General features: G+C 49.4%; 9 protein-coding genes across 11 annotated transcripts; 5 read left to right on the top strand and 4 right to left on the bottom strand.

Moving 5' to 3' along the window:
- Positions 1-17,374: 17,374 nt before the first annotated feature.
- Positions 17,375-27,144, bottom strand: NFATC4 (nuclear factor of activated T cells 4). The gene is made up of 10 exons (XM_084861137.1): positions 26,878-27,144; positions 24,664-25,759; positions 22,452-22,614; positions 21,690-21,889; positions 21,254-21,426; positions 20,595-20,735; positions 19,669-19,724; positions 19,257-19,383; positions 18,472-19,056; positions 17,375-17,777 (listed from the first exon to the last, which is right to left on the bottom strand). Exons 1-10 carry the CDS (start codon positions 26,975-26,977, stop codon positions 17,710-17,712), a joined length of 2,709 nt encoding a protein of 902 aa, XP_084717263.1. The 5' UTR covers positions 26,978-27,144; the 3' UTR covers positions 17,375-17,709.
- An 18,744-nt stretch (positions 27,145-45,888) lies between these two features.
- Positions 45,889-46,928, top strand: LOC311616550 (small ribosomal subunit protein uS2-like). Its single transcript, XM_084872031.1, has one exon. It carries the CDS (start codon positions 45,957-45,959, stop codon positions 46,842-46,844), a length of 888 nt encoding a protein of 295 aa, XP_084728157.1. The 5' UTR covers positions 45,889-45,956; the 3' UTR covers positions 46,845-46,928.
- A 10,758-nt stretch (positions 46,929-57,686) lies between these two features.
- Positions 57,687-61,730, top strand: RIPK3 (receptor interacting serine/threonine kinase 3). Its single transcript, XM_084896445.1, has 10 exons — positions 57,687-57,869; positions 58,079-58,219; positions 58,392-58,701; positions 59,180-59,316; positions 59,441-59,487; positions 59,703-59,870; positions 59,981-60,060; positions 60,291-60,638; positions 60,766-60,814; positions 61,414-61,730. Exons 1-10 carry the CDS (start codon positions 57,850-57,852, stop codon positions 61,599-61,601), a joined length of 1,488 nt encoding a protein of 495 aa, XP_084752571.1. The 5' UTR covers positions 57,687-57,849; the 3' UTR covers positions 61,602-61,730.
- A 2,845-nt stretch (positions 61,731-64,575) lies between these two features.
- On the top strand, positions 64,576-81,111 carry ADCY4 (adenylate cyclase 4; the record flags this gene model as incomplete). Its single annotated transcript, XM_084888799.1, has 25 exons — positions 64,576-64,734; positions 65,928-66,125; positions 66,247-66,408; positions 67,040-67,189; positions 67,684-67,832; positions 67,911-68,022; positions 68,694-68,821; positions 68,975-69,133; positions 69,390-69,522; positions 69,775-69,948; positions 73,108-73,151; positions 73,503-73,589; positions 73,783-73,852; positions 74,177-74,274; positions 74,944-75,028; positions 75,122-75,259; positions 75,845-75,955; positions 76,207-76,391; positions 76,597-76,681; positions 77,356-77,514; positions 79,238-79,384; positions 79,675-79,782; positions 79,900-80,014; positions 80,320-80,444; positions 80,528-81,111. 25 exons carry the CDS (start codon positions 64,576-64,578, stop codon positions 80,678-80,680), a joined length of 3,234 nt encoding a protein of 1,077 aa, XP_084744925.1. The 3' UTR covers positions 80,681-81,111.
- Positions 81,112-81,405: 294 nt separating this feature from the next.
- LTB4R (leukotriene B4 receptor) lies at positions 81,406-84,150 on the bottom strand. Of its 2 annotated transcripts, none has more exons than XM_084888892.1 (2): positions 83,971-84,150; positions 81,406-83,352 (listed from the first exon to the last, which is right to left on the bottom strand). In XM_084888892.1, exon 2 carries the CDS (start codon positions 83,341-83,343, stop codon positions 82,291-82,293), a length of 1,053 nt encoding a protein of 350 aa, XP_084745018.1. In that variant the 5' UTR covers positions 83,344-83,352; positions 83,971-84,150; the 3' UTR covers positions 81,406-82,290. The 2 variants fall into 2 exon arrangements, with proteins under 2 accessions (XP_084745018.1, XP_084745017.1); XM_084888891.1 differs by having other exon boundaries at positions 81,412-83,423; positions 83,971-84,108.
- Positions 84,151-86,446: 2,296 nt separating this feature from the next.
- Positions 86,447-88,224, bottom strand: LTB4R2 (leukotriene B4 receptor 2). Its single transcript, XM_084888886.1, has 2 exons — positions 88,107-88,224; positions 86,447-87,765 (listed from the first exon to the last, which is right to left on the bottom strand). Exon 2 carries the CDS (start codon positions 87,743-87,745, stop codon positions 86,669-86,671), a length of 1,077 nt encoding a protein of 358 aa, XP_084745012.1. The 5' UTR covers positions 87,746-87,765; positions 88,107-88,224; the 3' UTR covers positions 86,447-86,668.
- Positions 88,225-89,934: 1,710 nt separating this feature from the next.
- Positions 89,935-93,546, top strand: CIDEB (cell death inducing DFFA like effector b). Its single transcript, XM_084888893.1, has 5 exons — positions 89,935-90,357; positions 90,635-90,779; positions 92,258-92,407; positions 92,645-92,835; positions 92,999-93,546. The coding sequence occupies exons 1-5, from the start codon at positions 90,317-90,319 to the stop codon at positions 93,129-93,131; spliced, it is 660 nt and encodes a 219-aa protein (XP_084745019.1). The 5' UTR covers positions 89,935-90,316; the 3' UTR covers positions 93,132-93,546.
- On the bottom strand, positions 93,519-100,158 carry NOP9 (NOP9 nucleolar protein). Of its 2 annotated transcripts, none has more exons than XM_084888832.1 (10): positions 99,782-100,158; positions 99,124-99,576; positions 98,078-98,185; positions 96,880-97,021; positions 96,579-96,771; positions 95,820-95,960; positions 94,831-94,956; positions 94,431-94,667; positions 94,146-94,251; positions 93,519-93,803 (listed from the first exon to the last, which is right to left on the bottom strand). In XM_084888832.1, exons 1-10 carry the CDS (start codon positions 100,023-100,025, stop codon positions 93,646-93,648), a joined length of 1,908 nt encoding a protein of 635 aa, XP_084744958.1. In that variant the 5' UTR covers positions 100,026-100,158; the 3' UTR covers positions 93,519-93,645. The 2 variants fall into 2 exon arrangements, with proteins under 2 accessions (XP_084744958.1, XP_084744957.1); XM_084888831.1 differs by having other exon boundaries at positions 98,078-98,188; positions 99,782-100,157.
- A 103-nt stretch (positions 100,159-100,261) lies between these two features.
- On the top strand, positions 100,262-114,785 carry DHRS1 (dehydrogenase/reductase 1). The gene is made up of 9 exons (XM_084869973.1): positions 100,262-100,419; positions 100,794-100,971; positions 102,939-103,082; positions 103,234-103,313; positions 112,406-112,538; positions 112,850-112,996; positions 113,746-113,815; positions 114,163-114,243; positions 114,408-114,785. The coding sequence occupies exons 2-9, from the start codon at positions 100,822-100,824 to the stop codon at positions 114,542-114,544; spliced, it is 942 nt and encodes a 313-aa protein (XP_084726099.1). The 5' UTR covers positions 100,262-100,419; positions 100,794-100,821; the 3' UTR covers positions 114,545-114,785.
- The last annotated feature ends 6,292 nt before the right edge of the window (positions 114,786-121,077 follow it).

The raw sequence follows: 121,077 nt of genomic DNA, 5'->3' as shown, positions 1-121,077 counted from the left end.
TTATCAAAAGAAGCCCCTGCCTTATTATTATGCTTCTCCTCTGAAGCAAGGTGACAAGCAAGTACCCCTGCTCCCTACTAATAAATACTTGACTTTTGCTGCTCCCTTCCAATTAGGACCTCAAGCATCTTAAAGGAAAATGCCCAGCTTTAATCTTGTGTTCAAAGAAGCATGTGGAGGGTGGAACGAGATCAAGCTCAGAGTCAGATACTTGATAAATGGGAAAAAGAGGATAATTTATTTAAACTCTTGTGCCTCCATTTCCTTAGTTCCGTGGTCGGCAAACTTTGGCTCACGAGCCACATGCAGTTCTTTGGCCCCTTGAGTGTGGCTCTTCCACAAAATACCACGGCCTGGGCGAGTCTATTTTGAAGAAGTGGCGTTAGAAGAAGTTTAAGTTTAAAAAATTTGGCTCTCAAAAGAAATTTCAATCCTTGTACTGTTGATATTTGGCTCTGTTGACTAATGAGTTTGCCAACCACTGCCTTAGCTCATAAAAATGGGGACAATAATACCGACAGCACAGGTTGAAAATCATACCACACAGATACAGATACTACACCTGGCACGTTGCCTGGCAAGGAGTAAACATCCAATACACTTCAATTTTTTCTTCTTAGATCTTATGTCTCTTCACCACCACCTCAGAGATGCCCCTCCTTCCTACCCTTTTGAACCTCAGTGTCTGGGAGATACCACTGATCTGGCTCCTAGATGAGGTTCCCCTCCTGCCTCTCCACCTGCATGTGGTGGACTTCATTAGATATCCTGTGTCTAGTCCCAGCGTTGCCAGTGATGAGTTGTGTACTCTAAAGCAGATAGCTAAATCCCTTGACCTCTCCAGGCTTTCTCATCTAAATTCATTCATTGGACCAAATTCATTCGCTCATTCAACAAATTCAACTCATATTTATTGAGTGCCTACCATGAGCCTGGCCCTGGGAATATAGCATTGACTAAGACAGATATCTCCTACCTTCATGGAGAAGGTGAAAAAAAAGAAGAAAACAGCTGTGATATCAGAAAAAGATACATATTCTGCTGGAAATAAAATGAGGAATGGTGATGGAGAATGCCCTGAAGGAGCCTCTCTGGTTGAAGTGGTACTTCGCTAGAGGGAGAGCAAGAACATGGGCTCTGAGATGGAATACCCTAAGCTCTTAACAATTGTTGACCCAGGTTTCTCACCAGCTTGAATACATTTAGCCATTCCTTGACTAGAATATTAGGTTAAAACTTGTTTGATTATGTTGGAGGCCTTCCTCTCCCTGACCCAAATCTACCTTCCCAACCTTGTATGGAAAGATCCCAGATCAAGTCCAAATAGAATTAGATATGTCTAGGCATGTCTGTCAACAGGGCAGCACACCTTGCCAGGAGCCTGCTTGCATAAGGAATGAGAAGCTTCTGGGAGAAAGCTCGTTGTGATTAAAGGAGGGGCCTGCTCTGTGATCCTGACAGTAATAGATCTTACCCCTCCCAGGCTTCAGAGAGACAGGCAGTTCTGTCACTAGACCTCCTCACCTAGCCCAGACCGTGCCTAGCCAGTTCCTGGGGAAGGGGGTGGGGAGCCCTGGAACCCAGCAGCCAGTTTGGAATCTTTGTGTGGTGTAACCTAGAGGGAAGACAGGCTTCTCCCTGACTTTGCCAGAGTTCCTGAGAAGCTTGCTTTCCTAGAGAGCTCTCATCAGAGCAGAGGTGGTTTCCCAGAGGCACATAGAATGGTCAAGACTTAATGTGGTTCCAAATGAGCAGGTGGAGGCAACAGCCAAGGAAACTAGAGTTACTCTGAGAGTAGGGGAGGAGGAGAGATAGTGACACCCCCTGTTGTCAGGATCTGGGTAGGATACACATGATCCTCTCAAAGGCTGAAGGTATTTTAAAGAATAGATTGCTTTTAATCCTCACCCAAAGATATTTTTCCATTGCTTTTTACTTATTTTTTTAAAATATATTTTATTGATTTTTTACAGAGAGGGAGAGGGATAGAGAGCTAGAAACATCGAGGAGAGAGAAACATCGACCAGCTGCCTCCTGCACACCCTCTACCAGGGATATGCCCACAACCAATGTACATGCCCTTGACCGGAATCATCCACAGATTGATGCTCTATCCACTGAGCCAAACCGGTTTTGGCTCCATTGCTTTTTAGAAGGAGTGGAAGGGAGGGAGGAGGAGGAGGAGAAAGAGAGAAACATCAATGTGAGAGACATAGATTGGTTGCCTCCTGCACACATCCCAATCAGGGCCGGGATGAAACTGCAGCTGAGGTATGTGCCCTTGATGACAAATTGAACCTATGACCCTTAGGTCCCAGAGATGACGCTCTAACCATTGTAGCACAGCTTTTTTTTTATGCATTCATCTACTGATGGGCACTTGAGATGTTTCAGATCTTAGTTATTGTAAATAACGCTGAAACATAGGGGTGCGTGCATATATTCTGAACATTAGATATTTTTTTCCCATGGGGTCAAAAGGTACCTAAGTATATGATTGCAAGTGGAAAATAGTAGCCAGAAATCAAATATAGGCAGTTTTCCCATTTTCATTTGTGTGTAAATTTGTTAAATATAAGTGCAGGGACAGAAAGCATTAATGCAAGTCAAAATGTTTTAGTGAACACGTTTCAGCAGTTCAACTTTATAACAATATAAATAAACCTGTTAAATTTTTCTGGACAATGTCAGCATTTGAATGTGTGTGGGGGTTTTTTTAATTTATTTTATTTATTGATTTGAGAGAGAGATCTGCCCATTGCTCCATTTATTTATGCATTCATTGGTTGCCTCTTACATGCTCCCCAATTGGCTTAGACCTCAGGAGTCCAGGTAGCCTGATACTAGCTACCCAGTTTGTAGCCCCAAAAGGGAAACTTATTAGTAGGAAACACATGTCCTCTATTCCATAAAGGCCCTTTGTTTCCCCTACAGAGTCCCCAAAGCCAGAGTTTCTCTCAGCCCTAAGTGGTTTGCTCTCTGTCTCTTTTCAATTATATTACAAATTAACAGACTGACTCGGTTGTTTCACTGTTGGCAAACAGGGGGGTGATACAGTCTTTCACACTGGTGCCGGCGTATCCATAGGACAAATTTCCATAGAACTGATCATTAAGGGCTCTGCCTGCTTGGATTGTTCTCTAGAATTATGGTGCACGCATACTCTTAACATTTATGTGGCCAATAGAAATAATGAGGTAGATGATTTATCAATTCCTTAAACTGGAGGGAGGGGGGTGGCAAAACAAGACACCTGGCATGGTTTTAAAATGGGGATGGGTACAAGTGGGAAGGGATTGCGGGATGAGACTTCCACTTCCACTTTCTGCTTCTCAGTGCTTTACAGTTTTTTAATATCTTAAAATGTTTTTAATAAGCAGGTTCTGCCTTTATAATTTTTTTAAATTAATGAGAGGAAGATAGGCCTGTTCTTATACAAATATATCAATATGCACAAGAAGAAATTCTTCCTTCTGTTCCAACTGACATGAAGAAGCTACACCCACCTCTCCTGAGATTATTCTAAAAGACCATTCCTGAGATTTAGGATTACTGTTTATCTTGGCTTGAGCTGGCAAAGAGAGCCTCTGTCCCTGACATCATACCAGGTACGGTGATTTCTGCCTTGTCCCTGTCCTGGCATATTGCCGGCCCTTCCTAGAAAAAGCCTGGAATGGGACTCATGGGGATCTACTCCCTGGCTTCCCAGGGACACCAGAGGACACTGGTGGCTCCCACAATTACCCCATATTTACTGCCACAAGACACCGATGCACTTGGGGAAATTGTTGCAAAGAAGCACAAGAGCAACATTTCAGAGCTCAGTGGGTGTTGAGCTGGGCCTTGTACACTGGCTGAAAGGGCATGGAGAGTAAGTGGCCTCGGGGAAGCTGGAGGCCTGGTGGGGGGACAGTGAGCATGTGCTGGGGCATATGCAGAGACTTGCCTGAGAGAATGATGTGGGGCAAAGCTTGTTAAATGGGGGCCCCAGAGGTCAGAGGCCATCACAAGTCAAGCAAAGCAGGGTAGTCAGTGGGGAACTTTGGGAAAAAGGGTCTTTAGCAAGTATATGGCTAAATAAAGCCCTCTTCCCTCTCCTTCTCACTCACCCAATCAATCATCAAGTATTACAAGACAGGATTGGTTTCTATTTCCTTCAGTGGGTAAGTATTGAGTGCCTCCTATGTGCCAAACTATTCCAAGTGCTGGAGATACTTCAGTGATCGTGGTCCCTGATCTCATAGAGCCTATGCCTAGAGCTGAACAAATAAGGACATAATTATATCATTGTAATTTTATTGTATTGCTAGAGGTCTGGTGCACGGGGAAATTCATGCACGGGGAAGGGGCGGGGGAGGTCCCTCAGTCAGGCCTGCAACAACGCCAGTGTCCCACACCCCAGGTGCTATGGGCGTTGCCATCTTTGTGACAGAGTGATGGTTAATTTGCATATTACCCTTTTATTAGATAGACTGAAGGAAAAGGAATGCTGTAAGTCTTGTAGTTAAAAATAATTAACTTGCCAAAAACCAGTTTAGCTCAGTGGATAGAGCATCAGCCTGAGGACTAAAGGGCCCCAGGTTCAATTCTGGTCAAGTGTTTGTACAATGGCTGTGAACACATCCCCAGAGGGGGGTGTGCAGGAGGCAGCTGATGGATGTTTCTCTCATGATGTTTCTAACTATCTCTCTCCCTTCCTCTCTGTAAAAATTCAATAAAATATATTTTAAAATAATAATACTTAACTGTATTGTGTTTCCTATACTTACCTCAGAAACCACTACCCTCCTTTCTCTTTTTTTCCTGTACACACAGACCTTATTTTTAGAGCAGCTTCAGGTCCTTAGCAAAGCTGAGTGGAGCATACAGAGTTCCCACAGATCCCTTCCCTCCACGCATGCATAGCCGCCCTCACCATCAACATCCAGCACCAGTGTGGTACTTTTGTTACAACAAATGAACCAACGTTGACACATCATTACCAACCAAAATCCATAGTTTACAGTAGGGCCCTTCTTTCTTCATCCTTTTTTAAAATATAATAACACTGTATTCCACTGAAACTCACAGCTCTAGGGCAGTACAGAGCTTACAGATTCTAAGAAAGAACTGATCACTTAGATTAGTGTTTTGAGCAGGCTTCTCCTTATCTGATCCATGAATGTGTGTCCTTCTTATCTTCTGAGATTTAATTGGTTCAGAAGGGACAGATACCCCCCTGCCCATGTTCCTGGAATTAACTTTAAATTGATCTGCCAGCCACCAGACCATCCCAATCTCCCCACTGCCACCCCTGATTCACCTCCGACTCCAGACCCCCTGTTAAGTGAAGAATACTACTGTCTTCATGGCATAAGCTTGCTCAAACATTTTCAGTAACTCTCTAGCAGTAGTTTTTAAATATTATTTTTTCATTTTTATTGGCTTTATTGGGTGGCATTGGTTAATAAGATTATAAAGGTTTCAGGTATACAATTCTATAACATCATCTGTATATTGTATTGTGTGTTCACCACCCCGAGTCAAGTCTCCTTCCATCACCATCTATCGTCCCTTTACCTTCGCCTACCTCCCCCACCCCCATACCCTCTCCCTCTGGTAATCACCATACTATTGTCTGTGTCTAGTATGAGGTTTTCCAATATTATTATCCATGGAACCCATGGTGATGGCAGTTGAATATAGTGATTAAAAAGCATAGGCTCTGACATCTGGAACCCAGAGACTACCTCCCAGCTCTAAGAATCCCAGCTTTCTCATCTTTAAAGAGGATCATAATACTACCTAGTCAAGGAGATGGGAGATTGGGGGGCATTAAATGAGATAAAGCATACAAAGTGCTTACTAAGTGTATAATAAACATTTTTAATCATTAGCTGTTAGTGTTGTTGTTGTTGTTGTTGTTACTGTTCAAAGGAAATCTTAATCCCTAGCCGATTTGGCTCAGTGGATAGAGCTTCAGCCTGTGGACTAAAAGGTCCCAGGTTTGATTCCAATGAAGGGCACATACCTTTTTGCAGGCTCCTCCCCCACCCTGGCCCTCGTCAGAAATAGTGCAGAAGGCAACCAATCAGTGTGTTTCTCTCATATTGATGTTTCTCTCTGTCTTTTCCCCTCTCTTCCACTCTCCCTAAAAATCAATGGGAAAATATCCTCAGGTGAGGGTTAACAACAACAAAAAAGGAACTCTTAAAATCTGAGCTATAATATCAGTTGATATGATGTGAACATCATAGTTCTAGCAGCTTACAGGACTAGTATGTCTGATCTCTCAGCCCTGTCTGACACTCCCCACCCCAAAATTCACCTTTACAACATTCCAGATTATACTGATCATTTATTTTGCATCTATCTGTCATGGACTCTCTGAATTTTTATCCACGCTATTCCTTCACTTCCTCGTACACATGTAAACCCTACTATAGTCTGAGGTTTCAATCAAACACTCCTTCCCACTTCCTTTGGAAGCCTCTCTCCAGCCTCTTCTCTGACCCAGTGGCACTCACTAGCTTTACCAGCTGTTCTCACCCTTTCCCTCCTTTTTCCTCCTCCCAACTGGGTGAATTTATTTGCTAGATACACTCTCTGGTATGACTACAGTTGTACAAAATTCTTAGTTATAATGCTGTTGATCTCTCATTCAATAAAGTATATGAGATCACAGGTGCGTGTGAGTGACATTTCTATAGGCATAAATCTCAAGATGCTCTATTTCATCTAAAAGAATTATTCACTAGTATAGTGGGTTGAATAGTGTCCACCTGGAACCTCAGAATGAGGCATTATTTAGAAATAGAGTCTTTGCTAATGTAATTAAGATGAGATCATACTGGATTAGAGTCTGTAGGTCTCTGATTCCAATAATGACCAGTGTCCTTATAAGAAGAGAAGAGACAGAGACACAGAGGAGAAGACCATCTGGAGATGGAGATAGAGACTGAGACTGGAGTGATGCAGAAAAGGAACAAGCCACAGATGGCTAGGAGCCAACAGAAGCTGGAAGGTGTGAGGAAGGATCCTTCCCCAGAGCATGGAAAAGGTTGGCCCTGTTGACACCTTGATTTTGAACTTCTGATCTCCAGACTGTTAATGAATAAATTTCTGTTGTTTTAAGCCACCTAATTTGTGGCCCAGGGCAACTATTATAATATAATTTTCTTCAACATTTGAACTATAATTAGTAAAAAATTAGTTACATGCCACTCTATAGCACCTCACATCACTTCATAGGCACAAATGGTTGTGTGATCACATCTCCCCCATTTTTTAAGTAAAAATAGTAAACCTGATCTTTGCATGAAATAGAATTTTGTTTTTATGTTGGCAGTTGTGGAAGACTGCAAAACATAGCCTCAAATTCCTCTTCCTTTGCAATGGGACCTTGCCATTCCTCCCATCAGAGATTGGAGTCTGGCCCTGTCTTGTATCTTGTGTTGGCCAATAGGATGGAGTGTGGGTGACGTTTGCAACTTTGAGCCATGACCTCAAAGTTTGGTTTTCAACCTCTTAGAATTCTTTGCCATCATGTAGAAGATCCCAAGATCACCTGAAGGAGGGTGAGGTCCCACATGGAGAGTAGCCATGTGGTCAGAGAGAAGGCAAGTCATCCTAGCCATTCCAGCTGTCTCAGCTGGGGGCTAAGACATGGGAGTGAGGCCATCTAGGACCAACTAGCTAAACTGCCCACTGAATGCAGCCACCTACACGTACCCAGGTGAGACCAGCAGAAGAACTACCAGAGTAAACCACAGAATCAGAGTAAACCACAGTGGGCAAATGTAAAACATTGTTGTTATAGGCCACTAAATTTAGGTGTTCTTTGCACAGCAATAGATAACAGGAGGAAATTTTTAAAGCACCATGCCCACCAAACACCTCAAGTCATCAACTAGGATCTCTTAACTGTGAAGCCCTAGAGGACAGGAACTGTCTTATTGATCTTGGTATCTGCAGTGCCTACCACTTCATGGTACTTACTACTTAGTAAATCCTTGTGAATAAGTAAATGTGGCTCTGTGACAAACCCCTGCCCAACTTCAGCGCCTCCCTTGAAGACAGGTCTTTGTCACACATGCCTTTTTTCTGCCAGCAGAGATCAACAGTAGTCCCACAAGTTATATATATATATATATGGGGGGATGCCCTGGCCAGTGATGGGGACAGCAGCCGAGGGAAGGGAGGGAGTACAGGGCTGGCAGCTGGCATCTGTGAGGGACCCTACCAGTGCACAAATTTTATGCACTGGGCCTCTAGTGTGTGTGGCGGGGGGGGAAGTGCATGAAATTCGTGCACTGGTAGGGTCCTTCGCAACTGCCAACTGCCAGCCCGGTACTCTCTCCCTTCCCCCAGCTGGCCCGCCCCCTGGTCAAACTCCTGAAAGAACTCCAGTCAAGGGGACAATTTGTATACTATGCTTTTATAATATAGAATATACCTACTAATATATATATATATATATATATATATATATATATATATATATATATGTGTGTGTGTGTGTGTGTGTGTGTGTGTGTGTATAGATATAGATATATAGGTATATAGATATAGATATAAATGTAGAGGTAGAGGTAGAGGTAGAAGTAGAGGTAGATATATAAAAGAATGTTTGATAAATAATTGATTAGTACTGCAAACTGCATAATAAAATGGAATTTTGGATGGCTACTGAATAATTAAGCCAACAAGAATTTTGGTGACAGTAAGAGATCACTCTGACCAACAACAACCTCAAAGAAACAACAGCAGGGAGTCTTGATGGAGGCAGGAAACTGTATAAGGCCATCCACCCAAAACTGGGAAACTCCAAAGCCAGGCGAGACTATGGTGAGTAGCCAGTGGGGTGCTCAGTCAGGAAATGTTAGAATTTTCAGGCTAGAGGAAATAATACATAATGGAATAGAAACATAATCTTCCCTGCCTTGTAAAAACTTTTTGTGCTCTATGCAATCACTCAATGTTAGGGGCAAGCAAGCGTTTCAACACCTGATTGAATCTATGTACTATATATAGCTTTGTCTGCACAACCAGGGTGTGGGGGCTGGCCAGGTACCAGGTAGGTCAATGATTTGGTTTGCTTTCTTTCTCTGCCTTCTGCCACCAGGGGGACGAGGAATGAAGGAGACCTCTCTCTGAGTCTGAGCAACATCCTTAAAGAGCCTGAAGAATGGAGAGGAAAGGGGCTCAGTTCTGGCCCCAGTCAGCCCTTCTACCCCTTCCCCACTCCACTCTTTCAGCCAGAGACTGGGGAGGTGGGACTTGGCCATCCTGTATTTTATCTAGCAAGCTTGAGTGGAGGGCCACTTCTACAGGCTCCTCTGTGCACTGCTACTTGTGACATGAACTCCTGGAGTGTTAGAACTGGGAGGGACCTCAGGCACTGTTTGGACCTGTCCAACCCCTGCATTTTGCTACACAAGAAGTGCACAATTTCCAAACGGGAGCACGAAGCCCAGAGCCTTTGATTAAAAAGTTGAAGGTCAATCTCGGGGTTGTCTGGCTGCCTTATTTGAAGGCAGCCCTGGATGTTTACTTTCCTCCCTTTTAAAAAGTTCATTTTTCAATCACAGTTGACATAGAATATTGTATTAGTTTCAGGTGTACAACATAGCAATGAGACATTTTATATACCTTACGAAGTGATCACCTCCATAAGTCTAGTACTCATCTGACAACATGCATAGTTATTATATTATTGACTTCATTCCCTATGCTGTACTTTACTAGAAGTTTACTTTTAACCTAATTTTACCCATGCAATAAGGAACTGGATGCAGTATTGTAGAAAATATTGTTGAGCCTGGCATTAGAAGATAGCCTTCAAATGCGAGCTCTGTCCTTAAGGAGCCGTGTGGCTATATATCATTACTTAAGGCCTCTCTGCCTCAGCTTCCTCGCTATAAAATGAGGACAGTGATAGGAGCAGCATCTCAGGATTGTTGGGAGAGGCTTAACTGAGGTGAGCTATGTAAAGGGTATGATGATGCACCCGCCCGGAGGTGAGCACCCCCTCCCATTGCTGTGGCTCTTAACAAACATCTCTGACCTTTGGTTTGGGATTGCAGAAAACTTGGAAGTAAAACATGTAAAGCACTCTCCTAACATGCATCACAAAAATGGCAGCTTTTATTATTCATTAAAGGCCCAGTGCACAGATTTCTGCACTAGTGGGGTCCCTCAGCCTGGCCTGCAGGAATTGAGCCGAAACCAGCTCTCCAACATCTCCCAAGGGGACCTCGATTGCAAGAGGGCAGTTCTCAGGTGATACACCCTGGAATCAGGCTCTCTCCTCTCTGGTTTCGGTGCATCACCCAAGAACTGCAGCTGCCAAGTCACTGCAGCTCAGCAGTTCCTGCATTGAGCATCTGCCCCCTGGTGTCATTGCGCATCATAGCTACCAGTTGGACAGTCGAATGATCAGATGGTCACTTAGGCTTTTATATATACTAGAGGCCTGGTGCACGAAATTCGTGCATGGGGGGTGGCCCTTAGTCCAGCCTGCATCCTCTCCAATCTGGGACCCCTTGTGGGATGTCCAACTGCTCGTTTAGGCCCATTCCCAGTAGCATTAGGCTTAAATGAGCAGTCGGACATCCCTCTCAAAATCCAGGACGGCTGGCTCCCAACTACTCGCCTGCCTGCCTTCCTGATTGCCCTAACTGCTTCTGCCTGCCAGCCTGATAACCCCCTAACGACTCCCCTGACAGCCTGATTGATGCCTAACTGCCTTCCTCTCAGCCTGATTGATGCCTAACTGCCCTCCCCTGTAGGTCTGATCCCTCCCAATGGCCCTCCCCTGCTGGCCTGATCACCCACAACTGCCTTTTCTTGCAGGCCTGGTCCCTCCCAACTGTCCTCCCCAGCTGGCCATCTTGTGGCAGCCATCTTTTTTTTTTTTTTTTTTTAATATATTTTATTGATTTTTTACAGAGAGGAAGGGAGAGAGAGAGCTAGAAATGTCGATGAGAGAAAGATCGACCAGCTGTCTCTTGCACACCCCTCCACCGGGGATGTGCCCGCAACCAATGTACATGCCCTTGACCGGAATCGAACCTGGGACCTTTCAGTCCACAGACCGATGCTCTACCACTGAGCCAAACTGGTTTCAGTGTGGCAGCCATCTTTTGTCCACATGGGGGCAGCCATCTTTGACCACATGGGGGAAGCCATTTTGTGTGTTGGAGTGATGGGCAATTTGCATATTACTCTTTTATTAGATAGGATAGATTATAGCTCTTTGGATCTGTTCAAGAAGCTACAGAGTCATAAACACTGTCTCTGCTCCTTAGGACCTTATAATCTAGTAGGAGAAACAGGGAAGGAGCCTTCCATAAAAATATAGTGATGCCCTGGCCAGTTTGACTCAGGTTTGATTCTGGCCAAGGGCACATGCCTGGGTTGTGGCCTCGATCCCCAGTAGGGGGCATGCAGGAATCAGCCAATCAATGATTCTCTCTCATCACTGCTGTTTCTATCTCTTTCCCTCTCCCTTTCTCTCTGAAATCAATAAAGAAATATATTTTTAAAATATATATACTAGAGGCCCAGTGCACAAAAATTTTGTACTGGGGGATGGAGGGGTCCCCTCAGCCCAGTCTGCACCCTCTCCAATCCAGGACCCTTCAGGGAATGTCTGACTGCCAGATTAGGCCCGATCCTAAGGCAGTCGGACATCCCTCTCACAATCTGGGACCACTGGCTCCTAACTGCTCACCTGCCTGACTGCCTTATCACCCCTAACTGCCACCCCTGCTGGCCTGGTTGCCACCAACTGCCCCCCCTGACAGCCTGGTCGCTCCTCACTCCCCACCTGCCAGTCTGATAGCCCCCAACTGCCCCCACACAGACAAACACACCCTTGCAGGCCTGGTCACCTCATGCAACCTGCTGCTCAGTCACTGGGTCATCCCTCACTAACCCCCCTGCCAGCCTGATTGCCCCAGACAGCCTGTTTGGTCATCCATTCGGTGGTTTGATGCAGTGGTCGCTTAGTCTTTTATATAGATAACGAACAAGGCAAATCTATGATTACTAAGGGCCAAATGACTGTTGATCCTGAGAAGGAGAACTAGTCTTTAAGCTGTGATCTGAGCAAATGCAGAAGAGGGTCTGGATGTGAAGTTTTCAGGGGAACAGGGGCATTTTCTAACCTTCTCTGCCTCCCCCCTACCCCCAACCCTCCACCTTATTACTGCTGCCCCCTGGTGTTGTTCGCCTTCCTAGCATTCCTGGGTGATAACCTCAGCACTGTCTACCCTGGGCAGTTGGGGGGGAAAGGGGAAGTCTGTCACCTACACCAGGGCACAACCAAGCAAGACTTGAAGCTCAGTGGGTCCCACTGGGAAGGAAGTCTCTTCTTTAGGATTATGATGGCCCCCAATCCAATGACTGGTGTCTTATTAAGGGAAATTTGGACACAGAGATATGGAGGAAACACAGGGAAGAATTCCATGCGACGACAGAGGCAGAGATTGAAGCGATGCGTCTACAAGTCAAGGAGCACCAAGGACCCAGCAGCCAGCAGAAGCCAGGAGAGAGGTCTGAGACATATTCTCCCTCAGAGCCTCCAGAAGGAACCAACACTGCCCACAGCTCCACTTCAGACTTCCGGACTCCTGAACTATGAGAGGATGGGTTCCTATTGTTTTAAGTCACCAGTTTATGATGTTTTGCAATGACAGCCCTAGGAAACTAAGATTTCAAAAGGGCTAAAAGGAATTAGCAAAACATACTAGTAAAAGTAGAATGCCACCTAGTCCTGGAGCTGCCCCCTTCCCCAACTTTGGCCCCTGGCTTCCTGCCCTACCAGGATCCTGCCTCAGTGCAGGAGAGGCTGCTTGGACACGGACTTAACTAGATTGCTCAGGTTCAGGCCCAAGAGAGAGAAACATAGAGAGATGCTCCTTCTAACTCTACCCAGAGCCTCAGTAACAAACCCACATTTCCTGACCTTAGATGCTTTTCATCCAGGATAACACTGACACTGAAAATCTCCCTTCCTTTCAGAGAATGTCTTGTCCATGCCCGGCCCCCTCCAGCCCCCAAAAAGGAATAGATCCAAGCTATATCAAAATACAGTCGTCCACTATTGCTACAAGAGATATGCAAGCAGCAGGAGAGAACAGGCTCAGTGACCTCCCTATGTGGTCCCAAAGCCTCCAATATTTCCCCACCATTACACAGAACTCTGCAATTGTCTGTTAATTCTCCAGTTCCATGAGGGAATGAGCCATGTTTGTTTCATTCAGTGTCCTATCCCCTGTAGCTAGCACAGAGGCTGGCACGTAGGGGGAGCTAAATACATTTATAGCTAGGGCCCACTTACATAAGGGGTGTGCTGGAGGTCACACAGCTAGTTCGTGGAGCTAGGACTAGCCCAAGACCTTTTCTGTTCCCTGTTAGGAATAGCTCATCCTGCATAGCTGAGCTAAGTAGTAGGCAGAGCCCAGACTTCTCTTGCCTGAACTACTTCAAAACCGTTCTTTCTGTCTCCCTGCCATCATCTCTCCACACAGCTTCTAAATCTTAAATCTCCCTCTCTCTCTCTCTCTCTCTCTCTCTCTCTCTCTCTCTCTCTCTCTCTCTCTCTCTCACACACACACACACACACACACACACACACACACACTGTAGACCCTTTGACCAACTTAGTGAATGACTCCCTGTTATTCATACTCCTTAGCATGGTCTGTTCAAAGCATCCCAAGTTTGATTTCTACACACCTGTTTCGTCTTGACCTCATACATTTTAACCCCTAGTCATGACCCCTATCTTGTTTACACAGAAAACTCCCTCTCCCTTAAAGACCCAGCCCAAAATCACCTGCCTTTGTAAAACCTTTTTTATCCTCCCACTTGGGCTTAGTCTCAGTGTTTCCATAGCAACCTATCATTTCTGCCTCTCATTCAGCTCAGACCAACACCCCACCCCCAATCTCCAGGCAGGAAGGTCTCTCCCACTAGTGATTGCATTGTCTGTTCCTCCAGGGCAAGGCCCCAGTGTGATGCTCGTGTCCCTCTCGGCCAGCACAGGGTTTGGTACAGACCAAGGGCCCTGGGAGGGCTTGGTGAGGAGTTGGCTAAGTGAACAACCAGACTACTGAGGCTACTAAAACCAGCTCCTAAAAGAACAGCCAAACCCCTATGCACTTCCCACATTTGGAATCTCCAGGAAGTGAGAAAGATGCTCTGCAAGGGTCTGGCGGCAGGCTCCAAGGTACCAACGGCTCCCTCCCACTCCAAGCAGAGCCTGAAACCCAGCTAAAAGGCTCCTCACTGAGCCTCTCCAGACATCTGGGAGGCTCAGCGTTCCAGCCAGAGGAGACTCGGTAAGCACCAGGGGAAACTACTGCCCCCGGCTGCCAGGCTGTCCCTGACACCATCTTCTATTACCTAACCAGCAAGACAGAGCCAGGTGAGGGAAGAGATGAGTTGCAATGTCAGAAATGTGTGTGCCCTACTCCTCCCCTAAGTACACTTTGCAGGTGATCCTCCACCCACAGCAGCCCAGACAAGATCTGTGATCGGGTAGGGAGCTATTATAGAGTCTGGAGTGGGAAGAACTGACACTTATTTGACAAATGACACTAGTTCTCAAACTTTCATGTGCTGAAGAATCACCCAGAATGCTCTTTAAAATGCAGTGGGGGGAGAGAGGAAGAGGGGGAGAGGGTAATAGATCAACCAAAGGACTTATATGCATGCATATAAGCATAACCAGTGGACACAGACAGCAGGGGGATGAGGGCCTGTGCTGGGGGCAGAGAGGGGAGCAGGCACGGAGAGGTCAATGGGGGGAAAGGAGACATATGTAATATTTTCAACAATAAATAAATTTCTAAGTCATAAAAAATAAAAATAAATAAAATGCAGTCTCCTCTTCCTCCTCCTCCCCTTCTGAGAATATAATTGAGAACGTCAGGGGTTGCCTAGGAATCTACATTAAAAAACAAAACAAAGCAAACCACACCCCCTGCCACCATCTAGTGATTCAAATGCAAGTAATCCTCAGACAGCACTAGGAGAAGCCCTGGCCAAGAAAGGCTTTTCTGACACCAGCTGTAAATCAGCATCCTTCTCCTCTCCCAACCCCAGCCTCAGGGAGTGAGATGTCTGTAGGGAGCCTGGGAAGAGACCGTGACCCTGGGAGGCTGACTCTCTTCAGGATTCTAATGGGGAGGATTCCATAAAGTGAGGGCCTCGCACAGTGCCTTGCAGAATAGTCACAGGAAAGCAGATTTCAGCTCACCCCAGGAGGACTCCCATCTAGTGGGGAAGCACCCATCATCTTTGGATAACTCTAAATTCTCTGGCATGACTAGGAGACCCCCAGAATCCAGCCTGTGCTTTCCTCTCCAGTCCCTCCTCAGGGCCCTCCACTTCCAGAACTTAACCTTTCCCCACCCCCATCCCTTGGCCCTTTGAGTGTAGCAAGCTCTCCATCTGCCAGCCTTCCTTGTTCACCTCTCCTCCAGGGCCTGGCCCATTCTGGGGGCTCTGCCCGGCCTGCCTTTTCCTGCTCCTGGGCTGGTCCGTTCAGTCACACTTCAGGTCTCAATCTGGAAGTCACCCCTGAAGTTCCCACTAGCTCCTACAGCTGGACAGAGTGCCCTGCTCTCGGCTCCTTCTGCACCCTGTCATAAAATTGTTCACTGCCCACCCCCCAAACCTTACATCCTAGGAGAAATGTTTACTGATCTGAGCTGTTGAGTTATAATGAGATGTTGACTTACTGTGGCCTCGTGCGGTCCTCCAGGACCCATTGGCTGGCTCTCAGCTGCCTGATAAATGTCTGGCAATGAATGAATGGCAGTGCCCTGGCAGAAAATGAAATCATCTGTCTGGGAGGTAATGAGTCCCCTAGAGCTTTTCATTCACAGAAGCTGACACCCCTTGTTAGAGATCTTGGGGTGTGAGGTGGGTGGGGGTGTTGAAGAATGCTGGTTGTAACACATATATCCCAAGGTCTCTCCTGACATGGAAATTACAGGGTAATGACTCTGGCCCCTACTGGAGGGTACCTTTAAAAAGCAGCCAAGGCCGCGGCCCAATGAGCTGATCACTCCATGTCAGTCTGGTGTGCAGCAGTTGGTATTCAGGAAGATACGGGACATTCCTTGCTATTGAGGTCGTCTTGGTTCTCTTGTTCTCCACTTCAGAGCCAGCTTCTCTCACACCCACTCCTGAACACATGGGTTCTTGCCAGACCTGTCTGAACCCATTGGGTACAGAGAGGCCCCAGCAGCCTGGAGATGAGCCCCGTTTCCTGAGTACCAACTCCCTGACTGTATTTGGGGGTAGCCCCCAGCAGCCAAGCCCAGCCATCACAGGCTGACGGTGCTAAATGCCAGGCTCCCTGTGAGCAGGGCTGACAAGGCCTGACTTTTCCCAGCCACTGGGGACGTGGCCGCCTGGGCTGTCAAGATGGGACAAACCAGGCTTTGAGTGTGGGCCTGTCATTGGTGATATACGTGCATACCTGCAGGACAGGCCAGGAGCCAAACAATGCACTGGGCCACATGGCAAGTAGCACTCAGAGCCCCTAGAGAGGTTGCTTGGCTTCCTGCAGTCTACGTCCAAAGCACAGATCTTTCCAGAACATTTTTACTATCCCCAGGACTGTGGATAGACCCATGCCAGCAGTCCCTCCCCCACAACCTTACTCCAGGGAAATAAGCATCAGGGGCCTGAGCCTGATGACTCAGGGTGTCTGAGGATGGGCTGGAGGCAGGAGCCCAGGAGTATAGCATTTAACCTGCTACTGATTAGCTATGTCACCTTGGGCAAGCCCCTTCCCTCTTAGTCTCAGATGCCTCCTTTGTAAATAAGGGAGAAGGGCTAGGTTGGTGTTTCCTGACCTTGCCTCTGAATCAGAATCATCTGGGTGGTAGAAAGAAAAAAGAAACTTGAAAATACAGATTCCTGAGTCCCATCCCAAAGAGCCTACAGGAATTTGAATCCCAGGAAGAATAGGCCTACTAAAACTCTCGCCCCCAACCCCAACCCAGTTAGGGAGCCTCTGGACCCTTTAAATTAGGGGTGTCGAACTCAATCAGAGAAGGGGCCAAAATCTAAAATCCAGCCTAAATCATGGGCCGAATGGTTTACTGAACAGTCATAAACTGACAATGTCATAAACTGACAGCGGAGTGCAGTGATGACAGCGCGGTGCGGGCCACATTGCAAGGCCTGGCGGGCTGGATTTGGCCCGCGGGCCTTGTGTTTGACACATGTGCTTTAAATTATCCCCAGCCCCCTTTGGTTAAGCTCTTTGGGTTACAATGATCCAGCCACATCCCATCTCTTTCCAACCTCTAAGCCACCTCAGGCCAAGGTAAGCTGCCCCTCCTCTCTTGCCAAAGAGTTCCGGAGCCTGAAGCACCCATCAGTGAGCACTTTATTATCCATCCACCCATCCCAGACTCCCAGCACCAGGGCCCATACACAGTCTAGACACAGCCTTCACTCCAGTCAGTCCTCGCACCCAGCCTCAGTCCTCCATGCTGTCCCCTCACTGAGCCTTCCCTGGCAGCACCAGGCCCAGAGGGCCACCTCTCAGCTAGGGGAGGAGAGGGAGGGCAGGGGGGAAGAGGCAAAAGCTGGGGAAAGAAACACCAGATAGCCCCCAAGCTTCTGGAACCACCACCCCAGGATGAAGGGGAAGTGGGCAGGGCTGGAGGGGCCAGGAGGCTGGAGTTGCCAGGTGATGGTTCAAGCAGGAGGCTCATCTCCAGGAGGTGCTGGGAAGCCACTCAGGTCTCGGCCAATGATCTCACTCACTGTAATGGAGGGACAATGGAGAGATTGGGCGAGGGGCAGCTCCCTTCCTTTTCCAGAGACACCCCTCCCCGCTGCAACCCATTCAAGACAGGCCTCAGTCTAGGAAGCCTCTAGGCTCCTCCTCCCCGGGGCCTCACTTCCCCCAATGTATCTTAACACCTGCTCCCAATCAAATCTGCTCAGCTCCATTCACGTGGGCAACCAGGCCCCCATCCTAGCCCTCTCCTGCTGGCTCAGCAGCCTGCACTGTCAGGACAATCACTGTCAGCAGGGCCAGTGACAGGTGTAGTTAGTGGGAGGAAGAGGCAAAATATCAAGGCTCTTCATCACCGATCCTGACCACAGTCAGCATGTTTAGGGGAAGCTGAGGCAAGGGAAAGCATGCTTGACTGAGAGACCTCAGCAAGCCACTGCTCCTCTCTGAAATTCAGTGCCTCCGTCTGCAAAGGGGGGAGGTATATTAAATGATATTGAAAGTACTTGTAACCTGTGATTTTGTGACGTGGGCCAAAGACGGGAACCCCATGCACCCTTCTGAGTTAAGTTAACTGGGTTCATATGGCTACATGCACCACAAACTTGCCTCCCGAGATCCCCTGACTGTTCTTGAGGGGTCAAGCTCCAGCCCTTAGCAAACATGCAGAGCAATCTCTTACACACACTCACACTTGCGGCAGCCAGTTCCACACTCACCTTCCTCCAGCGTGATCCCCTGGATAGGGACACTGTCTCGGAAGCCGCTGCCGTTGCCATAGCCACCCCTGGATTTCTCCTGCTCCGGAGTCCCCTCCCCGGGGCCATAGCTTGGCCCTACCTCATTGTACCCCTCAGGAGGCGGGGGGTGAACACCACTCTGGGGAGGGAAGGGGCCTTCCAGTGGTGGGGAGGAAGGCAGGGGAGACTGGAAAGGGGCTGGAGGAGGGAATGGCAGCCCCAAGGGAAAAGGGGAGGCCCGTCCCCCATAGGGGTCACTGGGAAAGGGCCGGGGAAGGAAGGAGACTGGTGGACGGGCACAACCTGTGGTACCCCCAGTCTCAGGGAACATCCGAAGGCCAGGTCTGTATGATGGTGGGGGCCCCGTTTGGGAGTACAGAGGGGGTGTGCCATAGCTGAAACCTTCTGACAGGTAAGGAGGTTCATAAGCAGGGTCTTCATGGGGATAGGAGGAGTAGGGGGCCCTGGGGGGTGAGAAGTCCATGTCGGTGCCAAAGGAGGGGCCTGAGGCTGAAGGGAAGCCCCGGAGAGATGAGTCTGGTAGAGGCTCCTCCTTGAAGATCACTGGGTGGATAGGAAGCAGGAGGAGACCCTGGTGAGAAGACTGGCAGCCCCTCCTGCGCCCCCCCCCCCCCCCCCCCCACTGCACACCCTCCATCTACCTTCCCATCCCAAGATCCCTCACCATGAAGGCACGGCATCCCTCTGCCCTGCCACAGCGCCCCATACCCCCACACCCCACCATGGGCTGTCCCAGAGCGCACCAGGCAGGAACTTGAAACTCTGGGTCGGGCTGCGCTTCCTGCGCCCATTGGAGACATAAAAGTAGACCTGGACAGGCCGGGATACCCGCTTGTTGCTGTACTCGGGGACAGTCAGGGTCAGTGTCACCTGGAAAAAGCAGAGGGTGAGGCAGGGAGCCCTCAAGAACCTAGGCTCAGCCCAGCCCTTCCAAGGACCAGAACTCCACCTCCTGGATGTTTCCATTTGCTAAGGAGCAAAGTTCATCCGCTAGAGAAGAACCTGCTTCGATTGGCCTGAATGCATCCTCTAGAAAAGAACAGGACACTCCTGGATCCTTTCCCAAGGTCAAGGGCCATTCCTGGGAATTCCCTGCCTCCTTCCCCACCCCGCCCCATCCCGCCCAGAAGGTGGGCACCCCAGTGACACTTGTACCTCATTGCTCTGCAACCGGTTCACAGTGGCCTCCTCCTCCCATTGCAGCTTTCCATCTGTGCAGGGAGAACAGATTACTCCAGCCCAGCTCCAGGGCCCCGGCCCATACCCAGTCCTCTGCCGCTTCCCCTCCTGCTGGAGCTGGGGCCAGACTCAGAAGGCCCTACAAGGCTTCGCTCACAAAGAAGCCCACTGCATGCTGACTCAATTGAATGGAAGAGGCAGGGTTTTAAACTGTCCACAAGATATAGAACCGCAAACTGAGACCACCAGAGATAGCAAGACCAGCCTAGGACCAAAGGGAGTGGGTGGCAAATGCAACTCTTGAACCCTGCCATCCTGTTTCAAACATCCCCTCCCATGATAGTGTTGGGAGGAAGTTCAAGGATGGAAAAGGGTCTTAGCTTGAGGGAGGGCCATGAGACCTCAAGTCTCATGATCCAGCAGCTCAAAATCTGTTAAATTTGAGTGTCGGTGCCAGGGCTCTTGGTGGTCAGGGTCGGGAGAAGACAAAGGCCTCAAGCTGGTGGGTGCACCTGGGCCCCTCGGCCTTCCCTTCTCCCTCTGAAGCTCCATCTTGGGGTATGTCACAGGCTGTCATAATCATAGCTGTGCTACCAGACTCATAACTCCGGAGGGGCCGAGCGTGGGGCTATGAGGGTTACCTCTTCCCTTCTCTTCATCAACCCTATCCACATGGGGTCAATTATCTCAAAACCGACTTCTCCCTAAAAAAATTTCTTACACTTGTTCACCATCCTGAGCATTACAGATTGCTGTCCTGCCCATGAAGCAGAAAGCCCAAGAGGAAGGACGGTTTATCTGCCTGTTTTACAGAGAAGTTAGTTTAGTGACAGTGCCAGAGTTCTTTCACCTGCCTGTCCCAGCTCTTCCTGCCTGCCCTCCTCTCCCCAGTGGGCACTCACCCGGGCCCCTCTCGATGAACACCACCTTGGAATCCGGCAGGAAGTTGGAGCCGGTCAGCACTAGCTCCTCTCCTCCTCTCACAGAGCAGGCGCTGGGGCTGTAGGCCTCCACCTGGGGCAGCTCCTGGGCCGAGCGCTGGGCTGCAGAGCAGTGCAGGAAAGGCCTGGCTGGACTGCATATGGAGAGGACAGCCTCCTCTGCCCCATGCCTTTGGAGTAACTGCCACAGGGCCCTGGAGGAGCCCTCCTCCGTGGCAGACACACAGTAAACCCACGGAGTCCCTCGGGTGGCACACACCATGTGAGGAGCCGCCCAGGCAGACAGTGAGCAGCAGGGCAGGCCAGAGAGTTACCCAAACAAGTGCACAGAGCCACCGACTGACAGCAGAGGGAGGACAGGGGCACTCCAGTCCATCCCAGAGACAGAGGCAGCAGCAGGGGCAAATTAGCACACTCCTCCCACCCCTCCAGGATAGAAATGCGGGCTAACCCCCTTGCAGGCCTACCCAAGAAAGACGGGACACAGGACACAGAGGAGATAAGGTGGACAGACACACACACACACACACACACACACACACACGCACACACACACAGAGAGAGAGAGAGAGAGACAAGAGGATCACAAGAGACAGATGGCATAGGGCCTCTTTGCTCACAGCACTCGATGGGCACTGATGCTGTCTGCACAGAGACGACCTTCCCGCTGCCCTGGGGCACGTGTACCCGGAACACCAGCCGCACACGCGTGTTCTTGCGCCCGATATCCGTCTCCCCCTTCCGCAGCTCAATGTCCGAATTCCGAAGCTTCAGGATTCCAGCACAGTCAATGCTGAAGGCAAAGAACGGTAAAACCCGCACCTCAAGAGGGAAGCCCCCGCCCTCTACCCAAAGCCCTGAAGACCTGCCCTGGGAGGACTATTTTGACCCAGAGCTGTCTCTGCAGAATGCTCCCGAGCCCCAGAAGTCCTCCTCTAGGTGGTGGGAGAGCCTGAAACTGCTCCTCTGGATGATGTCTAGCTCTCTGGGAAGAGGAAGCTGGAAAAGACTGGCCCTAAAGCCTGAGGACGGAGCGGGAGTAGCGTGGGAACCTACTTGGCTGCCATGTTGTTCTCAGGAAGCAGGGTCATCTCCAGCACCTTGGTACCACTGACCACGGCTTCATAGCTGGCCGTAGCCACCATCTTGCCGGTGATGCGGTGCACCTGGTAGAAGGCATGAGGCCGCAGGTTCCTTTCATCGGCAGTGCCGATGAACATTTGTAGGGTCAGTGGCTTCTCACTGTAGCCTAGGAGCTGGCAGAGGGAGACACAGGCAACACAACTGAAATCTCCACTGTCTGATCTTTCATCCATCCCGGGGTTTTCAGTCCACCCAGGGGTGGGGATGGTGAAAGACAAAGGATATCCTGGAAGGGATTCCCAGGGGGGGGGGATTGGGCATCAGTTGTGGAGAAAATGCGGCCTGGAGTTCACCGTGTTATTCTTGGAATAAGGCTCAAACTGAGCTGGGCAAAGGGGAAAATCTCCCGAGAGAGACTGGCCCAACTCAATGAAGACAACCTAACTCCCAGTGAACTTTGGCCTCAGCCTAAGCCCTCCCCCACATCTGGCAGGCCATCATTTTCCACAGTAGACATGAGGCTGGCGTCCCGTGGGATGAAGGGAGTGGGGGCGGAGGGATAGAGTAGAAAGTACATCCGGGTCCTTGAAAGCCACCCTTCCTCCCCCCAACCCCAGGCTGCCTGCAGGGTCACTGCTGAGCGGGAGTGTGGGAAAGGGCAGTGCCACAGCCGGAACCCATCGGCAGGGACCTGGGACTGGGGAAGAGAAAGGCTGTCAGGCCTCTGCCCCTTACCTTCACTACGGGGTGACCCCCAGGAGCAGCTTTGACAGCGCCTCGGCTGCCCTCTGTCTCGTAGTGGGCCCGGTGGTGGGCTCGGGGCTGCACCTCAATCCTCAGCTCCAGCTGCTCGTACTGGCTGGGCAGAGGCCAGTCCAGTGGGGGTAGGGCAGAGGTCCTAGACAGAAGAAAAGAGCACTGATCATCTATAGCCCCAGGCCCCGGTCAGGGCAGGACCAAGGCTCAGCTCCCTGGCATGTGAGGGAGGAGGGGGTTTGGGTGTGGGAGAAATCACAACAGGAATAAAGTAGTCCAAAAGCCCAGAAGCAAGGTGAGAGGGGGAAGGCCCTTCAGAACCCCTCAAGATGGGGGTGTGGAAGATAGCACCAGGCCTGAGACTCCCTCCTTTCCAGCTCTGAGCCCAGGGTCTGAGGTGGTAATGGTTTCACTTGGATACGGAGGAACCCAGAGCCCATCCTAATCCTTAGGCTGGATGGGAAAAGAGTCAAGCAAAGAAGCACTATTTCAGACTGAACTTGGCCTCAGAGATAAACCCCTTTGTTTTTCAAATAAAGAAACTGAAACCAGCCCTGACTGGTTTGGCTCAGCTCAGTGGATAGAGCGTCAGCCTATGGACTCAAGGGTCCCAGGTTCAATTCCGGTCAAGGGCATGTACCTTGGTTGTGGGCATATCCCTAGTAGGGGATGTGCAAGAGGCAGCTGATGGATGTTTCTCTCTCATTGATGTTTCTAACTCTATCCCTCTCCCTTCTTCTCTAAAAAATCAATAAAATATATTTTAAAAAGAAAGAAAGAAAAGAAGGAAGGAAGGAAAGAAGGAAGGAAGGAAGGAAGGAAGGAAGGAAGGAAGGAAGAAAGAAAGAAAGAAAGAAAGAAAGAAAGAAAGAAAGAAAGAAAGAAAGAAAGAAAGAGAAGGAAGGAAGAAACTGAGACCCAGATGATAGGACATGGTGAGCCAAGCAAGCCAGGGACTGACAGAAGCCAGGAATGAGCACACGCCCTGTTCCCAGGTCAGTGCCCATTCCACCAGTTGGGGCTGGACAGGCCCAGTCCAGAAACTAGGGGATACAAAGGTCAACTTTCCTCCATTAGCTCCCAGATACCCTAGGCCAGGGGAACCTCAACTGGTGCTTGTCCGCAGGTGATACTTGGCAATGGCTAGAGACGTTTTTGGTTGTCACACTAGAGGAGGGAGTACCACTAGCATCTAGTAGGTAGAGGTCAGAGATGCTGCTAAACTATCCTACAATGCCCAGGCAACCTCCACAACAAAGAATTATCCTGTTCAAAATATCTATAGTGCTGCCCTAACCAATCTGGCTCAGTGGATAGAACGTCGGCCTGTGGACTGAAGGGTTCCAGGGATTCTGGCAAGGGTATGTACATTGCTTGCAGGCACATCCCCAGTAGGGAGTGTACAGGAAACAACTGATAGATGTTTCTAACTCTCTATCCCTCTACCTCTCCTTCTCCCTTCCTCTTTGTAAAAAAACAATTATATATATATATATATATATATATATATATATATATATATATATATATATATATATATATATATAGTGCTGAGGGTGAGAAACCCTAACCTAGAGGAACCAAGGAGAACAGGTGTTAGGGTTTCTTTTCCCGGGAAACTTTCCTGGATGGAGCCAGCTCAATCTGACATCCCAGGATTCAGGAATATTGAAATGGGCAGGATTCTTGAGGGAGAAATGGGTAAAAGAATGCCAGAATTGCTTGTTTTAATATGAATTTTTGTCTTGCGAATATATGCTATTTTAATTCAAATGAGCAGCTACACTTTTAAGGCACAAGTTGGAAGCTAGAAGTTAAAAGTCAAAGAATGGGGGCTTTCTGCTACCCCGTGTAAGTATGAAATCCAGTCCACAGTCCGTGTCCAGATAGTGCCAGCCCAAAGCCAGGTGTGGAGGAGCCCTCGAGGAACTCCCCCTTTGCCTAAGGGGTGGGGGCGGGGCTTTTCTTACTGATCCACAGGGAATGATTATCCTTTTGCAAATAAATCATCGGTTTGTAAAAGGGGTATGTTGTTGATTTAATCCTCCCTAAAACTGGGTAAATGGTAGCAGCCAAGCTGGTTACAGACTCCCTTTTGAAATGTCAAGGGCACAGAACTCGGACCTTTCTTCAAACTGATCCCTTGACCTGCTCCAAAGTGGAATGGCAGTGGTGCCGGCTCAACCCTCACCTGAAGATGGGGCTGTGTCCCCCAATCCGGGCCTTGGACCAAGCCAGAGGGGAGGGCACTGCCAGGTAGTCCATGGCAGCTCCCTCCTTCCGAGGACCACCTGGAGGAGCTGCGGTCTCCTCGGCTCCCGAAGGCAGCTTCCCATTGCACGGAGCCGGCTCCTCAGACCGAGGCACGGTCACCGCCTGTTCACTGGAAGTCCTCCGGGTTTTCTGGGGGATGCTCTCGGCTGGTGGGGCCCCCACATAGTCAAAGGGGCCAGGGGAGCCAGCATCCCGGGCCAGAGGCAATGGCGGTGGTGGAGGTGGCTCGGGCCCCTCTTCGCCCAGGCTGCCCCGGCGGGACAGAGCTGGGGAGGCTGAAGACGGGGTTCCGGAGCTTGAATAGCGTCGTTTGCCACAGGGAGAAGCTGGCCGTGGGGAAGCCGGGGTGGGCCCAGGAGCGCTGAGGAGTAGCCAGCTATCTTCCGGTCCCCGGCCTCCAGGGCTTGGACCGTACAGGCTCCAGGGGTCATCAGGGGTCCATGGCCTAGGGGATGCCCGGGGAGAAGGCAGCGGGGAGCCCAGGCCGAAGCGGGAGGCTGCTTCATTTAGCTCAGACTCCACCTCATCGCAAGCGGCATACAGGGCAGCCTCATCGGAGGCGTCTGAGAAGAAGCTCCAGGAGGACAGGCTGCTGCTGCCGGGGCTGGGGCTGAAGAAGGGGCCCCCGCCCTGGCCCCCTGCCTCTCGGTAGCCTCCAAAGCCTTCTGGTGGGGGGTAATCCCTGGGAGAGCCGTCCCCCCAGGCATCGGGGTTGTCCTCCAGGGTGGCTGGCGGGTCGGGCGTGGGAGAGATGGAAGTGATGCGGATGCTCGGGCACTCAAGGACACGGCCTCCCCCGGCCCCACCCGAGCCCCCTCCTGGGCCCCCCAGCCTCACCGAGCGAGCAGGCTGGCTCTCCCAAGTGCCAGGGGAGGGGGCTGGGCGGGGTGGCGGCGAGTGCATGCCAGGCCGCGGGGGTGGCGGCCGGGGGATGCCAATAGGGGCAGCGCCATAGGGAGGGGGCTCCCCGAGGGCCAGGCGGCAGCATGTCGGAGCGTCCTCTGAGTCCAGTTCTGTCAAAATGGGAAGGGAGGGGGTCAGAGAGAGGGACACCACAGGAGATGGGAAGAGAGAGAAGCAGGTGAGATGTCTGGGTTCCTTGAGAGATCAGCCCTTTTAATCTTGTATGCCACCCCCTCCGCAGCAAAGAGGGGTCTCTACGGGGCCTTTCAGAGCCACAAAGACAGAAGCAAGTTGAACCTCGGAAGGTGGAAGAGATAGATTTCGAAGCGCCAAGCCTATTCCCACACGGAAAAGCTCACACTGTGTGCCCCCTGCCCTGGGGCACCAGACCGGGTGGGTGTTAAGGTGAGGGATGTAGGTCGGCCGAGAGGAGCTGGAGCGGGGCCTGGAGGCGCGTTTAGAGAGGCGCCCGGCTGGGCTGGGGGCGACTCACACATGAACCCAATTAGTAGCGGTTCCCAAACCCCCAAACGGCGCTGGCAGGAGCCCCAGTTGCTATCGCAACAGTGGCCAGGGAAGAAGGGGAGGGGGGGCGCCAGGGCAGTGGTGACGAGGAGAGGTGGCTCCTCCCTCGCTCCCCCCACCAATTTGGGGGCGGGGGTGCTGCTTGCCAGGCCCGTGGGGAGGGGGGGGCCCGCGCGCTGCACGGATTCCGTGCGAACGGCGGCCGCCGCCCCCGGCACGGTCCCAGCCATCTGCCTCTCGTTGCGGCCAGGCCGGGAGCGGGAGGGGGAGGGGGAGGGGCGCCCCGGCGGGCCCCGCGAGCTCCCCGGGTCGCGGCCCCGACGTCGGGCCCGCCGGCCCGGGGCTCGGTCTGCAAGGGGCGCACTCCGGAGCCCAGCCTTCCCTTCCCCCGGCGGCGCGGGGGGCTCTCCGGGCCGCCGCTCCCTTCGCCCCCATCCCAGTGACAGGCGGCCCAGCCGAGAGGCGGCGCGCAGCCAGCGGCACCCCCACCCCCACCCCCACCCCAGGCACGACCTAAAAAGGAGAAAGTGGTGCCCGGCCCCCCGAAGACCTCCGCAGACCCCCGCAGCCCCGCGACTCCCTTCAACCTCGGACCCCCTCCTCTCCCACCCCGGGCCCGCTACCCTAAGGTCCCCAGACTCAGGATCCCCGGACCCTTCCTCCCCTCTCTGACCCAAAGCCCCCTTCCCAGCCCCGCACTAACCTTCCCCCGGCCCCCCCGCGCCCAGCGGGGGGGCCTCCTTCTCCTCCCCGAACACCAGCTTAAACTCCAGCTCCTCATCCTCGCAGCTCGCGGCCCCCATGGATCCGGCCGGAGCCCCCGGTCCCAGTCCCGTCCGGGTGGGAGGGGGCGCTCAGGAGGCTGCGGTGGCTGCGCCCGCGGCTCCCTCCCGCCCCTTCTGCGAGACGCCCCCTCCTCCGCCGCTGCCGCCTCCCTCCCTCCGGACGCCCCCTAGTTATTATAGAAACTTTTCCAAACTTTTTTCCCCAAACTTCTTCAAAGCGGGGCCCCCCCAGCCCGTCCCTGATTGGCTGCCCGGGATGCTCCGGCCCCTCCTCCGGGGATGAGATGGGAAAACCACGCGCCCCTCGTCCGTCCCCACCCTCCCTCTCTCCCTCTGTCCTCCCTCCAGTCCCTCCCCCTCGAAAAATGAGAGAGAGAGAGAGAGAGAGAGAGAGAGAACAAAACTGAATTGGAAAACGGTCCCTCCAGCGTGGGATGACCGCAATGGTGCCGATTGGCCCGCAGCTGTGACAATCATGGCCCGATGCCTGGAGCACTGCCACCACCAGCCCCCAACTTAGTTTAAGTTCGGGGGCTCCGGGTCTGAGTGCCTTAGAGAGGCCACATTTGGGGCTCACCGTGTGGAGGGTACACGGAAGACGCTTTCTGAAGTTAGGAAGGAGTTCCGCAGCCATCCACTAGCTAGAAAGGACCCCCTCTCCTCCTCCTTTTCCCCCCCAAGCGGACTGTGGGGTGCAGAGTGGTCCCAGGTTGTTCCCAAGAGCGAAAGGCCCTTCCTTCGAAGCCCCTTGCCTGAGCCCGCCCTGCTTGGGCCTTCGAGAAGCCTTGTCTCAGTCAAAGCAGCCCCTCCACTGGCTGCGTCTCCCCCGCACCCGCTACCCCACCCCAGAAGTGAAGAAACATTCCGCTGTCCTGCAGAACTGTTCATAGGTCCACGGCCCCAGATGGGCGAGGATCCAGGCCGGGCTTTGCCGCTGCCCCTGACCCAGGCACCCAGAGGGGCCATTAATTAGCCTCCTAGGGAAGTCGCCGCCCCCCCCTCCCCCCCCTCCCCCCCCCCCCCCGCCTTGAACTGAAGTCTGGAAGGAATCTCAGACTCTGACATCCCGCTCCGGTTCTCCTGAGGATCCTGGCCAGGTTTGCCAGGGGCCCGGAGCCCAGCGACTCCGAGGGCCCCCGGTAGGACACCTGTCACCTGGGCGGGAGGAGGAAGGAAAACTTGGACTGGATTTTCTAGGAAGGGCCGGCGAGGAAGGGCCCCCGGTGTGTGTGAGAGAGGGCATTAGATCCGAAATTCCGGACTCAGACTGCGGAAGGGGTGGAGTGTCACCCCCTCCCCTGCTGCCCCACTCGGATGGTGTACTTCGAGCTTTTCTAACACTCGATCTTTCCTCTAAGTCCCTCCGGCTCAGGGTTGCTCCCCCCGTTGCACACCACCCCCCCCACCCCCACCCAGCCCCGCACCTAAAGGGTTACGCGACGGCCCTCGGGTCAGACGTTTACAAACACTCGGAGCCGGGCGGACCGCGCCCGCTACTCTAATGAGAAACAGGCGCTGCCGGGCGGGGACGAGGGGCGGGCTGGCCGAGCGGCGCGAGCTCCCCTCCCTCCCTCTGCCTCTCTGCCCTCCCCTCCATCCTCCCTCTGGCCCGCCCTGGGGACCCCCCAGCCCCCGGGGACCCCAATGACGCGCGGAGCTGCCCCGGCTCCGCGCCCAGGCCACGCCGCGGGAGGGGCGGGGAGAGGGGGCCGGCCGGCGGGGACAGAAGAATGTTCCGAGGCCGAGCGGGAGGCGGCCGGGTTTGATGTTCCCCCTCCGGTCGGTCTCCTCGGGTTACACTTCCCTTCCAGCTCCAACTCGGAAATAAAGGAGAGACGTGCGAGGAGGGAGAGCGAGCAACCCCCGAGACCTGCGGCCGACCGGCGTCCACCTAAGGGAGAGGAGGGGCGGGGGGCGGGGGGAGCGGAGACGAGAGGGGCGGGTGCGCCCCGGACCGGGCCCGGCCCCGCCGCCCCCACCCGCCGCCCAGCCCCCCTCCGCACCGCAGGCAGACGCGCACATTCTTTTCAAATGTCATTATTTCCTTTGATCCTGGGCAGCATTTCTCCATGTGTCTGGCTCAGCTCCTGCTCAGCCAGCAGCCTCTCCCTTCTCCCCCGCTTTGTGTATTTTCCTGGAGAACCTGCCCCTCCTCCCAGCATCTGGAAGGCCCTGAGGGCTGGCGGCGGCGCACATTCCCCGGGGGACTCTGGCCGCGCCTCCGGGTGACTCAATTTCCCCTCTGCGGGTGTTGGGGGTGGTGAAGGGGGGGGGGGGGGGAGCGGAGGAAAGATTTGGGAAGCGCAAATGTGGGACCAGCGAGCCTGGAGGCTGCTCAGGGGCCAAGCTTCTCTCGGAAGAGTGGAGGGTCCCGGCTCCGGGCTGCCCGGCTGCAGCGAAGTATGGAATTTATGACTCTGCCATGCCCTGCCTGGAGAAGAGCGGGCAGCGGTAAATTTAGGTCGCCCTGCACTCACTTCCACCCGCTGGCGGCTACAAAGACCCAGCGGCCCGCCCCACAGCAGCTCCGGATCTCTCGCCGGCCCAGGCTCAGTCTCAGTCCCGGCGGCGCTGCCCCCTAGCGCGCACACCGGAGCACAGCCCGGCTCTCCCACCTGGCCTCCCGCTCTGCACTTTCACAAACATAATTCCACGGCCTTGGAGGTGGTCGGTTTAAAAAAAAAAAAAATTACACAAGATACATTCTTCTTTTAAATTATGCAGGGCATTCTAAAATATAGAGAGTACTGGACGGTTTGTCTCAGTGGATAGAGCGACGGTCTGAGAACTGAAGGTTCTAGGGTTCGATTCCTGTCAAGGGCACATGCCCTGGTTGCTCGATCCCCAGTAGGGGGCGTGCAGGAGGCAGCCCATCAATGATTCTCTTTCATCATTGATGTTTGTATCTCTCTCTCCCGCTCCCTTTCTGAAATCAATAAAAATATATTTCTTGTTTTATTAATTAAGGTATTACATGTGTCCTTATCACCCCATTGCCCCCACCCCGCTACCGTTCATGCTCTCACCCCCCTGGTGTCTGTGTCCATTGGTTAGGCTTATATGCATGCATACAAGTCCTTTGGTTGATCTCTCCCCTTCACCCCCATCCTCCCCTGCTTTCCCTCTGAGGTTTGACGGTCTGATCGACGCTTCCCTGTCTCTGGATCTGTTTTTGTTCATCAGTTTATGTTGTTCATTATGATCCACAAATGAGTGAGATCAGGTGATATTTATCTTTCTCTGACTGGCTTATTTCACACAGTGTTTCCCAAAGTGTGGTATGCGTACCCCCAGGGGTACGGGAAGAGTTTGGTGGGGGTACGTATTGCACCGGAGTTTGGTGGGGATAGGCACTGCACTGTGCTTAGCTGCGCCTAATTCTACGTTCTCTTGAGTACGAGGGATACTCAGCGTTACGAAAATTATAGAAGGGGTACACATATGTCAAAAGTTTGGGAAACAATGATAATGCTCTCCAGTTCCATCCATGCTGTTGCAAATGATAAGGACTCCTTTTTTACTGCAGTGTAGTATTCCATTGTGTAGATGTACCACAATTTTTTTAATTCACTCATCTGCTGATGGACACTTAGGCTGTTTCCAAATCTTAGCTATTGTATGATAGATCCTCCCTTCTTCCAGTTGATGGACAGACGTAAACCCCACCTGCGGCCAGACATTCCTGAGCTCTGAACCACCAATCAGCACTTGCCAAATACCCTAAGCCCCAGATTCCTAAGTCGATAGGTCCCTAATCACCAATCAGCATGTGCTGAGTGTCCTAAGCCCCATCCCCTATCCTTAAAGGTGCTTGTACCCTGGCGCTCGCTCTTCCGCCCCTCTCTGTGGAAGCAGTTGGCAGGGGTACCCTTTCCTCCAATAAAGCCTCTGTGTGTCCTGCCATCGCGATCTCTGGCTACCCTCTTTATTTAATCTATCATGATGGTGCCTCAGACCCAGCTGAATATGGAAAATCCTCTGGCCCTGCTCGGTGGCATGGACCTGAGTTGATTGGCCCATTCAGAACCTCTGGAACCCTGCCGTACCAGGACACGTGGGAATCTCGTCTCTTTCTTACCGGTAGGCCTCAGGGACCTCCCCCTTCCCCACCCTGGTTCCCTTGACCTGGAAGGGCCTCGGAGTTTTCTCATCTACTCGGCTACACGTTTTACGTTCTACGTTCATGATCTATGTTCTACGAAAGCCCAGGCGCCTGGCTGGGAAAACTTTGTTCTACCCCACCAAAAAGGTTTTATTTTTTTTATTTATTTATTTTTTTAATATATTTTATTGATTTTGTACAGAGAGGACGGGAGAGAGATAGAGAGCTAGAAACATCGATGAGAGAGTGTCATCGATCAGCTGCCTCTTGCACACCCCCCACTGGGGACATGCCCGCAACCAAGGTACATGCCCTTGACCAGAATGGAACCCGGGACCCCTCAGTCCCCAAGCCGACACTCTATCCACCGAGCCAAACCGGTCTCGGCCCAAAAAGGTTTTAGAGTGACGACCTTGGGACCTTTTCTCCTCTCTTTATCTACATGTTGGCTTTGAGGGAAAAGAAGGACACTTCTTATTCCCGCCCCAACTTCTTGGTGGCCCTTTCCCCTCTAGTCATGGGAACCTCTCAACCAGACGCCCCTAAGGTGTCTTCTCACCAAGGGTACCCCTGCTGGCTGCTTCCACAGAGAGTGGCGGAAGAGAGAGCGCCAGGGTACAAGCACCTTTAAAGATAGGGGACGCTGATTGGTGATTAGGGACCTATCGACTTAGGAAACTTAGGAATCGGGGGCTTAGGGTATTTGGCAGGTGCTGATTGGTGGTTCAGAGCTCAGGAATGTCTGGCCGCAGGTGGGGTTTACGTCTGTCCATCAATTGGGGGAAGGGAAGATCTATCATTGTAAATTATGCTGCTATGAACATAGGGGTGCATATATCCTTTCTGATTGGTGTTTCTAGTTTCTTGGGATATATTCCTAAAAGTGGGATAATAAAAATATATTAAAAATATATACAGAAAACCATGAGAGTCTACCACTTTGTATGCATTTACTAACATATATGTACACACACAAAATCCATATGAGACCATACTACAAGCATTTTTTCCCCTAGCTTTCCCTCCCCCCGCACCTCCTCAGTTAACAGAGAACTTTGCCTGTCAACACATGTGTGTCTGAAAATTGTGGTAAAAGTGCCCTTCTCTATTTGAGGTTAGTGATAGACCTCTGTCTGGAACCCAGACTTTCAGAGATAATTCTATTTTACATAAAAGTCTGTCTTAGGCTGGGCTCCCCCAAAAAACCAGAGCCTGAGAAAAGAATTATATGCATATAGTTTATTGTGGAAAGCAATACGTGTGGCTCAGTTGGTTGAACATCGTCCTATGCACCATACAATTCCCAGCCAGGGCACATGCCCAGGTTGCAGGCTCGATACCCAATAGGGGTGTGCAGGAGGCAGCTGATGGATATTTCTCACAAGGATGTTTCTCTCTCCCTCTCCCTCTCTCTCTAAAATAAATTTAAAAAAAAAAAACACACTTTTAAGAAGTGAGGGACTATGAAGAGTGAAATGGGAAGAGGGAAAGCTTGGCCAAAGGTGTAGTATTGAGCCACTTGGAGAGATGGAACATTGTTCCACTTGGGACTTTCTGTGGAGCCATATACAGTGTGATTCAACAAACAGAAAAGAGAATATTCATCCACTCTCTCTGGTCAAAAGTTGCCCCTTATGTGTTAATTCTCTTACTCTTCCAGGTTTACACAAGTGTCAGAAAATGGAAGATGTCACCGAAATTGGTTTGGCTCAGTGGATAGAGCGTCAGCTGAAAGGTCCCGGGTTCGATTCCGGTCAAGGGCATATACCTTGGTTGTGGGCACATCCTCAGTAGGGGATGTGAAAGAGGCAACTGATCGATGATTCTCTCTCATCGATGTTTCTAACTCTCTATTCCTCTCTCTTCCTCGCTGTAAAAAATCAATAAAATATATTTTTTTAAAAAGAAAGAAAGAAGAGAAAATGGTAGATGTCCTACAAGGTTGCATCAAAAAAAAAAAGGCCCCAGGCAAAAAGGCAAAAGATAGAAGCTGTAGCTGAGAGCAGCTACTATCAGGCAACACTTGCAAGCTGTTGGTTCCACAGTAATAGCTGATGTAAAAAGATGGATGGAGAGTATGTGAGGCAGGTAAGATGTGATCTTTCACTCATCCATAAGATCATTCACTCATTCAAACAAAAAATATTTATTGAGGAACCTGTATGTTCAGAGGCAGTTCTAGGCATTGGATATCTATAATTATAAACCAAGCTCCCAAGAATTTCCAGTTATTATCAGGATGCAAGTATATTTCATACTCAACACCTTCCTCTTCCTTGCCCCCATAACTATAGAGAACTATCAGTGTATTCATGTTATTCATTCAGAATCAATCTACCTATCTATCCTTCCTTTCTATTCCTTCCACTGCCATTCCAGTGTAGGCCTTGATTTTATTTTTTGATTTGGACTCTCAACAACAGTTTCTAACGTCAGTGGCATACCTTACATATTTGACAACTGAAACATCATTTTTAAAGCCCTTCTACTCTATAACAAAAGTTATTTTCAAGTACTAATAATAATATAAAACAATATGCTATGAAACAAGAAATGCAAAGAGTAAAAATCATTTTATTGAACTCATGCTCATATGTATAATTACACTGGTTAAAGATATATATATATATGTGTGTGTGTGTGACAGTATATATGTGTGACAGTATAAGAAAGGAAAAACAGCCGAAACCGGTTTGGCTCAATGGATAGAGCGTCGGCTTGGGGACTGAAGGGTCCCGGGTTCGATTCCGGTCAAGGGCATGTACCTTGGTTGCGGGCATATCCCCAGTAGGGGGTGTGCAAGAGGCAGCTGATCGATGACTCTCTCTCATCGATGTTTCTAACTCTCTATCTCTCTCCCTTACTATCTGTACAAAATCAATAAAATATATTTTAAAAAAAAAAGAAAGGAAAAACAGCAATGGATTAATAATTGTAATTATATTCATATATTTTTATTGATTTCAGAGAGGAAGGAAGAGAGAGATAGAAATACCAATGATGAGAGAGAATCATTGGTTGGCTGCCTCCTGCATGTTCCCCACTGGGGACTGAGCCCACAACCTGAGCATATGCCCTCGACCAGAATTAAACCTGGGACATTCTATCCACTGAGCCAAACCGGCTAGGGCTCATATACCTTTTATTTTAAATAAAAAGTAAAAACATACTTATTAATACATATTGGTCTGTAATAGGAATCCTATATAATAAAAGGCTAATATACAAATCATCCTAACAGTGGAATGGTCACTATGACGTGCACGGACGGGGACAGGGAGGAGAGTGGGGTGCGAGACGGGCAGACGCTCAATGCAGGAGCTGCCCCCTGGTGGTCAGTGTACTCCCACAGGGGGATCACTGCTCAGCCAGAAGCCAGCTCATGGCTGGTCAGCACAGAGGCAGTGGCGGGAGCCTCTCCTCCTCTGAGGCACTGTGCAGGCCTGGCGGAGCGGCCTGTTGTTCCCCCAACCACACACACACACACACCCTAGTGTGCGAATTTCATGCGCCAGGCCCCTAATAAATTATAACATTACAATTTCTGTTCTAATTCTTAATTTTTACAAATTTGTCAATGATTTTGTCAAAATTGATCTTCACATATAGACAGTATTACCAGATATGTTGCTCTAACTCACATATAGTTAAAAAAAAAACTATTTAGTAATTTTAATATTTTATTGCGATATAGTCTACATACTATATAATCCACTCTTTCAAAATGTATAGCTTAGTGGGTTTTAGTATATTCAAAAGTGTACAACCATCATCATATCTAATTTTGGGACATTTTCATCACCCCCAGAAAGAAATCTCATACCTATTCATAATCACTTCCCATTCTCCCATTCCCTTACACCTGGAAATCACCAATCTATTTTCTGTTGCCATCGATTTGCCTATCCTGGACATTTCATATAAATGGAATTACATAAAAGGAAAAGAGCTGTTTGTGTCTAGCTCTTTTCACATAGCATAATGTTTTTTGTTTGTTTACTATATTTTTATTGATTTCAGAGAGGGAAAGAGAGGAAGAGAGAGATAGAAACATCAATGAGAGAGAATCATTGATTGGCTGCCTCTTGCATGCCCCACACTAGGGATCTCATTTGAGCTTGCAACCTGGGCATGTGCCCTTGACAGGAATCGAACCTGGGACTCCAGTCTGCAGGCCAACACTCTATCCATGGAACCAAACCAGCTAGGGCTTAGCATAATGTCTTCAATCTTTATTCTTGTTGTAGTATGTATCAGTATTTCATTCCTTTTTATGGCTAAATATTAACTTTAATTTTGAACATTTTCTTCACATAAAACAGCAGATATATAAATAGTTGGAAAAAATATTAAACCTATGGATAAGATTGGCAAGATTCATAAAAATCCCATTTCATAATAAATTCCAAAAATTGCAATTATCTCGGTTTCTCCAGGATTGAAGCTAATAGCTTTCCATTATCTCCTTCGTTGAAAAAAAAATTTAAACTCAAATAAACACTACGAGTTTTTTATATAATGTTTTAGTTTTGCTTACTGCATAACAAATTATTCCCAAACTTTGTGGTTTCAAAGCACAGTGATAATTGACTATCTTTCATGGTTTCTATGAGTAAGAAATTCAGGCAGGGTACGCTGAGGAAGGCTCTTATCTGCTCCCCAGTATCTGGTGGGGGACTTGAAGGCTGGGAGCTTGAATCACCATACATCTAGCAGTTACGTTGCCTTTCAGCTAAGGTTTTAGCTAGAGCAATTGGCTGTACCACCTACATGAGACTGCTCCACGTGGCTTGAGCTTCCTTACAACAGGGCAAGTGTGAGAGAGAACACTCCAGGTAGGAGTTACATCCTTTTTATGATGTGTATTTCCTAGGTGAAGGCAGTCACAAGCCCCTGGCCAGAATCAAGGGGTGGGAACATAGACCTCACCTCCAGATAAAAAGAGTAGCAGTTACTCTGTAAAATGAGCATGTAGAACAGTATGAACACATGTATGTGGCCATCTCTCTTTAAATATATTTTCATTGATTTCAGAGGAAGGGAGAGGGAGAGAGAGATAGAAACATCAATGATGAGAGAAAATCATTGATCAGCTGCCTCTTGCATGCCCCACTCTGAGGATCAAGCCTGCAACCCAGGCATGTGTCCTTGACTGGAATCAAACCCGGGACCTTTCAGTCTGCAGGCTGATGCTCTGTCCACTGAGACAAACCAGGTAGGGCCCTGTGGGCATCTTTAGATGATCACAGTTTTTCCGCTGATCACAACAATTCACACCCCTCCCACATTTATACTCTCCCCATAGACCCTCAAGTATCATGGAACCAAGCTCAGGCACAAGAGACTAGATCTTGTCACCTAAATCCTGAACCTCAAGCCTGAGCAAATGCTGTGTAACAAATCACCCCCAAAGTTAGTGGCTCCTTCCAGGTACATCCTAATAAAAGAGTAATATGCAAATTAACCATTACTCCGCTACACCCACAAGCCACACCCACCAGCCATGCCTACCAGGAATCAGGAACAAATATGCAAATAAACCCAGCCAAGATGGCTAAGGCTACAGAGAGCAGGAGGAAGGCTTGGGTTTCCCCTGCAATGGAGGAAGCCAAGCTTTCCACCTGCCCCTGCTAGCTTAGGCCTCCATTGAAGATAACAAAGTTTCAATGATAGAAGATACATAAATCCAAACAGAAATGGCTGCTGCCATAAAGAAAGCAGAAGGCTTGGCTCCACTCCAGGCTACAAAGTTTCAATTGTAGAAGATAAATAAACCCCAGATACCAGGGCCTCCGCTTGGGTCACCAGGGGGCATGGCCAGCCTGCAAACCACCACAGGCCCCTCGCCCAGGCTGCCCCATGCCCCAAGGGAACCCCCACCCTGATCTGGGACACACTTCAGGGCAAACCAGCTGGCCCCCACCCATGCACCAGGCCTTTATCCTATCTAATTAAAGAGTAATATGCAGATTGACCATCACACCAACACACAATATGGCTGCCCCCATGTGGTCAAAGATCCTGCCTCCATGTGGATACAAGATGGCCACCACAAGATGGCCAGCAGGGGAGGGCAGTTGGGAGAGACCAGGACTGCAAGGGAGGGCAGTTGTGGGCAATCAGGCCAGCAGAGGAGGGCAGTTGGGAGGGACCAAGGCCTGTAAGGGAAGGAAGTTAGGAGTGATCAGGCCTGCAGGGAAGGGCATTTAGGGGGAACCAGTCCTGCAGGAGAGGGCAGTTAGGGGCAAACAGGCTGGCAGGGAAGCAGTTAGGCATCAATCAGGCTGGCAGGGAGTAGTTAAGGGGTGATCAGGCTGGCAGGCAGAAATGGTTAGGGGAAATCAGGAAGGCAGGCAGGAGAGCAGTTGGGAGCCAGCAGTCTTGGATTGTGATAGGGATGTCCAACTGCCCGTCTAGGCCCAGTTGGACATTCCTTGAGGGCAGTCAGACATTCCTCGAGGAGTCCCAGGTTGGAGAGGGTGAAAGCTGGGCTGAGGGAATTTCATGCACCGGGCCTCTAGTATTTTATGATTGGGAGGAAGACATAAATATATGAAAGGTTATATACTAATAAAAGAGTTTAACAAAAACCAACAATTCTGAAAATATAACAAAACAATTATATAAGTAAGAGATGTTTGGTTGGAAGCAACAGAAAGTGACTCCATATAACTTACTCAAAAGAGGGACATATTGAAAGATGAGATCACAGAACTAACAGAAAAAGAGAATGAGGCTTCAGGAAGGATGCAAACCAGTGAGTCCTCAGAACCTGAGGCACAGTCCCTTCATGGTGCTGGATGTTTTCAGTTCTCGGTCTGTACCAAGTCCTTCCTGTTTCTAGGACTCCACAGATGCTGTTTCTTCTCTCTTTGCACACAACCCTTCTTGCCTGACTAACTTTAATTCATCTCTAGATCTCAGCTACCATCCCATAGCATTTTCATAGCATTCCTAACACTGTGAATACATACATAATGCATTTAATGTCTGTGTATCTCACTAAAGTTTACAGTTCTCTGAGAGGGGCTTTGACTTTTTTTTTTCTACAAAAGTCTCTTACTTTTAAAGTTTTTTGTTTGTTTGTTTGTTTTTTGTTTTTGTTTTTTTTTAATATATTTTATTGATTTTACACAGAGAGGAATTGAGAGGGATAGATAGTTAGAAACGTTAATGAGAGAGAAACATCGACCAGCTGCCTCTTGCACACCCCCCACTAGGGATGCACCCACAACCAAGGTACATGCCCTTGACCGGAATCAAACCAGGGACCTTTCAGTCCGCAGTCCGACACTCTATCCACTGAGCCAAACCGGTGTTGGCTTACTTTTAAAGTTTTATCCATTAAACAAACATTTGTGGAAATAAATGAAGACCAATTAAATGAGACAGGTAAAAGCTATTTACTCAGAGCTCGTTACAGCAATGGAGTTAGTCACCATCACTTGCATTTTTTAAAAATATATTTTATTGATTTTTTACAGAGAGGAAGGGAGAGAGACAGAGAGCTAGAAACGTCGATGAGAGAGAAACATCAACCAGCTGCCTCTTGCACACCCCCTACCAGGGATGTGCCTGCAACCAATGTACATGCCCTTGACCGGAATCGAACCTGGGACCTTTCAGTCCACAGACCGACGCTCTACCACTGAGCCAAACCGGTTTCAGCCATCACTGGCATTTTGGCAGAGACTCAAAGTCAGGTAAAAAAAAAAAAAAAGGGAAAGCTTTATAGTGAAAAAAAGGAAAGCCTTGGGTATGACTGGATAGGGAAGCTGTAGGGGGGTTAACCGGAAGCAGGGTGCCCTACGTGACTGGGTAAGGGTGCACTATTTGACTTTCCACAATCGGTCCTAAATTGAAGCGGGGAGAGGGGAAAGAGGGGGGGGGAATTATGAAAGTTGTAGCATATTGATCAAGAACTGGCTTTGGGAAGATTGTTTCAGGGCTTACTACATGGCTTCCTAGGCTGGCTGCTGAAAGCAGTGATCTGACTTCCTACAAGTCTGTCTTACAGACAGTAGACCGGCTTCCTGGACTGAGTGGTATAAACAATGAGCTGGTTTCTCAGGCTAGTTGCTGCAGATTGTGGGTCAGAGTTCTATTGTTATATATGGCCTGACCATTGTCCATTGTCTATTCAATCCCTCACATTTAACAAAAATATATTATGTGCCCTACACCATGCTAAGTTCTAGGACACAGAGATTGCTAGAAGATGGTGGTTGACTAATTGAACAGTTGGTAGGAGATGGTGTTTAAATAACTAGGTGCACCCATTAGAATTGGGCTTGGCCGTGTATGACATAAAAACCTTAAATCTATAGTTTAAGTAAAATAGAAGTTTACTTCTCTCTCTTGCGAAGGCTCTGCAGGTAGGCACTCAAGGTCTGGTTTGGCAGTTCCATGGGCTCCCAAGCTCCTTCTAGCTTGCTGTTGCACCATCCTTAGCATTCCATTTCATGGAAAATGGCTGCTCAAGGTCCAGCCACCATACCCATATTTAAACCAAGAACAACAAAATAAGAGCAGAAGAGCACACACCCTCCCCCCCGCCCTCCCCACCACCACCATTTATATTTACTTCCCAGTGGCCAAAATTTAGTCATATGGCCATATATGGCTGTAAGGGAGGCTGGGAAGTGAATTTCTTCCAAGTGCACATATGTGAAGCTAAAAATGTCAGGTTTTATTACTAAGGAAGATGGGAAGAAAGGTCACTGGGGTCAGTTAGCAGCCTCTGCCAACTAGAGAAATGGGATTTGAAGATTATTCATAAATCTAATTACTCATATTGTCCTTTCCTCTAATATAGAATACTCCTGACTTACCACGTAATTATTTTCACTATGTATTGCAGAGTAAAATCAAGTTCTTTACATAGTTAAGAAGAAATGGATTTATGAGCTTTATGGTTATCCTATTTTAAGGACGTTGTCTACAGCAACTATTCGGAGTCTTCACTGTAACCAGACACACTTTTCTCTCAGCTCCCAGGAAGAACTATGCTTCTCCTGAATCATTAGGCAAAGGACAAAACCAAAGAGACATTTACAATGGCAAATACTCAGGCTTTTTATAGGCTAAACATTTGCAATATATGTTGTAGACCTTTACTGCAATCAATTGGATTCCAGGTGAAATTAAGTCCTGTTTCTTTTTTGATGAATTTATGATCCAATTAAATTCATGATTATATACATTCAATCCTGGTGAGATTGTAAACTCATCTGCAGTTCAATGAGGTGCAAGATCAGTTTCAGAATTTAGTTTATATCTGACATCTATGAGAGAAAGTTGCATGAAACAATGCTTATTTTCTTCTGGGATTCAAGGTGGATATTCTAAGTTCTTTGTTCTCTTATCTTTAACTATCCAATGACATTGGAAGCAAACTTCCAACCCTAAAATTCCATACCGCTCATTATCTTTAACTTGTTCTATAGGAACTGCTATCTGGCCCCTCAGAAACTCACATAATTTGCCTTGCTAGAATATGGAAGGGGTCTCATTTTTTTTTTTACTCATATCCAATTACAAGTGCCCCACATATTCCCTAAGGCTTTGCTGCATGCAATCCTACCTATCAATTAGTGGAATGACTTACTGAACAATCCTTTAATTCTCCATCAAGGAGATGTATATTGAGGTTAAGGCCTCTTTATACTTTGACCTAGTGACTAATCAATGGTATTGTTTATCTATTACCAGAATCCACAGTTCTGAGAAACAAGATGTGGTAGACAGAATAATGGCCCCCAATTATTAGGTAGGAGCCTCAGAGAACTTTCAGCGATCTTGTGGTACTGGAGAAACAAAAACTGGAGTTAAAGACCTGCCAAGAAGGAGGGCCCTGATAAATTCCCCCAGAATTTCAGTCAGAGCTCCTGAAGAACTATATCCTAGGATTACAGCTGTATCAGTCAGGGCCTAATCAAGAGGCAGATATCACACAGGAATCTGAACTGGTCAAGTTTAATATAAAGAAGTATTAACTTTAATAGGGCACAGAATCACTGAGAGATTGGCTAGTAAGAAGAAAAGATAATTCTAAAGAAAGGGGGAATAGCAGATATGAAAAAGAGCTACCCCTCCTAGAACTGAAATAAAATATCCAAGAAAGACCACCCATCCTGCCCCAAACTTTCTCCCAGGGCTGGGATCCAGGCTTAGTTTAAGAGAACCTGGCTCACTAGCTGGTGTGAGGAGTTGCTGAGATGCACAGGGGTCTTCAAACTACGGCCCGCGGGCCACATGCGGCCCGCAGAGGAGTCTGATCCGGCCCGCCAGGTTTTTTGGGCAGTGAGCGCAGCCGAGGTGTTACAGTAGGAATTAGTAGTTCATATAGTCCGGCCCTCCAGCTCTCTGAGGGACCGTGATCTGGCCCCCACTTTAAAAAGTTTGAGGACCCCTGCGGACCAGAAGGTGCCAGGGGAAGTCATTCATGGGAAGGAGCCTCATCATTTGCAGTTTGCTGAGAAGCTACCTAAGGAGGTGACAGGTGAAGCTGTTGGCTGCTGAGCACCGTTGACAGCCATGCACTAAGGAAGTGGCTCATGCCACTGGAGCCAAAGGAACGTCAGAATTGGGGAGAGACCTCTTCCTCCTCCAGTGTTTCTCCAGCACCCTCTACTGACAATGCTTAGCATTGTGCCAGCTGACAGAAAAATATTTACAGAATCCAGCTCCTGTATTGTAAAGCAGGAAGTGAAGGGTGGGGCTAGTGCTAAGGTTAATTGATAATTGGCACAAAGGACAGTCTAGAAATAGATCAGCCTGCACTAAGACTGAAACTCAGCTTCTAGTCAACTCAGCCCCACACTGGATTAAAGTGATTCTCCCCGGGAGGGTATGTACTGGGGGGGAGGGGGGGGTATTGGTATATGTACAAAAATAATAATTTAATTAAAAATATATTTAAAAAAATAAAATAAAAAATAAAGTGATTCTCCCCTCTTTTAATTGCCTGCCAGAAATTAAAGTGAATTAGCTGTGAAGAAATATAATATTATCTAGACACAACTATCTCTACAATTTTTTTAGACACAATAACTGTCAGTCAGAAATTATCAGATGCCTCAGGAGTTATCATCAAATTACTGAAAACCAAGAGAGAGAAAAATACTCAATAGTAACAGACCCACAGCTGATCTAAATATTGGACTTATAAAACATGAATTTTTAAATAACCGCAATTTATGAGATTGAGAAAGTGGATGGTAAGATGGAGAATTTCAGCAGAGAAGTGAAATCTATAAAAATAATTAAATGTAAAATCTAGAACTAAAAAAAACCTATAAATAATATATTTGTCTCTATTTCCCACTTTTCATAAGAGTGCATCCATACCCAAGTCCCATTTAATTTTTTCCACTCAGAAAATTGCTTTACTTGATAATTGTTGTTACCTTGTAAGTGTCCATTATGTGACAGGCACTGTAATACATATATCATATAGTTCTCTCCACCCACTAACCTTGTTAAGTAGATATTAACTAGTTCCCCGTTATATATACAGTACATGGAAATTGACACAGAGATTAAGAAATTTTCCCCAAAACAAACAGCTGAAATGTTGAAGCTGAAATCCCAGCCGAGGTCTATCAATCTGACTCCAAACCTGCATGCTTGCCACTAAACTACACATGACCTCTCTCTTCCCTACTTGTCTGAGCATATAGACACTATTTCCTTCCTATCTCTTCAGTGTAACTCAGTATCTTAGCTTATTTCCTATTTCTTGTTTTCTTTTCCTAAAAAGACATTCTTAATTCTGAGCAAGGCTAATTCTTCTACCTTCTGAATCTGTGCTTACCCACTATTCAGAGTCCTCACTCCCTCTCTTAGGCCTGTAACTTTCCCCTCTCTACCACTATTCCCTCTTCTCCACGGTCTCAAGTCCCCATCCTAAAAAAAGAGAAAAAGATTTTTTAAAATCCCTTCATCCTTTTCCTTGCTCAACCTAACCTTCATTTCTCTTTCCTTCCCTTCACTACCAAACATCTCAATGGTAATTTCTGCAGGTCACACACACTCATTAACTCACTCAAATTGAAACATAAAACTCCTCTCTCAACAGTCACCATGGTCTCTTTTTTACTTTCAAACCCCACAAGCTGTGTGAGTCCTCACCTGTTTACTTTCTTTATCAGAGAACTATGGTCACATACTGAGTTCGGCCACAGCTGTAGTGAATGGTTCTGTGTGAGCTCATACACATGTTGCACTGCCAAGATCCTGCTTCAGGTCTGCACCTGGACCTTCACATTCTGCTGCAGGTCTGTATTAGCCACAGTTCTCCAGAGAAACAAAACCAATAGGATTTGTGATGATTCTCTCTCATCATTGATGTTTCTATCCCTCTCTCCCTCTCACTTCCTTTTTAAAATCAATAAATCAATGCTCTGGGAGAGAAGGGGGGGAGGGGGGAGGGAGGGATGGAGGAAGAGAGAGAGAGGGAGGGAGAGAGAGAGGGAGGGGGCAGGGAGGGAGGGGGGGAAGGGAGGGGGGGGGAGGGAGAGAGGGGGGGAGGGAGGGAGGGAGAGAGGTTATAAAGAATTGGATCTCACAATTATGGAGGCTGCCAAGTCTATAATCTTCATTGTGGGCCTGCAGGCTCAAGACTGAGGAGAGCCAATGGGTGCGGTTTTAGTCCAAAGGCCAGCAGATTGGAGACCCAAGAGAACTGATGGTCCAGATGAAGTCTGAAGGCAGTCTGCTGGATAATTCCTTCAACTAACTAGATAAGGCCCACCTACATTATAAAGGCTGTTTTACTCAAAGTTCACCAACCTAAATGTTAATCTCATCCAAATATACCCTCCCAGTTGATAAATAAAATTAACCATTATAAGGTCCTTCTCCCATGCAATGGGTCTTGCACATCACCCCTCTCCCAGAGCACTCTGATCCAATCATAGGCAGGAAGTGCAGGTACAAGTATCCAGGTACAATTCTCAGTTAATGAGTACAGACATTGGCAGACGGATATTCCAGACTCCCATCTTTCATGTGGACAATTCTGGGAGGCATTCTCTAAGTTTGGAAGTTCTACTGGAACGAAGCCTGCATTGCCTAAAACCAAAATATAAAACAAAAACAAAAAACAAAACAAAACACTCTTTTATTGACTTTTCCTCCTTCTCTTCCTCATTTTCTGTGATTCTTCACTCCTGCTTCCTGGGATCCCTCCCCAGAAAAACTACCTGTACCTACTGTATTTTTCGGACCATAAGATGCACTTTTTTCCCCCCAGAAGTGGGGGGGAAAAGTCCCTGCATCTTATGGTCCAAATATAGCCTACACATATACTTTAAAAAAAAAGTTTTTTTACTTGCCCGGCTCTGTGTGGTCTCTGTGTGCTTGCCCGGCTCTGTGTGCTTGCTGCAGCCACTGTCTATTCCTCCGTGCCCAGAGTGTCTGCCCCGCTCTGTAAACCCCGAGTGGTAGAGGAGTTCCCATGTATGGTAGTCAGCCTCCATGCCCTCGCTGCAGCCATATCTCCATGTCAGCCCAGGTGCGGTGTACGGTAACTGCGTAATCCAAACCGTAATCATCGCCTGTACCCCTTGCTGGCCCGTACTCCGTGCCCGGAAGAATGCCGCATCTATTCCCCCAATCATTCCTCTCCGCCCTCTGTTGCCGTGCTTGACTACTGGGTAGGCGTACTGTAGATCTCAGCAGAACCTTTACCATAAATCTTCAACTTTATTCTAATTTATTACTGAAGTCTCTCGTTATTGTGTTTTACAGTACATTTTGTCTTTTGCTGACTGTATTTGTATTTGTTAATAATGGTTCTAAATGGTTCTAAATGCTGCTGTTTACTTTACAGGGTTGATTACATGTGTTTATGACTGTGATGTTGGGTTTTAATGCACATAAAATATTTTAGGACACTATTTGTTTCAGAATCTTTTTTTCTTCATTTCCCTTCTCTAAAAACTGGTGCGTCTTATGGTCCGGTGCGTCTTATGGTCCGAAAAATACGGTAAATCTATACTCTGGCTCTTCTTTTGGGGAAACTCAAACTTAATGCCTTCTCAGTAGCAGCTGACTCTGATGATTCTGTCCTGATTCTGCCCCTGCCTCCCTGACATCTGTTTCTCTCAGTAGCTTCTCTTCTGTTGGCCTGACCTTCATAATGTGGGGTTCTCTGTTCTCTACCTTCTTCCTTTCTCCCTCCATTGACTCTCATGATTGATGCCACTAATTTCAGCCCAGTGCTTGCCACTCTTCTTGCTCTAGTCTCATGCTTCCTCCGCCTTCTGGGGATCCCTTGAGGCTGCTGCACTATTCAGAGTCCTCAATGGTAAGAACCTCTCCAAAGCTTCCAATATTAAAACAAAGCAACACCCTTTAAACCTTTGCCAGAGAAGGCACATCTTTAGGCGAGAATAGTAGTCACTTAAACATCCTTGATGCTTTGAGCTGCTTGTCTACCTCCACACCAAAGCTTCAGGTGTGGAAGGCATCCTTTCCCACCTAAAAATTGGCCTAAGCTAAACAAACTCCATCTGTAGTTCCTTTATTAAATGTGAGTCAATCTAACACTTTCAAAACAATCAAAACAAATTTCTATAAAAACCAAGAGAGCCCTAGCCGATTTGGCTCAATGAATAGAGTGTTGGCCTGTAGACAAAAGGGTTCGATTTTGATCAAGGGCACATGGTCAGGTTGTGGGTTTGATCCCCAGGAGGGATGTGCAGGAGGCAGCTGATCCATGATTCTCTCTCATCATTGATGTTTCTATCTCTCTCTCCCTCTCTCTTCCTTTCTAAAATTAATTAAAAAAATATTTTTTTAAAACAAGAGAAAAAGGGTTCCGCGCTACCCAGGGAGGGCTTCATACGGCGTTGTTCTCGGTTCCCACGTAACTTAAAGGGAAACCTCACAATGTCCGGAGCGCTTGATGTCCTGCAAATGAAGGAGGAGGATGTCCTCAAATTCCTTGCAGCAGGAACCCACTTAGGTGGCACCAACCTTGACTTCCAAATGGAGCAGTACATCTACAAGAGGAAAAGCGATGGCATCTACATCATCAATCAGAGGAGAACCTGGGAGAAGCTTCTGCTGGCAGCTCGGGCCATTGTTGCCATTGAAAACCCAGCTGACGTCAGTGTCATATCGTCCAGGAATACTGGCCAGCGAGCAGTGCTGAAGTTCGCTGCTGCCACTGGAGCCACTCCTATTGCCGGCCGCTTCACCCCTGGAACCTTCACCAACCAGATCCAGGCAGCCTTCCGGGAGCCAAGACTTCTGGTGGTGACTGACCCCAGGGCTGACCACCAGCCTCTCACAGAGGCGTCTTATGTTAACCTGCCCACCATTGCTCTGTGTAACACAGACTCTCCTCTGTGCTACGTGGACATTGCCATCCCTTGCAACAACAAGGGGGATCACTCAGTGGGTCTGATGTGGTGGATGCTGGCCCGGGAAGTACTACGCATGCGTGGCACCATCTCCCGTGAACACCCGTGGGAAGTCATGCCTGATCTGTACTTCTACAGAGATCCTGAAGAGATTGGAAAGGAAGAGCAGGCCACTGCTGAAAAGGCTGTGACCAAGGAGGAGTTTCAGGGTGAATGGACTGCGCCTGCTCCTGAATTCACTGCTGCGCAGCCTGAGGTCGCAGACTGGTCTGAAGGCGTGCAGGTGCCCTCTGTGCCCATTCAGCAGTTTCCTACTGAAGACTGGAGTGCTCAGCCTGCCACTGAAGGCTGGTCTGCAGCCCCCACTGCTCAGGCTACTGAGTGGGTAGCAACAACCACTGAGTGGTCCTAAGCTGTTCTTCCACAAATTCTTAACAGAACGGAAATAAGGTTGATGGAAAATAAACAGTTTCTAAAAAAAAAAAAAAAAAAAAAAAAAGAGAGAGAGAGAAAAAGGTAAAAAAAGATCCAAGATGGATACCCACACATATCCACTAATCAGAGATATCTGAACCTTTAAATTGAGCAGATCTATTTTAAAATAAAACTAACAGATATGAATGTAAAAATATTTATCTAAAACTTTTAGAAGAAAACAAGAAAAAAAATTGTGACCCTAGATTTGCAAAGATCTCTTATAGATGACACCAAAAGCACAGTCCACCAAAGAGAAAAACAAATATATAAGAAATTTTAAAACTCAATAATAAGAAAACAAAGAACTCAATAAAATATGGACAAATTTTGAACAGACACCTATCTAAGAAGATATGTGGATGGCAAGTAAGCACATGAAAAGAAGCTCAATATCATTAGTCATCATAGAAATGGAAATTAAAACCACAATGCAATGCCTGTCAGAACAGCTAGTATTGGGCATACCAGGCACTGGAAAGGATAGAGAAGGGCTGGAACTCTCACATTGCTGGTGGGAATATAAGATGCTGCAACCACTCTGGAAAATCATTTTAACAGTTTCTTCAATAGTTAGATTTACAGCCGAAACCGGTTTGGCTCAGTGGATAGAGTGTCAGTCTGTGGACTGAAAGACCCTAGGTTCGATTCCAGGCAAGGGCATGTACCTTGGTTGCGGACACATCCCCAGTAGAGGATGTGCAAGAGGCAGCTGATCGATGTTTCTCTCACATCGATGTTTCTAACTCTCTACCCCTCTTTCTTCTTCTCTGTAAAAAATCAATTATATATATATATATATATATATATATATATATATATATATATATATATATATATATAAAGTTAGATTTACACTGAGTGGCCAGATTATAATGATCTCTGAATGCATAATAATCTGGCCACTCTGTGTGTGTGTGTGTGTGTGTGTGTGTGTGTGTGTGTGTGTATTAGAGGTGCAGTGCATGAATTCGTGCATGGGTGGGGGCTGGCCAGCATAGCCAGGGGGAGGGGACATGGGCGGTTGGTCAGCCTGCCTGCTGGTCAAACTCCTGGTCGAGGGGACAATTTGCATATTAGCCTTTTATTATATAGGACTAGAGTCTCAGTGCACGAAATTCATGCACGGGGGGGGGGGGGGTGTCCCTCAGCCCAACCTGCACCCTCTCCAATCTGGGACCCCTTAAGGGATGTCTGACTGCCCGTTTAGGCCCAATCCTACCAATAGTCAGACATCCCTCGCACAATCTAAGACTGCTGGCTCCCAGCTGCTCAACTGCCTGCTTTCCTGATTGCCCCTAATCACTTTTTTTTTAAAATATATTTTATTGATTTTTTTTTTTACAGAGAGGAAGGGAGAGAGATAGAGAGCTAGAAATGTTGATGAGAGAGAAACATCGACCAGCTGCCTTGCACACCCCCTACTGGGGATGTGCCCGCAACCAATGTACATGACCTTGACTGGAATCGAACCTGGGACCTTTCAGTCCGCAGACCGACGCTCTACCACTGAGCCAAACCGGTTTCGGCGCCCCTAATCACTTTTGCCTGCCAGTCTGATCACCCTTTAACCACTCTCCTTCCAGCCTGATTGATGCCTAACTGCTTCCCTGCAGGTCTGGTCACCCCTAATGCCCTTCCCGGTCGGCCTGGTCACCCCTAACTGCCATCTCCTGCAGGCTTGATAGCCCACAACTGCCCTCCCTTGCAGGCCTGGTCCCTCCCAATTGCCCTCCCCTGATGGCCATCTTGTAGTGGCCATCTTGTGTCCACATGGGGGCAGCCATTTTTGACCACATGGGGGCAGCTATCTTGTGTATTGGAGTGACGGTCAATCTGCATATTTTTCTTTTATTCGATAGGATATATACTGAGTGGCCAGATTATTATGTGTTCAGATATCAGTGTATATTTATCATATGATTGAGCCATTCTACTCTTAGATATTTTTCCAAGAGAATGGAATGCATATGCTCATGCAAAGACTTGTACATTAATATTCATTGGGGCTTTATTTGTAATAGCCAAAAATTATTGTTCATGAACAGGTAAATGGATGAAGAAATTGTAGTACAATAAAATACTACCCCACAATCCCACAATAAAAAGGAGTGAACTATTGATACACACAACAATGTAAGTGAATCTCAAAAAAATTACATTGGGTGAAAGAGATCAGACAATAAAAATACATACCGTATTTTCCGGCGTATAAGACGACCCCCTAATTTTACAGTTAAAAACATAGGTTTAGGCCTATATTCACTGTATAAGACTACCCCCCACTTCCGAGGCAACACCAGTTCTTTTTTTAATAGACCACCTTTCTGACTCTGGCCAATCTGAGCAGGCTTTTTACTAGAACACAGTGTCATCTTATACGCCGGAAAATACGGAACTATGTGGTTTCATTTATATAAAATAGAAAAGACAACCAATCTAAAGTGATATTAAGCGAATTAGTAGTTGCCAAGACAGGGGTGGTGGTGGCATAGAAAGGCAGAAGGGATGAATGGGAAAGGGGCCCAAGGAAACTTTTTGGTGTAATAAATATGTTCACTATCTTAATTGTGGTGATGGTTTCATGGACATATACATATGTCAAAACTTACCACATTGTTCACCTTAAATATGTGCAGTTTATTGAAAGTAAACTTCATTGATTTCTTTTTAGAAAGAGTGAAAGGGAGGGGGAGAAAGAAACATTGATGTGAGAGAGACACATCGATTGGATGGCTCCTGCACATGATCCAACCTAGACCAGAGATCAAATCTGCAACCAAGGTACCCGCCTTTGACTGGAATCAAACCTGTGACCCTTCAGTTCGTGGGCTGACACTGTAACCAATGAGCAGCACCAGCTAGATTTCTACTTCAATAACATTATTAAAATATTTAATTAAAAATACTAATAATCTTACATGATTCAAAATCCTGCTTCCTGGGTCACCACTGAGCTAACTTTGATGCAACCTCATGAGTGGGTCCAACATCATGGTGGCTATTGGTAACAGCCACATCCCATACTCCCAGATCTGTGCAAAAGCAGTGAAAGACGCACGGGAAACAGAATTCAAAGCAAATACCAAGAAGACTTCTGGCAGCAGCATAAACGTTGTGAAAGTGAAAAAGGAATAATCTACCCTGACCAAAGTTTGAAATGCTACATTTTCAGGATTAAGGTGTGTGAACACATATGATGGCAGATTGAAAATGACCCAAGTGCCCATCAGTGGGTGAATGGATAAAAAAGATGTAGTACATTTACATAATGAAATACTACTTGGCTGTGAAAAAGAAGGAAATCTTACCCTTTGTGACAGCATGGATGGACCTGGAGAGCATTATGCTAAGTGAAATAAGCCAGTCAAAGAAAGACAAGTACTATATGATTTCATTCATATGTAGGGTCTAATGAGCAAAATTAATTAACAAGAAAATAGCAAAATAGTGACAGACTTAGAGAGGACACTGATAGCTGGGTGGAGGTGGGCGGTGGGCTGGATGGGGGTGGTAGAGAGGTTGAGCAAAAAGAAGAGGAAAAAAAATCAAGGAAATGGACAACAGCGAGGAAAAAAAATCAAGGAAATGGACAACAGCGAGGTGGGGATGTAGAGGGAGGTGGAGGAGGATATAGGGGGCATAAATGGTGGTGGATGGAGACTTGACTTGAGACCTGAGGTGGTGAATATACAGTGCGGTGTACAGATGAAGTGTTGTGGAATTGTGCACCTGAAACCTACACTATTTTGTTAACCAGTGTCACCCCAATACATTTGAAAAAGAGGAGGAAATTGCAAACTCTCCAAAGCCCCAACAGAGTTCTGCTTATTTAAAAAGAAAGAAGGAAGAAAGGGATGGGGGGAGGGGGGGAGAGAGATAATGATCTCACTTCATGAGTGGGGGAACATACCTGTCCTGTTCATAGATTGACAATGCCAATAAATTGAAATATGATTTAAAAAAAAAAAAAGTTTTGCTTTCAGATTCTTTTAAAGAACCCCACCCATAAAGGGAAGTGTCTGAAAGAGCATGAATCTGGGTTTAAAACCCTGTTCTGCCACAAAGTTGTTTATGAGCTTGGCCAGGGCTGGTTACTTAACCTCTCACAGCCTCTTCAGTTCCTTCAGCCCTAAAATGGGGCTGATAATAATCTGCTTCACTTGTTTGTTGTTTAAGTTTGAGTGAGATGCCAGATGAGAGTGCCCTAGCCCATCCTAGATGGCAGAATACCTTATGCCTCATCTCTGAGGCAGTCAGATTCCTTTCTATTCCCTTCCTTTCCCCTCCTTTCCTCTTTCCTTCCAGATAGGGAGGGTCCTAGTCACAAAGATATTCAGAAGGAAAACAATGAGGAGGAAACAGGGCAGAGGGCTTGGATTGTGTCCCCTGAACACAGTGCAGGAGACCAGAACTTGAGACTTCCTGGCCGGTGGCCCCAGGGATCTGGAAGGCGGGGACAGAAAATGTAACTCAGGAGCCCGGCAGCTGGTGTGGCTCAGGGATCGAGCTTCCATCCATGAACCAAGAGGTTACCGGTTTAGTTCCAGTCAGGCTTTCTATCTCTTTGTTCCTCTCCCTTCCTCTCTCTCTAAATTCAATAAAAATATATTTTTTAAAAAGAAAAGAAAATGTAAATCAGGGAAGGAGAAAATGCCAATAAAAAGGTGCCAGAGTTAGCCACTGATGTGGAGCTCAGCCCAATCAGAGCCTCCTAAAGATCTGTAGAATCCAGCTTAGAATTAACTCTGAAGATCTGGAGGCTGGTGAAGATTATATTCAGAGCATTAACTCTTCTCTCTTTTGGCCACACCTCTGTCAACTGAGGGAGAAAAACAGAGACAAGGCCAGGCAGGGTTGTGGGGACCATCCTCCACACCTGCAGCTCAACTCAAAGGTGGCCTGAGGACCTGTGGCTTGGCGCAGCAAAGGCAGCTGCCTGGACCCAAAGCCCACGCTTGGGTTAACAGTGTAATCTTCTCAATCCTGGGGAGCAACTCCTTGCCAAACAGACAACCTGGAGGGCCTTTCCGTGGGAGAAGCTAGAGACCCAGGACTAAAGCCCGCTCTCCTCAAGACCAAAGCTGGGATGTGAGTGACTTCCCCAGCTGTTCACTCTGAACTGGCATCCATCTGGGAGAGAGGAGAGAGAATACCTGAGGGGGTTAGTCATTAAAGGGGAGGAAGGGCGGGGCTGGGAATTTACCAAGAAAAGGAAATGCTAGCTATTTCACTGAGCAGCAGCTAAACCATTTGTCTCTCCTGTACAAATACATGGAGAGTGAGAAATGTCCCTCCGATTGGAAACACCGTGATGGTTATTGTATCAATGCCTATCGCTCATCAAGCACATACTACGCACCCGGAAATGCCTCATTTCATTTCATCCTCACAGCAACCCAATCCAATAGGTATTATCATAAACTGAAGCTCAGAGAGATTGAGTAAACCACCGAATATCAAACAGCTACCGGTAGTAACTTGTAGAGCCAGAATTCAATCCCAGGCAGCCTGTCCGAAGAGCATGTGTTTTGACCATCAGGCGTCCAGCTAGGGGAGCAACTGAAGCAGTGGCCTGGAGGACAGGGGCCAGAGAGCACATTGACAGCTCCGGGGAAGCCGGTGGAGAGATGGATAGGGCCAGGTATGCGGGAGAGGGCTCGGAGCTCCCATGCTCTCCAGGCACCAGCCTCCCAGGACCTCCACTTGTTCATTAACCTGGAAGCTCTTTGAGAGTCCAGTCCTTTCTGAGGTTTAATGGAGGCTTCATACGGGGGTGTGACTGAATCGGTGGCTTTGGCAGTTGATTCAAACTGCAGCTCCTCTGCCCTCCTTGGAGCAGATGTGACTGAAAGTTCCAACTCTCCAAACACCGGGTTGTTTCCCCTGGCAACCAGCCCGGTTCTTAGTTTACCTAAGGGTTTTCCCAAAAGTCACTTCATTGACTTAAAAAAGGCACCTTTCCCACTTTCTTCAGGGGAAATTCCAAGGGTTTTAGCAGGACTGTTGCCAGGAATGGGGCCAAAGAACAAATGTATATTTTTATTATAAATCGAAATATCACAGACCCCTTTCCATCCTCCGCTCAAACCCTGGGGCTTGTATTTAGACTTTTCCAAGATCAGTGCAGCCCAGGCTCAGTTCATTTGCTCATCGTTGCACCAGTCCTTCTCTGGTCAAGGTTTGTTTTTCCGCAGCTGGGAGCAGAGATAAGGATTTTCCTGATGAGTAGAGCAGACTTGTGCCAGGGGGAGGGTTTTGCACTGTCACAGTAAAAAAAGGTCTTATCACTTTCACATCCAGACAAAAAGGGAGGTCTTTTTATTTCTTCGTGGACAAAACTGGACAATTGGTCCCACCTCACAGGCTTGTGATGACATACTGTGAATGCGCTTTGTGGACTGTGAACTGTAAACAGACTAGCTTTATATATATATATATATATATATATATATATATATATATATATATATATATATATTTTTTTTTTTTTTTTTTTTTTTTAACAGAGAGAAAGGGAGAGAGATAGAGAGCTAGAAACGTCGATGAGAGAGAAACATCAACCAGCTGCCTCTTGCACACCCCCTACCGGGGATGTGCCCACAACCAAGGTGAATGCCCTTGACCGGAATGGAACCTGGGACCCTTCAGTCCACAGACCGACGCTCTACAACTGAGCCAAACTGGCTTCGGCCAGACTAGCTTTTATCATTGTTGATGATATGATGGTAATAATGACTCATGCAAGGGGGGAGGGGGATAAAAGCCCATTTGGCCAGTCTCAAAGTTCACACTGTGAACTTAGCATCTTTTGTCTCTCCAGCAGTATCTTCTATTTAATCAAGGATTGCAATTTTAATTTCAACGGATACATATATTTTTTATATTCCATTTTTTTCCTAAATCTGTCTGAGCATTTGTTATAATCTCGTATTCCTTACTCAGTTTTTCTGCTCTATCTTCTATTCTTTAAGCCTTTCTTAATAACTTCTTTAGATTATCTGATTATTCAAAATGCTGAAGTCCTTAAAAGTCTAATCCTATTCAGCAGAAACTGGTTTGGCTCAGTGGATAGAGTGTTGGCCTGCGAACTGAAGGATCCCGGGTTCAATTCTAGTCAGGGGCATGTACTTTGGTTGTGGGCACATACCCACTGTGCAAGAGGCAGCTGATCAATGTTTCTCTTTCATCGATGTTTCTAACTCTCTATCCTTCTCCCTTCCTCTCTGTAAAAAAATCAATAAAATACATTTGAAAAAAAATCTAAACCTGTTCATTTTTGTTCCTGCTGATTCTCCTTCAGAGTGATTTGAATTCTTATATATTTAGTAATGTTTTTTAAATTTAAATTTGGCTCAATTTAAACCAGAAGCCTGGATTGAGGATGCTTTCCTCTAAGGAGGATTCAGTTTGCACCTGCTGGACTCCCGGGGGCATTAATAATCTGGGCCATTACATTTCTCAGAGTGTGGCTTATTTAATCAAAGGGAAGAGAGCGGGCCTCACATGGAAACTAACATCTTTATTAACATTAACATCGAGTGCTGCAGCCTAGACAGTTTTCCGTGTAGGTTCCCTCTGTAAGCAGGTGGACTTTATCCTTTCCACTAAGAATCTAACCTTTTTAAAGGTCCCAGCTTCGGCAGACGACGGTGTCTCACATTTAGCTCTTCCGTCCTCCTCGACCCTAGGGCTGAGTGTCTGGTTCTCCCCAACCTTCCATACACATAGGAAACCCAGTCCCGAACGCTCTAGGTTTCTAGTAAGTTGACCTCTTTGTTTATTTACTATTTACCTTCTGTTTTGTGTTGTTGGTTTCAAGGGGGTGCCCTTGCTGGATTACCTTTATTTGGGGGAGCTCACTGAGGAATTTTAAAAATATGTATTTGTTGTGTTTTATATAGCATTTAAGTTTTCTGCTATGGGAAGCTTTTGAGAACTCATAGTACTGAAGAGCTTTTTCTTAAGTGATTATGTGGTGCAAGTTGTTTTCTAACCTGCTTTTTCCCCCACTTGAAATATGAAAAACATTTATTATAAAAATAAATAATAGGTCTAGAACATCATCTTAATGGTTATATAGTCTTCTCTTTTACATTTTTTTAAATTTTATTTTAGAGAGAGTCACAGGGAGAGAGGAAAAAAAAACATCAATTTGTTGTTCTACTTATTTATGGATTCATTGGTTGATTCTTGTTATGTTTTCTGTCCCAGGATTGAACCCACAACGTTGGTGTATGAGAACTAAGCTCTAACCAATTGAGCTACCTGACCAGGGTCTATATAGTATTCTATTGCATAATTTATTTAATCTTTTTCTAATTATTGGATATTTAGGGTTCTGGGTTTTTTTTCCCCTTACTATTTTAAACAAATCTTTGCATAATTACAATCTTCTTCCTTCTTTAAGTATTTGTAAAAATAATATATGCAAACACTAAGGAAAATAAAAATTATCCACAATCTTTTTTGCTATTACCTTATTAATTAATGCCATTTGATCTATAATTGGAATCTCTTAATCAAACAACAGATGAGAAGTAGGTAGGACTAGAATATGAAGAGAGACCACACCCTTTGCTCTTCACCCCTCACCCCAACAACTAGGGATAGGGAGCCAGAGCAGGTACTAGGGCTGGACTGAAAGTAACCGAGGACTATCAGGAGCAGAGAGCTGAAGGGATGACAGACACCAAATGGAATCCAAAAGTCTGGGACAACTGTGGTCAGAGGCACCAGGCCTCAGGAAAGGCTGAAGCTTCAAATCTCATCTCACCTGTTCCCTTCTGCCTGAAGCAGAGGGTCTTCTCGGACACTCCTTCTTCTTTTAAAGGGGTTTGGCTTATTTTGAGTCAAAAAGCAGTACAGCCCTAACCAGTTTGGCTCAGTGGATAGAGCGCCGGCCTGTGGACTCAAGGGCCCCAGGTTCAATTCTGATCAAGGGCATGTACCTTGGTTGCAGGCACATCCCCAGTAGGGAGTGTGCAGGAGGCAGCTGATGAATGTTTCTCTCTCATAGATGTTTCTAACTCTCTATTTCTCTCCCTTCCTCTCTGTAAAAAAATCAATAATTTTTTTTTTCTTTAAAAAGCAGTATAGGACCCTAGCCGGTTTGATTTAGTGAACTGAGCGTCAGCCTGTGGACTGAAGCACCCTTGGTTCCATTTTGGTCAAGGGCTCGTGTCCTGGTTGCGGGCTCCATTCCTGGTAGGGGGCGTGCTTCTATTTCTATCTCTCTCTCCCTCTCCTTTCCTCTCTAAAATCAATTTAAAAAAAATATTTTTTTTTTAAAGCAGTACAGGCTCTGAAACTATCTCCAGCCCCATACTTTATAACAGCTTACTCATGATTCTCAGGGTCTTGTCCCAATCTAAGAAATTCTACCATAGAAAGGCCTTTTTTGTTGGGGGGGTGGAGGTCTTTAAACACCCCCCTAGCTCCTTTCTGCCTGCTCCCCTTGAGTGGAGCCCAGATGTTGATCCAGGATCTTCTCCCTAAAGAGGATCATGAGGGGAATGGCTGCCCTCTCTGCTCTTGACTACACTTTTTTGAGGACCTGATGCACTTGCCTTTATAGTCTGTGAGACACCGTCATATCTCTATAATAAAGTCTATTTCAGATTGATTCTGTCAGCTGTGCAGGAGACAACCCCTAAACCATAAAGAAACCCCACCTCCTTTTCCTCCCAGTGAGTATGGAGCCCCAGCTGGGGTGATGGTTTCTTAAGGAAGCCCTAGGAGCTACCGTCTCCCTGAGAAGGACTGGGTGCCCAGAGCTGGCTGTATCGTTCGCACAAGCTCCAGCCCTGGTCAGGCATTGCATGGTTAAATTAACTCTTTGTCTATTCTAAATCCCTAAGGCTCCCCAAGCTCCTGAGTTCTGAAAAGCCCTTTTCCAGAGCATATGCTTGTGGGGAAGGTGTGTAAACCAAGGAATAAGCATGAAGGAGTTGGCATGTGGGGGAGAGGGTAGGGACTCGCTGAGGTGATTCCACTGCAGCATACACCTCCCTGTCAACAAGCCGCTGGCTGGGCCATTCATCAAGCCTACCACAGGCCCAGCAGACAAGTCACTACCAATGCCAGGGGCTTGCCTCAGTGAGAGCAGCTGTCAAGGACTCCAACTCTCTCCTGGGAATAGAAAGATGACATCCAGGGAAGAAAGGGCAGGAATACAGACAGGGACCCATCAGCACACGGTTGGATGCCTCACACCTTCCTCAGCCACCTTCACCACCACCTGAGGGGACAGCCCTGAAGCCTGTGTGAAAAGAGGAAAGCTTGATGGTTAGGAGGCTGGCTTTGAAGTTCCACACTGGCTTGGGCGAGGTAAACTATCAATGCCTGTATTTTCTTATCCATAAAGAGGTGAGAATAAATAAGCTCATCTTCGTACCTGGCACATGGTGAGCATAACAGAAGTGTTAGCTATGGTCTTAGGATAGCTGTGGGGGAGATGAGCCTTAGGACCACAAAACCCTCCTCAGCTCCATCCCATCCCCAGCCCAGGCCTGGCAGGTGGTGCAGCTGGAAGGCTTGTGGGAGAGGGAGAGACACTGGCTGTAGGAATGGGTTGATTGTGGGTTCCTGGAATGTGAGGACTCCTTCATGGTACCCTAAATGCAAGTGACAACTAACCAAGCTGCCAGGTATTCAAGGAAATACTAGTTAGAAAAGACAAGCCCTAAGCTTCCTTCTGCCCAGCCCCTTTGGGGCGGGGACTGCAGGGGCGGGAAGAAATGTAAACGCCGTCTGCTGCTCTTATAACCGGAAGTTCTTCAGTCTCTCTGGGTAGGGAAGTGGAATTAGTGCAGCGGCTTAAGAAGGGAGATTGACCCTTCTCCCCAACCATAGGCTCCTCTCTAACACAAACCCTCTTCCCAGAAGTCACTCCATCCGTGTGAACTCGAAACTTCTAGAAGCGCCTGGCACCTTCCAGTTTGATGTCTTCCAGCAAGTTATGGTGAGTGGAGAATGAGTCACAGGGTGCCCCTTGGACTCACTCTGGGACTGCGGTTGTGCTGGTACCAAGGCCAGGGGACAGTGGGGCTCACGGGGAGGCTGTGGATTGTACTGATCCTTCTGAGTCCCTAGGCTGGGGGTGGCACATAGGGCAGAGGGGTTGTGGGACTTGGGACCAATACCAGCTGGTGAAGAGGCCCCTTCTCCCAGGCAAAAAGATACCCCAGCCCCCCTGGTGTCCATCGAGGACTTGAAGAACCCGAAGTTCATCGGCCAAGGCGGGTTTGGCACAGTGTTCCAGGCGCAACACCAGACATGGGGTTACGATGTGGCAGTCAAGATCGTTGACTCGTGAGTGTCCCCACTGCTGGTTGACTAGCCAGGGTCTTGCTGAGGAGGCAGGCTGCTGTCCTGGGGCGGGGATGGGGGGTGGGGGAGGGGGAGGGTGGAGGGTGCATGCCTGAGTGGGGAAGGGAGGGATCTGCCCATCAGAGCAAGACTCCAACTCTCTCCTGGAGTATAGGAAGAGGATAACCAGTGAAGTGAAGGCCATGGCAAGTCTGCGTCACCCCAACGTGCTGTCCCTGATGGGGATCACCGATAAGCTGGAGTGGGACCACACATCGGGGCCGGCTCTGGTGACTCGGTTCATGGAGAACGGTTCCCTGGCAGGGTTGCTGCAACCCGAATGCCCTCGGCCCTGGCCACTTATCTGCCGCCTGCTGCACGAGTTGGTGCTCGGGATGTGTTACCTGCACAGCCTGAACCCCGTGCTTCTGCACCGGGACCTGAAGCCCTCCAACGTCCTGCTGGACCCGGACCTGCATGCCAAGGTCAGCCTGTCCATACCCCAGCCCAGCCTCTAGATAGCTCGTGCCCCAGAGCCACTCCAGCCCCACCAACTACTGCAGCTGCTGCAGCTCTGTCTACGGAATACCCTCAGCATCTCCCTCTGGACATAGGGCTGCCCAAGTGTCAAGGCCTATCCAGAAGCTTTAGCCCCTGCCACACCAAGTGATAGAGGCCCTGACCAACACAGCCACTTCCACATGCCCACCCCACTAGGCTCTCCAAAGACCCATGGCTGACAGCTCAGGCCTTGACTCAGACCTTGACCCACCCTCAGAGAGAATGCAGACCTTCAAACCAAGGCCCAATTGATCCTCCTGTTTCCCTAACCCTCCTCACCCCCTTTACAAGGCTGGACCTGTATCTTCTGGTTTGGGAGAGGGTAAGGGGAGGAAAAAAGGATTCTGGAAGCTGCCTGGCATTGTCCATCCTTCACTTCCTCTTCCTTTCCTTCCTTTGCAGCTGGCAGATTTTGGCCTGTCCACATTTCTGGGAGGCTCACAGTCAGGGGCAAGTTCTGGGGAGCCAGGGGGCACCCCAGCCTACATGGCCCCAGAACTATTGTCCAAGAGAGCCTCTATGAAGAGTGATGTCTTCAGGTAAGACACCCATGCCAAACACACATCCTCAATGTGTACACCTCTCTGGCCCCTTCTAGGGGAAGATGTATGAAAGAAGTTTTGCCAGAGGTTAGGAGAAGCCTCTGTTTTTTGTCTCTTGCAGCTTCGGGATCCTAATGTGGGCAGTGCTTGCAGGAAGAGAAGCTGAGAGTAAGACTTGAAGCAGACTATTGGGTCCTTAACGCCAGGCGCCCTCCTCCTGAAAGCCTCCAAGCACTCCAACTTCCTGCTTACTTGCTCAGACTGTCCAACCCCTCTCCCCCCTTCTCCCCTTGGACTACACTCCCTGCCCTGTTCTTTGATGGAGCAGGTCGCCCTCCAACTCTGAATGCTTTCTCTTCATGTCCCGCCCCCCCCCACCTCAGTAGTGAGCCGGACATCAGTGGTGCAAGAATCTGTGAGTGAGTTCCAAGCCCGGCCCCCACTGTCAGAGCTGCCCCAGCCCGGCCCTGAGACTCCTGGCCTGGAGGGACTGTTGGAGTTACTACCGCACTGTTGGGCCCAAGAGCCCAAGGAGAGGCTTTCCTTCCAAGGTGAGCTGGCCGCTTAACTAGCAGCTGGGTTGGGCCTCGATCTGTCAGCAGAGAGCTTTCCCAGAGAAAGAAGTTTTGCTCACCTGCAACCCACTCTGCCTTCTCTCCAGATTGCCGATCGTACACTGAGAAAGCCCTCAGCCTGGTACTAGATAAAGCTGGTACAGAAATGGATGCTGCTGTCTCCACAGTGAGTAGCCAACACCAGCTCCAATCTGAGAGCTGGGAAGGAATGGCACCACACGGCTCCCTTGGCCACCCGGTGACTCCCCACTGACCACTGCTCCTTATGCCTCAACCCGCATCCCACTCTCCCCACCCACTCCTGATGCCCTGACAGCAGTTTATGGACCAGGATTCGTCTTCCTGGGGCTTACACTGGCTCTCCCACCTCCACACCAGCAAGTTCTCTTCTTACAGGTGAAGAAGTTCCTGTCAGAGCGCAGGAACAGCAACAGGCTGTCTGCCTCGGAGCCAGGCTCAAAGGGGACAGAAATGGATGGCCGTGGGGCACACCCGGGAGGCCCCGGTCCCGTGGTCTCTGACATGCTGAAAGACCTGAGTCTGAAAGAGGCTCCCAACTCTGTTTCTGAAAAATGTACAAACCTTCCTGAGAAGACCAAGGCTCAGGAAAAGCATGTTCCGCCTGCCTCGACAGCAGGGACACCTTCTGATTCAACTGCCCAACCGCCCCCAACTTCAGGGACCTCACCATTCAGAAACACCACCCCGGCTTGGACCCCAGGTCCTGGACCCCAAGGAAATCCGGTGAGACTTTGGCAGGCCTAGGGGATGCAAATAGTGTCCTCTTTTCAAGGAAAACTTGGAACTGAGGAAGTATGCTCGGGAAACAGGCCTCGAGACAGGGAGTCTGAGAGCTCTGTGTTGTTCACAGGGGTCTGAGAGATATGGCACCCACAGGCCAGGACCAAATCCAATGAAAGGTAACCATAGCCACTCCTTACACCCGCCCCCTATATCTCCCCCACCCCCCCCCATTCTTCCACCAGCTTCATCCTCTGAGTCTAGACCATATATAGAAGCCCTCTTTTGAAGCTCCTTGTGTATGGGGTGCTGCCAGTCCTACCCAAGGAAGGGTAAAAAAGGGGAAAGAAAGGGCTAGAGGCCACTTACTCTAATCTTCTCATTTCACAAATGAAGAAACTGATACCCTTTGAGATTGAATCCTGCTGAGATTGCAGCAAAGCCTGGGTTTGTCCTAGGCCTTCTAGCTCCCCAGCACCAACCCTGTGAACCCCCAGATTCCATTGTGGCTATGTCGGTACTGAGGGCCTCCAAGCAGAAAAGATCCAAATACCCGGGTCAAAAACATCAGCTGCCACCACTTCTTGAGCTTCTGCACACCCAGTTCCGAAGGGGCAGCCTGCCGGGGAAAGGCAAGGGCATCCTGACACCTTCCGGGGGAGGCCCTGTGATGCCCCTGTCTCTGTGTTTCCCCAGGGTGAACACGAGGTGCTGCTGCCCCTCCCCTCTCTGCTCCCCCTAAGTAGCCCTCACACTAACACCTCTGTTTCTTTTAAAGAGCCATGGTACCCTGGCATCCAAAACTGCCAAGGAGTGCAGATTGGAAACAACAACCACATGGTGATACCTTGTTTCTTTGGTGGAGCTGGTAGCACTGCCCACACACAAGCAGCTACAAAAGAAGTGCCACAAGAACCTGATGCCTGGACTAGGCCACGGGGCCAGTATAATAATGACAGAAGTTGATGGAGCATCTAAACTGCCTCCTGGATTTGAGGCAACTCGCTGAGAGTTCCTTTGAAGGCCACTAGGCCTGCACCCAAACTAACTTTGTGCCCCCAGGAACCAATAAAGTGGTGGCATTTTTTAAATTTCTTTATTGTTTAAAGTATTACATATAGTATTACCTATGTCTCCTTTTTCTCCCATTGACCTCTCCCAAGCCACTCCTTCCCCCCGCCCCCCTCCCCAAGCATAGGCCCTCAGCCTCCTAGTGTCTGTGTGCATTGGTTATGTTTTTATGCATGCATACAGGTCCTTTGGTTGGTCTCTTACTGTCCCCAACCTGCCTTCCCTCTAAAGTTTGATGGTCTGTTTGATGCTTCTATGTCTCTGGACCTATTTTGTTCATTATTTTCCAAAAATGAGTGAGAACATGTAATATTTATCTTTCTCTGGCTGGCTTATTTTGCTTCACATAATGCTCTCCATGTCCATCCATGCTGTTGTGAATGATAAGAATTCCTTCTTTTTTTGCCAAAACTGGTTTGGCTCAGTGGATAGAGCATCAACCTGCAGACTGAAAGGTCCCGGGTTCAATTCCAGTCAAGTGCATGTACCTTGGTTGCAGTCACATCCCCATTAGGGGTGTGCAGGAGGCAGCTGATCGATGATTCTCTCTCATCGATGTTTCTAACTCTCTATCCCTCTCTCTTCCTCTCTGCAAAAAATCAATAAAATATATTTAAAAAAAGAATTCCTTCTTTTTTACCACAGCGTAGTATTCCATTGTGTAGATGTGCCACAGTTTTCTAATCCACTCATCTGCTGATGGGCACTTACGCTGTTTCCAAATCTTAGCTATTTAAATTGTGCTGCTAGGAACATAGGGGTTCATATGTCCTTTCTGATTGGTCTTTCTGATTTCTTCAGATATATTCCTAAGAGTGAGGTGGCTCAGTCAAATGGGAGGTCCATTTTTAATTTTTTGAGGAAATGCCATACTGTTCTCCACAGTGGCTGCACCAGTCTGCATTCCCACCAGCAGAGCACAAGGGTTTCTTTTTTCTCCACATCCTCTCCAGCCCTTGTCTGTTTGTTGATTTGTTCTGACAGGTGTAAGATGTTATCTCATTGCTGTTTTGATTTGCATCTCTCAGATGGTTAGTGACTTTGAGCATGTTTTCATGTCTCTTAGCCTTCTGTATGTCCACTTTTGAAAAGTGTCTAAGTCCTTTGCCCATTTTTTTATTAGATTGTTTACTCACTCATTTGTGGATGATAAAGAACATTATAAATTGATGAACCAAGAGACAGATATAGAGACAGTAAAACAACAGGCAGACTGTCGAATTACCTTCCTTTTCTTAAGTTGTATGAGTTCCCTGTAAATTTTGGAAATTAAGCCCTTATCTGAAATAGCATTGGCAAATATATTCTCCCATGCAGTGGGCTTTCTTGTTGTTGTTTTTTTTTTTATGGCTTCTTTTGCTGTGCAGAGCTTTTTATTTTGATGTAGTCCCATTTGTTTATTTTCTCCTTAGTCTCCATTGCCCTAGGGAGCTGTAACAGTAAAGATATTGCCACGATATGTGTCTGCTATTTTGCTGACTATGAAAATGGTGGTATTTTAAACAAAGTATCACGCAGAAAGCTAAGGTGTCAGACATAGGAGGGAAGGGATGTGGATGGGAAGTTGGGGAGAGGGCATTGAGGGTGGGGGAGGCAATGCAGTCTCCCTGATACCGGAAGCAAAATGCTGAGAGCTGGGGGTGGGCAATGCCATGGCACACAAGGTCAGGGCCCAGCCGTGGCAGGAAGGAATCCCAGAGGCCTGGCTCCTGGGCCCACTCTAATCTCAGGGCAGGGCACTTCCTCCAGAGCAGGCAAAACCTGACCCTAAACCAAACTCTGGGATTAGATACTGTCCCTCCTTTTCTTCTAGGCTACAAAGACTGGGCTGGAGGGTCCTGGGGAGGGGCTCTCCATGGGAATTTTGCCCAGCAGGAGAGACCCCTCCAGTTTCTCCGAGGTCAGCCCCCACACCACCACCTCTCTCCACCACACACACTCACATGCAAGTTACCTCTGAGGTGGGGGCCTTTGGGTCTCTGTGTGTGTCGGGGAGTGGGAAGCTATGGCTTCTCAAAGCTATGCACAGACCTGCCCCCAACCCCGGAGCTGGCGATGGCGGGAGAATAGACAATTGTTTAGCCAGGGCCACGGTGTGGCTGTCCAGGCCCGAGAGTTGGAGGGGGAAAATGAGCCCCCATCTTTGTCTAACCAGCCCTCTCTCAGCCCCCCCACATCCAGGCATTCCACCTCTGTTTTAACACTTGCCACTCTGTGGGCCCACCCCACCCCACCCCACCCCCCTCGAATTTCTCGTGAATCACCCTCTCTCCTAGATGGGGAAGGGGGAAGGCAGTGCTGTTAGGAGAGACGGTCAGAGTGGGGGAGGAGACCTGGGGAGTCCTGCTCCGGCACGGGAAGGGCCGGGCTGTTTCATCGGGAAGTGGGAGGGGGCCGGCGCCGGGAGGGAAGCGCCTGTCGCCCGGGGCTCAGAGCCACTCACTTAGCGGCGAGGAGTGACTCCGCAGCTGGCTCCCCGAGCTCCCTGCCCAGGCCTGGCACGCTCAGCTGCAGCAGCCTCGCAGGCGGTGAGTTGGGGAAGAGAGGGAACCCGTTGCTTCAACCCCAAATCCTGACCCCCCTGGACGTGAGGTTTTGCTCAGGCACCTCCGGAGTCCAGGTTTGGGGGAGCAGGAGCGAAGGATGGGGCAGTGAGTGCCCTTGCCGCCAACTGGGAGAGCCCTAGGAGCCACAGGGTGTGTCTGGAAGGAGATGGGATTGCCTGAGGCGGGGGGGGGGGGGGGGGGCGGGGCAGCGGCTCGTACCAGGTGAGAGGGACGCAGCTGGGGGCGGGCGGTAACCCGGACCACAACCCTCCCCAGCCCCCCGGCCTGCATCCAGGCGGTGCAGCGTGGGACCAGGGGAAACCATGGCCCGACTCTTCAGTCCCCGGCCGCCACCCAGCGAAGACCTCTTCTATGAGACCTACTACAGCCTGAGCCAGCAGTACCCGCTCCTGCTGCTGCTGCTGGCTATCGTGCTCTGCGCGCTCCTGGCGCTGCTGACCGTGGCCTGGGCCAGCGGCAGGGTGAGCAGGCCCCACGGGCGTGGGAGGGTCCCAGCCCAGGGGGCACTTTCGGCGGTGAGACTTGTGGGGTCTCCTTCGCCTGTGCTTTCTTTGCTGGGACCCAGGAAAGAAGCGCTGAGCCTTACTAGGAACTATGGTGACCCTGGTCAAGTCACTTGACCTCTCAGGGTCTACACCGGGAGGTAACTGAGCTCTGGAGGCTCCCAAGTTCCCTCGGGGTACTGACACACCTTACCAGCTTCTGGGCTCTACTAGTTCTAGAATAAATCCAACCCCAGGTTTTGAAATTTTCTGGGAGAGGGGGAGGATGGAGAATTACACTGGGCCCTGTGGGAATCTGTTTCCTGGCTTTCTTTCCCTCTTAGGGGCTGTGGGCAGTTGTACCCACAGACTCCCAGAAGGCACCACCATCCCACTCTCATTTAGTCCCCAAATAAGCCCATCTCCAGTTTCTTTTTTTCTTTTTCTTTTTTTCTTTTTTTCTTTTTTTTTTTTTTTTTGGGGGGGGGGTCATTCCATTTCTGGAAACATCCCGCTCCACGTTTTCTTCTCACTCTTGGGAGGAGAGGTGGGGAGACCACCTCACCGTCTAGGGGAGAGGGGGGACAAAGGGTGAAGGCACTCACCGGACTTCTACGCCCTGAGGGGGGTGGTGAGGCCCAGCCTCTGGAAGCGATAGGAGGTTCTTGACGCCCCCTGCTGTCAAAGCACTGCTTGCAGGGCCGGAAACCCTGAGGGTTGTGCGGGGCGGGGACTCTCCCCAGCAAATTGGTCAAACTTGGATGCATTCATTTCTAAGTGCCTTCTATGCGCTAGGGATTTTTTTTACTCGCTTCCCAACCCCAGGATGGTGCCAGGATTCCTATTTGACAGATGAGAAAACTGAGGCTTGGGATGACCGAGAATACACAGATGGCCCGTAGGGGACGGGAGCCAGAATTTCTGGCCGGTGACTGAGCGGCCTCTGCAGCCTGCAGATGTGAGGTGGAACCATATAAAATTGCTGGCTGTGTAGATTACAGATGATCAGCAATTCATTCGATTCGACCTAATATAAATGGCAAGCGGAGGTGCCCTGCCTTATTTTGTACTTGGGTTTGAGACACTTTTCAGAACTGGCCTGGGGCGAAGGGCTGTCCTTTCTTTCTCTTCCTGGACCAGCTCCCAAACCCCACACGCGGTCCTCCCCACAGGAGCTGGCCTCAGACCCGGGCTTCCTGACCACGGTGCTGTGCGCGCTGGGTGGCTTCTCGCTGCTGCTGGGCCTGGCTTCCTGCGAGCAGCGACTGCAGCGCTGGACGCGTGCGCTGTCCGGCCTCGTGTGGGCAGCGCTGCTCGCGTTAGGCCATGGCTTCCTGTTCACCGGGGGCGTGGTGAGCGCCTGGGACCAGGTGAGAGGGGCGGCAGGTGGAGCAGGGGGTAGGGAGAGGGATCCTGGGCCTCGATCTTGCACCAGGACCCCTATACAGCAGAGCAGCAGTGCCAGCCTGCAGCTCCTCTTCCCTCCCCCAGGTGTCCTTCTTCCTCTTTGTCATCTTCACCACGTATGCCATGTTGCCTTTGGGCATGCGGGACGCCACGGCCGCAGGCCTCACCTCCTCCCTGTCACACCTGCTGGTCCTCGGGCTGTATCTTGGGCCTCAAGGAGACTCAAGACCTGCGCTGCTGCCGCAGGTGAGCGTGCGTGCAGAACAGGCTGCGCCCAGGGCCGGCTCCGCTGGGCACTGCTGGGTTCATCAGGGCATTCACCAACCCTGTGAAGAGCTGTGACTCCATGGCAGCATGCAACCCTGGGCACAGGACACAAACACAGAGAGGTCCCTACCGTGCCCTGGTACCCAGGGCAGTGCCATGCCTGCAGTCACCAGAAGAGGGTTCTGCACCCCCGGGGAAGGGAGTTGGACAGGAGGCCAGGGTGCTGGGTATAGATGTAGATGATAGAACCCTCACAGAGAATGCAAAAGTTGGAGCTTGAGTAGTTTTGTGCTATGGTGTGTGTGGGATGGGGGGGGGGGGGAGAGTGTGTGATGGAGTGGTATTCCAGGCAGAGAAGTATGTGCAAAGGTTTCTAGACCTAAGAAGCCATGTTGTTACAGTGTGGAGCAGAGGGAACTGGGGGGGGGGGGGGGGTGACCTCTGTGTACCCCACTGTGTGGCACGCATTGCCTAGAAATACTTGGGTCTCACATGGTAGTGTCCTCCCCAGCCCCTTTGGAGACCAACTCCAGCTACACACATAGGCACCCCCACCCCTGCCCCCACCCCTGCCCGGCCTAGCGCCCTCTGAGGTGGCCCTCTCCCACAGCTGGCAGCCAACGCGGTGCTGTTCCTGTGCGGGAACGTGGCGGGGGCCTACCACAAGGCGCTGATGGAGCGCGCGCTGCGCGCCACCTTCCGCGAGGCGCTCAGCTCCCTGCACTCGCGCCGGCGGCTGGACACGGAGAAGAAGCACCAGGTCCGCTGGTAACGGGGGGGGGAGGGAGGGGGCTGGGGGGGGCCCGGGGGGGGGCCGGGGGGGGCCGGGAGGGACCTGGGCTGGGAGAGAGGTTACTTCTATCTCACAGCTGTGCTCTTTCCCAAGCTGAGTGACCTGGGCGGGTCACCTGACCTATTTCTTCCTTTGTCAAAAGCGGCTGTTGCCTGCTTGGAAGGCTGCTGGGAGGCTCAAACAGACTGAAGTTGGTTAAAACCCTTTAGAACCCTATGACACTAAACGAATTCTAATTCCGACTTTGGTGCTGGGGGTTCAGTCCCTAACGGCATCAGTGCAGGATGGGGATACTGGAGCGTAGCTAGTATACGTGGTGGGGAGGGCCTGGGACAGCGCCCTGGGGAGCCCCCGGGGGGAGGGGGAGGGCTGGGAAAGGGTGTGGGCTCCTAAGGCTTTGGGAAGCCTGGCTCCTGGTTCTGGGGTGCAAGAGGGTTGGTTCTCATAGTGATCTCTCCCAGGAACACCTTCTCTTGTCCATCCTTCCTGCCTACTTGGCCCGAGAGATGAAGGCAGAGATCATGGCACGGCTGCAGGCTGGACAGGGGACAAGGCCAGAGAGCACCAACAACTTCCACAGCCTCTATGTCAAGAGGCACCAGGGAGTCAGGTACGGGCAAGGATGGCTGGAGAGGAGGGGGCATGGGCTGAGACCTTGGCCCCACTAACTGTAGTCTGCTCTGCCCAGCGTGCTGTATGCGGACATCGTGGGCTTCACACGGCTGGCCAGTGAGTGCTCCCCAAAGGAGTTGGTGCTCATGCTCAACGAGCTCTTTGGCAAGTTTGACCAGATCGCCAAGGTAAAAGGGAGCCTGACTCCCCAGCTTCCAACACCCCACTCTGGAGAACCCGTTCTAAGGGAATCCCTAACTTATAAAATCCCAGTACCACATCAGAACCCATGTGGGCTTCCAGATACAGCACTGGAAGTAGGAAACCCTTGCAAGCATCCCATCTACCACATACCTCAAATCTGGAAAGGTCTCTCAATAGCTCCACAGATGCCCCAGCCACAGCACCCCGATATGCTCAGAACCCCAACACAGTTGTCTCTGGAAACTATAACCAAATCTAGGCATTCAGATGCTCTAACCTTTGGAGGCCCTTTGCAGCTGCCTGCTTGGACCTTAGGGCACACCCAAGCAACTTAATCTTGGATCTCCCACCCAAAAAAACCTCAATGCTGGGGCTACATTGATGGGCTCAAATCTGAATACACCCTACACATGCCGAAGGTGGAGAGCCAGAGACACCCTAACACTTGAAAAACTCTTCTGAGAAAGACACCTGCATGGGAGACCTCAGGCAGCCCCACATCAAGTTAAGGGAGTCCCTAGATCTTACCTAGACATTTCCAAAATCAGAAGTTCTTCAGGAACACCATATTTACTCTAACTTTTTCCAACTTCCTCCCGCCTCCTCTGGCCTCTAACCGGGTGCCCCTCTCCCCGCTGCACACACACACTCCCAGGAGCATGAATGCATGCGGATCAAGATCCTGGGAGACTGTTACTACTGTGTCTCCGGGCTGCCCCTCTCCTTACCAGACCACGCCATCAACTGCGTGCGCATGGGGCTGGACATGTGCCGGGCCATCAGGTCAGCGCAGGCGGGCGGGCAGGAGGAGTCCTGAGGGATGGGTGTGGGAGAGGAGCAGGCAGGGCAATGGAAGTCTTCCTGGAGAAAAGGAGGGGTGGGGCGCCGGCCGGGCTGAAGGCAGCACTCAGACTGTCCCTCGCACACCCTGCTCAGGAAACTACGGGCAGCCACCGGTGTGGACATCAACATGCGCGTGGGCGTGCACTCGGGCAGCGTGCTCTGTGGAGTCATCGGGCTGCAGAAGTGGCAGTACGATGTCTGGTCCCATGACGTCACACTGGCCAACCACATGGAGGCAGGTGGCGTGCCAGGGTGAGACCTAGGGCTCCGGGAAGCTACCGCAGGAGGCCAACCAGGTCTCCCCTTGGCTGCCTCTCTTTTCATCGTTCATGAAAATGAGCACAGTCCCATGTGGGGCTCAGGGAGATCCTGGGTGCAGGAAGGGGAGCTGGAAGACACCTCCTGTAGCACAGGGCCTTGCTTGAAGTGAGAACCTCAGGAATGATCCTGGAAATAAATGAGAGGTTGGAGGTGCTCCCTCCTAACTCCCATTGTCCCCTCCTTCTAGACGAGTACATATCACAGGGGCTACCCTGGCCTTGCTGGCAGGAGCTTACGCTGTGGAGGATGCACCCACAGAACACAGGGACCCGTACCTTCGGGAGCTAGGGGAGCCCACGTACCTGGTCATCGATCCCCGGGTAAAAGCCTAACCCGGAACCCAGGGGCTGGCCCACCCTAACCACCCACAGCCACAGGCTTGGTCTCTTCTTTGCCAGACCTGAGTTCCTGGGTCCTAGTGTGTATATGTCCCAGGGGAAGGGACACAAGCCTCTAAGGGGTCTGGGGAGAATGGGGGGAGGGGGCTGGGGGAGAGGAAATGGCGGCGCAGTGGGCGGGCAGGCGGTGGAAGGGGGGTTGTAATCTTGACTGTCAGTGTTCTTACACCCCAGGCTGAGGAAGAGGATGAGAAGGGCACTGCAGGAGGGTTGCTGTCCTCTCTTGAGGGCCCCAAGATGCGTCCATCACTGCTGATGACCCGCTACCTGGAATCCTGGGGTGCAGCCAAGCCTTTTGCCCACCTGAGCCACGTAGAGAGCCCTGTGTCCACCTCCACTCCTCTCCCGGTATGTTCACCTCCACCATGAGCTCCAGCATTTACATAAACCCACCTCCACTGCCCATTCCTAGCCTCCTGCCCCCATCACCAGCCACCTGATGATATCCCGAGGTCCTGAGCTCTCTGGTCACCCCAATTGCTGACTCTGGACTTTCTTGCCATTCTTTCCAGAGAAAGGGCAAAGATGACTGCCCTCTGAGCTCACCACAGAGAAGATGTGAGATTCCCATAGACCCTGGGTCCATTGCTCTCCAACCCTCACTCAGGAAGCCCTTTCCCCTGGTACTCCACGCCTCCTGACTCTGAAGCTAGTGGTCGTACCCATTCCCACCAGAATATGTCTTTTTTAAACTCAATTCCTGCAACTACTTGCTCTTTTTTTTTTTTTCTTTTTTCTTCAATGCCCACTAGGACTGGGAAAGTGGGACAATTGGCTGTTACCCCCACTCTTTGGCACTTGTACACAGGTAAAATGAGGTGGCAGTAAAAAATCTCACATGGCTTTGAAGAAGGAAGTCACCATGAGCAGGCAGGAGTGATGGAGGGAGAGCAGAGAGCAGACCTGCACCTTCTGTAGGGGAAGCTAGAGCAGGGCCAATTGCTCGCTGATCCTATGCATAACACCTTCAGGTCATCACTGACCCCCAGCTAGTGCAGGAGCTTGGATCTTCCTTACCTCTAGCTCTGAGGATGGTGCTTGATGATGAGTGACCAGAACCCTCATTCATGGAGTCAGGCTATGTTCCTCAAGGCTTACCCCAGGATTAGTTTCCTCTGCCGGCTCTCTTCCAGCTTCCCTGATCTTCCCCAAACCTGTTATGCATTTCCAGCCACCTTTTTGCAGATCCTCCAAGAATCTTGTCTGCTAGTACAACTGGTTGGGTTTTATGGGATGACTCCAGAGTGCCCTTTCCATGTTTCCTTCCCCTCCTTTCCCATTCATCAGGAAAGCAGGCAAGAGCTCAGCGACCACTGGGGAGTGAGGGGACATTGGCAGCTGAGTAGTTAATTTCAAGCCTCAATTTAGGGGGAGGGAGGGGTCAGAAGGTCTAAGCTGGCAGGAGGGAGAGGAAGGAAGAACCCAAGACCTAGTTGATTGAGCTGATTGTTGCAGGCTGAGGCCTCCGGGGGTGGGTTGTTGCTGGGAACCCAGGGAAGTGAGATAACATTTGGGTGCAATCCCCCTTGTGGGGATGCCCCCCAGGACCCATGTCAGACCTTCACAACCCCAACTAAGGTGCAGGCTAAGAAATATCATAGTGGAGGAGTAGGAGTCCCTTGATTTATAGACAGGACTTCACCAGCCCAGAAATTCACTTCTCAGCCCCAAAGTTCCAGGATCCCAGTCACGTGTTAGAAATGCTGAGAATCACAACCGGCTTATTCTTAAACAATGTGGAACTGCGGGGTGGTGGGTCTATGTTTGTGCTGGTAGATCCCATTTATCCAGTCACTCCTTCCACAATGTTGAGTATCTGCTATGCGGCAGGCTCTAGGCTGGTTCTTGAGAAGACAGGAGTAAATAAGATGTTTCCCCTGCCTTCAAATAACTTACAGGCATTGGGGGAGGGGGGTGCGGGGTGGGGGGGTCGGCAGGTAGGAAGTCTGGAAAAAACTTAGGCCCATGCTTAGATGCATAGATGTTTCATACCTAAAACATACTTCTCAGTCTTTCTCTTGTTCACAGTCTTTCACTCGCCTCTCACACACGTAAGCTTTTGCTTGAGGGGGGTGATATGTCCCCGATGACCCTCTTCCTTCACAGGGGGCAAGGGAACAGGGAATAAGATCAATCACCACACTTCTTACCCTGGGCCAAGACTGCAGTGCTTCACCCTCTTCCTTGGTGCTGTCCTCCCCTTTTCGTTTGCTGTTCATTTTCTTTTTCTTTTTTTTTTATAGATATATTTGTGCTCTGCTTACACACACTTAAAAAAAAAATTATTGATTTTTTACAGAGAGGAAGGGAGAGAGATAGAGAGCCAGAAACATCGACCAGCTGCCTCCTGCACACCCCCTACCGGGGATGTGCCCGCAACTAATGTACATGCCCCTGACCGGAATCGAACCCGGGACCCTTCAGTCCGCAGACTGATGTTCTACCGCTGAGCCAAACCGGTTTCAGCTGCTGTTCATTTTCTTATCTCTGCACACACTCCACATGCAGACTTGAACCTTGGAAATGACTTGAACCTTGCTTTTTTTTTTTCTCTCTCTCTCTCTCTTTCCTTCTTCTCCATTTTTTTGTTTTCCACCCCCACTACCTTCCAGCTCAGCCTGACTGTGGCAAAAGGTCAGAGGGGAGTGAGAATGTTCTGCATTGTCACTTCAATGAGCACCGATAAGGACTTTTTGGCATCCCAGGGTGATAGAAAAGTCCCTGACCTTGGCACTATGTAGTCCTTAGGGGAAATGCAACACAAGGGAGCCAGCACTCAAACCCGTAGAAGATACAAGTGGCCTTGTAAATGATAGAAACTAACTATGAGAAAATCAGAGTATAAAGACCCTGAGAGTCAAAAGAGTCAGGAGGAGGATTGAAAACTGCGGCAACATTTAACATTGCTCCAAATAAGCACTTTTCTGGAGCTGATGTACCTGGAAAAAGGCAAAGCAGGGTCAATAAGGTAGAGAGTTGACCTTGGTGAAAGCAGCTGCCACCCAAACTACAAAGGCTGAAAGAGGGAAACGGAGGCCTTTGGCTCAAATAAACTCTTTTTTAAATATGTATTTTATTAATTTTTCACAGGGAGGAAGGGAGAGGGATAGAGAGCTAGAGACATCGATTTGAGAGAAATATCAACCAGCTGCCTCCTGCACACCTCCGACCGGGGATGTGCCCGCAACCAATGTACATGCCCTTGACCGGAATCGAACCTGGGACCTTTCAGTCCTCAGACCGACGCTCTATCCACTGAGCCAAACCGGTTTTCAGCTAAACTCTTATTTTAAAAGTTTAAAAAATAATAAGAAAATAAAGAGTCAGGAAGAATCATTGAGCAAATGTGGCTTGAACTTCTTCTAATGACTATTAGAAGCAGGGGAAATAGCCAGATCAAATGCTCAAGGTCAAAAATGTGTGTAGATACGAATGCCTCGCTCCAGAGAGCTTCCAAGGATGCTCACCATCTTCCCATCTTCTCTCCTCCCTGTCTTCTCTCAACAGGAGAAGGCCCTGGCTTCTTTCAGCCCCCAGTGGAGCCTGGACCGGTAAGGAGGCCTGAGCAATTTTTTTTAAATTATTTTTTATTGTTTTCAGATTGGGAGAGGAAGAGAGAGATAGAAACATCAATGATGAGAGAGAGAATTATCCACTGGCTGCCTCCTCCAGGTGGTTCTTCAATTTGGGTTCGAGCCCAAAACCCGGGCATGTGCCCTGACTGGGCATCGAACTGTGACCTCCTGATTCCTAGGTCAATGTTCGACCACTGAGTCACACCGGCTGAACATGCCCAAGCAATTTTGACAGTGGGACTGTCTGGGTGGAGTGGGGGTGGCTCCTGCTTTGCCCAGATGCTTTTGAAGGTCTCCATGGTGACAAGCCAGGCTTTCCCTGTATAGGAGCCGTACACCCCGGGGACTAGATGATGAAATGGACACTGGGGATGCCAAGTTCTTCCAGGTCATCGAACAGCTCAACTCTCAGAAGTATGGAAAAGAAAAGAGGGCTGGGAGTGCTGCGGGTATTGGGCTCGCGTGGTAGGGCAGGGATGGTGTTCCCCCGATGACCTGGAGGGAAGGGAGCTTCTATCCGGCTCCAGCCTCAGGAAAGACCCGCCTGACCATCCCCTCCTGCCCTGCTCTTTTCTCTCTGGGTCTTACTGCCCCCACCTCCCACCAGACAGTGGAAGCAGTCAAAGGACTTCAACCCACTGACACTTTACTTCCGAGAGAAGGAAATGGAGAAAGAGGTGGGCTGCGCAGGTGGAGGGAGGGCGTTAGAGAATGGCCTGTGGTCCCATCTCCCCTCCCCAGGTCTGCTCAGTTTGTGGTTCTGGGGGTGATGGAGGGCATGTGCCTCTCTCTGAAAGGAAAGTCACCCTGTAGATTGAATTATTGAGTGGTGATGGGAGAGGGGAGGGAACCTCCTTGGAGAATACATAGCAAATACCTGGGACTGCACTGAAGGGTGGGGCCGTGAGTCTGGGGGGGCCACTCCTTGCCTGGGATTGACACCTTCAAGGTCATGAGCAGCACTGGTGACCCTGTCTCCACCCTGACCCCCTCTCTTGCAGTATCGACTCTCTGCACTCCCTGCCTTTAAATACTATGCAGCCTGCACATTCCTGGTTTTTCTCTCCAACTTCATCATCCAGATGCTGGTGACAAACAGGTAAAAGAGCCCAGAAAAGGAAGCCCCGATTCTCAAAAAATGGGCCTCCTTGGTTTTTCTGATCCCCGACACCCACTTTCTTCTTTTGACTACTACTGGCACCAATTCACAGAGGAAATGGAAATATGTGTTCTGGGAACCATGATAATCACCGCCCAACTTACTACCAGACATCCTGTGGATAAACTATATCCTGTGGACTCAAGCATTTTCACATGCCTGTCTCTTGATTCTAACAACGTTCCCAGGAAGGAGGTTTTCTTCCCACTAGAAGCCCGAATCTCACAGTGAACAAACATAGAAAGTAGATCCTCACTCCCAGTCGACAACTAGGAGTGGCGAGGACTTGTTCAAAACTCAGCCAGGTGAAAGAGCTTTGGCCTCAAGGCCGGAGACCAGTCTGATGCAGCCTAGCCACTTTTGTGAGCACCCTGCCTCCTTCCAATATTGTTCCTGTCTTATTAGTTCCTGTCCCACCCAAACGCTGCCCTAGACCCCTCAGCTTTCTCATATCATCATGCAATGCCTGTTATCAGCCCAGACCCCCTTGGCAGCCAGTTCAGATCCCCAGAACCACTTCTCCCCCTTCCAACCAGATGATACAGTGACTTTTCCACACACAGGGAACCTGTTGTGGTTCTTCAAGGCCTCACTCTTGTCTCCCTTTAGGCCCCCAGCTCTGGCCATCACCTATAGCATCACCTTCCTCCTCTTCCTCCTGCTCCTCTTCGTCTGCTTCTCAGAGCACCTGACGGTGAGGTGGGCTGTGGGGTGGAAGTGGAGAATGGGAGCTCTGACCACAGCCTGCTCCCACCCCGTGGCTAAGACTCCCACGCTCCTTCCACAGAGGTGCGTCTTAAAAGGCCCCAAGATGCTGCACTGGCTGCCTGCATTGTCCGGCCTGGTGGCCACACGGCCTGGACTACGAGTCGTCCTGGGCACTGCCACCATCCTCCTCATCTTTACTATGGCCATTACCAGCCTGGTGAGGGCAGAGGGGGCCCTACGCACCCCCATCAGGGCATGTTGGGCATGCCAAATCTGAAAGGGAACCCTTGAATTTGGGAGGACAGCTAGACTAAGGCCAGGGGATATTGAAAGTGTCGGACAAGTAATGAAAAAAAATGACAATCACTCATGGTCTACTATCTGGGCATAATCATTATTAACTCTTAGATGGACATCCTTCATGTATATTACGTAGCTCACCCACTATGATTTTGTAGTGGAGTTTGGCTGATTTTTCAGAACTTAGAATCATTCCTAGAATTCTATCCCTGAAAGGCACCTTAAGAATCATCCCCCAGCAGAGAAGAGGAGGCTCATGCCCAGAGAGGTTGAGTGGCTGGCAAGAGATCACACAGTGGATCCCTAGAAGTCTAGTGCTCATGACACCCACTCCCCTAATCCCTGCTCCCCCACCAGTGAGGGCCCTCATCATCCAGAAATAGTGGAATCTGCTCCCTTGGAGTCTGTCCCTGACTTATCCCTGGATCAGAGAGACCCAGCACAAGCCCCATTGTGCCCAAGGAGCTGCCTGATCACCTCAGCTCCTCATCTCTTTCTGCAGTTCTTCTTACCGGCAGCATCAAACTGCCCTTTTGGGGCTCCCAATGTGTCCTCCATGGCTTTCAACCTCTCCTGGGAGCTCCCTGGGTCCCTGCCTCTCATCAGTATTCCAGTGAGTGTCCGGAACAGCCCTGAATCTCCTTCCCCAGAACTTTCCTTGGCTCCTCCCCTGCCTCCTTAATTGAAGAACACTCCACGCTATGATTGGGACAGACATAAGTCACACTTGGTGTGTGTTTGTATCTATGAAACCCCCTGCCTCCATACAGGACCTAGGAGGGGGGGGCGGAAGCTCTCAGGTTTCCTCCTACCCCTGCCTGTGGAACATGTCCCACCTCCTGACCAGCCTGCCTGGCCCCACAGTACTCCATGCACTGCTGCGTGCTGGGTTTCCTCTCCTGCTCCCTCTTTCTGCACATGAGCTTTGAACTGAAGCTGCTGCTGCTCCTGCTATGGCTGGTGGCCTCCTGCTGTCTCTTCCTGCACTCCCACGCCTGGCTGTCGGACTGCCTCGTCGCCCGCCTCTATCTGGGCTCCTTGGACTCCAGGTAAGTGTGGCATCCGGAGAGAGGTGCCCAGGAGCTCTGGGACTAGGTGAGGTAGAATGGGGCAGAACTGCCCTTACTTCACTGACCTGAACCACCCACTGGGCAAAGCAGGGGGGCGGCTGGGGACTCCTTGGGCACTAGAGGCAGGGGGAAGCTATCGTGAAGGGGCGGGACAAGAGACAACCCTGATTCATGGCCTCCTCAGGCCAGGGGTGCTGAAAGAGCCCAAACTGATGGGAGCTATCTCCTTCTTCATCTTCTTCTTCACACTCCTTGTCTTGGCTCGGCAGGTAAGTTACCCAGTTCTTCCCTATGAAGGGTGTGGTGTGGGTCCCCACAGTTATGACTTGGTGTCTCCTACCCTTTTCTTAATCTGTGTCTTCAGGGTTGAGTCCCAGAGGTGTACCCATTGAAATTTTTTAAGTAAAATTTCTTGTTCCCTTTTTCACTTCTCCGCTCCCCAAGGAGAGTGCCCTCAAATTCTCTTCTTCCCGTTCCCTTCTCCCTTCCACCACCAATCTAGGCATGCCCATGCTTAAGAAAAAATTTGCTGTCAATTCTCCCCACCATAGTTTGAATCTAGTTTCAAGAGAGTCTCCCCAGGGCTAATTTCACGTGAAGCCTTATCTCTAAACTGTGGGGTAGGCCTGGCGGGCATAGTTCAGTGGTTGAGCATCTACCTATGAACCCGGAGACCATGGCTGGATTCCAGTCAGGACACATGCTTAGGGTTGCAGGTTCAATCCCCAGCAGGGGTGTGTGTAGGGGGCAGCCAATCAATGGGATTCTCATCATTGATGTTTCTATCTCTCTCTCTCCCTCTTCTTTTCCTCTCTGAAATCAATAAAAATATATTTAAACTGTGGGTGGGGTGGTTTTAGGCATCATGGAGTGTGATGAACGCTCAGAATCTGGGGTTTCTCCTGCGCTGTGTCTCCCCATGGCCCCCGGTCACCCTCCCCAGAATGAATATTATTGCCGCCTGGATTTCCTGTGGAAGAAGAAGCTGAGGCAGGAGCGGGAGGAGACAGAGACAATGGAGAATCTGACTCGGCTTCTCTTGGAGAATGTGCTGCCTGCACACGTGGCCCCCCAGTTTATTGGCCAGAACCGGCGCAATGAGGTGACTCCCTACCTCTGACTCCTGAGCCTCAGACATTATAGGGACTCATTTCAGATGAAAGTCTTGGCCCTTAGCCTAGCCTCTCTGGACACCCCCAGAGTGGGTCAGGCAGCCACCCAAGCCCCTCCATATCCCTGTCAGATACCTCCCATTTTCACAAGATCTTAGGCTCTGATCTTGGTGAGCAAAGAGTCTCTGCATTCCAAGTTCTTAGAAAGACTGTCTTCTCCAACCCATGACCACACCATACCTTCAGAAGCTTTGTCAAGTGTTGATGAGAGCTGTGTGGAGGATACAGTCCACCCATCTCTCTACACCTGCACTATCCAGTATGGTAGCCATTAGCCATGTGTGATCATTTAAATTTAAATATATTAAATGGAAAATTAATGTGACGACATAGGATGGACCTAGAGGATATTATGCTAAGTGAAATAAGTTAGACAGAGAAAGACAAATACCATATGATTTCACTTATATGTAGAATCTAAAGAACAAAATAAATGGCAAAGCAGAAGCAGACTCACAGATAGAGAGAACAAACTGATGTCTGGCAGTTAGGAGGGATCGAATCCATGCACCAGGCCTCTAGTATAAAATATAATATTATTGAATGTCAACTGTAATTGACAATTTTTTTAAAAAGTGGGCCTGAGAAACCCCAGGCTCTCACCCCTAACCCCAATGAAAGCAGAATCCCAGGCCCAGGTCCTTGGGCACTGTTTCTCTCTCTCTCTACCCATGATCTCACTGTGTGGCCTCAGGCATGCTATATAATTTTCAGTTTTTGTAAGTAAACCTGTATCTTAAAAGAGAGAGGAAAAGAAAGAGAGGGAGAAAATTCAGTTCCTTAGTCACACTGGCCTCATTTCATGTGCTCAACAGCTGCATGTGGCTAGTGGCCACCTTATTGGACAACACATACACAGAACATTTCCATCTCCACAAAAATTTCTATTGGATGACTCTGCTCTAGATCCTCAAATATCTTGCTACAGTCAGACCATCAGAAGGCCACCCACATATTTGTACCACCTTCTTTGTAGCACCACCACCTCATCCTTTGCTATGGAAATGCTCTTGGCCTATATCGAGGGGTGTTGGCAAAAACAGTTCAGGGACTATTTCACAGCCTTATATGCCCACCACCTGCTCTCTACTCTCAAGGTCAGACATACTTCTACTTCTGGTTTCTGCTGCTATGGACTCTGGGTATCTTGTAACTGATCCTGTTTTTGTGCTCACATTGGCTCTAGAAAGCTCAGAGCCAGAATCTAGGACTAAGATGGCACCCATATAGTGAACCAACCTCAGATCTGATTCCATCTTTACAACCTTACCCTTATTTTCTCTTAGCCTTATTTTCCCTATTATTTATTTATTTGATCTTGCAAATTGTACATCTTTATAATCTGATTTAACTCACTTAACAACTTTCAGCAATAGAAAGGATATAAAGATAATTCCCATCGGCATGATCCCAGTTCTAGAAGTGACTCCCTTCATATTGCTGTGAGGTGATCTTGACCCCAAATCTCTGCCTCTCCTGGAATCAAAATGAGACCCAATCTTTGACTCCTGAGTCACATCCTTAGGGTAATCTGGCTTTCCTCCTTCCCCTCCTCTCCAATCCTGCTTACACAGAGGGAAAGGCATGGGGATACCAGTACAGGAAGGGAAAGAATGTGGCCTACAGTCTCACCCCAGCCTCTCACCCTCCCAGGACCTCTACCACCAGTCCTATGAGTGTGTCTGTGTCCTCTTCGCCTCAGTCCCAGACTTCAAGGAGTTTTACTCTGAATCCAACATCAACCACGAGGGGCTAGAGTGTCTGCGGCTGCTCAATGAGATCATTGCTGATTTTGATGAGGTGACAACTCTGAGGGTTCCCCAGATCCTATGTCCAGAGTTCTAGGATTTCCTACCAGTCCATCCTTCTACTTTGCTCTTCTGGCCATTAGCCTCTTCTGCCCTCTCTAGCCTTTCCACTCTTCCTCTGATGCTTCAGCTCTACCTTCTCCAGCAACTGTGTTCACTACCATCTCTCCCTCCTGCCACCATTCCTAACCCCTAACCGATCCTTTAGCCTGGGGCTGGGCTTTGGGGAGAGAGGAGTGGGAAAGCAAGAGAGAATGGGGACACAGCCTCCCATCTATACAGCTGCTCTCTAAGCCCAAGTTCAGTGGGGTGGAGAAGATCAAAACCATCGGCAGCACCTACATGGCAGCTACAGGCTTAAATGCCACCTCCGGACAGGATGCACAGCAGGTACAGCATTCCTTCCTTACTTACCGTCCCTCACCTGTGCTCTTATTTGGTGGGTTCGTGAATGGGCCTTAATCCTGGGCCCTCATTGGCCCATTCTGGTGGTCATCCCATTGCCAGGATGCTGAGCGAAGCTGCAGCCACCTAGGCACCATGGTGGAATTTGCAGTGGCCCTTGGTTCTAAGCTGGACGTTATCAACAAGCACTCATTCAACAACTTCCGCTTGCGTGTGGGTAAGGGCCTCCCCTTGCTGGGTCAGTCTGAGACCTCCTCCACATCTTCCCAAGCTCTCCCTCCCCCATGTCCTTGGTAAGCTGCTTTCCAGGTCAGCCCTGGCCCTCCCTCCAGACTCACCTTTTGAGATGAAGCATGAAGCTGCTGGGCCAGGGACCTATGAGGCACACGCATTCCCTTCCCTAAGCAATCCTCCAGCCCCACACTCCTTTCTTCCAATGCCCCAGGGCCCTTCTCCCTAGTTCCTTAAGGTCTTTCTTTCCCTATCCCTCCTCATATCTCCCACATTTTTATCTCTTATCAGGGCTAAACCATGGACCAGTAGTGGCTGGAGTGATAGGAGCCCAGAAACCACAATATGACATCTGGGGCAACACAGTGAATGTGGCCAGTCGCATGGAGAGTACAGGAGTCCTGGGCAAGATCCAAGTGAGGGAGCCACATTGGCATCATGGGGGCAGCGGTTAAGGTTGGGGCCAAGCCTATACTCCCTCACCTTCCTCCAATTGCAGGTGACTGAGGAGACAGCCCGGGCTCTGCAGTCCTTAGGCTACACCTGCTACAGCAGGGGTGTTATCAAAGTCAAAGGCAAAGGGCAGCTGTGTACCTACTTCCTCAACACAGATTTGACAAGAGCTGGACCTCCCTCAGCCACCCTAGGCTGAGGCCCCACTCCCTTCTCTTCACCTCAACAATCCTCGATAAAGAGACTGGTATGTCTGGAGCCAGTTTATGCCAGAAGCTGCTGATATGGCTTCTGGGATCACCTCCTTGCTTCTCAGCAGGACAGCTTTTTCCCAGGTCGAAATGAGTGTTTGTGTGTGTGCAAGCATGAGCATGAATGTATGGAGGGCGTGTTTCTTCTCACAAGTTCGGGAAGAGAACTGCCTCAGCCTCCCTGCCTGTCTGCCAACCCGATTCTCGTATTTTGTAAAACTTGGAAGTATGAAGAATTTTAGCCACATAACTCAACACAAGGATTTGTCCTTTCCTGCTCTCCCCTCACAAATATTGGAAGGAATCTCCAGGGAAAATGTCATTTGACCTTTATTCATTCAACACTAAACAGACACTTTTTATTCTGTGCTTACTATGCAACATGGGTTAAGAGGACTTGGAAATAATCTATTAGGTCTCTCACAACTTCTAAAATTGACCCACGATGCTTTCCAGTGAGGATTTGTAGGCACCTTGGGGCTCTCCTGTTCTCAGGCCCCTTAGATGCCCCCTTGCTCCCTTCTGCTGATATTATGTGGGTCTTGAAACATCTATGGTTCATTCCCAACTGCTCATATTTTGGGATCCATGAGGCTTTGTTGCAGATGTTGCACACGGATTTTTAATTTTTTTTCCTAGTTGCTCTTTCTTTTTTGTTTTTTTTTTATTTTTTATGGGAAAGATTTAAAAAGTAGACCACTACCACTGCTGCCACCATCTTCCTAAAATGTCAGAATAGGGGCTCTAAGACAACAGTCATCTCTAGAAAAGAATGACTCATCCCTTTCCCTTTGGGGCATCTTCATTTCCTAAGGGTGACCAGAGTACCCTCTGCCCCACCCTGTGAGATGCTCATCTGAATTCTAACCTAAGATAAGATCTGCTGACTTGGTTCTCAAGTGAGGCCTTCTTGGAAGATGGAGGGAAGGAAAGCAATCCCCTTGAATACCTACCACTGAGAGGATGAAGATTAGTAGCAGGAAGTTGGAGTCATGCTGACAAAGATAACTATCACTAGCATCTGGGTACAGACGGTGCTAACTTTTCTCAGAAGGTAGGCTGAATGGGAGTCTGGAGTGATGAGTCCACATGGGTGATCTTCCCGGGCCAGCTCTTCCAGGAGTCTGCAAACCTGTGTTGTTCTAAGTGTGATCTGCAAGCCACCCTTATCCGAATGGGGCAAGTGGTGGTGGTGGAGGGGGGGTCATTTCTATATCTGTCTTCGTGTCCCTTCCAAGACTGAAAATCATGGTAAACTAAAGGATGTGCCTCTCCACTATCGAGAACGACCCCCACAAAGACACCTATCCCCCATAACACACATGTCCCACACACAGGGTTAACCCAATTTCAGACTTGGCTTTAATTACAAAGCTGCCCAGGAGCTGACTGCCCTTACTTGCCCCTCCCCTTCCTCTTCTTCCGCTCCACACCCACAGACCTTCTCCTCGGGGTGCAGAACTGGGTCAGGCCAGCGTGGGGGCGTGCCGCCAGGAGGAAAGCAAGTGTCCCTTCCATCACCACCACCACCCCCACCCCACCCCCCTCGGGGCCTGCTTCAATCGAGAGGGTTGGTGGAGGCAGTGAGGCTCTCGGCTGGGCCAGGCTCAGTGGGGGTGGGGGCGCCCCTCCCTGTCTGGCCCAGGGTGCCCCCGCGTCGGGTACTGGACATCTCAGAGCCGGTGCCTTCCAGCAGCTTGGCAATGAAGCCCACGCCGGCCAAGCGCAGCAGGCCGCCTCCGGTGCACGCGTACAGCACGGGGTTCACGCTGCTGCTCAGGAAGGCCAGCGCGATCAGCACTCTGCGCGCCAGGAGCAGCCGCTTACCCACCAGCCCCTGCCCCGCCTGGTGGCCGGCCAGCGCGCGGGCCGCTTCGGCCAGGTTCACCATGTGGTAAGGCAGCCAGAAGGCCGCGAAGGTGAGGATGATGAGCGCCACCAGGCGGCCGGTGCGGCGGCTGCGGCGGAAGCGCCGAGCCCGGAGCCTGCGCCCGATGTCGGAGTAGCTGGCCACCACGGCCAGGAAAGGCAGCAGGAAGCCGGTGACGGCCTCGAAAAGCAGGTGGAAGGCCCTGTGTCCTTCCGTGTCGTATTTCGGGAAGCAGTACAGGCTCCTGTTGTCCGGGGGCATCGGGACCACGGTGCGGTACACGATGACGGGCGTGGCCAGCAGGACTGACGCCGCCCAGATGATGGCCAGCAGCCACCTGGCGACCTTCTTGGTGCGAAGCTTCTGGGACACAAAGGGGAGGGCCACCGCCAGCGAGCGGTCCAGGCTCATGGCCGTGATCAACAGGACGCTGGCGTACATGCTGACCCCGCAGACATAGTGGAACAGGCGGCAGCCGGTCACTCCGAACACCCAGGTGCCTCGGGCCACGGAGTGGAGGAAAAAGGGGGCCGTGAGCAAGACGGCCAGGTCCGCCAGGGCTAAGTTCAGCACCAGCAGGGCGGTGACCGAGCGCTTTCGCATCTTTACCAGGATGCTCCACACCACAAAACTGTTGCCGGGCAGCCCCACAGCCAGAGCCACTGACAGGAGGGTGATAGCCATGACAGCTAGCGAGGATAGCGAGGAGGGTGCTGCAGGAGATGTAGTGTTCGTGGCCATGGCAAGGATCTGGAGGGCGAGGTGGACATGTGCGTGAGCGAGGGATCCAAGGGTTTTCTGAAATCCTGGACACACTGAGCCTGAGGATTCAAGTCTTTCTCTAAATCAGCAGCATCGGTGCACCTTCACAATATACTGTCCTTATCACGGCCAACTAGTCTGTCTTAAGGGATCTGGCCGAGTAGAAAGACAAATTGCCTAAACAAGCCACATGGCTCTTTCCGGCCCACAGACCCAATTGCAAAATACCAAGCAACAGCAGCAGTAGCATGTCTGGACTCTTTCTGCCTCTTTCCCTTAGGAGACCCTCCGATTCAGAGCCAAACTGGGGAGATTTCCTTCTCAGGGCTGCACCCTTTAAAAGGCTAACTCCTCTGTCCCTTGCCAAGTCCTTAGTCCCCTCAGTCCCATGGATGTCCTCCAATCCCCGACCCACTCTCCCAGAGATGCCCAGGGCCCACCGGGAATAACAGGGATGGGAGGAGTTCATGAAGAGGAGAGAAGAACAAGTCCTCCTAAATCTTTTTACCACTGGTCAGGCTCTTTTGGAAATTTCTCTGTACCTTCTCTCATGGCTGCACCCCACCCTACTCCACCAAATCCCCTGCTCCCAGGATCCTTACTTACTGGCTTTGCTGGGCACTGGTTGGAAGCTGGTGTCAATCCCAGGGTCGGGGCAGAGTGGCGGAGTCTATCCCCGGATCGGTCTCAGTGGCAGGGGTCTGAACCCAGGTCTGGATGCTGTCAGCTAAGTCACTCGGAGAGGAAGTACCACACGGCAGGAGGAAGACACATCTTCCTGAGGGTGGGGCTGAAACTCCTGCCCCCTCCCTTCACCAGGAGGGAGGATAGTTTTTGAGGTCCAGAAGAGGCCAGCTGGAAGGAGGACCCTCAGGGGTGGGACTTGATGAGAAGTGCCCAAAAGGGGGAAGGGAGAGAAGAACAAGGGGTGCAGGAGTGAGTAGGCTGGGGTGTGGCCTCATATGCAGGTCTAGACTGGCTCATTGAACAGAATAATAAAGTGTGTCATATAGGAGGAGGGAGGGAGGGAAGCCAGAGAGGGGAAGTGGGCTCGGATTGGGAGGGCAGAATGTTGAGAATATTTGTCATTTGTATGAATAAGTAGATTTTTAGAGTAATAGGAAATGTAGGGTACAGCTGTGGTTAGGTTCCAGGTTTGGGTTGTAACATCATCACCTAAAGAGGTCAGCACCTTGTTCTTGGCTTTCGTTCAAGCCATGAGTGGAGTTGAAGGGAGAAGTCCCTCTTCCAGCAACCCAGTCGCTCCCTTCACTTAAAGGAATTGGTTTCATTCTAGGGTAATCAATTTTCCCTTCTCTTGGTAGAAGCCAAAGTCCAATCACACAGAATGCCAATTTCTTCCCCTTCCCCAACCATTTGCCTTGTGCTTGCCCATGTGGCTACCCTGACACATGAGTTTGGATTTAAAATCTGGGCACTGGGCAAGGTCAGTACTGCCTTTTTCCTTACCTCCCCACAGCCAACTGTCCAGTCCCGCCATATAGCAGTAGAGGCTGAGCATAGGGAAAAGGCATGAGGGAGATGGTACTTCATGCCTGTTCTGACAAGAGGGGAAACCAGGGCCAGGAAAGGGTCACTCTCCCCTTTTCTCCTCTTCTTGAACTCTCCTGAAGAAGCTAAGAACTGAAGTCTTTCCTTCCATCTGACCATGAGCCTTCCTGCTTCCTTTCCAACCCAATCACTCTCAGGAAATGTGCAGAGTGTAATAGTGGTCATGGAAGTCCCTTACCTTTGCGATGCCCCCACTTTGTCTGCTTTGAGAAAAGCCAGAGCAGAGTTCACTCAGTAGCTGTCAGGATATGATGAAAAGAAATGGACTGAAACCACAGCACACAGGTTCCTCCACAGAGTTGAGGAAGGGCTTTCTGACCACAGAGGATGTGTTAGTCGGGAAATATGTGACAGAGGAAGTTAGGAACCCCCCTCCCCAGTGCTTGAGGACAGAGGAAGCCTCTGCAGAAGCTCTGGGGTCAATCAGAGGTTCCATCTGACACAAGCTGCTCCCCATTTCCATTTCTGTCAATGACCTTCCTTCTTCCACCCTAGTCTAGACACGCTAAGCATCCCTGTCCCCCAAGTCGAGAGCTCTAATCCCAACCCGTTTTGGTGGCCCTGGCGTGACCCTGAGGGCTGGGTTTCCTTTGCTATCTCTGCATCTACCTGGGTGATATGAACAGTCACTAAGGCAGGACAGGGGGTAACAGTCAGGTTGACCAGAACTTAACAACCATCTTGGTTGGCCAGGGACTTAAGGGACTAGGATAAAAGACTTTCACTGCTAAAACCGCAAGTTGGTCACCCTAGTAACCATATGCGTGTGCCTCTCATCCTGCACCCCAAACTCAAAAGTATCAGGATCCAGAACAGTTTTGAAGCCTAGAGGTAAAGAAATTCCAAAAGATGGGGTCTGGGAAATGTTGGGGAGGACGGATGAGGAACAGCTAGCAATCAGGAGAGAGAAAAAAGGAGAAAGGAGAGATGGTACTTCCCTGAAAAATTCTTCCTGTCCTCCAGATATCCACACTCTTCCTCATACTCCCTCATCTCCAACCCCAAATGCCCTCTGGATATCTGAGAGCCTGCTCCTGGGCTCTTTTTGAGTCAGGTGACCTTTGTGGGGAGAGTTAGATTCAAAGAGGAGGCTAAGTCTCGGACTCTCACGGCCCCTCCCCCACTGCACCAACCACAAGGCAGACAGGAAAACGCTCCTTTCAAACCCCACAGATTGACTTTCAGCTTCCAGGGCCAGTCAGTCCTCCACCCCCCTTCTTGGCTCTTATAGATCCCAGAGAATGGATCTCATCCCCACCCCACACCCAAGCACCCATACCTTTATTTCCTCATTCTCCCCTTATTTGCAGAGTGGTTGTATGGCCTGAGGGAAGTAGGCCACCTGAGCTGGGGAGGATGGGTCAAGGCCACTGCCCAGCCTTGGCCTGACCCCGCAGGGAAACCAGGTGGCTTCAGTGCAACGCAGGCATGCTGAACCTGGGGAGAGCACACTTAAGCCATGGTGTAATGGCTGCACAGGGTCTTTCACAATAACTGCTGGCAACAAATTAGCAGCTCTGGCACATGGGCACATGCCAACCTGCAAGTGCACAATTTCATTAGCATGAACCATCATCCCTGGCAATCCCTCAGTTTGGAGGAACCTGGGCCTGCCCAGGTACATAATTCTGCCCCGACAGATCCAAACTGGTCAGAGTCTTCCCAAGGCTCCCGATTGGTCTCTGAGTTCTGAGGGGTGATGGAAGTGGACAGGGAAGAGCAGGATTTGGTGTCACGGGTCCCATTCCTGGCTGTCCTTTGCAGCCCCGCCCCCCGGGTCTCCGTTGCCCAAGCCCCGCCCCACCACTTTGAGCCGAGGGGTGGCTCGGAGTTCCATGGTCCCCTCCCTGGAGCGGCCGCACCCTCGGGCCTCCCCAGAGCCCTCAAACAGCCGAGTGAGGAAGCGGGGGCCGGCGCGGGGCAGCAGGTCGCCGGCGGTGAAGAGGTAGAGCACCGGGTTAATGCTGGAGCTGAAGAAGGCCAGGGCCGTGGTGCCGGCCCTCGCTGCCTGGCTCGCTCCGCCCAGCTTTGCCAGGGCCCCTTCGGGCGGAGCCAGCGCGGCCACCGCCTGCACGATGTTGACGGCGTGATAGGGGGCCCAGAGCAGGCCGAAGGCCAGCACGATGGCGCTCACCAGCCGGCCCACCCGCGTGCCGCGCCGGCCGGAGCCCCAGCGCGCGCCCCGCAGCCGCGCCAGCGCCACGCTGTAGCAGCCGAGCACCAGCCCGAAGGGCAGCGCGAAGGCGGTCAGCGTCTCCAGGCTCAGGTGCACGGCGGCGTGGGTCCGCGACGGGTGGCACAGCTGGCACAGGCTGCCCCCCCAGAGGTGGCGGTAGACGGCGGCCGGGATGGCGAGCAGCAGGGCCGCCAGCCAGACGGCGAGCAGCAGGCGGCGGGCCAGGGCCGGGCTGCGCAGCCGGGCCGCCAGGAACGGGCGGGTGACGGCGAGGCAGCGCTGCAGGCTGAGCAGGCTGGTGAACAGGACGCTGGCGTACATGCTGAGCGCGCACACGTAGTACACGGCCTTGCAGCCCACCTGGCCCAGCGGCCACGCCTGCCTCACCAGGAAGGTCACGAAGAGCGGCGTGAGCAGCAGCACCGCGCCGTCCGCCAGCGCCAGGTGCAGCACCAGCGTGGCCGCCAGCGGCCGCCCCCGCGCGGGCCGCCAGCCTGCCAGGCTCCACACCACGAAGCCATTGCCTGGCAGCCCCAGCAGCGCCGCCAGCAGCAGGAAGACCGTGCCTGTTGCCCGCGAGGCGGGAGAGCTCAGCAGCGTCTCGTTCCCCGGGGGGCGGTAGCAGTCTGTCATCCTTCTGTACCTACAGGGGGCTGGGAAGGGCCAGGGAGCTCATTCAGGGGCTGGGGCAAAAGCCAACGTGACCCCTGATGCCAGGGGAGAAGGAACGGTGCCTCCCCTCGCTTCCCTGACACCTGCCTCTCTTCCGTCTGGGACCCCTGGCTTCCTCTGGGACCCCAGCCACAGCTCAAACACTACCTCTTGGAACCCAGATCCCCTGCTCTCAGTCAGCTGAGCTGACTCCCAGTCCTGACTCCCAGGCTGTCTCCACCTCCACCTCCACACCTCTACTCTTCTTTGTCCAGCCCCTTCCCTATGCCTCAGGGCAAAAGTGAGAGGTGGTGAGTAAGGGCCCTTGGACAGATCTACTTACCCAGCTTCGAGCTAGCAGGGTGAGGGTCCACAAGAGTCCTGGGGAGGCTGAAAGGCAAACAGCTATGGGCTTGTTGCCTACTCCTGTCCGGTGCCTGTCAGATGTGCAGTGGGTGAGGCGAGAATGGGGAGGATTAAGGTGGGGCCTTGCCTGGGGCCCCTCCCTCATCGTATTCCTTCCCATCATTAACTCGTCCAGGCATGTGAGGTCCTGCCTCCCAGGAAACAGGATAAGTGTAGGGGTGCAGATAAGGCTCCCTGGTTGTGTAGGTGGGTGAGTAGGGACACTGCAGAACCCTGACCCTGGGTCCTGTTTCTGTGCGGATCCCTCCCCCAGCTCTGGTCCCAACCCCCCTCACCCTGCAGCCTTATGCTTTCTGGCCTCCTTGGTCTGCACTCAGCATAAAAGGTGACCCAAACTACTCACTTTCCCTGCTGCTCTTTCCTTTCCCTGTTTCTAGACTCCTAATCCTGCTGAGCCTGCTTTTTCCTCAGCTTCCTACCTACCCCTCTTGCCTTGGGCTCTGCCCCAGTCATTCCACCCTCAGGGCTCCCACTGGGCTGTCAATGACAGCTTTCAGTATAAAGCACGGTGCTAAATCCTGTGGGGCCTGGGGGGGATGCTTGGAGGCGTGAGGGGCATATAACCTGGCTGAGGAGTTACCGCACACAACCATGAAGAGACCACATTCCTAGGCTGCACCAGGGTACAAGAAAAAGGGAAAGGTCACAGTGGTAGAGACATGCTGACCTTTCTCTGGGTGGAGAAGTGAGGCCAAAACTTGGAAATTAAGAAATTTGAGGGGACCTGGTTCATTGATAACATTGAGGAAAGGGGAAAGGCCAGTGCCAGTCAGCAGCCAGAACTGGGGGTTCCTTGGGAGCCAGAACACCAATACTGTCTCCTTTTGGGTTCCCTCCAAATCAGAGTCTGAGTTAAGGTGATCCTGTACTCATTAAACATAACTGAACAAAACTTCAGAAACCTGTGGGATAATATTAGAGATCAAACAGAAGTGTAACTAAACTTCCAGAAGAAGAGTAGAAGAAAGTCAGATGGAAAAGGACAAGAACCATATGATTTCACTCATATGTTGGATATAAATCAGGAAGCCACAAACAAGCTCATAGACACAGCAACACAGCTTGGGAAGCAGGAGTGAGAGAAGAGAGGGAAGAGGAAAACCAATAAGATTGTTATTGAGCTCCCTCAGTAGGCATCAGGAATGTCTAAGAAGTGCCACTGAATGAGAAAGAGGAGGCATTGACACTCCTATACACACTGGAAGCCTGCACTTGTCAGGGGGCAGGCCAGACTGCCAAGGCTTCAAACGAGGCTTCTAGGCAGAAAAGCAGACACTTGCACTCAAGTGAGGAATTCATTGTCAGTGAGAGTCTGAACATCCACGCAACTAGTCCAGCACAACTGCCGCTGAAATCAGGGATGGGGCGTGGAGCACCAGAAGCTAAAGTCCTGATGCCATCAGAGGACACTCCCCCTTCACATCGTCATGCCTATTAAGTGGCCAAAGAAGAAAAGTGAGAAATCCAGAGTGGTTGAAGCAGGCAGTTCTGCAGAATTAAATCAGAGAAGTGAGCCAGCTGCTTCCCTAGACCGCGAAGGAAGGCGCAGGAAAGCAAGAGGGCCCTTGCCACAGGATCCTGGTGGTCCATGGATCAGGACCCATCCTCTTCTGGCGCCCCACCCAGACACACTGCCTCACCTCCCATTTCTCCACGCCCTACCCAAGATCTCACCCTCAGCCCCGCCTCCCTTTTCTAATGCAGCAGTTTATGGATTTTTCAGTAGGTGGCAGTATGCACAGCACAAATCACATAATGTAGCTTCTATACCTAGAAATTCGCCACCCTCTTACATAGTTACCATTGACCTCACATCACAAGCTGCCACCAGAGACAACATCCACACAACGCTTCCTTGGCTTCTGCCTGGCAACTTAGGGCCTCAATCCTTCTTCCAGGACTCCATCTAGGCCCCTCCTCTTCTCCCTCCCCTGGGACTTTGCCCTTTTTGCAGGCCCTGAGGGGGAGGAGGTGTGTGTGTGGGGGGGGGGGGGGCAGAGTCCGCTTGACTCATCCTCCACCTCACTGGGGCTGAGGTCCCAGCTCTGTAACAGAAAACATCACGACTTCAGCCCAGCACAGCCGAGAACAACCCAGCCCAGAATTCTTCTGCTCTTTCCCTACACCATGGAGTACCTCTCTGCCATGAACCCCAGCAGCCTGCTCAGGTGACTACTGATCTTCCTCTCCACTCTAACAGGGGATAGGGGCAGCGCAACAAATCTCCACTCAGCCCCTTGGAAGCTCATGAATCTATACCCCTTTCCCTCCCACTCCACTTTCCACAGTGGGCTTATCCAGCTTCTACCACCCGCCTCTCTCCCTAGGCTACTCTAATCCAACAACCCAAACCCCCCCTTCTCTAACTCTCCAGCTACATCACCCCCAACATCCCATTACACCCAGCAAACCCCTCATTCCTTGACCTTTTTTCCCATCTACCAGGTCAGTATCCAATATGAGCTCTGAGTTTGGCCGCAGGGTCTTGACCTCAGCTCCACCACCCCAGCGACCTTTCCGAGTCTGTGATCACAAACGAACCACACGGAAAGGTCTGACAGCCGCCACCCGCCAGGAACTGCTAGACAAGGTGAGTGAGCCAAGTCCCTGGGTTCCTATCCAAGGGGCTCAAAGAGCGAGAACTTGGAATGACCAGCAGAAAGGGCTGAGGTTATGCAGCTACCCCTCCCTCTGAAAACTAAAGCAGGTGTGTGGGGGGAGGGGGGCGGGGGGGGGGGAACAGGGGTGGGGAATGATCTCTGCTGCATTTGGTCAATCTATTTTTCCACCAAGAAGCTGGCTTTTCTTTGGTCAATCTATTTTTCCACCAAGAAGCTGGCTTTTCTTTGGGGATAGGTGAAGGAGTAGGGAGGGTTGGAGGGATAGGATTTAGAAGATAGTGTGGACTGGCAATTTGTGTGACAAATCAAGTTCAAATCCTGAGGTGGGTGATTGTCGCCTTCTTCTGTCAAACCTTAGGAAGCTACTAACCTATAAAAATGTCAAAAATTCTTTCTTTTCTGAATTTTAGAGGAAAATTGTTAAAGCTAGGATGTGAAACAAGAAAGGCCTGGGAAAATGAACCTAGGCTGGTCTGCTTTGGCTGACTAAGAAGGCAGAGCAAAGGAGGCCTTGGAGACAGGTTCAGGCGGTTTGTCTGGGATGAGCTGCCGCTGCCCATTGCTGCACTGGTTGCAAGCCTGGTGGGGTCCCTGAGTTTAGGAGATGCATGACTGTTGGGGAAGTTGCGGGGGAGGGGGCACCTGAGTACTCCTGGGGGTGAGAGCACCCACTGGTGCGTTCATTTTTGAGGGGTTTTAAAAAGCTGGGTGTTTAGGGGAGATTTTAGGGGCAGATCTCAATAGAATATTCATCAGCTTTATGTTGATGTACCAAAAATGAAATTTATTCTCTTAACTTCATCTGTCCTTGGGTGTGGTTGGCAAATGGCACTAATTGAATTTCTGTCTCCTTAAGTAGGGTGATTTAAGCTATTTACCCTCTGGTTGGGGAGAAGTCAAAATGTCAATTTCTTCATCTATAAAAAGGGAATAATAATAATACACCTCCTTGGATTGTTGAAGAAAATAAAGGAGGATAATGTATGTAAAGTGCTACATAGGTACCTGGCACTAGTAAAGACAAAAAGATGGTCATTATTACTGAAAACGGTTCTGGAGAACTCTATGTAGGGAGTAGGGGAGCAAGGTGGGAGATAAGATCCCATTGCATCAGGCCCCATGAGCATAATGTCTTATGCCCACTCCCAAAGGATGGACTTCAAGAGAGCCTGGCTAGCTTTCCAATTCCTAATCAGGAGTGACTTGGAGGGGAGCAGGGGTAAATAACAACATGGTAGGAGCAAAGCAGAAGCAAACAGGGAAAAAGGTCAGCTCCCAGTGAGGGTTCCCCAATGAAAGAACAGAGAGCTGGAGCTGTTTGAAGGGATGGCAAAGCACCAGGAAGTAGAGTTGGGACATCAACCAGTGTCTGGGGCCAGCCAGGAGATGCTGGCAGCTGTAGAGGGAAGGCTCTGCCATTTCCCTCCTGCTTCTTGCTCCTGGGCAGGCACTGGAGGCCCTGCTGCTGCGCGGAGTGCTAACCCTGGTGCTAGAGGAGGATGGGACTGCCGTGGAGAGTGAGGACTTCTTCCAGCTGTTGGAGGATGACACATGCCTGATGGTGCTGGAGTCTGGGCAGAGCTGGAGTCCCAGCAGGGTGAGGCCTGTACCGGGTGGGCTGCTTTAGGCCACCAATCCTTTATATCTCCCCCAAGCCTATCCTCCTGCCTACCCCTCATCATGAGGGCAGAAGTGATGAGAGAGGTAAGGAGTTTTTAAGGACACCTTATGGTGGACTAACAGTCCAGGCAAGGGTGGGTCTGTCCCACTACTGATGGGGGTTGATGGTGGATGTGAGGGACCACTGCACTCATGGGGGTGGGGTGTTCTTCAGAGTGGGATGCTGTCGTATGGCCTGGGCCGGGAGAAGCCCAAGAACAGCAAGGACATCGCCCGCATCACCTTTGACGTGTACAAGCAAAACCCTCGAGACCTCTTTGGGAGCCTGAATGTCAAAGCCACATTCTACGGGCTCTACTCCATGAGTTGTGACATTCAAGGACTTGGCCCAAAGAAAGTACTCAGGTCAGAGACCAAAATGTTTTACTTCCCCATCCCCAGTTTCAGTTCCTTAATTCCTTCTCCTGCACTCACCTAACCCATTAGCTCTCAATTATGAACCCCCAGCCCCACCCCCCAGCTCTATGTCCTCCTGGCCATCTGACTGCCTCTTGTCTCTGTCCTTCAGGGAGTTCCTCCGATGGACCTCCACACTGCTGCATGGCCTGGGCCAAATGCTGCTGGGAATTTCCTCTACCCTTCGCCATGTAGTGGAAGGGGCTACACACTGGCAGCAGCAGGGTCACCTTCATTCCTACTGAGAAGGGGCTCAGAGCTTCTGCCCTAGAGATGGCTGTAGGGACTGTGATGACATCCCGTTTAGGGACCTGCAGATAGTGCAGACTAGATAACTCACCTGGTTTTCCACTGCCCTCTGACCCCATCAGCATAGCACCTTACACCCCTAGCCTGTACCCACTCCTGAAGAATGCTGTCCCTCCTTAGCCATCCTCTCAGCCTCCCACCTACCCTGAAAGGCCCAACCTTGCCCCAGGCATCTTGATAGCACTGGTTGCTGCTGCCTCTAGAGTTCCTACACCTCTCACTGAGCTCCCCAGCACGCTGAAGACAGCCCTCCTGGACTTTACCTTGAGATCTCTTATTTCTTCATACCCTTCCCCCCCAAGAATAACAAAGACATTTCCAACACAAATATAAAAATGTTTATCAATAACACTTTTTTGACTTCAATGACTTTGATTTAAATTAGTAAGGGGAGTATAGATACACTCGTTCCTCCTCCCCCATCAACACCCAGTCCCAGATCTGAAGGCCTCAGTCTTCAAGAATTGAGTTCAAAACCCGCCTCCGCTTGGCCACTGCCCCCTGTTGCTGTTCCCAAGCTTCTCGGCGCTTCAGGAAGGTAGTCAGGGCCACATTTCGAGCCACATGGTGGCCAAAAGGGTCTTTTATCAGCTCTTGGTTCCGCTCTCCTGCAAAGGGAACCATCATGTTCAGTATCAGCATGCAGTCACCACCTATGCTTGAAGAGACTCTACTTGGGGTGAAGGTCTCTCCATTCTACCTGGTCCCTGGGTCTGCTTTGGGATGAAGTTAACCCCTCACTCTCCAAAGAACAAACTGGGAGGAGGGTAAGAACATAGGACTGCACAATCAACAGAGGGAAGGGGAGAGCAGACTGCTAAGCACCATGGCCAAACCACCCTTTGGAACTGAAGTCTCTGCTGAATTTAAATCCATCCCCCAACCACCCAGCCACCCAGCCATTTGGAGTAAGGAAAAGGAAGTTTGGAAAGAGACCCGCTGGTACTCACCCAGCTCAGCAGCAATTTCCTTCCGGGCCCCCAAGGCTGCTCCATTCCAGATGGCATCTAACACACGGCTGCCATGGCGACAGCAAGCCAGAGCAACATACTGTCCCTGCATTGAGACAGACAAGGTAGGTCCCCCTAGGGCAGTTCTTAAAAATGTACTGGGGAGGGCAGGAGGGAGTGGAGTTTCCATTTAAAGACTGAGTCAAAAGAGTCTAGGAAAGACAGTCCGGGGGAAGCTCTAAATGGGTAATGGCGGAGGAATCAAAGCAGAAGCCAGAGTCTAACCTTTAGGATCTTGAACACACGGCGGCGCTGCTTGCGCGTCACAGAAGGGCTGGTCAGGATAGCATCAAGCACATGGGAACCAGCAGGGCTTTGGGCCAGAGTCAGAAACTGTGGTCCTGTCAAGGCACCCAGACTTCGAAGGATAAGGCCAGGAGTGGAGAAGTGCAGCAGATGCTGGAGCAGTAGAGATCCGAGGACTGTCACTTCCCCCAGGGCCTTGGCTGTGCCCATTTCAACCTGAGAACAGGGATAGGAAATCAGGAGGCAGCCACCAAAATGCCACCTCCACTTGGATGAAGTCAGAGCTCTCACCACCTTCACCTCCATAGTGAGAGGCTTCCTAAGCCCAGGGAGACCTGGTCCCCAATCAGGCACTGGCTTGGTCTTTCCCCTACCTCACCTGGTGGTCTGCAGGCACTGCCCCCTCCTCCTCCACCAATCCATAGTACACCTCATAAGCCATCAAAGTGGCAAAGAGAGGCACACAGGCCACTTGCCGGGAAGAGGGCTCTGCACAGTGGAATGCCTAGATGAGAAGACAAAACATAATGAATATGAGAACTGACTTTAACCCTGAATTCCTAGACAAGGGAAAGCATTTAGGAGTGGTGAGAATGCCTAACTTCACAAGCATATAAGATGCATGAGGATAGGATCTCGTCTGCCCTGCTGTATCTCCAGCCTCTATACATGTAACAGGGGTCAATAAATATTTATTCCTTAAATAAGCTTCTCTCTTTGTTCTGGGAGAAAAATTTTTCTTTTTTCTTTTTCTTTTTTTTTTTTTATATATTTTATTGATTTTTTACAGAGAGGAAAGGAGAGAGATACAGAGTAGAGATTTAGAAACATCAATGAGATAGTCATCCATCAGCTGCCTCTTGCAGTAGGGGGCCTACTGGGGATTTGCCTGCAACCAAGGTACATGCCCTTGCCCAGAATCGAACCCGGGACCTTTCAGTCTGCAGGCCGACACTCTATCCACTGAGCCAAACCGGTTTCGGCTGGGAGACAATTTTCATTCTAAGGCTATGAGATGGATTTGGCCTAATTTCCCCTTGTTACCTTATGACAGGCATCTTCAAACTACGGCCCGCGGGCCACATGCGGCCTGCAGAGGAGTCTGATCCGGCCCGCCAGGTTTTTTGGGCAGTGAGCGCAGCTGAGGTGTTACAGTAGGAATTAGTAGTTCATATAGTCCGGCCCTCCAGCTCTCTGAGGGACCGTGATCTGGCCCCCACTTTAAAAAGTTTGAGGACCCCTGCCTTATGAACTCCCTGAGCATTGAATATCTTGGGGCCAGAGATACAATGACTAAAGATTCGATAAGTCTTAAGAGATAGAATTTGAACCAAGGGCATAAATGGGTTGCAAGTAACACCCACTCACCTCTAACAACAGCTGCAGAACCTGGGCTTGCTGGGTCCCAACTCTGCGGCAGGCTCCCACCAGGGCAATGACTACCCCTGTGTGACCCTGTGCCAGCACAGCTTCCAGGGCAGGACTCAGCTCCTCAAATATGGGGGACAGCTGTGGGGAGACATGGGGTAAAGAATTTTTGGCATTCTGGTAACTGTGGACTAAGTTATTCAGAGAAATCTTTCTGCCAAAAACAACTAAAAATGCTAGGTAAGATAAAAAAGGCATTGCCAATGTCAGGACTTTGGTTGGGCTGGATAAGAAAGGTTCAGAACAAGAGTGTAGTCTTAAAGGAGCTGCCTCACCTGGAGAGGGGACATTAAACTACCATACCGTCAGGGTAAAGGAGAATGAAAATCAAACCTTCCACTCTAACTCCCAACCCATGAGTTCCAGAGGAAACATGCCCTGGCAAGAGAAGCTGTGGCAGCTCCAGGGCTCATTTGGATTTGTAGCCAAGTACCCAGTCTGGGTGGAACCTCAAGCTGCTAACTTGGGTTAAGCCAGTCTCCTGTTGGTATTGACTTTTGAAAAAAGCCAAAGCAAATCCTTTCTGGGAAGAAGACACCTTCACCCTATGCTCTGGGAAACCTCCAGGAATAACTTTTTAAGGAGAACAGCCAGCACACAGTCAGAGATAGGCATACCATAAAATAAGGCCCAATGAACAAGAACTAGCAGAAGCAACAGCGTAAAGAAACAGACCCAGCCAAGTTCCCAGGGACTCACGAGCTCAGGGGTAGTGACAGCATCTAGTAAACGCTGCAAAGGGAAGTTGGCGATGGGATGCGCAGCCATGGCCTGCAGCTGCCCTTGGAAATGATCCTCAAAAAGGCTCTGGAGCCTCGGGGGCTCCAACACCAGCAGCACCTGCTCCAGAAGTCTGGAGCTCGTCTGATCCCGCAGAAATAGCAGTAGGGGGCTGGAGACAAAGAGAAGGTAGTTTAACTCCACTCCATCCAAAACACCTACACACCTCACTTATTATACACACCCCATCAATCCCAATCAATCCTGAGGCCTGACCTACCTGCCATCTGCTGAGGAATTGCGATTACTCAGATAGTCAATCACAGCATTACAGAGGTGGGCACACAACTGGGGCAGTTTGCGGTGTAAGATCTGTAAGGCCACTTGAAAGCAGAAGCTGGAGATCTTGTCAGTGATAAACACTGTTGTGAGAGAGCAGAAATAATAAAGGTAGCTTTCCCAAAATCCAGACAACATGTACAACCTCAAACAAGGTACAAGGAACCATGGACAACGGGTATACAGAGTCTTTGCAACACAAATCAGATCAGATTTGAAAAGAAGACTAAGTAAGGGCCTTATATTATCTATATAATAAAGAGGGAATATGCAAATTGACCATCACTCCATAGCAAAAATGGCTGCACCCACAGCTGAGGCCAAGATCCTATAAGGAGCCTTAATGAGCAATCAGCAGGAACCTGAGGCTACGCCCTACCCCGCCCCCATGGAACTTAACAGGAGACCTCAGGCTGCTCCCCCCACCCCAGCACCAGGCCAGGGGACCTCAGGCCATGCCCCCCACCCAGTGGAGCTTGACAGGTGAACTCGGGCCATGCCCCCCACTCAGCAGGGCTTGACAGGGGACCTCAGGCCACACCCCCCACCTGGCGGGGCTTGATGGGGGACCTCAAGGTGTGCTTCCCATGCTAGTGCTGGGCTAGGGGACCTCAGGCTGCTCCCCCTGCCCCAGCACCAGGCTGGGGGACCTCAGACAGTGCCCAACACCCAGTGGGACTTTACAGGGGATCTCAGGCTGTGTCCCCTATCCTGGCGCCAGGCCAAGGGACTTGAAGCTATGCCCGCCCGCTGCCTAGCAGGGCTGACAAGGGTGGGACTGGCTGGGACTAAATCTAGCCCAATTGGGGGAGTGGGGGTGGTAGCCAGGTCTGGGTCTCACACGATTTTGAGGTGCATGTGGATGGGGGGGGGGGGACACACACACACACACTTGACTCTGGGTCCGGTGGTGAGCCCCAGACTCTGACAGGAGGAAGGTTTTTTTTATATACGTTTTACTAATTTTCTTTCATCTCTGACACTTCTATTATAGAGAAAAGGCAAATAGCAATATTAAATTGTTTCCTCTAATTAATTCCCTTTTAATGTGCATGAATTTCGTGCACCAGGTCACTAGGTTGAAGATAATCACCTCCAGAAAAGTAGATCCTAGCCCCTCCTCCTATTTCCCACCTTACCAGCAATGTCCTTCAGAAAGCAGGAACTCAGGTCCCGAAGACAATTCAAGAAGGATTCAGGAACCTCAAAATCAGCTGGTTTACATTCCCGAGTTGGAGTCCTTTGTGCTTCTGAAGGAAGATCAAGTGGCAAGATCACAAACCACCATACCAGAGGGAGAATTCCAAGGTCAGGAATTTTCAACCTTTCCCATCTCATGGCACACATAAATGAATTACTAAAATTCTGCACCACACAAAAAAATATATCTTTGCCAACCTGACAAAAATATATGTATAGTTTTGATTCATTCACACTGGACAGCTATTATTGTATTAGGTGTTGCCTTTTTCTTTTTTATTTGACAATCTAAGGGAAATGAGGTCAGTGCCCCTGACTAAATAAGAGTTTATCACATGTTTTAAATATTCTTGCAGTGTATCACAGCACACCAGTTGAAAATTGCTGGTACAGATGAACAATGATTTAGCTTAAAAATGCAGAACACAACTGAATTTCTCTTCTCATCTAGATGACTGGATTGAGACCACATTTCTGTTTCAATTTGTCTGAGAAACTTCAACCAGCTTTCCTATGGATCATGGATGATAGTCCAAACTCCTCTGCCAGAAATTCAAGATGTCCCAAAATCAGGCCTTATCTAAATTCTCTAACCTTATTTCCTATTTTTTAAAAAGTTAGCTCACTGCCTATGAATGAATCACGAAATCAATTTCGTGATTTTTTAATGGAATAGAACAGAATAAAAAAGGAAAGGAAATATTAGAGTGGGTTGCATGTAGTGAGGGTATTATTTCCTGATCTTCTGCTAACATCCAATACGTGCCTAAATACAAATGTACACTGTGTCATGTTTAGCTTTCCCTAAACGCACCCTACCGCTGGGCCTCTGCAGCACACTAATCTTGGGCCCGCTAAGCCCTTAACTAATTTCTGTTAGTTCTTCAAGGTCGTGAAGAATTAATTACTCTTCTGCCACTATCTCCTCTGAACTTCCTACACTCTCCTTTCCTCTCGGCCCACTTCCCTGTCTTGTAATACTTACCAGGTGACCGGGAGCCCCGGTGTCTGGCTCTCTCGGACTCCAGAAGAGTCCCTCCTAACACCTGCAGCAGAGTTCTGACCACGAAGCTGCCATGTGTGTCTCCACAGTAGAAGAGAAAATCATCACACACCTCAGAGGCTAGTCCCAGCACCAGCTCCTCCAGGGTGTCCAAGGGAGGTTCTTTCTCCTCCTCCTCCTCCTCAGCCGCCTCCTCCTCCTCACAGCTCCCCAACAATCGAGGCAGCTGCAGCAAAGCACTTTCCAAGACATGGACCCCACATCGATGGCAGGCCACGCTGCGCAAGTTGGAGCGCAGAGCAGCCAATACTCGACACAGAGGTTTCAGGGGGCTGAACCCCAACAGTTCCTGCAGCATCTCACTGCCAGTCCTGTTTGTGGCCAAGGCGAGGGCCTGAGCCTCCACTTCCTTCAAAACATTGTGCACCATCAGCTCTGGAAAGACAAGAAAGAAATGTTTTAAAGAGACTGAGAGGAGGAGAAGGTTATGTTCCATCACTTAACCACGGGGCTGAAGTGAGGAAGAGGACACGAGAGATGAAACAGTCCCCGAGCCCCGGGAACCCAAAGCCCTCGCCCGCACTGAATTTTATGCCCAGCAAACCCCTCCCCTCGGTCCCACCCGGAAGAGCCTCCCCACCTCGTTCTTCTCCGGCCTCCGGGGCCTCTTTCAGCGCCGACAGCGCCCGGCGGAAGTACCCCAGCGCTTCGGGGCTCAGGTGAGGGTGCGCGTCGTGAGCCGGCGGCGAGCGCCCGTCCGGGGGCGGGTAGGGCTGTCGCTGGGGGCCTGAGGGGCGCCCCGACCCCTGGGCCCCGCGCCCCCGTTTGCCACCAGCTGGGAACCGGCGCCCGGCCTTGTGGGGGGAGCGCGGCCCCAGCCCCATGGGTGCTCCGGTTCCGGTCAGCCCGCGAAAGCTGCCTCGGCGACGGCGTGAGCAATCTGGGCCTGGTGGGCCGGCTCCCACAAGCGTGCGAACGCGGCTCTCCGGGCGCCGCAACGTCACAGGCCCGCGACCGCCCGGCCCGCCCCGATGACCCCGCCCCCGGCCGCCCGGCCCGCCCCGATGACCCCGCCCCCGACTGCCCGGCCCGCCCCGATGACCCCGCCCCCTACGGCCCCGCCCCCGCCTCCGCACGCCCCGCTTCCCGCGCCAATCGGTCCCGTGCTGGACTCCCCCGCAATCAGCTGGTCTCGCCCCGGGGCCGCAGTCCCTGCCAGCCTTTGGAGAGCCTGGGGAGCCCCGTGAGGCCGGTCTCCGGAAGCGGCACGGGCGGCAGGTAAGAGACGCCAGCTCCTCCCAGGTAGGGTTCAGGGTCCCCGTCCTTGGCTCACTCCCACCTCAGAAGCCGCGCCACCCGGCTTGGGGCTTGGCCTGACTGGGCCAGGCCGGGGCCACAACTCGGCCAGAACTCCAGATGGCCCCGGGCTCGGCGTGGACGCTCCGCGAGGGCCTAAGGGCCCGGCCAGCTTCACTCAGAGTCCCACTAGGTGTCCTGCCCTGAACAGCCCCTTTCTTCACTCTGGGCGTCCCGAAACGGACAGCCCGCCTGGCCCTGGGCCTGCACCATCCCCACCATGGCTCCTCCTGCTATCCGGGGTCCCCCTTCAACAATCTGCAGGCTTCCCTCAGAGCAAATCTTTGCTTCCACAGTTTTTATTCATTTGCTGGTGAGTTATTCATGGCAGCCCCCATGAAGGGCCAAGTGTGCGTAGTGACTGGTGCTTCCAGGGGTATTGGTCGCGGCATCGCCTTGCAGCTCTGCCAAGCAGGTGCCACCGTCTACATCACTGGCCGGCATCTGGACACACTGCGGGCTGCTGCTAAGGAGGTGAGTGCGTCCTCCTGCGGAATCCCTTCCTCATAACCACTCCTCCCAGTCCCTTACCAGAACCCATAATATTCCTCAATAAAACGTGAATATTTTCTCCAAGTGGGATAAATGAACCCCACAAATAACTCCAGATCAGGTCACAGTTACCACCAAGTGAGTTTTATGCGAGAGGGGGGGGGGGGGGAAGAAGTTCCGTTTGAAAGCTTTAGGGACTTTGGAATTGTAACTAAAGATTTGTGGGCCGGGACCGGTTTGGCTCAATGGATAGAGCGTCGGCTTGAGGACTGAAGGGTCCCGGGTTCAATTCCGGTCAAGGGCATGTACCTTGGTTGCGGGCATATCCCCAATAGGGGGTGTGCAAGAGGCAGCTGATCAATGACTCTCTCTCATCGATGTTTCTAACTATCTCTCTCCTTTCCTCTCTGTATAAAATCAATAAAATACATTTTTTTAAAAAAAAGATTTGTGGGCCTGTGCTTTCCTTTTTTTTCGGCAAGACATTATTGAACTGTACATTTTTACTTGACTTTTCTACTTGTTTTCAATTAAATACTTGGGTACACTTGATTTGCTAGGCACAGGGTGAAGTAGTGGGGTTACCAAGAATAATAAGATATAACTTCTGCTATTAAAAGCTAGATCTATTCTAGCAGAGGTAAAAACAGTTCTTGTCAATGTAATGTGGATATGGTAAGCGATAAGAGGTGAATGTGTGTGCACAGAATGCTCTGGAATTGAGAGGTGGGTTTTGAGATGACATGTGAGTATTTAGGGAAAGTGTTCTGGGAAATGGTTCTTGAACTGAGTCTTGAAAGGTAAGAGTTAGGTCAAAGAAGCTAAGACATACTGGCAAAGGGAACTTTACAAGCAATGGTGAAAGAGTGTGGATCCTGTGAGAAAGAATTCCAAAACACACAGGTACAAAGCAGGAGTGGAGATGAGAGGCTGGGAAGGAAACAGAATGGGCCTTGGTAGATAGCTTCGGCTTTATTCTCTTGAGATGATGATGCCATTGGAGGATTTAAAACAGATTTGTGTTTTAAATAGTTCATATTTTCTGGCTGGGGTATGAAGAATTAACTTAAGGCAGAAAGACTGGAAGCCAAGTGAGCACTTAGGAGGCAAGGAGGTAAGAGGGTTGGACTTGGAGAAGAGGGGGCCTGTACTCTTCTTCCTCTCAAGTTAGAGGATGGGGCACATTTGTAGAAGCTGAGATGGAACGGGAAGTAGAAATAGGTCATGCCTGAGAACTTTTATTTCCTTGTTACCAGGAAGGAGCACAGGTGGCGTGAGGGTAAGAGGACTGGGACTGAGTAGGGGTTCCACATGAGTGGTGAAGGGTGGAGCTAAGGGCATGTGAGATGGAAGTAGGCAAGGGCAAGGAAAAAGATAGATACTCATTTCTTTTTCTTTTCTTTTTTTTATTATATATTTATTGATTTTTTTACAGAGAGGTATAGAGAGTTAGAAACATCGATGAGAGAAATATCAATCAGCTGCCTCCCGCACACCCCCCCACTGGGCATGTGCCTGCAACCAAGGTACATGCCCTTGACCGGAACAGAACCTGGGACCCTTCAGTCTGTAAGCCAACGCTCCATCCACTGAGCCAAACCGGTTTTGGCTGGATACTCATTTTTTAAAAGCAGCCTCCGTATCTTATTTGTCCCATACCCTCCATTTTCAGAGTACAATGCCTTGCACATGGTAGGCCTCAGTAAATGTTTGTTTACTAGTATTTTTAAAGCTGAGGTTCCAATCCACCTTGCTCTGAAAAGAAAAGACCTAGCACTCCTGAAATTCCTCACACAGACATCAGAGGGCGATATTGCCCACCATGTTCCCTCAGCTGCGGGCTTTGATTCCTATGATGGCCTAGCTCCCAAGCTGGGAGTGGAGGGAAGCTGCATTATGTCTACCCTCCTGTGCTACTGTGAGCTCCTATCCTCTCTGTCTCTCTCCAGGCGCAATCCCGAGGGGGCCAGTGTGTGCCCGTGGTGTGTGATTCAAGCCAGGAGGCTGAAGTGCGAAACCTATTTGAGCAGGTTGATCGAGAACAGAATGGACGTTTGGATGTGCTGGTCAACAATGCCTATGCTGGGGTTCAGGTACTCTTGAAACTTTGATCCCAACTCCACACTCTGACCTCTACTGTGACCCCTGAGTTTTTATCCCCACAAATTGTCCTTTCATGATCCAGCCCCTCAGACCTTCCTGCCTTCGGGCCATCTAATTCATCACTCTCCCTGTGCTTTCTAGCCAATCCTAGACAACCTTAAGAAGGCATTCTGGGAAATCCCTGCCTCCATTTGGGATGATATCAACAATGTTGGACTCAGGTAGGTGATCCCCTTATCCCACTGTAAGGACCTGGTTCCTCACCCACTTAGCCAGGCTGACAGCCCAGATCTTTCCACGTATGCCCTTTTTCCCTCTGACCTCCCATCTCTTTCTTCTCCCTTTTGTCCCATTTACTCCACTCATCTCTGGAGAAGTTCCATCCAAGTAAATCTGTATTTGGGAATGTCAACTTTTGTCTTATTTTTGTCAGCAATTTTCATCTGACCGTGCTCTTTGCTTCCCTCCTGCCTCACTCTCTGCCCATCCAAATGCATGACCCAGAAGGGAACTTGCATCCCTCAATAATGTACACCAAAAAAAATTAGAGGAAGAAATTGTTTTGTTTTATCAATCCTCACCTGAGGATTTTTTTTTTTTTTCATTGATTTTTAGAAAGAGTGGAAGGGAGGAGGAGACAGAGAGGAATTTCTATCTAAGAGAGACACTTCAATTGGTTGCCTCCCACACACGCACTGCCTGTAGCCGGGGATCAAACCTGCAACCAAAGCACATGCCCTTGACCAGAATCGACCCTGAGTCACTTCAGTCATCAGGCTGATGCTGTTACCATGAGCCAAACCAGCTAGGGCAGAAATTGTTCTGTTTTAGATCAAAAGAAAGTCAGTGCCGAAACCGGTTTGGCTCATGGTAACAGAGGTCCCGGGTTCTATTCTGGTCAAGGGCATGTACATTGGTTGCAGGCACATCCCCAGTAGGAGGTGTGCAAGAGGCAGCTGGTCGATGATTCTCTCTCATCGATGTTTCTAACTCTCTATCCCTCTCTCTTCCTCTCTGTAAAAAATCAATAAAATTAAAAAAAGAAAGAAAGAAAGTCAGTAAGAAAGAGTGAGTTTCAGAGAGAAACCAAGATGGCGGCATAGGGTAGACACCCGAATGCAGCCTACCACAACAAATTTGAATTTAGAACTGAAAAACAGGGGAGGCATTGCCCTGAAGCGCCAGACAGCTAGCTGAGAGGATGCTCTGCCATCTGGGAAAGAGAGAGAAGGCCCGCTGAACCTTAGGAACTGTGAAGGTACGGAGAACTGTGTGCGCAAAAAGGCACTGGCTTACTCCCGGCGCGCAGAGAGGGCGGGCCGGGCTGAGTTCGCTACTGGCTTACTCCTGGCGCGCGGAGAGGGAGAACAGCTAACCCGCGGCTGGCTTTCTTGTTCTAGAGGAAAACAGAATCGCCCTATTGCTCTGATAGACGGCCCCAGACAGGGAGAGGCTAGACTGTCAGGCAGTGGGCAGAGATCTCTTGGAGGTGTGTGAAGCCAGAGGCCATTACTGTGGGACTTGGGGAGGAGCCGAAGGGAAAACAAAGTTTGTCTGCACCAACCCGAGACTCCGCCCCCATCTGTGGCTGAGCACAGAAGCTCTCCCAGAGGCTGGCTTTCTCTAAGGAGGGACTGGCAGGAATCCAAAGCTTGTCTGCGCCTTTACCAAAGAGGTGCGCGCGCCTGCAACCAATCTTCCGAAACTCTCCACGAACAGGACTTTTCTAAGGCGAGACTGAAAAGGAACCAAAGATTGTCTGTGCCATCCCGAGACCCTGCCCTATCCAAGCGGAGTACAGAAGCCCTCCTAGCTGAGACACTGCTGATCCTCACAGCCAATTGGCTTGGAAATCAATGCTTCCCAGTGGTACCAACAATAAGCAAGGCTTAACAACAAGACTGCACACACAGCCCACAAAGGGCTACACCAAGACTCTCCACCGCAGGTAACTGGGAAGGCTGTGCTACTGGGCTCTACCAGAACACCTAACACACAAAGCTATTCCATCAAATCAGGGAAACAACTAAAATGCAGACAAGAAGAAGGACACAAAGGAAGGAGATGGAGGAAAAGAAAAGATTGGACATTGAGTTCAAAACTACAGTTATAAGGTTATTCAACAATATCCTAAAAAAGGCCGATAAAATAAATGACACCTATGAGGATATGAAAAGGGAGCAACTAGAAATAATAAGGGATCAACTAGAAATGAAGAAAACATTGTCTGAAATAAAAAATATTATACAGAGTCCTAAAAACAGACTGGAAGATCGCAAGAATCAAGACAAAGATTTAGAACACGAAGAGCCAGAGGACCTCCTCTGCAGAAGGGAGAAGATAAGAGAATCCAGAAAGTTGAAGATAGTGTAAGAAACCTCTGGGACAATTTCAAGCAAACCAACATCAGAATTATGGGGATTCCAGAAGAAGAGAGAGAGCAAGATACCGAAAGAATACTAGAAGAAATAGTGACAGAAAACTTCCCCCATCTGGGGAAAGAAATAGACTTACAAGTCCAGGAAGCCCGCAGAACCCCAAACAAAAGGAATCCAAGGAGGACCACACCAAGACACATCATAATTAAAATTCCAAGAGCAAAAGACAAAGAGAAAATATTAAAAGCAGCAGAGAAAAGCAGGTAGTGACCTTTAAAGGAGCACCCATAAGATTGTCAGCTGATTTCTCAACAGAAACCATACAGGCCAGACGGGAATGGCAAGAAATATTCAAAGTAATAAATAACAAGAACCTACAGCCAAAAATAATATACACAGCAAAGCTATCACTCAGAATCAAAGGACAGATAAGAGCTTCACAAATAAAAAAAAGCTAAAAGAGTTCATCACTGCCAAACCAGAATTATATGAATTGCTGAAGGGGGTTATTTAGGAAGAGGAAGAAGATAAAGATAAAAATTATGATCAACAAATACGTAGCTATCAACAAGTGAATCTAAAAACCAAAGGAATTAAAAAATCTGATGAACAATATTAACTGGTGAATATAATAGAATCAGAGGTATGGAAGGGGAGTGGACTGACGATTCTCGGGGAAAAGGGGAGTGAGGGTGCGGGAAGAGACTGAACAAAAACTGTGCACCTATGGATGAGGACAATGGGGGATGGGGAAAGGACAGAGGGTGAGGTGGGAACCTGGTGAAGGGGAGCAATTGAGGGGGGAAGAGGATCACATTTGTAATAATCTGAACAATAAAGATTTATTTTTTTTTTAAAAAAAGAGTGAGTTTCAGTCATTGTAGCCTCCAGATCCTCACTCCAGAACCATAGGCATGGCTACTCCCAGGTCAGAGTTGGGAAGGCAGGGGTGTCACGGGTTACATGTACATGTGGTACAGGAGTGAGATGAAACACAGAATTTAGTTTGCTTGACATGATCTACACCAGTCATGTCTGTGTTTATTATTTTGGGAACTATGGCATTCTCATAAACTACACTCCCTGAATACTACCTGTGGGAATAACTAAAGATATCTGAAAATCTGAGACTAAAGTGTTTAAGAACATCCGTGGTTTCCAGTGGCAGAATGAGAATCCAATCGTGATTTCCAAAGTAGAAGAAAGATTATGAGAACAGAGAGGGATGGTTAGCCAAGAGGCAAGAAAAGAAAATCCAGACAGCTGGTAAAAGGCAACGCCCACATCCTTCGTCCTCCAAACAGGACGAAGGATGTGGGCGTTTTACACTCATCTCTTGCTGATCAGGGTTTTCAGCCTATAAGGCAAAAGCCAGCCCTGATGAATTCTCCAAGATAAAGATCACTTTGTGAGCCTCTTGAAAGTCCATCACCATCTCCTCCCACCTCCCGAACACGCATTCACATGCATATTCACTGTGCCTTTCCTCTGCATTACCTTAGGCTGGGCTTCCTTTTGAAACCACAGGTCTCTCTACTTGTTCTCATTTGGAAGTTCAAGTTGCCCAGGCAAAAGACTTTTATTGTTGTTCTTGTTGTTTTATGTTTTGTGTGGGGGTTGTTTGTTTGTTTGTTTTTTTGGGGGGGTGGTTACCAAGTATGTGTATATTCTTTTTTAAATTTTTTTTTTAAATGTGAAAATCATCCAGAACCGGTTTGGCTCAGTGGTGGAGCGTCAATCTGCGGACTGGGGGGTCCCGGATTCGGTTCCGGTCAAGGGCTTGTACATTGGTTGTGGGCGCATCCGCGGTGGGGGGTGTGCAGGAGGCAGCTGGTCTATGTTTCTCTCTCATCGACGTTTCTGGCTCTCTCTCTCTCTCTCCTCCTCTCTGTGAAAAATCAATAAAATATATATATATTTTTTAAATCAATAAAATATATATATTTTTTAAAATGTGAAAATCAGTATTACCTTACTCTGTCATCACCACCTTCCTTCCTTGACTGAGTTATATCTACTGTTGATAATGTAATATTCTACCATACTTTTAAATATTTGACTCGGGAGTAGGTATCATAATTTATTTACCTAACCCTTTCATCTATTGCAGTAGTGGAATTCTTGGGGGGGGAAAAAAATGTACTTCTTAAATATTTAATTGACATCAAACTGTCCTCAAAACAAAACAAACAAACAAATAAAAACCTCACCTAATGAACATCAACTGATGAAAAAAACAGATCCAGAGACAAGGAAGCATCAATCAGACTGTCAAACCTCAGAGGGAAGGTAGGGGAGGGTGGGGGTAAGGGTGAGAGAACATAGGATTTACACAAAGGGCAGGTTTGGGTAGATTTAAAGACTGATACTAAAACAGGAGCTGGAAATAAAATGGCAGACAAAACAGTTGGTACTTGCTCTCACAGAACTTGCACCCATTGATGGGCACTGGCAGTGGGTGCAAGCAATGGCACCATCCCCAGAGGCGGGTGCGAGCGCCGGGCGGAAGTGCAGCACGCGGGAGCAAAGAATTTTCAGTAACCACCAGAGGCTCGCCCCCATGACAGAAACCGGTGCCCACCTTGGTCTGGCACCCCCGCTCACCTGCTCCACCAATCCACCTCAGCCAATGCCCGCCATGTTTCGCACACGGTCCCTGGTGGTGAGGGCACATCATAGTGACCAGTTGTTCTGCCGTTTGGTCTATTTGCATATTAACCTTTAATTATATAGGATATGTCTTAATTTTAAGAAGTCAGTCTTTTATATTTTCTATCTTGCTGTGATGCTAAGACAAGCCTTTCCCACCCCAAGTTTATGAGCACATTGCCATGCTTTCTTTCAGTGCTTTTATGCCTTCATTTTGAATAGTCCAATAATTTATCCTTTTAGAATGCATTTTGAAAGCATAAATGAAGTAGGCAGCCAGTCCCACCCACCAAATAAGTGGCTAGTTGTCCCAAATTCATTTCCTGAATGACCCCTCTTTCCCTGTAGACTTGAAATGTTCCCTTAATAATTCACTGAATTCTCATTTACACGTGATCTAGTTATTGACCATTTTGTTTCACTGATTATCTGTGTATTGTTATACTAGTACTACATTCTTTTAACTAGTATGACTTTTCATTAAATATTTTTTTATTTTATTGTTTAAAGTATTACAGATAGTAGCACATATGCCTCCTTTTATTCCCCATTGACCTTCTCCTGGCCTCCCCTACCCCCTGGCGCATGCCTTCACCCCACCCCCCAGTGTCTTGTGTCCATTGGTTATGCTTATATGCATGCATACAAGTCCTTCAGTTGATCTCTTACCCCCATCCCCCAACACTCCCCAGCCTTCCTGCTGTAACTTGACAGTTTGTTTGATGCTTCTGTGCTTCTGTATCTTTTTGTTCATCAGGTTATAATGTTCTTTATTGTCCATAAATGAGTGAGATCATGTGGTATTTTTCTTTCACTGCCTGGCTTATTTCCCTTAGCATAATGCTCTCCAGTTCCATCCATGCTTTTTTATAGCAGCATAGTATTGCATTGTGTAGATGTACCATAGTTTTCTAATCCACTCATATGCTGATGGGCATTTAGGCTGTTTCCAAATCTTAGCTATTGTAAATTGTGCTGCTGTGAACATAGGGGTGCATATATTCTCTCTGATTGGTATTTCTGTTTTCTTGGGATTTTTTGTTTAGAGGATTTGTCTAATGGTGATAGTGGGATATTAAAGTCTCCTACTATGACTGTATTGCTGTCAATCTTTCCCTTGATAGCTTCCAGAAGTTTTTTTTATGTATATGGGTGCTCCTGTTTTGGCGTATATGTTTACCAGAGTTATTTCTTACTGTTGGATTACTCCCTTTAGTATTATGAAGTGGCCTTCCTTATCTCTTGTTATGTCCTTCACTTTAAGATCTAATTAGTAAGATGTGCCGAGACCGGTTTGGCTCAATGGATAGAGCGTCGGCTTGGGGACTGAAGGGTCCCAGGTTCGATTCCGGCCAAGGGCATGTACCTTGGTTGCGGGCATATCCCCAGTAGGGGGTGTGTAAGAGGCAGCTGATCGATGATTCTCTCTCATCGATGTTTCTAACTCTCTATCTCTCTCCCTTCCTCTCTGTACAAAATCAATAAAATATATAAACAAAAAAAAAAAAAAAAAAAAAAGATCATTAGTAAGATGGAAGTATTGCTACCCCAGCTTTTTTTTTTTTTTTTTTTTTTTTTGCTTTTTTTCCCCCCCATTTCCATTTGCCTGAAAAACCTTTTTCCATCCCTTCACCATCAGTGAGTCCTTTTTTTCTGAGGTGGGTTTCCTGTAGACAGCAGATATATGGATCATGTTTTCTTACCCACTCAGCTACCCTATGTCTTTTGATTGGGACATTTATTCCATTTACATTTAAGGTTATTGATAGGTACTTATTTATTGCCATTTTTATTCTTTATGCCTGTGCTCCTTCTTCACTTCCTATGTCTTTCTTTTTTTTCTTTCTTTTTTTTTTTTTTTTTTTTTTTTTTTTTTTTTTTTTTACAGCAGACCGTTTAGTGTTTCTTGCATTGCTGGTTTGGTGGTAATAAACTCTCTGAGACCTTTTTTTGTCGGTGAAGCTCCTGATTTTACCCTCAATTTTGATTGATAGCCTTGCTGCGTACAGTATTCTTGGATTCAGATCCTTCCTTTGCATGACTTTGTGTATTTTATTCCATTCCCTTCTTGCCTGATGTGTTTCTGTTGAGAAATCAGTTGCTAGTCTGATGGGGGATCCTTTGTAGATAACTTTCTGTCTCTCTCTGGCCGCTTTTAAAATTCTTATTTTATCGTTGGCGTTTGCCAGTTTAATTATAATGTGCCTTGGTGTTGGGCTTTTGGGGTTCATTTTGTTTGGGACTCTGTGAGCTTTTTGGACTTGTGTGAGTCTTTTCTTCCCTATATCAGGGAAGTTTTCTGTCATTATTTTTTCAAACAGGTTTTCTATTCCTTCTCAGTTTCCTCTCCTTCTGGCTCTCTGTTGTGAGGATACTGTTTCGTTTAGTGTTGTCCCACAGTTCCGTTAGGCTTTCCTCATGTTTTTAAAGCTTTTATTCTAGATGCTGCTCTGCTTGTGTATTTTTTCCTACCTTGTCTTCTAGCTCACTGATGTGGTCCTCTGCTTTTTTTATTCTATCGTTGATGCTTTCTATTGAGTTCTTTATAGCAGTGATGTCATTTTTCATTTCTTCTTGGTTCTTCATTTCCTCTTGGTTTTTACACATATTGTTGAATTTGCCTTACATTCTTTTCAGTGACCTTATGACCATTTCTCTGAATTCTTCCTCTGAAAAATTGCTTGCCTCTATTTTGTTTACTTCCTTTTCCAGTGATGCCTCCTTTTCTTTCATATTCAGGCTGTTTATCTCCCCATGATCTCTCTTCTCCAGGTGTCTGGTTATGTAGTTCTCTCTCTCCTTTCCGTGAGAAGGTGCAGAGCTCATCCAAGTCCACATATTCGCGCTGCTTGAGAGCCGGTGTTCCTGGGTTCGCAACTGGTCCTTGGGTGTTGATAACAGCCACTCTCCCCTTAAAGATAGTATGGTATCTGCAGCAGAACCGGTTGCTCTGGGAGAGATTTCAGCAGCAGTGGAGGCTGCCTGGCTGGTAGTCCCTAACAGTCCCTTGGAGTATAGTGTCCCTCACCCACAAATATACACTCCTCATATGTCCACACACTCTCCTTTCATTCTCTCACTTACACACTATCTTGCAGTCTGCCTTCCCATTAGCAGCCATCTTTCTCCTCCATTAAATATGTTTTTGTTTTGTTTTTGTTTTTTTAATATATTTTATTGATTTTGTACAGGGAGGAAGGGAGAGAGATAGAGAGTTAGAAACATCGATGAGAGAGAGTCATCGATCAGCTGCCTCTTGCACACCCCCTACTGGGGATATGCCCGCAACCAAGGTACATGCCCTTGACCGGAATCGAACCCGGGACCCTTCAGTCCCCAAGCCGACGCTCTATCCATTGAGCCAAACCGGTCTCGGCTAAATATGTTTTTAGTATGACATTTTGATAAAGGGTGGTAAGATGAGGTAGCATATCCCCTACCCACAGATATTACTCTTCCTTTTTCAGAATTTACCTGGATATTCCATGTTTATTATAATGGTGCTTTAGATTATTTTGTCAGTTCCTCCAAAAGTCTTATAGAGATATTAGAGGCCCAGTGCACGAATTTGTGCACAAGTGGGGCCCCTCGGCCTGGCCAGCAATCAGCCAGGGGGAGGGTCCATGGGAAGTTGGCTGGCTGATCCAGGGAGGGACAATGGGAGGTTGGCTAGCTGAAGGAGAGGTACCATGGGAGGTTGGCTGGCTGGCCCAGGGAGGGACAGCGGGAGGTTGGCTGTGGGAGCACACTGACTACAGGGAACAGTTCCTGTGTTAAGTGTCTTCCCCCTAGTGGTCAGTGCACATCATAGCGACCGGTCATTTGGTCGTAAGTGTCACTTAGGCTTTTATATATACATTGATAACTCAAATTGACTGAATCTGTGGATTAAATTAAGTAGAACTGATGTTTTACATGTTGACTATTCCAAATAAATTATGCCTGTATCTGTTCTTTTACATTAGACAGCACTTTATAGTTTTTCCATGTAGATCTTATATATAGCTATATTCCCCCTGACCTACTTTAGGTTTGTAATTGCTATTATGACAGAGCTCTTCCATTACATCTCCTAGAGGGTGCCATTTCCCCTCCTTCAGTGGTTAATTTTACCAGTATTCCTCTCAGAAGGTAGCCTCAAGCCCTTAGTTCTCCAGGTCTGTGGCCACCCTCATGCTGCCTTCTCCTGGCTGACCACAGCCACTAGAGGGCAGAGGGAGCTGCCAAGGTTACAGAGCCCTGGCCAGCTCTGAGCACAGTCCATTCCTTTCCTGTCCCACCTCTAGAGGCCACTACTTGTGCTCGGTGTATGGGGCTCGGCTGATGGTACCAGCTGGCCGGGGGCTCATTGTGGTCATCTCCTCTATTGGAGGGATACAGTATTTCTTCAGTGTTCCTTATGGCGTGGGCAAAGCTGCGGTAAGAACCCAGTGGCACAGGGGTTGGGACTGTATAGGACCATGACGGTACCCAGTTAGTTCGGGAGGTAAATCCCCAGTGATCAGAGTGGGAGGCCAACTTCACTTTTCCTCCTGGCCTTCCATGGACAGTTCCTTCACGTGGGCTCCTCTGCTGGCCAGAGTAAGTAGTGCACTGGGAGAGATGGCCAGCTGGGACAGAGCGCCTAGGAAGGGCATGGAACAGGACATCCTCAGCTGAAGCGGGGAGGGCAGGGGAGGAAGGTGAGATGGCCAGTGCCCTGGCTCTCACCCTGTCTTCTATCTCTGCAGTGTGACAGGATGGCTGCAGACTGTGCCCTGGAGCTGCGGCGCCACGGGGTCAGCTACGTGTCTCTCTGGCCAGGGATGGTGCAGACAGAACTGTTTAAGGATTATCTGGAGAAGAGTGACACTGCCAACGACCCCATGGCTAAGCAGGTTGGCAAGGGGAAGCCGAGGGTGGCAGAGAATGCAGAGGAATCAGCTCTCCATCCTTAATGTCAAGACAGTAGCAACAGCAAGGAGCAAATACCCGGGTGTTTACCATGGCAGTAAATTATGGGGCTGAGCACCGTACACATGTCCTCTGATCCTGTAAGGGAGATAGTATCTCCTTTTTATAGATTGTGAAACTGAAACCCAGAGAAGTAAGAAATTTGCTTAAGGCCACGGATGGCTTAAGTGGAAAGACTGCCCATCTCCATAGCCCATGGTCTTGACCTCCACACTGTACTAACCTAGAACACATGTGTCAAACACAAGGCCCGCGGGCCAAATCCAGCCCGCCAGGCCTTGCAATGTGGCCCGCACCGCGCTGTCATCACTGCACTCCGCTGTCAGTTTATGACATTGTCAGTTTATGACTGTTCAGTAAACCATTCGGCCCGCGATTTAGGCTGGATTTTAGATTTTGGCCCCTTCTCTGATTGAGTTCGACATCCCTAACCTAGAAGGTCAACATAGTTGGCTTCCCCAGATCCTTCTACTTAGGAAAGAAGTGGGTCCTTGTGCCGGAGTACAAGGCTCACAGGGATGGGGGGAAGAATGGCTCCAGCACTTTCCAAGATGCTGAGTCCTACAGGTGCATGATGAGGGCCTCTGTTCTGGAGCAGGAGCTGGAAGCAGAGAAGGGACTTGGGCAGTGCTCTGGGAAGTTAACCCTTCACTTCTCTGCTCCTATGTTTCAGCTCAAAACTTATTTCTCATCCGCGGAGACCACGGAAATGAGTGGCAAATGCGTGGTGGCTTTGGCAACAGGTGAAGAGGTTGGGGCAGCTGGTAACAAGAAGGGCCTAGAGGATCTGCAGGGTGGTGGCAGCCAGTTCTGGGGCCTGGCTCAGGAGGTGGTTGGGGAATAAGCCATTCTTTTCTCCGGCTTCTGGATGCCCAGAGGATCAGGATTCCCATTTTTTTGAGGATTGGGTACTCCAAGAACTAGCTCCTAGGAGGTATGGCCAGAAGCCAGAGGCTTGGGAACCTTCCTAGGGACAGAGAGAAACAATTCTGGTCTCCTAAGCTTGTCTTGGTGGTGCCCTGTCCCATTGGGCCCAAAGCTTGTCACCCTGCACACTGCCATGCCATATCAGCTGTATGTGTGCCCACAGACCCCAATATCCTGAGCCTGAGCGGGAAGGTGCTGCCATCTTATGACCTTGCTCGACGCTACGGCCTTCGGGATGTGGATGGTAAAAGCTCTAGCCCAGCATCCAGCCTGGACCTCTCTTCTGTTTCCTGCTCACTCCTCCCTCTCTCCCTGTTCCTTCCTCCCTCACATCCCATTCAGTCAGTCTCTTCAGCCAGGGAGTGGGAAATGAGGGTCTAATCCTCCTTCTCTTCCTGTTGTCCTCAGGCCGCCCCATCCAGGACTATTTGTCTTTGAGTTCGGTTCTCTCCCATTCCTCCAGCCTGGGCTGGCTGGCCCCCTACTTGCCTGGCTTCCTCCGAATGCCCAAGTGGCTTATGACCCTCTACACAAGCAAGTTCTAGTCCTGCTGACCTGAGGTCACCACTCTGCTTGTCTTTTCACTTGGACTGGGCGGCTAAGCCCATCTGAAAAGCAAGGCAGCCTTTCCCACCACCACACGCGCCTGACAAGAAGAGAAGGCCTCTGCGTGTGCCCTGGGCCCCATCGGTCCTTTGTGCCTTGGTTTCCCTTGTCCCTGCGTTTTGCTTTTTGCTTAAGTTTTGAAAAATGTTCTTGGTACTAATAAAGTTCTCATTTCTCCGACACATTTGTGTGCTGATTCTGTCCTGGGCAGTTGTTAACTACTTGAGAGGAAGACTCAAAGGTATGCAGGATGGAGTCCGGTCCCTGGGACAAGGCCCCTTCCTCCAAGCAGTTCTTGCTCTCCCCTGGAGACCTGTCCATCTCGGGTCACTTGCTCTTGGCCAGAAGGCCTGTTTCTCCTGCCCCAGTAGGGACCGGGGGCCCTTCCCAACCAGAAGCAGGCTTTCTCACTCTCACACTGCTTCCCCACCCCTTCATCCCACACTCTTCAGCAGGGGTCTTCAAACTGCGGCCCGCGGGCCACATGCGGCCCGCAGAGGAGTCTGATCCTGCCCGCCAGGTTTTTTGGGCAGTGAGCGCAGCCGAGGTGTTACAGTAGGAATTAGTAGTTCATATAGTCCGGCCCTCCAGCTCTCTGAGGGACCCTGATCTGGCCCCCACTTTAAAAAGTTTGAAGACCCCTGCTCTTCAGAGATGCCTGCAGCTTCCACCCGTGCCTGACCCGTGAGCGCACTTTCCTCGGTGTTGAGGATTTTCTGGAATTTGGGAGAAAGTACTGCCTGAATTCAAGTGAGGGGCAGAGGGAGAGCTGATGGAACTAGCACACCCCCATCCTTCCTCTCAGGATAACACCACCTGAATTACTTAGTGAAGAACTAATTGCAAGAACACTTTGGGGCTAGGCCATGGTGTATTCCAAAGAGGAGCCGAGGGCCACTGGGGGGAGCCCTCCAGCCAGCAGCTGAGATGGCCATTGAGGTGAAGGGATCGCGGCTGTACTACCCTGTTTCCCCGAAAATAAGACAGTGTCTTATATTAATTTTTGCTCCCAAAGATGTGCTAGGTCTTATTTTCAGGGGATGTCTTATTTTTCCATGAAGAAGAATACGGTACACATTTATTGTTAAATGAAAATAAAGGAAATTTATTACCTGTATACGGTAGTACGGTAGTTGTCAACACAAACCAGACAAACTGAATCCTACAGTATCGAGAATTTACTCATTTATTCAATGACAATCATGTCATCTTCTGGAACATCATCATAACAATCCATTTCCTGAATTTCCTGGTGAATTTCTTGTTACTCCATTTCTTTCAGAATCAGAGGACCAAATCTCTCATGTTTAGCCTAGGGGGGGCCTTATATTTCACTCAGAAGGAAACCTGTAAGTAGGTCTTATTTTCGGAGGATGTCTTATTTTTGGGGAAACACGGTAGTAAATCAGAGGGGCAGAGACCAACCCTGGTCTTCAAAAAAGGCAGGTTAAGAGCTGAGACTTCCCTTGGGATCTGCAGCAGCTGCAATCGTCCTGCTTACCATTCATTTGGTGTGCCATGGCAGCTCACTGCTTGTGAGAGCTGACTATGCCCAGGTCTGCCAAGTCTGCAGTTAGTGACTGCATGGTGGTTGCTTAAAGTCAGCCATATTGGGAATATATACCACAGAAATCAACAAAAGCTATTAACACTTATTTTTAGAGAGAGCTAGCTTAACAGCTCATGGCTAGAGCTGTGTACCTAGTAACCCCCACCATTTGCCCAGGCACCCCATTTAGATGACAGTGATCAGATTTCCTCACCACTTTACATTCCTGTTATCCCCCAAGGTTTGTGCGGAAAGAGGCAGTTGCCTGTTCATATAATAGAGGAATATGCAAATTAGCCAGGACACTGTAATGTCAAGACCGAACAGCAGGGACCTGAGGCTGCATGGTGCCTGGCCTGGGTGAGGGACCTCAGGCTGTGCCTCCTGCCCCAGTGGGGCTTGTCCTGGCCCTCATGCTGCGCCCCCCCACCCCAGCACCAGGCTGGGGGACTTCAGGCCATGCCCCTCACCTGGCAGGGCTTGATAGGGGACCTCAGTCTGTGCCCCCTGCCAGGTGGGGCTTGACAGGAACCTCAGGCCGCGCCCACTGCCCCAGGCTGGGAGACCTGAGGCTGTGTCCCCCAGCCACGGGGCTTGACAGGGAACCTGAAACTGCCCCACACCTGGCACTGGGCTGGAGGACCCAGGGCTGTGCCTTCGGCCCGGAGGGACTTGACAGGGGTGGGGCAAGGGCATTTGGGTGGTGGGCAGGACTTGACTCTAGGTTCTACAGCACGCCCCAGACTCTGACAGGAGGAAGATTTTCATATACATTTTACTAATTTTATTTCATCTCTGATACTTCTATTATAGAGAAAGGGCAGATAGCAATATTAAAATATTTCCTCTAGCTGAAACCGGTTTGGCTCAATGAATTGAGCGTCGGCCTGTGGTCTCAAAGGTCCCGGGTTTGATTCCCATCAAGGGCATATACTTTGGTTGTGGGCACATCCCTAGTGAAGGGTGTGCAGGAGGCATCTGATCAATGTTCCTCTCTTATCGATGTTTCTAACTTTCTATCCCTCTCCTTTCCTCTCTGTAAAAAATCAATAAATATATATATATATTTAAAAATATTTCCTCTAATTTAATTCCCTTTTAATGTGCAGGAATTTCATGCACTGGGCCACTAGTATGCTATAATATGAAGAATAAGGACCTCAGAATCCCCTCCACCCTTCCACAGCCACCATTAAAGCCATTAATGGGCTCGGCAAGCATGGCTCAGTGATTGAGCATCAACCTATGAACCAGAAGGTCATGGTTCAATTCTTGGTCAGGGTACATGCCTGGGTTGAAGACTCAATCCCCAGCAGGGGTGTGCAAGAGGCAGCCAATCAATGATTCTCATCTTTGATGTTTCTATTTCCCTTCCTCTCTGAAATAAATAAAAATATATATTTTTTATTTTTTTAATATATTTTATTGATTTTTCACAGAGAGGAAGAGAGAGGGATAGAGAGTTAGAAACATCGATGAGAGAGAATCATCGATCAGCTGCCTCTTGCACACCCCCTACTGGGGATGTGCCCACAACCAATGTACATGCCCTTGACCGGAATCGAACCCGGGACCTTCCAGTCCGCAGATCGATGCTCTATCCACTGAGCCAAACCGGTTTCAGCAAAATATATATTTTTTAAAAGCTATAATGGAACAAATTCTTGTGTGATGGCCTTGTCTCCTAAAGGCCACAAGGTATTTTGGGAAGGACATGATCTTAAAGTCTTCCAAATCTACATATAAATCCTGAATCTACCACCTTGGAAATTACATAAAATAACATATAAAACACCAAGCAGCCTAGCTGGAATGGCTCATTGGTTAAGCATTGACCTATGAACCACGAAGTCATAGTTCAATTCCTGATCAGGACCTATGCCCGGGTTGCGAACTCGATACTCAGTGGGAGGTATGCAGGAGGATTCTCTCTCATCGTTGATGTTTCTATCTCCCTTTCTCCCTGAAAGCAATACAAATATATATATATATTTAGCATCAAGCAATATATAGCTACTGAAGTAGTTTCTTCTCTCAATGACTATTTAAGAGCATCCTCTGCATCAGGCGCCATTCTTGGTGTTGGGAGAGTGAAGAATAAGACAGACCAGACCCCAGTCTACAAAGGACTTTCATTTCAGCCCTGGAAGATCTTAGAAGTCATATACACCTTCCACTTAGTGAAAGAAGTGAGCAAACTAGACCTCCAACAGTCCACACAACCCAGAGTTAGACTTTGAGTTTCTGATATCCCAAGATACCAGAAGGAACAGTGTTCTTTATAGTCTACCATCCTGCTTTCCTCCGACAAGACTTAATTAGTCTTAGCAACATAAGCAATAAAGTACAAAGCTCCAAGAATGAAGCAGGGACAGTGAATTTTGATTGGAGGTGAAAGACATTCAAGACTGAGAAGCCCAATAGTGGAGAGTCTTAGGACATTTGGAGGATTGATATTCATTTAAAAACATTTATTTGATGCCTACTCTGTGCCCAGCACCGTGCTAGGCACCAGGGAAGACTAGTTAAATTTAGCGAGATGGGTCCTATAATAAAGTTTACATACAGTACTCTGAGAATACTAGTACAGGAGAAAGCAAGTACCGTGTTTCTCCGAAAATAAGACATCCTCTGAAAATAAGACCTACTTACAGGTTTCCTTCTGAGTGAAATATAAGGCATCCCCCGAAAATAAGGCCCCCCTAGGCTAAACATGAAAGATTTGGTCCACTGATTCTGAAAGAAATGGAGTCACAGGAAATTCAGGAATTGGATTGTTATGATGATGTTCCAGAAGATGATGACATGATTGTCATTGAATAAATGAGTAAATTCTTGATACTGTAGGATTCACAGTTTGTCTGGTTTGTGTTGACAACTACAGTACTACCGTACCGTATACAAGTAATAAATTTCGTTTATTTTCATTTAACAATAAATGGGTACAGTATTCTTCTTCATGGAAAAATAAGACATCCCCTGAAAATAAGACCTAGCACATCTTTGGGAGCAAAAATTAATATAAGACACTGTCTTATTTTCAGGGAAACAGGGTAGCTCCATTATAGAGTTAAAGGAAATTATATTGACCAGAGATGTAAAGAATTGGGGGGAGAGGAATAAAGAGGTTTATTTATTTATTTTTTTTAAAGGCTGGTACTAAGATATAAAAATGTGGCAGAGCAGAACAGCTAGAACTTTGGTGTGGGTTAAATTTAGATGTGATGTGGAAGAGATTTCCAGAGAGAAAGGTGCATGAAGACAGGTGATTTGAAATTTAAGTTGTGAACAATAGGTTTCCACTGAGGGAATCATCATTTTTTAAAAATATATTTTATTGATTTTAGAGAGGAATGGAACGGGAGAGAGAAAAACATCAATGATGACAGAGAATCATTGATCGGTTGCCTTCTGCACACCCTCTACTGGGGATTGAGCCCACAACCACGAATGTGCCCTTGATCAGAATCGAACTTGGGACCCTTCAGTCCACTGAGCCAAACCAGCCAGGATGAGGGATTCATCTCAGATGCTGAGTGACAGAAGTGCTCAGAGTCGGTGAGTGGGGGCTGTGGGCCGACAAGCAAATTAATCACCCAAACAGCTCCGGAGTATAAGGCCTCGGGGCAGCCCAGCCTGGGGCAGTCAGCGGTTACACTGTGGCCCAGGGCCGAGCAGCTCCAGGAGGCCAAGGGCAGTCCTCCAAAAGCACACTGAGGGGAGCGTCATGCACAGAAATAGAGAGGGGCACCGAGGGGGTGTGGGCAGAGCACTGACATTGTCAGCTACGGGAGGAAGGAAGCAGGAGAGTCATGTGAGATCTGTATTTTAGGAAGCTCGCTGGGACTGAGGTATGGGGAGGATAAGCCAGAAGGAGAGGCGGCCATCAGAAGAGTCAACATACCATATCCAGGATGTGATGGTAGAGGAGGTGTGGGCTAAGGAGAGATGGCAGGAGGCAGAGTCAACAGACCGGGGCCCTGTGGGAAGGGAAGTGAGGCCATAATAGCCGGACTACTGTGGTGTTACCACTGGCATGGGAAACCATGAAACCAGCAGTAGGCACAGAGGAAGAAACGATGTACCTGAGCTAGGAAGGAGATGCCAGCTTGCCTGAGGTTAGCCCTGGTGGGACACTGAGAAGCTGGCTGAGCTGCATGTAGCCCCTACCCTCACCAGCTTGGCCAGTCCCCAGAATATGGTCAATCCCCCAAAGGATCCCAGGGAGGGATTGAGAAGAGAATTTTCTCTCTTAAAAAAAAAAAATGTTTTTAATCATTACTTGAGGATATTTTTTCCATTGATTGTTCAGAAAAAGTGGAAAGGAGGGAAAGAGAATGAGAGAGAAACATCAATTGGTTGCCTCCTGCACGCTCCCCAGCATGAGCTGGGGATTGAAACTGCAACCAACCCAGGTACATGCCTTTTGGTGAGCAAGCTGGTGCTCTAACCACTGGGAAACACTAGCCAGGGCTTTATTTGCATTTTTAAATTATTTATTTATTTTTTTAATCAGAGAGTAAGGGAGAGGGAGGGAGGGAGAGAGAGAGAGATAAACATCAATGATGAGAAAGTCATTGATTGGCTGCCTCCTACATGCCCCCCACTGGGGATCAAGCCTATAACCTGGGCATATGCCCTTAACCGGAATCAAACCCGCCACCTTTCAGTACACAGGCCGATGCTCTATCCACTGAGTCAAACCGGCTAGGGCTGTATTTTTTGTTTACATTTTTAAAAGGTCACATATTTATGTGTCTCAGAATCCAAAAGGTATAATAAAAGAGTGTTCAGTGAAAAACAGTGAAAAGTCCCCTCCCATCCCTGCCCTTGAGTGCCCAGTCTCCAACTCAGAGGCAAAACAACTAGTGCTTCCGAATTCTTAGGTAGCCCCAGAACGAGCCCAGACAAGTGGCTCTAAGC

Source organism: Pipistrellus hanaki (assembly GCF_964339955.1).
Source record: "Pipistrellus hanaki genome assembly, chromosome: 1".
NCBI classification, from domain to species: domain Eukaryota; kingdom Metazoa; phylum Chordata; class Mammalia; order Chiroptera; family Vespertilionidae; genus Pipistrellus; species Pipistrellus hanaki.
This window is presented reverse-complemented; position numbering and strand designations above follow the sequence as displayed.

What these genes read in the sequence shown, in the direction of transcription:
- NFATC4 (XM_084861137.1), bottom strand. Translation starts at nt 26,977, where the DNA reads ATGGGGGCCGCGAGCTGCGAGGATGAGGAGCTGGAGTTTAAGCTGGTG. An exon ending in GGGGTCACCCCGTAGTGAAG is followed by an intron (nt 21,890 to 22,451) that starts GTAAGGGGCAGA and finishes TCCCTCTGCCAG; the next exon opens with CTCCTAGGCTACAGTGAGAA. An exon ending in GAGAACAACATGGCAGCCAA is followed by an intron (nt 21,427 to 21,689) that starts GTAGGTTCCCAC and finishes CTTTGCCTTCAG; the next exon opens with CATTGACTGTGCTGGAATCC.
- LOC311616550 (XM_084872031.1), top strand. Translation starts at nt 45,957, where the DNA reads ATGTCCGGAGCGCTTGATGTCCTGCAAATGAAGGAGGAGGATGTCCTC.
- RIPK3 (XM_084896445.1), top strand. Translation starts at nt 57,850, where the DNA reads ATGTCTTCCAGCAAGTTATG. An exon ending in ATGTCTTCCAGCAAGTTATG is followed by an intron (nt 57,870 to 58,078) that starts GTGAGTGGAGAA and finishes CCCTTCTCCCAG; the next exon opens with GCAAAAAGATACCCCAGCCC. An exon ending in ATGAAGAGTGATGTCTTCAG is followed by an intron (nt 59,317 to 59,440) that starts GTAAGACACCCA and finishes TGTCTCTTGCAG; the next exon opens with CTTCGGGATCCTAATGTGGG.
- LTB4R (XM_084888892.1), bottom strand. Translation starts at nt 83,343, where the DNA reads ATGGCCACGAACACTACATCTCCTGCAGCACCCTCCTCGCTATCCTCG.
- LTB4R2 (XM_084888886.1), bottom strand. Translation starts at nt 87,745, where the DNA reads ATGACAGACTGCTACCGCCCCCCGGGGAACGAGACGCTGCTGAGCTCT.
- CIDEB (XM_084888893.1), top strand. Translation starts at nt 90,317, where the DNA reads ATGGAGTACCTCTCTGCCATGAACCCCAGCAGCCTGCTCAG. An exon ending in AACCCCAGCAGCCTGCTCAG is followed by an intron (nt 90,358 to 90,634) that starts GTGACTACTGAT and finishes CCCATCTACCAG; the next exon opens with GTCAGTATCCAATATGAGCT. An exon ending in AGAGCTGGAGTCCCAGCAGG is followed by an intron (nt 92,408 to 92,644) that starts GTGAGGCCTGTA and finishes GGTGTTCTTCAG; the next exon opens with AGTGGGATGCTGTCGTATGG.
- NOP9 (XM_084888831.1), bottom strand. Translation starts at nt 100,025, where the DNA reads ATGGGGCTGGGGCCGCGCTCCCCCCACAAGGCCGGGCGCCGGTTCCCA. An exon ending in CTGTCACTACCCCTGAGCTC is followed by an intron (nt 95,961 to 96,578) that starts GTGAGTCCCTGG and finishes GTCTCCCCACAG; the next exon opens with CTGTCCCCCATATTTGAGGA. An exon ending in GGAAATTGCTGCTGAGCTGG is followed by an intron (nt 93,804 to 94,145) that starts GTGAGTACCAGC and finishes TTCCCTTTGCAG; the next exon opens with GAGAGCGGAACCAAGAGCTG.
- DHRS1 (XM_084869973.1), top strand. Translation starts at nt 100,822, where the DNA reads ATGGCAGCCCCCATGAAGGGCCAAGTGTGCGTAGTGACTGGTGCTTCC. An exon ending in TGCGGGCTGCTGCTAAGGAG is followed by an intron (nt 100,972 to 102,938) that starts GTGAGTGCGTCC and finishes GTCTCTCTCCAG; the next exon opens with GCGCAATCCCGAGGGGGCCA. An exon ending in ATGGCGTGGGCAAAGCTGCG is followed by an intron (nt 112,539 to 112,849) that starts GTAAGAACCCAG and finishes CTATCTCTGCAG; the next exon opens with TGTGACAGGATGGCTGCAGA.